General features: G+C 39.4%; 2 protein-coding genes across 3 annotated transcripts; one reads left to right on the forward strand and one right to left on the reverse strand.

Moving 5' to 3' along the window:
* Nucleotides 1–993: 993 nt before the first annotated feature.
* Nucleotides 994–15680, forward strand: KCTD18 (potassium channel tetramerization domain containing 18; the record flags this gene model as incomplete). Its single annotated transcript, XM_080689825.1, has 6 exons — nt 994–1153; nt 2986–3197; nt 5476–5669; nt 6855–6949; nt 12777–12879; nt 15194–15680. 6 exons carry the CDS (start codon nt 994–996, stop codon nt 15678–15680), a joined length of 1251 nt encoding a protein of 416 aa, XP_080545951.1.
* Nucleotides 15681–27800: 12120 nt separating this feature from the next.
* Nucleotides 27801–113692, reverse strand: SPATS2L (spermatogenesis associated serine rich 2 like; the record flags this gene model as incomplete). 2 transcript variants are annotated; one of them, XM_080720010.1, is made up of 11 exons in its annotated part: nt 27801–28193; nt 29728–29948; nt 32822–32924; nt 35122–35231; nt 45025–45083; nt 62374–62509; nt 63842–64048; nt 78028–78274; nt 80985–81030; nt 84868–84980; nt 113639–113692. In XM_080720010.1, 11 exons carry the CDS (start codon nt 113675–113677, stop codon nt 27801–27803), a joined length of 1674 nt encoding a protein of 557 aa, XP_080576136.1. The 2 variants fall into 2 exon arrangements, with proteins under 2 accessions (XP_080576136.1, XP_080576135.1); XM_080720009.1 differs by lacking the exon at nt 63842–64048 and having other exon boundaries at nt 113639–113677.
* Nucleotides 113693–144179: the final 30487 nt, after the last annotated feature.

Consider the following 144179-nt stretch of genomic DNA (forward strand, 5'->3'; position numbering starts at 1 on the left):
CCCAGGACTTCTCAGCAGCAAAAAGCTACACCGAGAGGTGGTTTTGGAGGGCTGCACCTTTGGTCCATAATGATTTCTGTCCACTAGCTGTGTTCCACCTGGCCTCTCCCAGATTGTAATGGTTTTCTTCTCTCATTCTATTGGCTAAATTGGAGCATCTGCAAAATGATTTTAATTGATCCCTTTGTAAAAGTGATTTGACATGGATGTAGTTGAGCCTTTGGCAGACATTTTTAACTTGCTATGAAAAGTATAGATACTGCAGATTCTCAATATTAAGAGTCAGGTTCCATAGAAACACCATAGTCACTTAGGGTCAATGTTCTCCTGACCCTTAAGACATCTCCGGAACTTTAGCCATTTTAGAGTGAAGAAGCTGGATACCAAGAGATGTCAATTGTAGTTCTAGACCAGTCTGGCTACTGGTATACATAGAATTCATTTGATAAGCGATATATTCCTTAGTTATGTAACGTAAGAGTGACAGTTATCACTGTTAATAATTTTGCTCTTTTGTTTCCTAAAATCTCCAGAGTCAGTATGAAGTCCCTTAGTATACATCTTAGGGTAAAATTTATCTCATTATGCATACTTAACTCTGAGCCAGAGACTGTTCCAAATGCTTTTTTTCTTTTTCTCTTGTGGAACTGGGGCCATTCTATCTCCAAGCTACACCTCCAGCTTCATTTTATTTTTTGTTTTGAAATAGTATGTGGCTAAGTTGCTGAGGGTCTTGCCTGCTTGCTGAGGCTGGCCTCGAACCTGTGATTCTCCTGTCCAACCCTCCCAAGTACTGGGATTACAGACATGCTTCATGTTACCTGACCTGAGGGATTGTTTTAAATCATATTAAAATATATTTATTTTACCATTGATTTATTGTTGGAAATTTTAGCAATGATTGTCATTTGTTTTTACAGAGGAGGTCCAGGACCACCGTTATTTTGACGTTTCTGAAAGTGTGAGGCAAAATTGTAGGTGTCCAAAGGAATGATGGCTGGCCACGAGGCAGAGGAAGAGGTGCTAGATATTCTTCGACTGAATGTGGGCGGCTGTATGTACACAGCCCGCCGTGAGTCACTGTGCCGCTTTAAGGACTCCATGTTGGCATCTATGTTCAGTGGTCGTTTTCCTCTAAAAACAGATGAATCAGGTAACCAGCTAAAGTCTAGAAGCATGATCATGAATATTCATTAGAATAGGATTCTATTTAAAATTCCCTTTGATTTTTCTAATTACATTGGAACATATTAGATTAGTCTAATTATCAAGATCATTAGGACTGTATGGGGAGTCATCACGTACATAGAAAAATTAAATACCAGATTCAAAAATCTGTGGTGATGTTGCTAAAAGTTGACATAGAAATGAAAATGTGTGAAGGCCAACCAGTGACCTAATTATGGGGGTTAACTATGTTTTGAAAGTCGTTACTTTCGTGGGACTTTATGGTTGAAAGTATTGAGGCCAATTAAATATATAGGATTCTTTGTATCTTCAATATTTCTCTGGAGAAAGCAGCTGCTGTCCTGACAGAGCAGACATTTTAGAATTAGTGTTGTACTGACCACGTGGTCTGACTGTGTGGACTCCTCTGTATATGAACAAGAAAATGTTAGTATAGTGAAGCCTTTGGTCACCAAAATTGGTGTTTTAGAAGAAACTATAAAATATAAGGATAAGGTTCTTGGGCTGTTCTGTCTGCTTTGAGTAGTGTGGGATTCACTGAACCTACTATTGATTGTAAAGAATCTCCATCAGCCCAAGAGAGGGTTTTTGCACTGTGTGTGAGCCCCAGAAACCACCTTGGTTCTGTGTTAGTGGAGAGGAATTGAGAGGTCTCAATTGAGCATGAGACGCTGTTCTACAGTAATAATTCCAGGTCTTGGGAGGTTGTTTTCCTAGCTATAGGGCAGTTGAATGAATGGAAAATCACCAAGGTGTGGTACCCATGGTTTGATGACCACCTAGGCAGAAAAGTTATTGGTAAAAAGATGGTAAGCAGGGATTGAGTTTTATTCTTTGTCCCCAAGTTTTACCTCTTTAGTCCTTAGGCTAATCAAGGGAGAAAATAAATAACCCCATACAGAAGGTTTTTTTCCTTTTCTGATTTTGCTAAATTGTTTGAGAAGTCTTTTATCATAAAATGATGCCAACATAACATTTCTTCTTTAAAGTGAAGGTTTTTGTACTCCAAAGGGACTAATCTAACAATTTCAAATCTAGCGTACATGTGGAGCTAGGATCCCCAGGGTTGCAGTGTCACTGACCTGCAAACATTGGATACAGTGAGAGCAGCTCACATGCTGTCTTGAGAATGGAGCAATTCCAACTCATCCACCTGTCCTGCAGCAGCTGGGCTGAGGTCAGGGGTCGGCTTCCCTTCTACAGTGAGCCTGAGTTTTTGCAGTGGCCACAGTGGGAATATAATGTGTCAGAGTTCTAAGTGGATCTTAGAATACATGTTCCTATATGGTAGGTGAGAATACAAAGGTCCACCACTAATCCACACAGTCTCTTTATGCAGGTTAGAAAAGGTTGCCCCTTTACCTAGGAAGGTGCACTTCCATGGCAGGCTGCAAAGTGTGGTCTTGATTTCAACCTTGCTGTCCCTCTTGGCCTGGCCCCTGTGTACCTAGTTCACCCACACAATTAAACATGGTGACCCTGGTGATAAATATTTGCTTTCAGATTTACATGCAGTATTATAGAAATATAGATAATTTTGCCAAACAACCTACTCAAATTCAATTTTAGAATAATACTATGTTAAGCTGAGTGTTGCTAGTATATTTATGGTTCCAATGAAACATCAAAAGTCTATCTTAGTTTGATTAACAACCTATTTCAACACTAGATGTTAACTTTCTTGTGAGAAAGAAATGTTTATAATTGTAGAGGTCATCAGATCTAGTTTGACTTGTTGAAGTTTTATTGATTGTCACATGAATCTCTGCAGTCATTTTTGAACTGAATGTTTTCTAGGGGCTTGTGTTATTGACCGTGATGGACATCTATTTAAATACCTTTTGGATTATCTTCATGGAGAAGTTCAGATTCCCACAGATGAGCAAACTCGTGTTGCCCTTCAGGAAGAAGCTGATTACTTTGGCATACCTTATCCATACAGCCTGTCTGACCACTTGGCCAATGAAATGGAGACATATTCTTTAAGGTCAAATATAGAACTTAAAAAGGTCTTGGAATTTTCTTAAGTTTTAAAATATAAATGTACATATATTTATTATGCACAAAGCAGAATGTATTATTTGTGCATTGCCTTTTCACATAAATCAAACATGAGTTTTAATAATTTTTGAGGACATATTTTATAATTATGTTTACTCATTTCTTAAAGCCAAATTTCTATTCTAGGACCATAGATTACACTTCTACTCAAAAGTTCATCAATTTTATGTTTCTTTTCAAAGGCTTATACTTTTTGATTACTTTTTAAATAGAAGTATTTTGCTTCTGAGGTTTTTTTTTCTAAATTAAAACTATACTATGGTATATGAGGGCAAAGAGGTATTAGTTCACCAAAATGATTTTTTTTAAAAGACTAGTCATGTTAAATGATAAAATTTCTTACCTGATTTAGTGAGTGTAGCAATTTCTTACTGAGTAAAATATTACTTTGATTAGTTTACTTTGAAAATAATAAATTGTGCTGGGACTGGTGGTGATGTCTGTAATCTCAGTACTTGGGAGGCTGAGACAGGAGAATCAAAAGTCTGAAGCCAGCATCAGCAAATTAGTGAGGCCCTCAACAACTTATTGAGATTGTGTTTCAAAATAAAATAGGGCTCGGGGTATAGGTCAGAGGTAGAACATCCTGGGTTTAATCTGCAGCATCAAATAAATAAATAAATAAATAAATAAATGGAAAAGAAAATAGTAAATCTTTTCTTAATATGTTTTTATTTTAAATCACATTTTAAAGATCTTTACATGACCTGAAAAACTTCATTATCTGTCTTATTGATAAGTTATATTTGCTATTTTGTCATCTAAGAAAATACTTATATAATTAACAGTGAAAACTTAATGTGAACTGATTTGAATTCCTCGATTTGGATGTCACTGTTTAGGAAGCAATCTGATGGTTGGTTGGTGATTAGGAGTCCAGCACAAAAAGAAAGTTGATTTGGCTACAGATCCTCTTTAGGAATTTACATGGGCGTATGGGTTCTGCTATTGAAGTGATTTATAAATTGTCAAGTAATAATCGTTCATTGTTGTTTGCCACATCTGTAGAATAGGGCTGAAAGACCTGGCTGGAAAATTGAGGAGAGTTAACATTTATCTTCTGAGTCTCAACTCTATAGTTTTTATTCCTGGTTTGCATTTAATGATAAGGGATGTCCACATTTATTCTATCAGCCAGCACATATTTATTTCAAAAGTTTGTGATATGGATGGCTTTCTACAGGGATTCTGGGACACCAAGAAATAACATCCAGTACTAGCCCTTGAATAGTATAAGGTATAGTTGGGAGTTCTTAGATATACAAGTAAAGTTAAAGGCCGATGTAAGAGGTAGTTGTAGTATATAAAAGGCAAGGCGTGTGAAGGTCTTAGTTTCATTATCGAGTCAGTAAATGCTAGGTATCTCCTATGCTGCCTATTCCAAACACCTGGGATATAGCAGTGAAGAAAACAAAGGTGCTGTCCTCAGTGTTTAGAGCCCTCGCGTCATTTCTCCCAGCGGAGGCCTGTTCATGGGGCAAAGCCTCTTGCACTGTGCTCCATAGCACTTACATTTTCATTGCGTGGCACTTATTGCATGCTGGGTCGATAGCTTTTTAAATGTCACCTGCATGATCCTGTCTCTTGTTCCTCATCATTTCTCCAGGACTTAGACAGTGCTCGGCATAGAATAGGTACTTAATATTCAAGCAAATGAATGAATAGGTAGACAGCTGCCGAATGGGTTCAGACAGTGTCTGTTAACGGAGTTCCATATACCTATACTTCAGGGTAAAAGAACAAATTAATCTGGATAATCTATGACTGGGATTTGGGATTAAAAATAAGGACCAACCATGGGGCTAGAGAGTGAAAGGTGAAATATTGAGTCAGATGGGAAATTTTGGGGAAAATAAAGGAAAAAGAAAAGATAATAATTTTTAGTTATTATATAAAGATTATAAAATTAAAAGTAATACTGGCAGGTGGAAAAGGAGATCAAATAGAATTTTCATGTGGAAAAGGATTCTCTAAATGGAAAAAAGAGCATTGGGTTGTGAGTGGAATTTTCTGTGACTGTCTCCCCTTACCCAAATTAATTCATCACATAGATGTTTAAAGACTGGGCTGAAATTTATAATCTTTTATTTCTCTTATGACCAGTTGAAATAGTAGCTTTATATGACACAAATAGAGCAAATTTATATCTTAGTTTACTTCATAATTAAATTCAAATTCAGGCACTTTTCAAACAAATTCAATTCACACACTTTTTTTTTCCTTTAGGCTTTAACAGACTTCTGTGATTCGTATGGCTTAGTTTGCAATAAGCCTACAGTTTGGGTTCTCCACTATCTCAACACCTCTGGTGCAAGCTGTGAGAGTAGAATTATTGGTGTGTATGCCACAAAAACTGATGGAACCGATGCTATTGATAAGCAGCTGGGAGGAAGAATTCACAGCAAAAGCATTTTTAAAAGGTATGTCCAAATTTAAATATGAGAAAGAACAAAATAATATAAAGTCTTGGTCACTTCTAAGAGGTGTTACTGAATGAGATATTGTGCTTGAGTGAAAGAGACTGTAAGCACATCTCAGCAGACGCAGTGAGTCCTTGCAGCTGTGCAGCTGGGAGCTGGGTCTGCAGACCATCTCCCCCCCCCCCCCACACACACACACACGGCACAGGCATCTGCATGACCAAGGACAGTTCTCAATAAGGAGTGGGAAACAAATTCCCTGAGAGGCCTTTAAACCTTTAAAGAAAGAAAAGAGAAGCCAAACAGCCAGTGTCTCCTCCAGGCTGTATCCTGGGGCTGAAGCACCAGCCTGGAATTAGCAGGCCCACTGAGCAGCTCAGGGACGGTCTCTACCTCTGTCCTGAGCAACAAAGAAGGCCATCCCTGGTCTTTCCAGGAGAGACTGGTCATCTCCTTATAACTTTATTATGATCAATTCACTAGACAAACTTTTGTTTTTTAATTCGTTGAGAGATTGGATTGGGTCACATATTAGCGACTAGTGTATGATCATGTAAGTGTTCTTTGTAGATGATTGGAGATGTCTTTTAATTCTTACAGGCAAGGCTGTTTTTATGTAAGTGCATGGCATGCTGCTAGGAAATTTTTAACCAAAGTCAAATCTTTTCTAGCTGACTTTTTTTTTAAAAGAAAGAAACTTGATTTTAAGAATGTATTGATTTATCTATGTGATTTATATTGTGAAATTAACATATGTCATTGTGGTAAAAAGAGACCAAATGTAGGTTAGTATATGATGCACACACATATTTGTAAATGTATGCATAGACTTAAGGGTCCCAGAACAACTTCTGAATCTCATATATTTTTCCTTAATTATCAAGAACTTATCATCAGGCTGGGCGTGGTGGTGCATGCTTGTAATCCCAGCATTTGGGAGGCTGAGACAGGAGGATCATGGTTCAAGGACAGCCTCAGCTACTTAGTGAGGCCTTTTGCAACTCAGTGAGACCCTGTTTCAAAACAAAGAAAAATATATGGCTGGGGGTGTGTGGCTCAGAGGTAGAATGCCCCTGGGTTCCATACCCCAGTACCACAGGGGGAAAAAAAAGAACTTACTATTAGCTGAACATATGTATACATATTCATACTTGATATTTTATTACTTCTTGCAATATTTTCTAGAGAGGCGGGAAATAATGTTCAGTACATTTGGAGCTATTATTCAGTAGCAGAGTTGAAGAAAATGATGGATGCCTTTGATGCTTGGGAAGGCAAAGGTACAGTGCAGTTCTTTTATTTCATGGAAGCAGGGAACTTTTCCTTAATAAGACAAAGCAAGCACAAATGTGGCATTTCTTTTTTTTGAGAAAGTATATTTTTTAGTGTGTCAAAGGATTTATAACCTGTTGACAATGAGACATTTTGCTAATGTCTTTATCCCACAAATTGTTAGATATTAATAACTTATAATTCAATAACTTCAAATATGCTTCTATTAGTTATGCTTATTCAATTTAATAGGAGTTTGTTTAGACCTACTGTGTACCTGGTATTGTCTTAAGAAGTATACTTCTAAATTAAGCATAAAATATGTAAGAAAAGAGAGAATTAAAATAATATTGGAAGAAATGTCCAAAGAGCTTTTATAAAATAACTAAAGTATATACTTGGGGTTTTTTTTGGTGGTACTGGGGTTCCTGGAAACCCTTCTACCTCTGGGCTACACTCCCAGAGCTATTTTTATACTTTTTAAAAATTTGGAAACAGGGTCTTTAAGCCAGTGTGGCTGGCTTTGAACCTGTGCGATCCTCCTGTCTCCACCTCCCAAGCACGGGGATTACAAGCGTGTGCCACCACACCCAGCCCAATTTGACTGTTTTTAATCAAATTACTTAGTGAGAGTTGATAGTGATAACAGCACTGATTAATATTCACTGTGGAGCCAAGCGTGGTGGCGCATGCTTGTAATCCCAGTACTTGGGAGGCTGAGACAGGAGAATCACAGGTTCTCAGCTAGCCTCAGCTACTTAGTGAGGCCCTCAGTGAGATCCTGTTTCAAAATAAATTATAAAAAATAGGGCTGGAGGTGTAGCTCAGAGGTAGAATGCCCCTGGGTTCTATCCATAGTACAGCCAAACACAACAAAAAATTTCACTGTGGCGAGTAGTTGGTATTCAGTATCTCTTAGTCCTAAAACAGCTCTATGAACTGTATTCCCATCTTATAGATGAAGAGACCGAGTCTCTGAGAGGCTATGCCACTAGCTCAGGGGTCACAGAGCATTGGCTCTTCTATTGCTTAAGTGTTTTCTCCTTGACTAACAAGTATATATTGAGTGTCTATTAGAAGCAAGGCACTCTTATGTCCTAAATTTGGATCCAGCGATAAATAAGACACATCCCAGTCCTCAAATGCTCCTGAAAGCTAGTATAGACAGACTGCCAGTCACATGAGAACAAGTGCAATGAGAGGAAGAGGCTTTTGTTTTTATTTACTTATTAATTTTTCTAGTTTCAGAGGTCTTTATTATTCTGGATATATCCCTTTCATCAAATACATATATTGTGGATATTTTCTCCTAGTCTGTGTCTTGCTTTTTATTTTCATTTTTTAAACTCATTTTTATTGTTGCATGGGAAGAGGTTTTAAAACCCACCCCAGGCCGCGTGGGCAGTGCTGGTGCCAGCCCTCCTCCTCTCCTTGTTTCCTTTCTCACGTTCCTCTTCCTTTCCTGCTGTGCCCCTCAAGCAGCCAGGGTGACGCAGGATGATGGAAGTGCTCTGAGATTCTAGTCTCTTTAAGCTTGTTATTTGAGATTTAATTTACTTTGAGGTACTTAGGCTCAAGTTGGAGAACAAACCCCCTGTTGTTCTCTGTGTCTTCTTATGTGCCTCTGGCCTGGCAGGACGCCTTCTGGAGGCCCCAGCCTGGCTTCTTTCTCCACTGTTTTAGGAAGAGCTGAAGTAGAAAACTGACCTCAAAGCATGTGACTGACTTTAGCTTTTTCAAAGGCATGAAGTGGAACATCATTGTTATTAACAAAGTTTTGGAAGGCAGAAACAGAAGTAAAAGCTATTGGAGAGGAGAAGACAGAGTCATTATTTGTGCACAATATCTTTTTAGAAAACTCAAAAGTATCAATTTAAAGCATTTTAATGATAAAATAAAAATCTATTAACATGAAAGTATTCACTGTGTCACTGATATTTTGAATCCCCTTGATTGGGAAGCTTAGAATTTTGTTCCATGAACCTTCTTGCAGGCTAGAAACTTGTGAAACATTTTTTGCAATCCTGTTTTTCAGTGTGTAAAGTTAAATACAGAGGAGTACTAAGGAATCCACCTATATTGAAATACAGTTATCAAAGTAAAAAAAAATCATGAAATAGTAAGAGAAATGTTTCTTTATTGACACATTTGATAAAAGGAACAGTTTTAATTATTATAATTTCAAGGAAGAAAGAAGCATAAATGAAAGTTCAAGATATCTGCAATAATTGCATGTCATATGAAAAATATATATGACTACTACCTATGACACAGTTTCAGATATTACCAATACTGCTCTCGTTTGTTGTTTATATTCATAATTGGAGGAAATGCTAAGTATGAGTTAGATATAAATAAGACTAAGGATATAATCTTTCCCATTCCAGTTTATTCTATCCAGGGGTCCCTTGGAAGACTGTGGATTCCAGGTCTAGAAACTCTATTATAGATAAGTCTGAAAATACTAGCTACTCATTTGAAATAAGCTTCACATCATTCAAAGTAGCTATATGATCTCCTTACTTAAAGATACTGTTATGTATGGGTGAATTGAAGAGAATAGAGTGCTTAGAAATGATTCCCCGGTCACCGTCTTTTCAAGCAGGGTCTTCCTGTGATGGCTCCATGCAGTTAGCTCAGCTTTTGGAGGTACAGGCAACTGCAGCATATCATTTCTCTTTCATCTCTCTACTCCTATGCCTTTCATTTACTATGTGGACACTGACTTTTTACATTTTTTCCCACATTAGAATTTCCCTGCACTCTAGTGTTTCCACAATTTTAGGTTGTCTCCTAGCTTTGTTCAATACCAGTTCCTGATACTGATTTCAGTGATAGTTGTAATTAGCCTCTTACATATCAAGATGTTCACCTTTACCTACTAGAAAGCGTGCAATTTGAGATAGTAATCAGTGGTGGATTTACACTGATGAACTCATACTACAACAGAGTCCCCATGTGACTAATGATTAAAAGGATGATTAGAAGAATCGAGGTGACTGTGATTAGTGGAAACATCAATGGTTATAAAAGAGATCAAATTTAATAAGCCTAGGTAGGAACATTGGAGTGATTCTTTACATTGATATGTTTCCTAACCTTAAAAAATATTGTCAAAAATTTGTTCTGGAATTAAATTTCCTTAAAAAAAGCATTTAAATTTAGTAGACTAAAGGAGCTAGATACAGGGGTATGATGCTCAGCAGTTTATCTATGATAAATCAGTTAGAAATTATAGGGGGAAATCCCATTTATGATAGTAATAAACAAAACATAAAATAACTAGTACTGCCCTTGGGATAGCCCAAGGCATGTTTGGGTTTTCTGTGAAGGAAACTGCTAAAAATGTGTTTATCTACTTGTTCCTTTTTCTATTCATCCATCCATTTATCCATCCATAAAAATGGAGACCTGATGGTAATAATGGTGAGACAGACATACCAGGGTCCTGAATGGTAAATCTGATTATTAAAAAGATTTCAATTCTCAGCTGGGCAAGGTGGTGCACATTTGTAATCCCAGTATTTGAGAGGCTGAAAGAGGAGGATCACAGGTTCGAGGTTATCCTCAGGTACTTAATGATACCCTCCACAACTCAGTGAGACCCTGTTTCAAAATAAAGAATAAAAGTGGAGCTGGAAGTGTAGCTCCTAGGTAGAATGCCCCTGGATTCCATCCCCAGTACTGCAAAAAAAAAAAAAAAAGGTCAATTCTCAAATTTTAGTTTTAGCATAATTTCTACTAAAATATCAATGGAACTTTTTTGAAATCTGGAGAAAATTATTCTAAATTCCTTTGAAAGAATAAACAGGTAAAGTAGCAAGAAAATTTGGGGAAGTACAATTAGAGGGATTAGTCTAACTCTGATAATAAAACATGTTATAGTTCTATGATAGTATTTTTAAAGACTGTTTCTGATCTCAAGTGGATTTGTGAATAAAAATTATAATAAGAGGAAATCTAAATAATAGCCAAACATGAGAAGGAGGGAAGGGGGAGGGAATGGGATGGGAATTGGGGAAGGGCTAAAGGAGTGATGGGTACATGTATGCCTCTGCCATCTTGTACTCCATTAAGATGTATGACTATAATGCACCAATAAAATAAAAAATAATAGATTTCTTAAGAAAATTATAAGCTCAAAATAAATAATTAAGGCAAAAATTGATAAATTTGGCTCTATACATTTTGGTTCATCCACAGAATAGAATAAGCTATTAAAATTATTTAGGCAGGGTAAGATGGTAAGATGGCACACACCTAATGTTTGGAAGGTTGAGAAGGAGGATCACAGATTTGAGACCAGCACATAGTAATTTAGAGTCTGTTTCAAAATAAAAAATGAGCTATATAAATATGTTACATATTCATATGTTGGAATAAATAGGTGTAATCCAAAGTTATTTAGAAGATAATAAAGCTATTTATATTGAACAACTCTTTACATAGATGTTGCTCATGGTAAAGTACAGGAAATAATAGCAGAAAACAAAATTAATTGTAAAGTGCTTTCAATTGTGGGTATATCATATGAATAGAAAAAAGGCTGGAATAAAATATATTGGTATGTCCTTAGCCATGATTCCTGGCATTTGGATTAGAATTGATTTTGACTTTCTTATATATACTTTCCAGGTCTTATACAGTGAATGTGAATTACTTTATAGGCAGGAAAAATATGAAAGTTGTTTAAAGAAAATATAGTGATCTATCTACACAGTGGAATACTATGACAATAAAAATGATCATTGGTATATATAGCAACATGTATGAATCATAAAGCAACATATCAAAGAAGCCAGACACAAAAGACTACATATGATATTCAATTTATATGGTATTCTCAAGAGGCAAAACTAGAGATAGACAGGAGGGAATTGGCTATAATATGGCATGAGGGAACTTTCTGAAGCGATAGAAATGTCCTTTATCCTCCTGGGCATGGTGGCACACACCTATAATTTCAGTATCTGAGAGGCTGAGACATCTCAGGTTCAAGGCCAGCCTCAGCAACATAATGAAACTGTTTCAAAATGAAAATTAAAGTAGGGTTAAGCTGGGCGAGGTGGCTCACGCTTGTAATCCCAGCGCTTGGGAGGCTGAGGTAGGAGGATCGCACGGGTTCAAAGCCAGCCTCAGCTACTTAGTGAGGCTCTCAGCAACTCAGTGAGACCCTGTTTCCAAATAAAATATAAAATAGGTCTGGGAGTATAGCCCGGAGGTAGAAAGCTCCTGGGTTCCATTCCTGGTACCATAAAAAAAGAAAAAAAAATTAAAGTAGGGCTAGAAGCATAGTTGGAAGGTAGTAGATCCCTGGTCTCAACCCCCCACCATGTCCTATATTCTAATTTTGGCTATGGGTATACTGTTTAAATTTGCCAGAAACTCACCGGGCGTGGTAGCGCACACTGGTAATCCCCGCACTTAGGAGGCGGAGACAGGAGGATCACGCTGGTTCAGAGCCAGCCTTGCTGGCTTAAGAGACCCTGTTTCCAAATAAAAATATAAAACAGGTCTGGGAGTTTAGCCCAGAGGTAGAAGGGCTTCCAGGAACCCCGATACCACCAAAAAAAAAAAAAAAAAAAAAAACTGCCAGAAAAAATTCAGAAACTCACTGAATTATGTACTAGAACTAGTTGATCTTGCTCTAAAACCTACATATGCTACAAAACACCCCCAAATTTGATCCCTTAAATTTACCTTATTTTTAAAGTCAGGTTTAAGTTATGATTAACATAATATAAAATTTTCCCTTTTTGTGTACATAATCCAGTGCTGCTAAAAATGTTTCATGAACAGTGGCTCTCTTAACAGTGTCTTTCTTTTCTCTTCAAGGTGTTAGCTACTGGCGGGTACCTCACGAGCTGATCGAATGCTGGACTCTGGAAGAGCGGCCTTTGCTTGGAAACCTGCGTCACATGACTCCAATTCGAAAGAGGTTATCTGTGACTATTTATTGTTGTTTTTAATAATCTGTGACTGATATTTTAATCTTCTTTGTGAAGGGGAATTGAATAATAGTTCATTGACCTTACTAAACTTATTAATCACCTAGATGAATATTCTTCTGCTTTATCATTAAAATATTGACCTCAAGAAATACAAGTTACCAAACTATGTAAAAACTGGGACTAATTCTCTGGGTATGTAGTATATTCCATGTGGGAGAGTGTGGTTTTTAAACATGGTTATGGATACAGTGACATTGCTGTGGTATGCATTTCCCCCCACAAGAGCAAAAATCTCAGGCTTTATTGGCAAATGTAAAAAAAAAAATCTATTTAAATTTAATGTTTGAAATTTCCTGTGGGTTAATCTGATTCTTTTCACAATGTCACAAATAGCATTTTTATTTAAGTGTATTTTCTTCTATTCCATGAAGTTATTAGCATTATACTCACTCCACATCTGTATCTTTTGCTGTGTTTTATTTATTATTTATTTATTTATTTATTTATTTTGGTGGTACTGGGGGTGGAACCCAGAGGCTTTCTACCTCCAGGCTATACTCCCAGACGTATTTTCTATTTTATTTGGAAACGGTCTCACTAAGTTGCTGAGAGCCTCACTAAGTAGCTGAGGCTGGCTTCGAACCTGTGCAATCCTCCTGTCTCTCCCTCCCAGGCACGGGGATTGCAAGCGTGTGCCACCACGCCCGGCTTTTGCTGTGTTTTAAATACACTTAAAATCACTTTTCCTCTTTAAGTGTCTAGATTTTATTCAGGGCTTTCAAATATTCTGATTTCTTGATCACATGTTCTGGAATTTGGTTCCTAACTCTATGGAATTTCAGATTCCTTTCTTATTTTTGCCCTCTGGGTCTTTCACAAAAATGCAGAGAAGTTTGTTCAGTTTTTGTAGTTAATCATTTCATGTCAAAATAGATTGTATTTCTTAAAGCCTCGAAGTGAATTATCATTCTTTATTTTGCCTTTAGAGCCAAAAGTTAGCAAGTATTATTTAGGGCTGGAACAGTGGCTCCCCCGCAGGTATTTGGCAGTGTTTGGGGCAGTTTAGGTTGTTGCACTATGGATACGGCGTCTTGTGGCCAGAGCCTAGGGCTGCTGCTGAACATCCTGTACTGTTGCAGGGCAGCTCCTACAGTAAGATCGACTTGACCATAGGGTAACAGTGTCGGGATTGAGATCCTTGATGTGGAGTCTAGTGGAAGATGTAGACGAAAACAAGGCACATAGGTGTAGTTGATGGAGATGTCCCTGTGTGTTAGTGATTTTTTCTCTGGGATTTCATGAAGCATCATGAACATCATGAAAAGGGCTTGTGAGGTACCAGGGAGCCATCCGACTCATCAGAGAAAATGTAATTATGTTCAGTAGAGTTTTAGGGTTGGATATATTATATTGGCATTCTTTGCTACATTTGGAAGTTTTCATATAACCAGGCTATTCTGATCCCATTTCCAAGAATGAGTGGTAATTGCCTTTAACAACACACTAGTGCTGTGTGGAAGGAAGTGAACTGGGAGGATTGCTGTTACCCTTCATGTTTTAAGGTCATTTTTAGAAATGTTCTCTCTTAGGCTATTTATAATGAATGATAAATATAGTACAGGAATCTTTGAAGGTTTGTTCAGTATGATTAAAATTCAAAACAACCACACCAAGGGCTTGACCATGCTAGCAGCCCCCCTTCTCCACATGTGTCCTGTAACATGCATGTAAATTTTACTGGCTGTCAAAGGTTTCACTGCAGAATGATTGGGAAATACAGATATAACAAAGTTAAACGGGTGTCTTTCCTGTGGGCCTTCTCAGAACCTTTTGGGTGCCAACATGGCTTTTCTCCAGTTGGAAAATAAAATATGCAGCAGAAATTCTCAAATTTATTTGACAGTGAAACCCCTTTTTTTTTATTCAGTTAACTTCTTAACAGTGTGGTTCTGGAGAAAACTACTTTGTATATTCTTGATTATCCTCTGGATTATACCAGGATTTTGGGGGACAGAGTGAGGCATAATATAATTTTCCTGTAGCACTTCTTGTTGGGTTAATATTATATGTGACTCTAAAAGTTACAGTTTGTATTAAGTTGAAACAATCTTTTGTAAGCTTGCTAATTTACATATTGACCTTGGTGGGAAATGAAAAATGAAGTCATTGAGGCCTATAAATCTCTTGACTTTAATTTTTGATGCCAAAGCCTTTTTGTTAACTCTGAAGGTTCACTTGGGAGACTTTTTAAGTTAGTTACGAAATTGTAAATACTGAAAAAGACATGCTTCTGTGTTCTAGGCGACTGGCAACACCCAATGATGATGAAGAAGAAAGTGTGAACTGTAAGGCTGGTCCGAAGCCAGTGCGATTTTTGGGCCCGTCCACAAGCACGCAAATTAAAGTCAAGAACTCTGCTTCGGTCAGGGTGTCTCCAGCCAGTGCTGTGCAGACCTCCCAGGTGACAGCAGACCACTCTCAGAGCGGAAGGGCAGCTCAGCGCGCTGCGTCCCCCATGGGCACCGGGATGTCTGGCCACTCGCAGGCTTCTCATGGGGCTGGAAGTGCTGAAAATGGAGCCACACCCCTCCCTCCAGCCAAGGCGCTGCTCTCTGACAAGAAGCCCACACCCCACCGTGTGATAAAGCTGAAGAGGACTCCGCTGTGTGCCTCGCTGCCCGCCCCCACTGCAGGAAGGCCGGCCAGTCCCCCAAAGTCACCTCCTCCAGAAGCTTCTAGCACTTTGGATGTGCGGACTGAAAATGGGAAAGACCAGGCTGATGGATAACAATGGTAGACTCGGCACTTCCTGTTTGTCTCAGAGTTTCCAACACCTTTGACACTAATAAGTGATGCCATTTCTTGATACAGTGGAAGGGGAAGCATGTTTATGCTAAGGATTATTATGGGAAAGATTAATTCTGTGAAGTAGGAATAGAGGAGGGCTGGCTTTGGTTGGGCTCGGCTCTATTTACTTTTTATTTTCCCAACTTTTAGAAGATTATTTGTCTACCGGCAGTTTGATTTTCTGGTTTTTAATTTTTTAACTTTACTTAGGTGGTTAACTGGTACGAAGGTGACAAGACAGTTCAGCACAGTAGTCACTAGGGAAGTCTTTTGTTGCTCCTGTGTCATGGACTCAGGCACCTGCATATTCTACTTGTTACTTGTTGCAGCCAGGGATAGGGGTGAGGGGTGAAGCCTGGCCGTTGATGTTCCTGCCTGGTAAGATGGAGAGGTTGGGGGGTGGTGTCAGCACTTTTGCTAGCACAGCCAGGAGAGGCTTGAGAGGAAGCGCAGAGCAAGGCGAGCTGCCCACAGCTGCTGTCAGCCTCGAGAGACAACATGAAAAGAAAGGATGGTTGCCGGGCATGGTGGCCCATGCTTGCTTGTAATCCCCACCCTTGTGGGAGGCGGAGATGGGAGGATTGCACAAGTTCGAAGCCAGCCTTGCCGACTTAAGAGACCCTATTTCCAAATAAAAAATAGGTTTGGGAGTGTAGCCCAGAGGGTTTCCAGGAACCCCAGTACCACCTCCCCCCCACAAAAAAAAAACATCGGGCGTGGTGGCGCATGCTTGTAATCCTAGCATTCGGGAGGCTGAGACCAGAGGATCGTGGTTCACAGACAGCCTCAGCTACTTAGTGAGGCCCTCTGCAACTTAGTGAGACCGGTTTAAAAAAAAAAAAAATGATGGTGAGGGAAATAAGACAATAATGTGAGATCACACTTACTCTCACTGAACTAAGCTATTTTCTTTCCCGAATTGGCTTTTCTTACTCTTTTCCGTTAGCAGATTTATTTATATGTACCACAAGAAGATTTCGATGATAAAACCTATATAACATCTTTGGAATAAACGTTAAAATATTACATTCTAATTTGAATAGTTAAGTTTTGAAAATACTTTGAAAAGAGAAGTTAAAAAATTTAGCTTTTTAACTAAAGTTAGTATTTGTTCTTCAGAAATGACCATAAAGAGTCATTCTGATTGTACAGTATGTTTTTTTTTACATTTCCATGTACCTTGAATTTAATATTTTTAAACAGCATATTGATTAATTCTCTATTTTTCGCGACTGTTCAGTTGTGTTTACTCTTACACGTGTGTCTTGTAATTGGATCACACTTCTACTCGCAGTGAGCAGTGTGCCTTCAGGGTGTTCAGCAGTGAGTTTCTAAGGCAGGGGACTTTTTACTCAGATGCTTAGCACTGTACTTTCATTGCCTTGAAAAAGTAAATTTTATTGAAAACATTACTTTTTACAAAATAAAAACTTTTCTATACAAAGTGACATTTTCTATGACTACTGATTTGAGAGTTGGAGTTTTTTAGTAGCTTGAAAGCTTGTTAGTTCATATAGGTTTTCTGTTTCTGCATGCAAAGTTGCTTTCTTGTCTAAATATTGTGTAAAATAATTAAAAAATTTTTGGATAACTATCCATCTACTAATACCTTTTGAATTAAGTGGTTTATTTGGGTAGAAACAATAATTAATTGAAATCTATAATGATATTCTTCTGTGGGAGATACAGACTATTCAGTCACCTTTAAAAAATGCTATTATAGGAAATCCAGGCATTCTGAAAATTAAAGATTGGAGTGAAGTTTTGGAACTACTAATACAGACATTACTATTATTACTTGGCAAGTGTGGTGGTTCACAGGTGGCTGAGACAGGAGCATCACAGGTTTGGGGATAGCCTCAGCGAGTAGTGATACTCTTGTCAACCTAGTAAGACCACGTTTCAAAGTAAAAATGAAAAAAATAGGGTTGGGAGTGTAGCTTGGAGGTAGGATGCCCCTGGGGTTCAATCCCTAGTCACACACATACACACACACACACACACACACACACACACACACTCTCGATCTAGATGGACATTTTGAGTTGCTGATTTATATAAGGAAATTTAAACTAATAAACACATATTATGTGTATTTATACATAATAAATATTTATTTAGAAAGGAAACGTCTTGAAGATTAATCATAGGTGATTCAGTCAACAGTTTTCATTTCTTCATATTAAGTAGTTTAAGGGAAACCTGCTACAAGCTGGTATAGCTCAGCTGGAGAAGAAAGTATGTTATCGAGAGTCAAAGTCAAATTTAAGACTTCAGCATCATTTGTGTGTGGTTCCTGGGGGCTAACTTAGTTTTGTGTGAAAATGTATTTTTGGTTTGCTTCTTTCACTCTAATGTCATTACCCTAGCAGACTCTGCGAACACACAAGAATTTATAGTAGATAACTCATCATGATAAGTTTTTTATCTTTCTGGACAGAAAAAGGAAACCTATAAAAAATGATTTGAGCTGGGTGGTCATAGTCGTAATCCTGAGGCCGAGACAGGAGGATTGCAGGTCCAGGGCCAGCCTCAGCAATTGAGACCCTGTCTCAAATTAAAAATAAAATAAGGGATGAGATAAAGCGTAGAGGTAGAATGCTGCTGAGTTCAGCCTCCAGTACCAAAAACAAAACAAAACAAAAAGCCCCAAGAACAAAACACACAGAAAAGTGACCTGAGAAGTAAGTTAATGCAGTTGGGTCAGTAGACACATAGAACCTTTTAAAGATTAAGTAGAGTATTTAAGTCTTCTATAAAAAAAAAAAAATGACCTTGCCCATCCTGGTAATCTGTGTTGAAAACTGGCTTGCACTGGTTAAAACTTGTGTCACGGAGAGCCTCAGGTTGGCAGTGGTAACCTACTGAAGGATTTCTTTTGTTTTTATTGCCAAATGTTACAATTTATAAAGTATTTTATATATTTTGTTTATTGATTTTTGGCTGTAGAGCAACCTCACAATAAAAAAAAACCTTTCCCAATTTTTAAAGATCAAGAAAATGGCATTCAGAAAAGCAGAGACTATAGAAGAATGATTGAACAGACCTGCGTGAATAGACCTGCGTTAGCCCCATAACCTGATTTCTGCAGAATGACGCAGTATTCATCTAACTAGAAGTTCAGGGGAAGTAAATGCAAAAGTCTATATTTGCATATAAGCCTTGCTAATATTCGAAGCCTTTGAGCAGAAGAATATGAAAGCATTGGGTTACACATCCATCTCCTGCTACACAGGTTGTTGCTTCTGTACCTGCGGTGCCTGGTAGAAAGTAGGCTTTCTAGAAATTTCTGGACAGCTGAGGACAACTCCCGCACTACAGTAATGTTAGAACATTTACTTGGTAGCAATCTTTAGGGGGTCCAGAAACTAATTTCAGACTTTGCAGTTTCTATTGTCAGGAGAACAAAGGACATGCTAGTGACCACAACTGCTCTTAGTAATGACCATCGTAGTTATACAGCTTGTCAAGTTAAAGTGATTCAGAGATGGCTGCTACTTCCTGACTCGCTAGTAAAGCAGCCGCACTGACTCCCCTCTGCCCATGGAGTTTCTTTCTCCTTTACAGGCTGAATTTCACTGCCTCCTTAGCAGGTGCTAACATTTAAAACACTGTCACTTCTGACTGGTTAAATAAAGTATGATCATTATCTAACTATACCTTGGTTTTTAAAGAAGGAATTAACTTACAAGCATAGTTAGCCTTACCTGAGGGATTGTTTATAGGAAACTTTTGATGTACATAGCATTTTGTCTGTGGTAGTAAATTGTTTTGCAAAAGGAAGGATGGCCTTGCAGGGTGGTGGCCTTCCTGGGTGGCACATGCCTGAAGGAAGGGGATCTCAAGCTGGAGGCCAGTCTCAACAATTGAGCAAGACTGTCTCAAAGAGCAAAAAGGGTTGGGAAATGTAGCTCAGTGGTAGAGCGCCCATGGGTTCAATCTCCAGTATCACAAATAATAAATGAAAATAGTAATAATAAGTGAAAATAATAGATAAAATAGAGGATCATATACTTTTTTTTTGGTACTGGGGATTGCACCCAGGGTCATTCTACCTCTGAGCTATACCTCCAGCCCTATTTTATTTTGAGACAGGGTGTTGCTAGGTTGGTGAGAGTCTCACTACTTGCTGAGGCTGTCCTTGAATTTAGGATCCTCCTATTTCAGCCTCCCAAGTACTGCACCACCACACCTGGCTTGTCTTAAACCTTTTGAATAGCCGTAATGTACATTTGGTCCAGTGTTAGATACTAAATAGAAAGAATGAACTTGATGAAATGAAGGAGCTCCTATGGCATTGAGAAGCATTTTCAAATGACTTACACCTGTGCGTTCATAAGTTAACTAGGAACTTTTAGGTTAGAGAACATACTGTCATCGTCCCACATCTTGAAAGTCTCCCTTGGAAACTATCAACAAGTTGCTGACTGCCCAGTCACTGAACAGTGGGCGAGTGGTCCTTTGTTGAGAGCTGCAGGACTTCAAGCATGTAGTACAGCCAAGAAAAGAAACCTCGTGAATAACTAACAGGATAAAATAAAGTCGGTTTCCAGCTGTCTCTAGAATTGCATGCTCATGGAAGTTGGTTGGTGGTGCAGCCTCAAAGGGGCCGTTTTCACCTACGGTCCTGCCAGCCTCGTGAGATCCATGTGGTTTACATGGCTATAGAAGAATTTTCCTTTGTTCACATGTGTGTAGCCTCAGACAGTCCATATGCATTTCATATTGCTAGCTATGCGGTTTCTGCTGCAGTTTGTAGCTATGACAGATAGAACTTCATAGTGACTGTCAGTCAGAATTCTGCCCTACTTGTTTATTGGACAGCTTTTCATTTTATAATGTTGCTTTACTTTTCATTTCCTTCTTTCACTCCAAAGCCCTCATTACTTTGTAAATCTCTGCTGAGCTCCAGGTATGAATTTGGAGGCCTGGGGCTTAGAAGAGAAACTGGTTAAAAAAAAAAAAAAAAAAAAAAAAAAAAAAAAAAAAAAAAAAAAAAGCATGTCCTGGAAATAAAAAGGTGGATATCTTCTAAAGTTGGAAAAAAGGCAAATATTGCATTCTTCTACCAAGACTTGTTAAAATTTGGGGTATTTCTGCTTTAGTAGCAACTGTTTTGAGAAGTCCTCCCCTAACTTCTTTGTTTGGAAGACCTAGGAACTCAGTTTTGAATGTAGACAGATGACACTAATGTTTTAAGGACATCAGGAATCCACATTTAGACCCCAGGTAGGTCAGGCAGTCTGAAGATGGTGACCTAGGCTGAAGGAGTTGAGAACCCAGGGTAGCTGGAGGAACCAAGGACCATGTGCTCATCTACTCTTTTCTGTTCCTTTTCTCCAAATCCCTTGTACCTACCGCTTGTCTTCGTCTGTTTTGCTATAACAGAACACTTGAAATTAGGTAACTTGAACAGAGATATACTTTAAAAAAAAAAAGGTTTTTGGGGGGAGGGTATTGAAGGTTGAACCCAGGACTGTACCCTCAGACCTATTTTTTATTTTGAAGCAGGATCTTGCTTAGTTGCTAAGGGTGCCCTCAAACCTGTGATCCTCTTGTCTCAGCCTCCCAAGTACTAGGATTAGAGGCATGTACCACTATACCCAGCTGTGGTAAACTCTTTTTTTCTATACTGGGGATTGAACCCAGGGGGATTCTTCCTCTGAGCAACGCCCCCACACAATTTTTAAAAAAAAAATTATTTATCTTGAAACAGGGTCTCACTGAGTTGCAGATGACCTATGTAGCTGAGGCTGGCCGTGAACTGTGATCCTCCTGTCTCAGCCTCCCAAAGGCTAGGATTACAAGCGTGCGCCACCACGCCCTGCTGAGAAGTCTAGGATCTTGACCCCTATCCAGCAAAGGCCTTGCTGCACTATCCAGTGGTAGAAAGTTAAAGAGCAAAAAGTGTGCGACAGAGCACAATTGAGCTCACAGCCCCCAAGCCCTTTCCTACCTGGCATTTATTTATGAGGGTGGAGCTCTCCTGATGAAATCTTTCCCATGAGGCCTTGCTGCCTAATGCTACTACATTGGGGTTTAAATTTCTGACATATGCTTTTTTGGGGACACATTCAAATCATTGCACTTTAGATCACGGTTTCTCTATGATAGTCCTGCTGACGTTCTGGACCAGATGATTTTCCTCTTCACTGTAGAGTGTGTAGGAGCATCTCTGGCCAGGACCTCTTTGGCCAAGTTGTGATGGTATCAAAAGTATCTCTAGATATTTTCAAATATTTCCTGCCATGGGAATCAATTTCCCTTTATTGAGAACCATCATTCTAGTTGGTGGCTTAACCTGAGCAAACAATTTCCTCTCCTACTTAGTGGCTGTGGGTGAGTAAGAGAAACTGGAGTGGGCAGTTACAGGCAGGCACCTGAGAGAAGGGAGATGGTATGAAACAAAAGGATGTTGCAGGCCTGCCAGAGAAAAACATTTATCCTTTTGGATCCTATTTACATTTCTGGGTTTGGTATAACATTAGAAGCATTTTGGTTTTTCCTAAGAAACTAGCTAATTAAAACTAAGATGTACTCTCGTATGCACTGGATATATTATTTAATAATTGAATCCTATGATGTAGGCATCTCATCACCATTTTACAAATAGGTAGAAAAAATGAAACACAGAGGTGTCTGTGAGCTGCCCATCTGCCGGCAGGAGGCAGTCAGGATTCGCATCCATGCACTCTTCCTCCAGAGTCCAGGCCCGGCTGCTCTGGTGGGAGCTTGCCGCTCTCTCCACCTTCCCAGAGATGAGCTCGGTGGGCCTTCTTCTTCTGTATACCGCATAGCCATTTACCAAATACTTGTATAGTGCTTTGTAAGGGCACTGCTTCCTGTTTTCTTTTCTTTTCCTGTTACCATTTCACCTGTTTCCTTTTCTTCTCCAAATCCAATCTTCACTGCTCTGCTTGAGACGCTGGGGCTGGCCCCTGTAAACACTTCTATTGGTGTGATGTGTGTCACTGGAAGAACACTGTGGGACAAGGGCCTTTTCTTCTGGGCTCAGTGTGTACCCGTGTCTTGCTCCTGCAGTGCCTGCTTTGTGTGCGGGACCCCCGTGGTCTCCCCAGCAGGCTCTGCTTTCCAGTTCAGTGAGTCCCCCTGCTGCGCCCCCAGAACTCTTTGGGCAGCTTCCTGGTGACTTTTGCTGGTTACCCATCTGGGTTCCCAGGGATCTCAGTGACACTCAAAAGAATGGACTCCAGGTGATCTGGCAGCACCTCTGAGGCACCAGGTGCTCTTTAGGGCTTGGCATGGCTTCCTGCCTGCCAGCCCCAGCCTCAACCACACCCTCTCCAACCAGGTCCAACCTCAGCCTGGAGATGCAGGGGTGGAAGAGGGAAGGCTCTACCAAGCCGGTCCTTCCCTAGCTACTCTGCCTCATCTCTAGTTGTGACTATTCCCTGTGACTCCCGTGCTCCCGAGTTCTTATCCCTTAGTAGCTAATCCTCTGTTGCTAGTAATTACTATATATCTCCCCACACGGATTTATAAAGCTTCCCCATCAGATTACTCCGTGGGTACTGTCTCCTGTCTGGAGCTGATATAAAGTGCCAGGTATCATACAAATGCCTTGTAAATGTTAATTTATTGAATCCTAATGACAACGCTGGGAGGTAGATACGTCTACCAGCCCCGTTTTACCAATGGAGAAAACAAGGTAATGAGATGTTTGCCATTTGCCAAGTACACAGCCAGCAGGCGGTAGGGCCTGGACGCTCATCCAGGCAGGGGGCTTCCGGCGGTTAGGGCTTAGCTGTTCTGCTTTCTCTTTCCTGCTTCTCTAGAGTTGTTTTACTGGCTGATTTTGCACAAGCCACCTCGGCTTTGGAACTGTTTGGAGGTGTTGGAGCGGACCGTTCTTCATATCCTTCCTCTCTCTTCCTTCCAATCAGAATTCATTGCAAGCTTATTGTGTGTCAGGTGTTGGCAGAGGGGTAAGCTATTTGCTAACCTGTTACAAAATGATTAGGTTTGCAGAATGTATTCTCTCAGAGGACTAAAACAGTTAAATCTAACTCAAATTTAAGCATCTGAAGCTTAAAACAAGATAGTTTTTGATAAGAAGTACACTCTACATTTCTGTTTCTCTAAAAGTTCTTTGGTCATTGTCAGTCATGGTTCTGATTTTCTTCTTTCCAGAAATCAGCAAGACTCTCTCAGACAGACACACAAACAAATTTGCTTTAGGATGTATTCATTGTTCTATGACAGTTTTGTGTGGCAACTTTTCATGTGAAACTTGAACTTAAAGGTCGCGTCAGGGGCTCTCCTGAGCTAAGGGACCAAGCCTGAGTTCAGACAAAGGGACTTCTGAAAATTAACCTGAAAAGTTTATTAAGAACCTTGTGTAATAAGAGTTACAGTGTGCATTTCTCAGGTAGAACGACTAGGCCTGGACCTGCATGTCTGTGCCTGTGGGGCTGCCACAATGGGATTAAACGCCATTTCTGGCTGATCTGCCTCCATGGATGGAGAACTGGTTCCTCAAAACTGAACAGACAGAAGACTTTTTTAGGACTTACTGAAGGCTTGTTAGAAAAAGCAAAACAATGCAGAAAATGCCTTTTAATGGCTTATAAAGAATAGCATTACAATGTGCTTCAAATTCTTAGCTAAGTAACAAGAGAATACTAGGCTTTAGCAACTCTTCGTAATTTTTTCTTCACAAAATTAGAGGAGTTATGTTGGCTCCATACTTTCAGGAAAATACTAGAGAAATGTATTTTAGTCAGATTATCTTTTCTGTGTGTCTTTTGTATTGGGTATTTTGCTTAAGAAATTTGATAGCAAGTAACCAGCTTTTTTTTTCTCCTTTTCTCCCTCCTGTAGTGGGGAATGACCCAGAGGCATTTTACTACAGAACAACACTTCCCAGCCCTTTTTTTTTTTGTTTTGAAACAGGATCTTGCTAGGTTGCTGCCTCATGAAGTTTCTGAGGCTGGTCTCAAACCTGTGATCCTCCTGTCTCAGCCTCTCAAATACTGGGATTACAGGTGTGCACCACCACACCCTGTTTCCAATTCCCAGCTTTCTTTTGGTTTATGAAACAAATTTGGTGAAAAAGGTGTCATTACATAGTTCATGGATGTTGTTACTAAAATGCCTTTGAAAAATAAAATTTGTACCACTGCTGGACACAAGAGGGCACTCCACACAGGTCTCAGTGCCTGCAGCGTGCTAAGGGAGAGGGAAAGGAGGGAGGAAGCTATTTGTCAGAGGTGAAGTGGAATTCAGGCTTGTCCCTATGTAGCTGTGGACCAGCTCTTCTCCCCTCCCTCCGCCAACTGGATTAGGAATAGAATCATACAGAACCCGGATCCCCACTTTTCATGACTAAATCAAGACTGAGGTTCAAAACTAGGCTTTCAGAGAGTCAGAATTCCCATATCTGTTACTTTAGCAAAAACTGCTTTGAGTCTGGTAACTTTTTCTGTTAATCTCACTTGAAGTCACTTCTCTAAGAATGTTTAAGTAGGATCTCTGAGAGCAGTCGAGTTGCTTTGCTCATGAACTAAGCACTCAGATTTGTTGTGTCACTAGTTTCTTCCCCAAGCTGTGACAGATGCCACTGGGGTTGAGTTTTGTAGTTGAGTTTTGTAGGGACTTGTGTTTTAGCTTCCTGTGCCTGTTGCCTTAAACACCTGGAGCACAGAGGATAGATTCAATAGCGAGAGCTTGACTATGTAGATTCTTAAATGAGATGAAAATTTGAAATGGAATTGGAAATTCAACAGGAAGGTTTTGATTTCATAGATGGAGTCCTGAAGGAAGACCTTACGTGGTACAATGTGGGTGAGTTTTGAAGTTATCCAAACTTCATGAGTATTAAACTGTTCTAAACTCTACTGGAGAAAGGCATAAAAGAGAAAGGTCCATTCTTCTCCTTTTGTACATTAAGTAGAGAAATTGTAGAATTCATAGTTCTTAGACTTTTAAAAGGAGTTTAAAACATTTTAAAAGAGTAGCAGAAAATAATCCAGAACTCTAGGATTAAAAACAAATAGTTTGAGCACAGATGAAGATATGTGATGGGGTATTTAAGTGGCCTGATCCTGGCATTGAAATATTGGAAAAATGAAAATTAGGGAATGCTCACAGGTCCAGAGTCTAAGGTAAAAAATCTAGGAAAAATGATGTAATCAGCTCTGAACTTTTTAGCATTCTTCTTTCTTTTCAGAGACCCAGGAGTATTTGCTGTGTACTTAGGAATGTGTTGGAGCTTTCTTAACTCCAGAGCAACATGAAGGAATGGGGCAAGGTTAAGAGTGGCTGAGTCCCAACTCTGACCAAGGTAGGTAATTCTTGACCTGGCATGCTCATTTTTTTTCTTGTTACAAGAATTATGAGTCATCTTTAAAGCTGTCACATTTAAATTGACATTTTTCAGTGGTGAGAAAAATCTTGCTACACAAAAAATGTGTGAATTCCTTCTGATTTGTGATAAACTCAGGGCCTCAGAAAGGTAAACAGAGGCCACAATCCTGAGCATTCGTCTTTCTTATTTGAATGAACAATTCTTCCTTCCTTCCTGGAATGTGACTTAACATTTTGAATTCCTATTAAGTCTCTGGGTGTACCCAGAGACCTCAGAAAAAGTTACAGAGAAAGCAAACATCCTCCTGTTCTTGGCAAAAGAAGAAACAGATGCTTGCATGTCTTGCAGGCTCAGCTGCTTGGGCTGCTCTGTGGAAAAGAACCAGTGAACCTGGGTTGCCAGGACAAATGTTACCATGGATCTGAAAGGCATCATTTTCACTTGAAAGTAGTCAACAAATCTGCAGGACATGTGTAACTGCCATGGAAGTCAAAGATGGGAATTGGGCTTTTGGGAACGTAAGTCACCAGTCTCCATCTTCCCTCCAGGAGGTAGCCTTTTCTCAGAGGGCCCAGATGCTTCTGGGGAGCTGGTCCCATCTCAGCATCAGGGCTGGGCTCTGATTAGTCTGTGCCAATGAGTATATCTCATGGGTAGGTCTACAAGCAATTGAGTCTACAAGCAATGGTATGCAAAATCTCTGTTGGAACTTCTGAGAAAGACATGCAGATGCTACCTGGTGAGCTTCTCCTTTCTGGACATTGTAGGCGACACCTGAGTCTTAGGAAAGTGGCTATTTGCCACCGTTTTGACTACAATGTCAGGCAAAGGAAGAAGGGAAACTAAGGTCATCACAAAAAAGGAGCTGGGGCCCTGACCAAATTGGATTCATGGCCCAATACTGGACTTTTTTTTTTTAATAATGGACTTTTAAATCACTGAATTAATTAATTCTTTTTATTGTTTAAGCTAGCCTGAGGGTTATGCTACTTGAAACCAAGGTTTCCAACTGTCACATGGTGTCTAGGATGATTGGGGTGCATATCCATCTATCTGTAATGTAACCACAGGAGTATTATTTTTTACTTTCTATTATTTGGTATTTGTTCCAAAAGAAAAGAGCGCTGTAAAGAGCTTTGCACTGAAACCTTTAGTCTCTAATGTTTTCTCTAAAGTACTACAGAAAATGCTCAATAGTCAGGCATTATTAATAAAAGAAATAAATAAGCCAGGTGTCAAATGCAGCATATTTTAATTTGTTTCAAATAAAGCAATATATGTATATATATATATATTTCAGAAAAACACCAGATGTTAAATTCTACAAAAGCGCATGTGTCTTCAGCAGATCATGTTTGTCTGATCATTAAGAATTTTTTTCAACATTAACTCTCTAAAGACAATCAATGGATTGACATCACTGCTACAACACAGGTTGCTAACTGAGCCTCTGATCTCCAGCCACATCTTGATTCTCCTAACAAATGAGTAAATACTGCCTGGCTAAAATGCTGCAAAGTCTTGATGAGAAAAAGCGTCAACAGATCAAGCAAAGCCATGAACGTTATGAAGCAAGCTAGAGCTGAGCATTAGAATTAGTAAAAACGATTATGAGAGGATCACATCACCATACAGGGTTTGTATATTCTGATTGACTCTCTTTTGGCAGCGAATTGGGTCAGCACCTCGGGCAGGGAACCGAAACTGAGTGAAAACTGCTCTTTCTCTCCTAGCTCAGGCCACCAGTGTCACAGCCGGGACGGAGAGGACCGCAGCATCTGTGGAAACTTCTATTCTCGTGGGACAGAGATTGCACTGTGAAACCCTACCGACATTACCCCGGAAAGGCCTGGCCTCCGAGTTGTCTGAAGTGTGCTGCCTTCGCCGGGGCTTTTCAGAATGGGCTGGGGCCTCGGGGGTCTTTGTCCCCAAGGGAGCCTCTTGATTTTTGGTGCCACCTTTGTTTTTGGGACGGAAGCCATTGTGTGGCTGTCTTCTATGTTCATGCCGGTTGGTCCCCTTTGCCATCGGATCAGTTTCATTCCCACTGCCCTGGGACTTGGCAGGCCCATTTAGCCTGTTATGATACTGTGGATTAAATCTTCGTCTTTGGCTAGAAGGCCCATTCTGCCAAGAAAAAGAAAAGAAAAGAAATAAGGGGTCAGATGCTAGTAAACTGAAGATGACACCAAGACATCAAGGAAATCAATCCTTAATCTAGCACAACAGCGGACTGTCTTATAAATGGAACTGCAAGAAAATTACTGAGTTGAAAGGGAGATTAAGAGGCATAAGACAACCAACTAGGCCAAATAAAACCTATAAAATATGCTTAGATTAAAAAAAAAAAAGAAAAGAAACATCCACAGAGGCAGGGCAGTGCTGGTTCTGAAAGGCCAGAGAAGGGAGAACACAGATTCTGGGAGGCAGGCCTCCTTGGTCATACTGGTCCTCAGTCTGTAGGGAGGCCCATGCATACTGGGGAGGTCTAGGAAGGGTTACTCTCAAGTACAAGAGCCCTTCTTGCCTTGGCCTACAATATTCTGGCTTATATATATGTATGGGCACTTCAACTTATGTGAGCAATCAACTAAAATTATAATATACTAAGATGAAAAAGTGTCCACAAAATAGCATTTAACCTGGTTTCCTTTGTTTTTAAAGAAATTTGTGAATGGGAAATTCAGACTAAATTTTAGACTTAATTTTAGCATAGTATTAATAATGAGCAAAGGACAAGAATGGTGAAGATGTATTTAGATTATAAGTAAAAACCAGACTTAAGTATGATCTTCAGTACATGAAAATATAAAATACTCTTTGTCAAAGTGCTAAATTTTAAAGTTCTTGGAGATATTCAGGACCAGAGAAAGGTTTGTCAGTGTCATTAGTGGGAACAAGTCCAAGCCAGCAAGGCCCAACAGGGCATCATTTTGGAATATTAAAAAAGAAAGTCTCTTTCTTACAGATTACAAAAGGTGTCTTTATAGCATGCCCAACTCCTGTACCAGCAAATTCCATTTCTTGTTCATTCTCTAACTATAAGGGAGAAATCACCTCTCAAAGTTACAGTGGAGAAACAGAAGAGAAAGGTGATTATTCTTTGGAAATTGTATTTTTAGGTCATGGTAGACAGGAATGAATAGTGTCATTTCAAATGCAGTCTCTTTACTGAAATCCCAAGAGAAGAAGATACATTTGTACTAACTTTGGCCTCTCCTTGATAAACTAAACATGAGTGAGACTTAAATTATGATAAAAAATAAAACAACAATAACAAATGCCAGGTTTCCTCTCACTAGTGGTTTTAGTAGCCTGGTTCTTAATCTTGTTTCTGAGACTGTATGGGTCCCTTCCACACTCAGATGGCTACAGGGTTCTGGGGATGGTGAAAATCAGTGTGAGAAGAGCAGGCCCATTGATGTGGACTGGAGAATGCTATCAGGAGTGTACCTAGCTATGTCCTCCACATGTGAAGCATGGGCTGGATGACCAGGGGAGTCCTGTGAGGCCAGGAGGTGCTGCTGGGGTTCGGGGAAGGGACCCTGGGTGGGAGCCCAGGCAGTTCAGCATCTAGCAGTGGTGTTTCCTTCCTCTTCCTGGCACCAGTGTCTACAGGACCCACAGAGACAGTGCCAGAAGGAGCCCCAGAGTGGCGTACCTGCTTGTTAGTTGGCATGGCCTGGTGAGAGGGGTCTGTGGTGCTGGGAAGACTGCTCACCATTTTTGGGTTTGTTGCTTTGCCCTCGGAGGGCTTGTTGTGATTGGATGATTTCCGGGTGAAGTTACTATGTTTCCCAGAGGATGCTGTGTGAGCATTCAGTAGAGGCAGCAGGGAGCTGCAGGGAGTTCTTGAGGAATAGTTGTTCTTTGGATGTGTGACTGTAACAAGAACGAGCTCAGTGTTACGGGGTGAACAGAAATGCCACTGCCTCAGAACTCTCAGGAACATGCTGGGAGACAAAGAACCTGGTGGGAGCTCCACACAAACCTTAAGAAAAGCTTCTAATTTTGAAAAATGCCATTTGAAAGGACATCTTGGTGCTTAGAGACCACCCAGTTTCTTCTGTGAGAATCACTAGACATTTATTACAGCACAGTTATCTAGTTTGAAAGGCATTTGTGGGAAATAAGACATATCTGAGTAACTTAAGTATTATTCTTTAGGTAGCCAGGCATGGTGGTGCATGCTTGTAATCCCAGTGCTTGGGAGGCTGAGAGGAGGATCTCGCAGGTTTGAAACCAGCCTCAGCTTCTTGGCGAGGCTCTCGGCAACTTAGTGAGACCCATTTTCCAAATAAATTATAAAATATGTGTGGGAGTGTAGCCCGGAGGTAGGAAAGCCCCTGGGTTCCACCCCCAGTACCACACACTTTAGGTCAAGAACCAAGAACCACCAAAGTAAGAGAAAACATGAAATCTTGAGGTTCCCTCTGTGGTTCTGTAGGTAAGCGCATCCTGCCTTAGAGATTCTTCATCACAAAACCCATTCTTACGTCCCTTATCTGATCCTGGGACCAGTCTTGCAGACACATGGAAAGATGGAGAGGTGCACAGACACTGGCTGTCAGAGCCATGATGTTCTGAGAACACAGGGGCAGGGGACATGAGGTGTTAGAAATTTTGTCTCTCTGGATTATGCATAGCCCCTGGCCATAGGGCCAGATCTTGCCAGCCCCTAAGACATCTTTTATACCCCATTAGAGCTACATTATCCAGCCCTTTCTCAGTCCCATTTTCTGCAGCCCTGCTGCAGATCTGCACCATTTCCGATGCCACAGGCAAGACAGGCTGATGAGGTGGACCCCCGGCAGGGCTCAGGCAGGTCTGTTCAACATTTATTATTGCCATTCCCGCTGGTTTTGAAAGTGGTGGTTTCTGACAGGATGATTTCTATGTGATTATGCTGAATCGGGGCCAGAGGGAATCAATTCAAGGATAAAGCCTCAACTTCCCTCTCACAGCTCACCAGGATTTCACGTCCAGCCTGGACAGCAAGACTTGCCTCTGAATCTTAAAATTGTCACCAATTTTTAAAAGCAATTTTTTCTGCTACCTTTGTTGGATTAGACTTAATCCCACAGTTCTGCAAGAGGATTAGGAGTGACTAGTGAGGATCACAGAACATTAGCAATGGGAAGGACAGGGGCACATTGCCAGTCCCTTCGCCTTACAGGTAAAGTGTGACAGCGATTTGGGGCTGTCCAGACACGACCAGGGGATTTCCGGCAGCTCTTGGGCTCACCAGATTCAGTCCTGTGGGGTCACTATCTCCTGCAGCTCAAGGACTACTACTTCTGGTTCAATAGCTGTCAGCTCTCAGTGTGCTGTCAACAAAGCTAATGAAACAGCCTGCTGAGGATTATTGCCTCAAACAAATGAGGTCTTTCATCTGGACACTGGTAATTTTGTGAGGGCTGGTTTCTCCCACTAGGTGGCACTTGGGGGAGAGCGGGTGCACTAGCACCTCCCTGTGCCGCCGGAGGTCTGTTACAGACACTCAGCACCAGCGTTTTGCTCATTTGGCTGAACTGGAGACTACAATGGGCAGTTAAATTTCCAAGCTTGAACTAGGCTGTCTGCTTTTTCAGAGATCTGGCAAAAGTTGCAGCTGGAGAATAGCGCATGGGTAGATCTTTTATAAGGGAGGAAGCAGCTAAGGAATAACTAATGTAAAGGAAGTGCAATCAGAAGTAATTGCCAAAGATATGTGAACAAGAGTGTTCCATAGCATTGACGTTTTAATGGTGGAAAATGAGGAAACTTAAATGCCACAATCAGTGGACTACTTAAGTCAATTTTATTTACACAAATGATCAGGTAAATATATTGATATGAAAACATCTACCATCTATGTGAAGTGGTTAAAGTAAATTTTATTACATTTGTATGTAGTATAGCATAGTTCATATAATGCTTAGCTTATATGTGCATAAAAATATAAAGGACACTCCAAAATAATGTCATGTTCTATTTACTATAGTTTGGTAATTTTTAGATCTAGCTTCTAGTTCCTATACACTTAGAGAGAAAAAAGCAATTTGCTCTTTGACAAAAAAGTACAGTTGAATCTCAAATTTTTGGCTGACTAAGGTTGTGGACTGTCTGTCTCTTGCTCGTCCTTCTTTCCTTGTTGTGGATGTCCTCACAGCCATGTTGGAGTTCATCTCCACCTTCCCTTATGGGTGGGCTGGAGGAGAGGAAAAAAATCACAGCCAATTTTGTTGAACATTAGCTACTCTAATTAAGGCTTAATAGGAAACAAGACTGAAGCTAATGGCTGAAGTGAAGTCTTTCATTATCTGCAGGCCTCGCTCAGCACAGAACCCAGGGCGGGGCGGGAGCCCAGGGCACTGGAGAGCAGCACAGGAGAAAGCTGGGCTCTGCACAACAATAGCTGGTTGTTCTCAGAGAGAGGAGGACGACTTTTTCCCCATGCAACAGTCTGTGTAGAACTGGGGCTACTTGCAATCAGAGCTACACTCTGGAAAAGTTTGCAAAAGGTATAAACCAGCTGACCTGTTCTGTTCCTCTTAATAAATCCTGGGGATTTACTGATGGGCAGTGGCATTTGAAGAGTCTAAGTTCAAATCTTGACATTTCTAGTGACTTCTGTCATGACCTTAGATCATTAAATCTCTTTAGACCTCACTTTAGCCCTCCTGGGGGACCGCACTCCTGACATTTCCGATATCAATTCCAAATAGCACCAAGCTCACTCACACAGAATTATTTAGCAAGTATGCAAAACTCACTTTCTCCGCAAAGCATGATTTGGGCCTTCAGCTGCTCGATGTCACAGGAGAATCTGGCAGCCTTCCCGAGCTCTTCATCATATTTACGCTCGCTGACAAAGTGCTGGAGGAGAGAGCAGTAAAGGGGGAGCTGCACAATTACAGAAGTGACCGCGACACCTGCAGATCCACTCACTGCTCTGCTGGTGCCACGGAGGGCGGGATCGGTCCAGTTTGTCACCACATGGCTCCACTAGGTCAGTCTTGGTTCTGCCCTACCTGATCAGGGCTGCCTTATTGTGGGAATAGATAAGGCTTTCTTCTGCCTAGGTTTAGACAAAACAATGCATGCAAAAGGAATTTCTGGATTCCTCAATGTAACCTTTTAGCATTCTTCACCAGAACAGTATTTTGAGTTGCATTCTGGCCAAGGGCCTGCTAAAGTATTAACTGCCAGAGAAAACATGTCACCTTTCCTAGATTCCCAGTTCTATTTTAATAGGGAATGAGAAAATCCAAAAAGCCTTCAGTGTCTAGAAAATATTATCTTCAAGGTGGAGTTTCAAGTGCTGTTATAGGAAGTAAAAAGATTTTTTCAATTCATTTAAAATTCAACTTAAAAGTAAGATCTATGTGTAAATGAGAATGAAAAATACAGAAATATCTATGACTCAGTCCCTTCTTGAGTTTACCAGGGAGTTTACCTCATGGCAAGGGAAAGAGAAAAATTTAAATACAAGGTAGAATGTGGCTAGTGCTTTAGGAATAGAAAAAGAAGAAACTGTCTTCTACTGAGGGAATGGGGAGAGAGTTATATAAGATGGAACATTTGGGCTGAAACATTAAAAAAAATACTGAACACTTACCAGTCACTGACCAAATCCTTAACAGATAATCTTTTTTTCATCTGATGATGTTATGAAGTCAGTACTATTATTACCATTTATTTCACAGATGGAGAAATCGAAACTCTAAGAATCTAAGGTAATATGTAATTTATCCAAGGCCACAGAAGTAGATGATTTTGGAACTGAACTGTTTCACTTCAAGGCCTGTGCTATTAACCATTTTATGATGAGTGGGATTTTGATAGGCAGCAATGAAACTTGGAAGTGGAGTTGATTTCAATAGACCAAGAAGCTGCAAATTTCCTATTCCTCACTTGATATTCTAACAAGCTGGGATTTTCATAGGGAGTGTCGGAAGTTGGAATATATATTAGGGTCCAGTTGTGTGTTTTGGATCATACCGGGAGAGCCTAGGTCTGCACTCTTTACTTAGGGTGAAAGACGGGCTGCAGGGAGACAGTGTGGGCAGAAAGCCTAGTGAGGAGACGATCACAGTGGGCTGGGTGGAAGGTAATCAAGGGCAGGACAGAGAAGATGAGGAGGCCTTCCATAGCTTTTGGTACCCACCCTCCTCCTGAGCTCCTTTCATGTCTAACCACGATGGAGGGGCCAAAGAGGGACTTGTCACTTTCTGACACTCCCCATCAGTTTTACACCCTGAGAAGCATACACTTCAAAGCTAGTAGAAACTGTCTTGCAACCACTCTAGTTTCCAAGAAATGAGTAAAAATCTGGAGTGCATGTGCATACACATGTGTATACTAAACATGGGTTTAGTATATTGGATGAAAAGGAGAAATGTATAAATCTCATCTTTTTACTTTGTTGTAAATACCTGTTCTGGCCTCCCTGTGAGCCATTTTCCCTTTGGGCAACTCTACCCCAATGCTGTTTAGAAGATCCACAGTCTTGGTGGGTCTGTATATCAACGTGTCACACCCTTTGTTGGCCAAATGATGGGTGTGATCTGAGTGGAGGGCCTCTCTCCTTGAGATCTGAATCAGGAGGGGTGGCTCAAGGGCTAAAGACATGTAGAGGTCACTCACTCCCATGGTTCCCAGAAAATTGAGTATGGAGATTATTGCCTTCTACATTACCTGAGCCACCCTGGTTTCTGTCTCATTTTAGACCCAAATCTTCAGATCATACTCTGCTTTGGTGGCCTATACTCAATATTCTTCCAGATTCCAAGTATAATTCATGTTTGAGTAGACTTTATTTGGGTCAGTCCCTACTGACTAAAAATAGCTTGTACCTTTCCTTTGTACTAATATATCCTTTCAAACCATATTATACTTAAATACAGAGATTAGGAAGTTCTTCACCCTTCTGTATTCTGCATTTCAATCCTGTGAAAGAGAGCTGGGTGTTTGGCTTGGAACCCTTACAGGGCAGAATCTGTGCTTGCAAAACAAACAAAACAGGTATTAGATCTTTAGCTCGGGGTTTGGGCAGAGACATTTCAGAACTGACCTTGATTTCCGCCCTGAGTTCGGTCAGCTGCATCTCTGCCATCTGACTAGCTAGATCAGTAAGTCTCTTTAGTTCTTCTGCTTTCTTCTGACGAGCAGTCAGGATTTCCACTGCCAAATAAAAAGTAATTATACATTAGGGCCAGAGATTTAAACAAATTAAATGAGTGAACTAATTAGAATCATTTCTCTTTCTAGAGAAAGATCACTTTGTTGGATTGTTGTTGTCTTTTCTGAGTTGGTCACTGAGATGGGTTCGCCCTTGGTACCTGTTATAAACATCCAATTCCCTTCTGTTCTTAGCTACCAATCCCCCCCCCCCCAAAAAAAAAAACACAATCCTTTCTGATCCAACTCACACTCTTCTTCACTGGCATCTGATCTTGTTTGCTTAATTTGAACCTTTCAATGTGTGAGTTACTCAAAACAATTATCTCTGAAGGAATAATAAGTATTAAATTCCTAGCAGAATGATACTGCAAAAACAGAAAGTCCACTAAGTGAAACCCATTCTTCTATACGTGCTGTATCATTAAATTCTAGCAGAGCAGCATCAGACCTTCTAAATTTTAACACATGCTCACTTAGGGGCAACTAGCTGTGTTATTAGAATATGACATAAAAGTTTTACTTTATTAGCTTTTTGTGAGCTGAAAAGTGCTTCTGCTTTTGATGCTCTGCAAATATATTTCCATTTTGCAAACAGAGAAGTTCCAGACAGAATGTCTTATGTCTTTGTTCTAAATTTCCCCAGTGGAAAAATTTCAAGGATGAATCAAGCTGGCTTGAACTGGATTTGTGTGCATTCTTTTAACATCTGCACATGTAGGGAAGATGCTGAGGAGGCCTCTGGCACCACATATCCACTTCTCTGTCAGATGAACTGAAGGTTCAAATAGATGTAGAGGCCCACAGGTTAACTTGTATGTATGCATTTCCCAAAGTTTATGGAGCACAGAAGTAATGAATACAAACACATAGGGTGAGATAGAAATATGAAGTTTGATCTTTCAACAGATAGATGTGTAGTTTTTTAATTGACCACATACAAATTTCTTTCATTTCTCTTTCTCTTTTTTGTGGTACTAAAGATTGAACCCAGGGACATTTACCTCTGAGCTACACCACTACCCCTATTTTGTTTATTTTGAAACAGGGTCTAAGTTGCTTATCCTGGCCTCAAACCTGACATCCTCCTGTCTCATCCTCCCAAGTACTGGGATTATAGGCATGCCTGGCTTCTTTCATTTATTTTGGACAAACATTTCTAGGTCTAAGAGCCTATGCAAGATGACATGCATATTGAACTCATAATACATTCTTGGTTGAACAAGGATCAACTGCTTCATTAGATCACATTTCCAGTGCACACAAAGCCAATCAAATGATTTCTGATTTTGAGAGTTGTGTGTGTGTGTGTGTGTGTGTGTGTGTGGTACTGGGGAGTGGGACCCTGGGGCTTTCTACCTCCAGGCTATACTCCCAGACCTATTTTATATTTTATTTGGAAACAAGGTCTCACTAAGTTGCTGAGAGTCTCACTAAGTATCTGAGGCTGGCTTTGAACCTGTGCGATCCTCCTGTCTCAGCCTCCCAAGCACTGAGATTATAAGTGTGCGCCACCACACCTGGCTGAGAGTTCTTAATATATAAAATGTCAAAGTTGCCTCAAAAATCTGAAAAGAAGTAAGAGCTAAGATTACTTGCAAACCATAAATCGTAATTCAGACAGAAAGACAGACACTATTTTTATGCTAATATCAATGTTGAAAAGTCAACAAAATAATTTATAACTCATTAGCCAAATGACACTAATTATGGTTTGGTTATTTACCCGACATTCTCCCTACATCCCACTTACAATACCAAGTGGCTTGGAAGATTGATTTATGCCTAATGGTCTTTCAGAATGCAGAAGAGCTAGTGAATTTTTTTTTTGGATGATGGGAAAGAAATAAATTCTCATCTGAATGTAGATACTGTATTAATGAATGATGTCTCAGGAATAGAGGCAACAAAAGGTGGTCCACTATCATTTCTGGCTAGAGTACAAGTGTTTTGTTTGGCCCACACATTACTTTTACAAATTAAGTACTCACATTTAACAATTAGAAAATTCTATTCAAAAGGTAGATTTCTGGTGTCTCCTAAAATACTGAAATTACTGGCCACAGTTTGCTAGCATTTCTATACAGGACCAATTGGCTAACGCTGAGGAGCCAGTGCCTGTTGTAGACAGAGTAGGACAACAGTGTGCCATCATGCTCACCTGCCCTATTCTGTACACGAATGTTTACCCGACTGGAAACATCTTCAGTCACTCACAACACAGACTCAATCACCTAGTTCTTTGTGTCCTCAATACCCAATGCCTGGTACACAGGAGGTACTCAGTACACTTGCTGAGTAAAGGATAAGAGAATGAATTCATTAAAGAAGGACTGAAGTTTCTGTCTCTAGGAAACACATAAGCATTTAGGGTCTATCCCTTTGATTGGTTATTTGTATAATTCCACATATGAATGGGACTAAGTATGTAGCATGTGGAAAATGATTCTTGAGTAAAAAGATGAAATGACATACTTTCCTCTTGCAAAGTAAAAATGAATTCTGAAGCCCTAGACTCGGCAAGCAGTTAGTAAAGGGGTCACCCTCAGTGACTGCACAGCTAAGCAGATCTGACTTTTCTTAATGGATCATTTGTGGGACTGGTGAGAATTAGGGGTCATTGTTCTTTTTGATTATGTAGAACTTGGGCATTTACACCAAGAAGAGATTTTGTAGAAATAGATACAAATGGGCCCTAAAATGGGAATGCAGGTGCAAGATCACCAATAAATTCTGAGTTGAAACTCATGCAAATGTGCATGAAAATGAATACTTTGCATCAGCAAGTGTTGGGATAGTTTTACATATAGTCTCATTAACATTTCAAAGCCTTTCATTATGAAAAAAATCTTAAAAGTTGAGATCTAAAGCCAATATTCTTTAGGGATAAACATTTTCACCTCAAACACATCAATCACAGAAACAAAAAGCAAAAGCAAAAATGAATCAGATCTTAGGATGCATTGATCTTATAATTTAAAATAGAATAATAAGTATGTTTTGAAAGAACCATCCTTTTAGAAATATGTAGGAGACAGTTTTATACAGCTTAGGTTTTCAATGCATGCAGGACTTAATATTTTTATGCATTTTTATAAACAGTAGATGGTATGCTGAAATCCATATTCTCAATAGGATTTATAAATTCCTTCAAGTTGTTGGAACACATTGGAAGCTTGGCTCATATTACTCAAACCATGGAAAATCTTAAGGCCTCTCCAATAACACCTGTCAGCAGGTGTGTGCCCAGAATCCTGTGGCCTAAGTGTCAGAGCAGAAGTGACTTTTCAAGCATAAAGATTCTCAGAAATCCTTTTCATTCCTTAAAAATTCTTGTGAATCTTGTATTTTTCCTTCATAATATATCTGTCCCTGTTAATACAAAATAATGTTTTCTCCCCATATCTCTAGTAAACTTTACATTCCAAGAACATGCCTGTGTGGACCTCCAGCTCTCTGGGTGGATGAAGTTTGAGACCCCTAGCACTACAACATGCTTAGTTTTTTTCAACTGTAAAATTTAATAACTGTACTCACCCTGTGGGGTTACTACACAATTACGTGGAATAACATTTGTGAAATGTTTAGCAGAGTATAGTCAAAATGCTAATTATAAATATTATTGACAAAGTCAGATATAATTTAGTATATACCTCCTTTCCATGCTTCCTTTTTTGCAATCACCCTAGTTAGTGTTCATTAATATTGGATCCCACTAAGTTGATTGTAATACTTCATTTAACAAATATTTTTGAAAAACTGACAGTCTTTTCAGCATTGTGTTAGGTGCCACAAGGGATCCAGGAGCTAATGATGTTTTTTTTCAGGAAACATGGTTTATACTAGGTACAGAAAATGAAAAATGTAAAACATACTCAGGAAATCAAAGATAAGTAAGTTCAAGATGGTGGCTGTAAAGAAAGTTTTGTACATAATTCTATGGGTGTATTTGATTCAATGGTTCCTTCTACCTGTGGAGAAGACAGATGGTTGGCATAGGCATGCTACATGAAGAGTGTGGCATAATCCCTCAGACCTCCATATGTGACTCTAATATGAGGCCCTGGATTGACCTATGTACCAGCCAGAACTAAGAACTTTTGCCTTTTTATACACATATAGTATCATACACTGTGCTAAGTATATGGCGTGCTTTTTTCTCATTTTTATCTTTACAATAACTATTTGAGATAGAAACTAGTTTTATTCCCTCTACTCTGATAAGGAGCTCCAGACTTTAAGAAGTTAACAAAATGGTTAAAGGTCACAAAGCCAGTAATTGGGTGCAGGTTGGATTTGGATGCAATTTTGTCAGCCTCACACTGGCTTGTTCAGAGCTCCCAGAAGTTCTAAAACCAAGCTCTGCTGTACCATTACTGAAGTTAGGTGAACGCTGCTAAGTAATCCAGAAGTTTCAGCTAGCTGTTCAGTGAGTACAAACTCTACATTTATGTTTGTTGTTTATCCCGCTCTCCAAGAGTGCTCAGCGTGCAAGGAAGTACACAGTAAATGTTAACTGAAGATGTTTTAAAAACAGGGATGTTCCCCATAGATGATTCATATTCCACAGGTCTTGATGCCTAACATTATTATCCCAAGAAGGAAGAATGAGTATGTGAACCCAGAGGTCTTTTGTGAACTTCTGAGAAAGTGATTACTAGTGACTTTCTATGTGTTGTGTTGTTAGCATTTTTATCATTAGGATGTGAAATTGAAATGAGATATACCTAAGAAACAGAAAATCCAAAGTAATGTGTACAATTCACTTTTATTCAAGAGATAAAAAAATTCATAAGAACTAAAATAATTTCACAATCAGGATTATGAAACTACCTAAATATCCCACAGCTTCACTTGTGATCACATTAGTTTCATTTGCTAAAATTTGCTGTATTTTAGATCTAAAGTGTTGCTTAAAATTAAGAAAATTGTATAATAAAATATTAATAGCTGTTTTCAATAAAATAATAAGTGAATTATGGCCAAGGCCACAAAAAAGAAATATAAAAAGAATGAAGAATCTGGTCTGATTTTTTTTGCGCGCGCGCGCACGCGTGTGTGTGTGTGTGTGTGTGTGTGTGTGTGTGTGTGAGAGAGAGAGAGAGAGAGAGAGAGAGAGAGAGAGAGAGAGAGAGGGAGAGAGAAAGAGAGAGATATTCTCCAAATTGACCTCAGGGGCATTCTACCTTCAAGCTACACCTCCAAACTTTTTTTTTTTTAATTTTGAAACAGGTTCTTACTAGGTTGATGAGAGTCTCACTACTTGCTGAAGCTGTTCTTGAGCCTGTGATCCTCATTCCAAATACTAGGATTAAGGTGTGAGCCACCATGATCTTTCATTTTATGACAAGAAAGACATTGAAGTCAAAGGAAAAGGGACTTGTACCGAGCCTGGTGTGATTTACAGACCATCATTTACCAAATTCATAAGAAAAAATTTGGATAAGGACAAAAAATTTTAAATATATAGGAAAAAAGAACTGTAAAACTAAATCCCAGCTGAAAAATATAGTTTTAGGGGGTCCCATTAACATAGAGGACTGGATTCAAGAAGACAGGGCTCAACTTGTCCATTTGAGTCTTGAGTTTGAATCTTCCTGAGTACTCTTATCTCCACTGGAATTCCCACCCCACGAACCTCAGCCAGTGGAAGACAGTAAACTCACCCTGCTGCTCAGTAAGATTTAAACATAAGCAGAGAAAATAAAATAAATCAAACTCATAATGTAAAATTTTATGTTAAATTTAGGAAAAGTTTTGTAACAATCAAGATAATTTGAGAGACTGCCAGGAAGATGGCGACGGAGAAAAGCGGGGCTTACGAGCCCCGCTAACAACCAATCTCTATTACCACAAAATCAGCGCCTTTCATAGCCAGAAAACACCATCAGCAGAGAAACAAAAAATGTAATTAAAAGGAACAGAGAAAAAGAGGGCTAGAAAAACGAGACACCAGAAAGAAACCAGACCGCAGTGCTGCGGCCGGAGCCGCGGCGTGGAGTGGCGGGTGCCATCTTTCCTTGCAGTACCAGGCCCCAGAGAGGAGGGGGACTCAGAACGGAGCTCAGAGCCACAGAGGCGATACGCCGGCCTCACGGCCGAGAACTCCGCAGCAGTGCTTTACTGCCGGTGGCAGCGGTGACATCACTGGACAGCACCAGACCAACGCACTCAAAAGCCCACCAGGCTCCACAGAGGAGTGGCGGACAGCGAGCTGAGGTGAGCCGCTGCGGATCAGCCGGGAGGAATTCGGCAGATTTCTCAGCGCAGGGAGCATCTAAAGCTCCCAGAGGATGGGCTCAGCACACCCTGCAGGGAATCAGAGCGGAGCTCAAAAACAGAAAAGAAATACACCAGCCTCATGGCCGAGGGCGTGGCAGCGGCGCCATATTGCCACAGGCAGCAGCAACAGCTCCATCAGTGCACTCATCAACAGTGAGTCAAATTGCGGCCCCTAGAGGAGAAATCCCAGTACTGCACTCCCAGGGACTTGTCCCAGTGGGGGAGTGGCAGTGGCAGAGATATCACACCATAGGAGAACACCCAACCTGGCACCCCCCATGGACTAAAGCAGCCTCGATTGACTCCCAGGGTCTGAGACTCTGTGATACAACCCAGTAAAGGAGTAGTGGGGACTGAGATACCACAGACTCGAGATCCAGAGCACCTTAAGTGAAGTCGTAGTGACCGAAGGTAAGAACCCAGAGAAGGCACAAACTTCCTAAATCATGGTAAAGAGGAATAACAATGGAGCAATGAATGCCCACAACCCCACAACATCAGAACCTGATAAAACAGAAATTCAGAGATATCTAGAAGATCATATCAGGAAACCAACTGTAGAAATAATAGAGGTATTTCGAAAAGAATTCAGAGAGAGCTAAAAAGAGATAAAGGATGCAATTAATGAAGTAAAGGCCTCAATTCAAAGTACAAACAACCGATTAGACCACCTGGAGAATAGAATCTCGCTCTTAGAAGATGATCATTCAAAAAATGAACGCATAGTTTCTAATTTAGAAAAAAATATCCAACAGCAGGAATCTGACATTGAAAAAATATGGGCCCATTTTTTTTTTCTTGGTGGTACTGGGGTTCCTGGAAGCCCTTCTACCTCTGTGCTATACTCCCAGACCTATTTTTGCATTTTTTATTTGGAAACAGGGTCTCCTAAGCCAGCATGTGCGGCTGGCTTCGAACCTGCGCGATCCTCCTGTCTCTGCCTCCCAAGTACGGGGATTACAAGCGTGCGCCACAACGCCCGGCAATATGGGCCCATTTTAAGAGAGCTAACCTAAGAATAATTGGAATAGAGGAGGGAAAAGAAGGTGAAACCAAAGGGATCAACAATCTCTTCAAGGAAGTAATAGCAGAAAATTTTCCAAACATAGAACAAGAGGTCGATGCACAGGTCCAGGAAACTTATAGAACTCCCTTTAGACAGGATCAGAGAAGAGGATCCCCACGCCACATAATTGTCAAAATGACCAATGTGGAAGCCAAGAAGAGAATCTTAAAGGCAACAAAAACAAAGGGCCAAGTGACATTCAGAGGCAAACCAATTAGAATCACTCCAGACTTCCCAAACCAAGTCATGAGAGCCAGAAGGGCTTGGAGTAACATATTCCAAACTCTGAAAGAAAACAACTTCCAGCCAAAAATTTCCTACCCGGCAAAACTTTCTATCAAATTAGATGGAGAAATAAGAAGCTTCCATGACAAACAGAAACTGAAGGAATTTATGTCTTCAAAACCAGCACTAGAGAAAAACTCAAAGAGATTAACTACAAAGAAGAAATAGGTAACACACACCAGAACCAGAGAAACAAGATTTTCCATCCAACAGACAACTAAGATTGGTTACCTGTGGAGATTCATTATTTATGTTAGTCTTTCACCTATCTCTAAATTGTATTATTTGCCTTTATTGTTGCTAATTTTTAAGATTTCTAGTTGGAATATTAATATACCTTCAGATACAGCATTTGGAAATATTTTATCCCATTCTATCAGTAACTTTTAACTTTGTTTACATTGTCTTTGGATATACAATATTTTTTTTTATTTTTTAGGGAGTTTGTATACCCTTCTGTTGCCTGTGCCATTGAAATCATATCCAAGAAATCACTGCCAATTTCAATGTTGTGAGGTTTTATGACCCAGATTTTCTTCTAAAAGTTTATAGTCTTAAGATTTATATTTAGGTCTATTATCTATTTTGAGTTAATATTTGTATATGGTGTTATGTAAGGGTCCAATTTTATTCTTTATCAAGTAATTATCATTTTTCAACAATATTTAATTAAAAGATTATTATTTCCTCCACCAAATGTTCGTGGAAACCTTGTCAAAAATAACTTGACAATATATGGAAGAATGTATCTCTAGGCTTTTATTTAACTCCAATGGTTTATATATCTGCCCTTAGAACAGTACTACACTATTTCAATTATTGTAGCTTTATATGGTTTGAAATCAGGAAATATACATCTTCTAGCTTTGTTCTTTTTCAAGATAGTTTTGGGTATCTAGAGTCCATATTCCATATCAGGATAGATTTTTTCTGAAAAATAAATAAATAAATGTATGATAGTTTCACCTAAAAAAAAAAAAAAGAAAAAATATTCTCTGGTAAGAAAGAAAGCAAAAAGAAATATTGAAATGTTATCTTTAAGTCATCAAAAGCTTGGTATCAGACAAATGAAACTGTTATGTGAGATTATCATCGTTAATATTGGATAAATTGCTATAAAAACTAGATGTCAACCACTAAGCCAAGCATGGGAAGGAGGGATGGGGAGGGAACGGGGAGGGGATTGGGGAGGGGCTACCTGGGTGATGTGTGCATGTATGTCTACAAAAGTATTTTCTTTATACCATTATCATGTATGAATATAGTGCACCAATAAAAAATATTACAAAAAAAGATAATTTGAGTATGCTTATCATTTAAATAGAGAATTTGGTACATTAGGCAATCTAACTTGTGATTTCAATTTTAAACATGGAATTGATTTTCTTTTGTGGTTTTAAGTTGGCAGGTGTCAGCATCTTTGACGAAATTTGCAAACAGAATTAGAGTGTTTTAGGAAAACCTCATTTTGAACATTTCTAAATTTGAATTATTAATCTTATACAAGTTCCTAAAAAGCTTAGGGTTATTTTTCTTGTTAGGTTTGTGGGTTTGTCTTGGTAGATATTTGAAGTGGTTGAAAAAAATTAGATATATTAAATACATAAATATGTATCTAGTATATATTTATAAGATATATAATATATGAGTATATTAAACTATATATATAATTCAAAATGTTGAGGGGGATTTTAGGGAAATTTAATTTGATAAACCTGAGTTAACTCAACCTAAAAGGAGCAAATTAAAATGACTGTAAATAATATAGCAAGATGAGTAAGTTGTAAAGCCTTAAAAATGGATATCTTAAAAATTAATACTAAATTCACCATCATCTTTAACCCAAGTAAATGTAAGTTCTTTATGTGCACAGAAGTATCCTTAAACTTTAAAATACTCAGCAGACACCTATTATTTCCTGAGTATTTTGCTGTGCACTCACACTATGAGGGTGCTGCAAAGGCTCTTTTTGACAGATGACAAAACTGAGGCTTCCAGGGCATAAATGACTTGCCTAAGGTTACAAATTGCTTTCGGTTAAATGGGCCAGAGTTTCAGTGTAAATTTTAGGAGCCTTCTCAGAACTGAGTACCACTGTCAGTCTGACCTATGAATTGCTTCTGGTTGGGAGGCACCTGATCAAACAACCATATGTCTACTTACTGGCTTCTTCTTTAACTTTATCCATTTCTGCCATTAATGAAACTTCTTTGTCAATGATGCTACAGAAAAACAAAAACAGAAGAATGCTTAATCACAGATAAACCTTTAATTAGTAATGGTAGTAAAGAAATGATTTTCACTAAACAAAATACAAAATTACCATAAATATTTCTATGCTACAATGCCAGCAGCAATGTCTCTCCAAAACCAAGGCAACATGGAAGGGATGCTCCCAAGGATTACACAGTGACATCTGCTGATTAAATCATGTCAACACATCTAAAAAATGTCTTTCCGACTTTCAGAATTGTGTTGCTTTGAATTTAAATTTGGGTATATTTTTGCCCTATACGTTTCAAAGTCCCCAAACAATATAATAAGTATTTGAAATGCTGCCACTTGATTATCAAGGACCCTAGTTCTCAAGTGTCTCAGAGCTCCATTCACTGAGGCTCTGGCTGAAAGGGAATGTGGTGGGCCCAGTTTCGATGCACACAGTTCTGGGACATACTTTGACAAATATGCTCTACAGTATGGGTTTACACTTCTCTCATTCTCTTAAATAAGCATGTCAAGTTTCTAATGAACTTCTTCCCATTATATTGCATTTATTTCTTGGTTAGTTCTTTGAGAAGCTATTACCTGTACAAAGTAATTATCTGTGCAAGTTTGTTTCTCTCTCACCCCAGTTTTAATTCCCCTCCCCAAAGCAGCAGCTCATTACAAATTCCTTCTATATCCCTTCACAGATTTTTATGTCTATACTAGTATATATGTCAGATGCTCTTTTTTTCATTTTGGATGCAAAGTTTTATACATATACATACATACATTCATACATACACACACAAACATCAAATGTGTGTGTTTGTACAGACAAGGATTTTTGGGGATCACAACCACAGTGTAACTATATAGCCTAAAATAGTAACAATAATTTAATGTTGGAAAATGTATATATAATATTCAAATTTTCCCAATTGTCCCATAATTTGTTAAGTTTGTTTAAACCAGGCTCTAAATAAAACCTGTTCACAGCAATTGGTTTTCTCTGAAGTGTGTTTTAATCTACAGGTACCCTCTTATTTGTTTTCTCATTGACTTTGCAATTTATTAAAAGAAATCAGGTTGTCTGAAGAGTTGACCAAGGTCTAACTGTTGCTAATTATATCTCTATGGTATTATTTAACCTATTATTTTTGTATTTCCTATAATTTCTTGGTGAAATAGATTTAGGCTTGATATTTTTCAGATATTTTGTGTCATCTTTCTGTATGTGCTGATGGAATTATACAACATAAAGTATTCCTCCTAAAAATACCCACACAAACCTGAGTCGCTATTCATAAATTTATCACAAATACAAAGGACATTTCTCTTTTTTATGTTATTAGAATCCATTGGGTCATTGCCTAGATCAACAGGGTTTGAAAAATGGCAATATTTAAGCTCTATCACTCCCTCATTTACTTACTGGAATCCTTCTATAATAGAAACTCTTCTTTACCAGCTACTTGGTTATAGAATAATTGTTTGATACACTCTTTTTAGCAGTTTTCAAAAATAATAATTAGTTCCTTAACATTCTCCAAAGACCAATGAGATTTTTAGATTATTTGTGTAGTTTTAATTATGAACTCCTATTTAGTGTGCTTCAATGCAGCAGTGCAGTTACCTTCCCCATAACTACTCAGATTATTTCATCTGATGTACTTTGTTTTTCTCTACTAGATACACTTCTCAAAGTTATCATGTTAAAAATTTATTTCTTCCTAAGATTTTTGCAGTATTTGTCAAGGTAAGAAGTGGTTTCTTGGATATATTTGTAGCAGTTTGGGGATCCTCAACCAGAAGTATATTCAAAGGCTTGGATAATGACAACTGTGTGCCAAGGAGCTTAGCTCTTTCCAACCCGGAAATCCTAGTGGAAAGAATTAGTGTGTGCAGTGAATGGCCTGGGCTCAGAGCCTCATACAACAACCTTAGACTGCATCGGCACCCCTGTGACGCACATGGCTTAAGGTCACAGGATATTATCACTTTTGTGTAACCAGTATATTAGGACACCTGTACCTTATTTATTGACATTACATAGGTATGATGTCAATGTGTTTAAATATGAAAAAATGAAAAACACTGAATAGTGTATGGTGTGAAGGAAGTCTTTAGCCCATATATATATATATATTTTAAGCCTCTTTGGTTCCCTTTCTTGGAAGTCTCCAATGTTACAAATTTCTTGGTGTTCTTTCCAAAGTCTGTCCATACACAAAATCAGCACATATTTGGCAACTAAATGTACTGATGTGCTGAGTCAATAGGATTTGTGCTCCTATGATTATAAGGTGTACTTAGTGTCTCTGTTGTGTTCACACATGCAGCTATAATAGAGGCAAATATGTTTTATTTTTTACAATCTTCTTAGAGAAGGTACTTTCATTTTAGTTTAAGAAAGGTTTTGTTTATTAAATTTGTTACATAATTTTGTGGCCAGAGAGTTTATAAAATGGGCATTTGGGGTATAATACATATGCCCAGGTCTAACACATACTAAACACACCCAGATATTCATACGATGGTTAATTCAGACCTTCTGGGCTAGTAACAGGGGGAATAAAGGTTTACACAATAAGTTGTTAATCTGCTTAATGGCACACTTGGGAACATGATAACAACAACAAAAAAAACCTGTGAAGCTGGCATCAAACGTGTGCATGCCTCTATGTATTTCAACAAAGGAAGATCATCCTCAGGTATCTTAGTAATTCAAGCACTGTATTCAAAGCTCATGTGTATAAAGGTCAGCCACAGATCCCTGCCGAATCAGGGCCCTGCTCTGCTGAACGGAAGCACCCCAAGATCAGAGGCCAGCCTGATGTAGAAAAGACCTGATCCTCCCCCAAGAATTTCACTGCATAGAACCTGATTGTTCCTTGGGTTTTGCTCTCAAGGTTTCAGGGCTGTGGAGGGGAAGAATAAATGTGGGAAGTGGATGTGGTTGATTAGGCAGCACAGGCCAGGCCACCCTCTTGCGAGCTGCCTGACACTCAAGGTAAGCCCCAGATTTAAAAGAGAGTCAAAGAGGAAAGAACATTCCTACATCTTCCCAGTGTTCACAAAGCCCAGTACCACACCCAACATGGTGAGTGATTTCATCAGCACCAGTGCTACTGAGGCTTCTTAGAGGTCCCAGGACAGAGATACCTGCTGAACACCCAGGGCATCTGGCAGAACCTGGTGTGGAGTTATCAGATGTGGTGGGAGGAGGGACCCCTCCCCCAAGAGAAATGACATCAGGGTTGATGAGTCACAGTAGATTCACAGGCAGTGTCACCGACCACGTTCCAAATGGGGCAGTAAGAAGGCCATATACTTGCTTTCGAGATACTCCTGTTATGTATCAGTCCTCGGCTGCCCCCAAAGGAGAGCCAATAGTCACCAGCACTTTTTGAATCCCACCTGCAGTCTAGGCACATTGGTAAAGCGAGTGTCTTACTGGAATGATCTCACCTAAGCTTTCTGACAGCCTGCCTCCTTGCCACAGGGCCTTGGCACATACCTTTCTCTCAGTCTCAAACATGGTTCTCCTCCTCATCCTCCCCTCTCCACCTGATCTTCCTCCACGTCTTTGCTTAGTCATCACTTTATCAGAAAGCCCTGAGGTTTTTTTTGAAGATTTAAAGAAGTTTATTAAAAAGATAGAAATACAAAAAAATAGAAATGCAGAAAATAGTTACAGCCCCATGCCAAAATGGCATGAGGGGGGAGGGTAGCCCGGGCCAACTCACCACTCCCCAGAAAGCCCTGAGTTTTTAAAACTCCTATTTAACTTTATGACCTCAAACTCTTATGGGCCGCCTAACAAAATTTGCTTGATGGTGATGAATGTAAGGGGAGACAACATATTCATTATTCTGTGGTGTAAAGATGAAAAAACTTCTTAACGCGTACACTGTGGTACTTGCATATATATCATGTTTATGCAAATATATGTATGATTTTGGTCATGGACAGAATCTAATTACTTAAGACATAAGCTTATGAATAAAAGTGTAATGATATTCACCAAACACATAGGGTTTGGCTTAGAATCAAAACAGGTAGTTGATGATTCTGTTTGCAAATCTGGGAGGTTTAATTGTTTAAATGTGTGCTTTCCCCACTAATCTGAATTTCTAAGTGCTGAATGTTTTTGCTTTTCAAAAGTGGTCCTCTCAGCTTGACACAAATACAGAATGCTTTAATTGGTTTATACTTAGGATGCCTCAAACATCTTGTACATAAACAGAGCACACATAGAACCCACGCTGACCCCACATGTTCCAGGCATGCCCTTTATCCTTCCCAAACCACATCTTCTCTTATCTAAACTGCTTGGATAGTAAAACTTTATTCTGTTGCCATAAAAAAGCTTTTATTATCAAAGCAATAAGGTGTAAGGAGGAGATTACCATGGCAAAGACTTTATGGTTTATTATATAGTTAATCACAGAGATAGTGTCATTTTGTAAAAATGTTTCCACTTTCTTGATTCCTTTCTATAGGGAACTAATAATAACAGTAATAAAAAGAATCAGAAAGGCTCTTTAGTAGCAATAGATTTATGATTTTCTGCTCCCTGAAAGACTCATCTTTAAATCTAGAGACTAAGACACTGAGTAACACAAGTGCTTTTTTGGAAGCTTGGGGGAGCCTTGTCGAGCCTAGTATTCCTAAAAAATAAAGATCTAGAATAAAGAGGCATCCACAGAGCCATCATGATTGATAAGAAAATGCTGGTGGATACTGAAGAATGAAAGCAAAAATTCAAAGGGAATTTAAAGAAATCAGTTTTATAACAGCAGCCAGAGTTAGATGTTAAAGAGTTAAAACCAAGCCACCTCTGATGCATCTGCCTCAGGGAACTGGAGAGAGAGAAATTGCCGGGGACCATCTGATCCCAGGCAATTTTGCTTCTGGACCTTCTTTGTGGATAAACCGTTTTAGCTGAAGCTTCCTTAACTCACTGCCAGTCAAGTGGACAAAGCAGGCAGGGAGGACCAGGGAGGAGTGAGAGGCTAGCAAGGGTCTAGAAAGATAGGCAGGTGGTAGAATAACCTGTCTCCTTAGCACCATTACAGAGGAGAAGGTGAAAGTATTTGGGAGAAGGGACGCTCATGATTATTATTTGATGTCTCACCCATTTCTGGCCTCTAACAAATAGCAAAAAGCATGTGAATGAGCAATATGCCCTAAAGCCAGGCTTCTTGGGATAAAGACATTTCATTTCTTTCGCTAAAGAGGAAAGAGTAATATAAAAACACTCCCCCCACTCTGGGCTCTGCTCTTTATTACTGCATAGGAGCAAGACCTACGGTGTTGCCTGGGCTCTGACATCCCAGCCATGCCCAGCTGCTGCTAGAAAGGCCTCGAGCTGAGGGGTTTCATTTGCCAGTCACTAGCTAGTGCTGCAGAAAGTGGTGCTGTCCTGCCCAAGAGTGTAGGGACTCATGGGCATTCCCTGGGTGAGGAGATTTTGTCTAGCAGGTGGAGAGCAGGAAAACTTCCTCTATACATTTGAATGCATAATGTACTGCTCCCAGGGGTATCATTTCCAGTCTAGCTGCTCAAGTATTCCAAACATTCTTGAACCTAGGGAAAAACTAGTCAGGGGTTTAAACACACCCATTTTTCAACCACTGCAGTGCCAAGAAAGCTTCTTTCTTTGCGTAAAAGCCACAAATGCAGCAAGATTGTGTGTGCTTCTGTATTCACAGGGTCAGCAGGACTGGTGGCTCTAGCTGCAAATGGCACCCATGCTCTTGCATGCCACCAATCCTTCCTTTTTCCATCGGGCCCTGTCCATCCTGTCTACTTCTTACATCCTGTATACTGGTTACTCATTCTGTCCACTGAAGTCTACTCCAGGAGAGGAACTTTTCCCTTACCCTTCTCTCCACTTTCACTGTGCTGATTTCACCCTGACATCATCATTATCAAGCAACTGGTTACATTAATTTATTTTTTCCAACATTTCCAGGATTCCTGGTTCTGTTATCTTCTACCCTGTACATTTTTTCACTTAGGTTTGACAACAACTTGAATTCTTTTTGTAACTGGAAAAACAATAGGATTCTCCTTTTCTGAATGCAAAAATGATGACAAATTGATCTTGCGAAGGGTTTTCTGAATTCCTCAGTGTTATATGGTAAACATACACAACCAACATACTTGTCTATAATGTGTAGACTGAGGTTGAGACAGAACCCTTTGAAAAGTTGTCTACTAATCATGAGTAGCTGATAAATTAGTGCCTCCAAGCATGAATTGTGCTCAACATATAAAAAAAAGTGGATGTACCTCTGTCAACCACACAATTTACCAATCAGGCTGTGCCCAGTTTATTTCTACTTCTTTCATCAGCTGTAATACAATGTGTTAATGTCTTAGTATGTACATTTTTATGTTGGAATCATTTAATTATTTAAAACCATAGTTAATGGTTCATTATACTGTTTGAGGTACATTTCTGAAAACAGAAGCATAGAAATTTAATGTAAGCACTAACTTCTAACATAGAAGATTCTGGAGTTTTTCAAAAAGAACACTATTAATTTTTTTAAAAAAGGGCTTCTATTTCTCTTTGGAAAATTTAAAATGACAAAATGTTGCAAAATCTCTTAAGCCTATAAATCCCATGACACCAAATGCTCAGCTTAACAGTCTGTATTCCTTATGCACCTTATTTAGAATTTTACATATGACTTTGCTTAAATAATATAATTTATCTTTGCTAGCTACTTAGTTTTATCCTTTCTATGGAGTTCACTATTCAGGGAAATAGCTGTATTTCTGTTTCTATAAAGATGTGGCGTATCCCCCAGCCCCTTTTAAAGCTATGACTATGGGAAAATGAAGCAAACTACTCTATTTGTAGATGTTAACTGTCTTATAACACAGGACACCATTTAAAGAACTGAGTTAATAATCTTTGTCACATTTTAAATTCATTTTATATGCTAACTAAAATGGTTAATATAGAAATGAGGATCAAAGAAAAATTCAAAATAAAATAAGGCACATTTTGAGATAGGATTGCAGGTTTGAAGCCAGCTTAAGTTATTTAGTGAGGCTTTCAGCTACTTAGCAAGACCTAGTTCCCAAGTAAAAAATAAAATCAGTCTGGGAGTATAGCTCAGAGGTAGAATGCCCCTAAGTTCAATTCCCAGCACCATATATACATAAAATCCCCCCAAACAAACATACAAACAATAAAAATAAGGCAAAATCCTTCTATCTCACACATAAATATAGAGCCAATAACTCTGAAAGCTGTGTTATATTTCCTTTTAAAAATAGTTTCTGGGAAAAATTGGTGGTGTTGGGGAAAGGTTTCAATGCAGAAGCCATCATGGTTGTTAAACACAAATATCTTGGGTACAAAGAGTAGTTATAGTTCACATATCTAATTTATGAATTACTTATCTATTATAAAAGGAATGTGCTTAAAATTAATTAATGGCATGAGGCTCAGGCAATTTCGTCTCCCCAGAACATATTTCTTCATGCTCTGGCTCCCTCTTTTGTTTCTTCTTTATGAAATCTTCTTTTGCCTTTCTTCATCTTGCAATTTTTAGTCTTCCTTCAGGGTCAAATGCTACCTCTGTGATGGGCCCTCTCTTAGCCAGCCAGCAGGGTGGATTTCCTTACCACCAGCCAGTAGCTCCATTATAGCACTTGCCATATAGTGTGACATGGTTTGTCTATGAATGGGCTCCCTAGGCCTTGGGGCTTTTTTTGTGTGAGTGGTGCTGGGGATGGAATCCAGAAGCTTTCTACCTTCAGGTTACACTCCCAGACCTATTTTCTATTTTATTTGGAAACAGGATCTCACTAAGTTGCTGAGGGCCTCACTAAGTAGCTGAGGCTGGCTTTGAACTTGCACAATCCTCCTGTCTCAGCCTCCCAAGTACTGGGATTACAAGTGTGCGCCACCACGCCCAGCAGCCTTGGGTTTCTTAATGCAAAGAGTTGAGCTGAGTGTGGTGGTTCATGCTTATAATCCCAGTACTTGGGAGGCTGATATAGGAGGATTGCAGGTTCGAGACCAGCCTCAGCAATTTGTGATGCCCTCTGCAACTTAGTGAGACCCTGTTTCAAAAATAAAGAATAAAATATGGCTGGGATATAGCTTGGAGGTAGAATGCCTCTGAGTTCAATCCATAGCACCATAAAAAAAAAGACAGCTAAAGGTTGTCTTTATGTGTCAGTATTTCTACAGTCTCTCTTCAGGTGTGGTGCTCAGATCACTTGAATTTATACTCAGTGAACTCGTTAAATGCAGATTTGGGGGCATCTTTGGGAAAGGGGCTCTGATGGTGGCAGTGCGCACTGAAGGTTGAGAAGTACAGGCTTGGCACATGTTCATCCACCTTCCTAGCGGATGAATGCAGAAAGGGGAAGAAAGAGGGTTGGTGGTATATTAAGGTAAAGGAGTGCTGCTTTGGTGACAACCATGACTGTTCAAAGGCAGGGGCCCTTGGCCTCACTTCTCTCTTCCTCATGCAATGAACAGTAAAAGTTGTGATGAGACATCCATGTCTCATAGCTGGAATCCATTGCATACTAAACACATAGGAAGCTGGAGGACATCTTGTCTACAGAAACCTCCTAAATCCTATTCCAGAAGGGAAGAGAACCAACCTTAATTGAGCATCTATGATGGGCCAGGCTAGTCATTTTCTAGAATGATCTAACAAGTGCATTACCTTCCATATAAATTCTCACAAGCCGGGCGTGGTGGCACACGCTGGTAATCCCCGTGCTTGGGAGGCAGAGACAGGAGGACTGTGCAGGTTCGAAGCCAGCCCCGCTGGTTTAAGAGACCCTGTTTCTAAATAAAAATATAAAGTAGGTCTGGGAGTATAGCCTGGAGGTGGAAGGACTTCCAGGAACCCCAGTATCACCAAAAAAAAAAAAAAATTCTCACAAAACCCTCCCAAAGTGATAGCTGTTACCCCTGCTTTGTAGCTGAGTAGATGTTAGAAAAACTCAACTGTCTTCAGAGCTGGAATGTGTGGAGATGAAATTTAAATCCTATTCTGTCTAACTTTACACCTCACGCCTCATAACTAAGTGGCTAATAAACCTTGTAAAATGTGACTTTTATTAGAATATGGCCTAGTAAGAATCAAGAGTTTATAGTCATTGAAAGAATAATGTAGTGTACGTATAAGGATTTCTATTATATTGACTTCATGAGCAGCCTTGCTATATGATTTGTTGCTGTCTTAGCTGACAAACTGTCCAAAACAATTCCTTAGTCTTACCCTGTGCCAGTCAAATAAGTAGAAATAAGCTCTAAACTGTAATCTAGAATAGTTCCCCTTTAAATGTAATAATGTATTTGATATTTGCATTAATACCCAAGAAAAATTCATCTTATTTATCTCAGTGAAAATGAATTATATTACAAATTTTCAAAAAGATCATACTATGGTACTCTATAAATTGGAATTTGTAGATAAAACAATTTGCTTAATTCCTTCTTAAACTTTCATTCTATGATAAAAACTAACAATTCCTTTTCAGAGGCATGGTACCATGCTGGTTGATTGGTAGGCTTCATTTACTAGAGAGATTTGAAAATCATTCAGATTTCAAGCTGAAATCAGAATCCACTTCTTGTCTTTAGCTCTTATTGTGGGTCTGTTATTCTGCAAAGAAGACTGTGGATTTCCAGTGCCAAGCTTGCAGCTGACATAATGTATGGAGGTAATCTACACACACGGCTCAGGAAGGTTATTAATATGAAGTGCTATTTATGCTGGTTTCCTGGGACTGGACCTAAACTGAAAAGGCCAGTTTGGTATTTTTTGTATTTATCAACCTGCTCTTCCTTCATGCCAACGGATTCATTCAGTCCTCGTAGTGGCCCAAGGGAGACATTTAATGTGCAGAAAAAAAAAAAAAAAAACCTCTCAGGGAGGAAAGAAAATAAGAAAAGAGAAGCTTTCACCTCCAAAGAGTGAGCTATACCTATTTAGAATGACACATATTCATTCACAAATGAGGCAAGATTCGAAATACACAGTACCACCGGGACTGGCCTTAGTCACAAAGTCACAGGAACCTTGAGTTCCTCCATGTGATACAGTATTTGCCCTTTTCACAATATATCCTGGAGCTGATTTCTGTTTATTGGACTGGTGTGAAGTGAGGAAAAGGAGCCATTCTGAGTAATTTGTCAGCTAGACAGCAACAAAAAACATCCATATGGCTCTCCTGAGGCGTAAATATATGTATTTGCCTCTTCTATTATTGTCTCTCGGTATCCTTTGCGAGTGCATGCTCGTCCCCACACTGTGCTTTTTTAATAGTCCCACATTACATGGATATTGGGAACAGGGAGAAGGGAGAAGTTTAATTTCCTTTGTACAGTGCTTTCTTTGTCTAAGTCACAAGCAGGTGGGCACTTAGAAAAACCATTGGATAAGAAAGAAAGGGATCAGTCAGAAAGTCTTGTTTGTACAGGTTTTGATCAATGAGGATATTGCATTCATCTCCAGAGCAAAGGGCATGGAGAACTTCTATTAAATTTCTTTAAAAAATTAAAAACAATACAAACTCTTGATTTTTGTGCTCATTACATGTTTAGTCTAGGTAAATTTAGCAGGAAAATCTACTGGTGTTTAACACATTCCTGATAATTAAATAAGGAACCAGAGACACTGTAAAATTATTGTATAACAGTGCAAAGTGGCTGCAAAGACTCCTAGCATCACTTCTACTCGTTACTCCATTATAAACACACCTCAATGAAAGGCACAGGGAGAAGTCTCCCTTTATGACTGTAGAACTATACTGCTCCAGATACTCTTGCTTCCAGTGTGCACATGAGGAATGCTCACCATTTGGTCCACTTTGGTTTTACAATGGAATTTCTACTCATTCTTTATGCTTATATCAGCATCCTTCATGCAAATGAGCTCACAAGTCGAGTCTGCTTGTTGGCATAGCACCTGGTTTTTGACACAGAGCTAATTCTAGGGCTCCTTTCATCTAATATGTCTTTGCTATACTTTTCTACTAAAGTATATAATGTCCATAATTCCACTGCTTTGAATAAAGACAGGGTGATTCAATGGCCAGAAAGTATTTGTTCAGCCAGCCACACCATAAGCTAAGCAAAAGGACCTTCTGTTTCATCCAGTGTAAACAGCACAAGGGCTGGAGCACCTGAGCGTGTCACTGGAAGGAGAGTAGCTGGACATGTGCCACGTATGCCCAGGAACATCAAGTAATACTGCTGCCTGGCTGAAGCCAAAGAAGAATAATAACTCCAAACAGACACATAATGGAACAGTTCCCTGCTCTATTTATCTTTACATGCCTCAGATCTCCATCCTAATCCTGGTTCCCACTGTGATACTTGGTTTTACTGCAAAATGAGAAGACTCAGGTAGAGACAGAATGGCTAATGAAAGTGACTATCATTAGCTATAACCTTCAGTTCTTAATTTTTTCATTTTCTTCTAAGGACAGAGCTGAATTCTATAATGAAAAACAGACAAAAAAGCAAAGCCCTCAATTTTCTACACTACAACATAATTGTTTCTCTGATCTCAATGAGGCAGAAATGTAATTTGACCTTTAAAACATGTAGCTAGAAGGTTTATGTTTCAGGCAGTATGGAAAAAATATTTTCCTACTATACTGATTTAAAAAAAAAGGCATCCTGGTATTGTTGGGGGGAGGGTACAAGTTACTGACAGTGGTGGCCTCAGAGGGCAGCTGAGGGGTAGACATACATTCAGAGTTGTTGTAAAGGGAGGAGTCTGTTTGTTCAAAGAATTACTGTAGAATATGTGGCAGCACCTGGCCTAGCCATTCTCAGTGCTGTTGACATGGTGGGCCAGATGGTTCTTCTGTTATGGGAGAATGGGAGGAAGGGGGTAAGGAGGAGTGGGGCTGTCTAGTGCATTCTAGGCTGGTTAGCAGCATCCTTGGGTCTCTACCTACTAGAAGCCAAGAGCACTCTCTATCCTTGCAGTTTTGAGAATTAAAATACTGCCAGACCACCTATCTTCTGGGAGGCAAATTCACTCAGTTGAGAACTACTGCTTTGGCCCCAGATATATTACTTTTGTGGGACTTTCAACCTGTCAGTTTCAACCACAGATGCACAAGAGAATCACCTCAATTTAAAATGAACAAACCTATTCCAAGTATCACTGAAATCAATTTGTCTGGGATGAGATCTTGGCAAGAGATGATCATAAAGCTCTGAGTTTTTAATTATAGTTTATACTTATTCTTTGGTATGGCAACAACTAAATATTAATTTATAGGTATCATCTTTAATGTGAAGTTATTCACAAAGAGAACAAATAAAAATTCAAAGGGTACATAAAGTCCAGGCTGTTAGGATTACATGGAAATCCAGGTGTCATAAAAAAGCAGTTAAAAGTTTGGAGAATGTGCATGTGGGTGGACTAACCAAGACAAGAATTGTGTTGCATGACAAATCTTCAAAGGTGAGGAAAATGGTCTTATTTGGATTCAAACTAAAGTGGCTCTAAGGACATATGCTCTGATAATTTTAGACTATTTGGGAATCCGAAAAGCAGCAAGGTGGGAATGTGGAACCGACTGCCACCTAGGCTGTTCTCAAACATAACAGCCCCGCTGGCAAATTCCTGTGTGGGAGTCCTTCTCAAACTCAGAGCCTAGAAAAAGACACAATATATAAAATATCACAGAGAGGGTATCTGGCCTGTGCATGAAGCCAATCCTATCCACCCCCTGATAAGGTGTGCATGGTTTTGCCTGGCTACCAACAGGGCTTCACTAGCAGATGAGAAGGATTTGAGGAGTATTAGTTGAAGACAAACTTATCTCAAAATAGCTATTCCTTCAGCCTGAAATTCTCACTTTAAGAATTATTCTTTTGGCTGGGGAAGGGAGTCTCAATAGAGCATTTGTTAACATGCACACATGTCATGTTCAAAGGCAGGACACATCATCATCAAAAAGATGAGGTCATCAGTTAAATAATACAAATGAGTTTCAATGGTGGAAAAAAAAAAGAGGCACACAGCATTACAGTTCCTGTACTGAGACAGGTGCTGGAGTGAGGAGCCCTGGCCTGTAGGGGGCCGCAGGAAGCTCACCCCCTCCTCTGTGAAGAAGGAAAGGACCATGGGGATTGGGCAAGGGCAGAGGGTGGGGGAAGCTGGGACTCCTGACCTACTTCCAAATTTTGTCTGGGCCAGACCTGGCATCACTTCAAGAAAAAATAAACACAAGGTATAGGAACATTTTTTACTCCTCTCTACAACACATGTGCTTTGACCGATTTCCTTTTCCTCTATGAAAGCAAAGCAGCTTAAAACGGTAGCTTGTCCATCCCTCATCCTCTGGGACCCCATTTCCCCTCTCCTTCTCCACCCCTGGCATGCACTCTACCCCCTTGGCTCATGACCAGCTTCCATTTTCTTTAAGAGAACTCTTAATTAGATGTTAAATTGACAATAGCACCTAACAGAATTTTTACAGGTCTAATTTGGAATACTTTCTCCCTCAGCATATGGTAGAGATATCAAGTATTATTATCCTTCCTCGATGTTTTTTAATTTAATGTTTTATTGCTCATTTTTGGCCTTCACAATCAACTTGGACACACATACACATACACATTTGTGATGAGAAGCTAGACTAGTTTGCACACAGAGCAATTAAATCTGGCAAATCTGATTCCAAAGGATGAATATTTTCCAGTTGTGGTAGGAGGCCAACAGTACAGAAAGTAACCAGCTGTTTCATGTTAGTTCCTGATGTGACTTTTCAGGCTCCTGTTGCCAAATTTATTTTCTGTTCAGATGTACTGTGAGAGCACTGTGTCACCCTTGTGAACCTCATGAGTCCCTAGTACCTTCTGGGAAAATGAGAATATGCCATGTTCTGGTCATTTTAGCCCTGTATAACTGTCCTGCTTGAATGCCAACTTGGATTTTATATCTCAGCTACTTAATGGTTTTCTTGTATAACTGTATTGAACAAGTAAGCATTCTTCACAGCCCGACTGGGAAGGATAAGCATTCAGCTCATTTTACCCTGATGTGTGCTCACTTGGCACGGAGGATGTGCAAATAACTGCTTTCTCCTGGCTTCTTGAAATCGTCATTCTCAGGAATTCCAGCAGTATTTTTTGTGAAATTTAGTCTATCAGGACTCATGTCACCAAGCTGGCACTTTGGTAGCAAAGTGATTATTTTGAATTTCTTACCTAAGGGTTTCTGCTTGTTTTTAAAAGACACTTAATGTCTAATGAATGTTTGGGGTTTTGAGAACTGGGTTGCCCAAACAAAGGAGGGGGCGGGAATCTGAAAATGGGATGTACCTGCCATGTTACTGTGAACACATCTGTCCTCAGCTTGAGCTCTCTCTGGAAATCCAGATGACCTATCCCAGGCCTAGATCTACACACTCCTGATGTAATCCTGAGATTACCACTGTACTTAAATAGGTGGTGCTATATTTATGGTTCTCTAATGCCTAGACTGTGTGATTTCACATCTATAGGAGAACTTCTCTTTCAAAAACTTCTAGGTTGCCTTCTTTAGTTCTGAGACCTGATCTTTTTCAAGAGCACTACAGTTCCTAAAATTCATCCTTTCTTCCCCCTTAGAAAACAAGACAGAGGCTTTGTTCAAATACGTCATCATGTAGGCTGGGCTGTGGGATTATTTGGAGCAGAGGCAAAGTTTTCCACTTGGCAGAAGTGCATGTAAATTGTTGATTTAAAAAAGTACTGTGATTTATTTTTAAGTGAACATGTATGCAATTATTGTGGGATCATTTTTATTATGGTTTAGATAAAAAAAACAAGTGCTTGGTGTTTACTCTTTTTATAGCAACCGCATACAGAGACTATTTGCTCTACAAAGTGAAGGCCTGTCATCCTGGGAGGCAGGGGCAGGAGGATCACAGGTTCAAGTCTAGCCTGGACAACTTAGTGAAACGCTGTCTCAAAATAAAACTTAAGCATGTGCTGAGGATGAGCCAGAAGTGGCGGTGCATACTTGTAATCCCAGCATTTGGGAGGCTGAGACAGGAGGATCGTGGTTCATGGACAGTCTCAGCTACGTAGTGAGGCCCTTTGCAACTCAGTGAGACCCTGTTTCAAAATAAAGAATAAAAAATAGGGCAGGGGTGTAGCTCGGAGGTTGAATGCCCCTGGATTCCATTCCCAAACCCGCAAAAAAAAAAAAAAAAAGGGGGCTTACTCCAAAATGCCACACAAATCAATAGGACAGAGAATGCTTCTCCAAGCAGCTAGCTCTTGCTTCTAGACAGGGGCTGGCAAACTGTGACCCCCATGAGATCAAGTGGCTCATGGCCTTTCTGCATCGTCTCTGGCAACTTTCAGCCACAGCAGCAGAGCTGAGTGGTCACACAGAGACCACAAGTCAGTAATACTTAAGAAATTTTCTAGATGGCCCTTTCTAATAAAGTCTGCTGAATCTAGACCTACTGAAGAGGCCTGGAAACTGGGTATAAGTACTAGAGAAACTTACTTAAAGATAGATTAGAAAAGTTATATAACTATAAAATAACAATAATAATCCCCACCTTCATTAGTATAGCATCTTTACCTTCTCCAGGTACTCAAATAGGCTCTTGGAGCTGCTCTGAACCATGAGATGAGCATTAATCTCTCCAAGATGGAAGGGGTCGAGTAAGGTTCAGAGGCCAAGACTGGGTAGGGGTAAAGGATTCCTCTGCTGAGGGGCATGTGAGAGTCTGACTGGTGACTGAGGATAGTTTTCTCTCAAGTCATTGGTGTCTTTTGCACCCTTAGGATCTTATATTATATGTAGCAGATGGTTTAAAATTCATGAATTTTAGATTCAGTTAGTGTGAAGCTTAATCCTTAGTTTTACACAACTCCACAGTTTCTACTAAAAAGCACATCAGTGTCGAAGCAAGGGCTGAAAAAGGAAAAATATGCAAAAGATGTGATCAAACTGTAGCATCATGGGAAGCTGAATATATTCAGGAAACAAGAGAGCCTAGGCATTGTGGATATATATTTTCTTTCTTTTACAGTATTTTTCTTTCTTTTGATACAAGAAACTCGGTTTTCCTCTGGAGAATCATGGCTCTTCAACTGTCAGTCCATGGGGCTGAGGTATGGGGACTGCTGCACTGCTAACTCTGTGGTAAGCACAGGACTCTGACCTGGCTAGCAGGAAGACTCTCCTTCTTGCCACAGTGATAGGTCTAGAGACAGACAGGTGGCACAATCCAGCAAATGGGAATTAGTCCTTGGATTTTTGCCAAAACAGTTGGAAATAAAACCCTTTCTCAGATCCCAGGGGCCAACAGTTATGTAAATCTAGAGCTATTGATGGGGTGTATCTTCACCACCACATGAAGAGGTATGTCTAAAGAATGAAGTCAAGAATTGTGGGAGACACTGAGATAGAAAAGAGTAGAAGGAAAAATGAACAGAAACAGGGAGAGAAGGAGGAAGAAAGGAAAGGAGAGAGAGAGATAGAGAAACAGAGTCCTGATAGTATAACTTGGGTATAAAAACCATAGGAATTGCCTGAAGGAATCATCTTGAAATATTCATATACACCAGCCAGCCAGTCAATTCTCTTCTCTTTTTTCTCTTTTGTCTCTGTGACTCCAGTCTCTTTCCCTTGAAAATTAGAGTCCCAAATGATACACTGGGAACATTTTTTTTTACTGGTAATATAAATCTATATTAACAGAAATTTCATTCTACTTGTGGATTTGAGCATTATACAAGGCTCAAAGAAATGTCTTCCATCAAAATTGGTTGCAAGGCAGGGCAGGGCAAGACCCAAACTTTATTTGTACACTATTTCATAATCATAGTCTTAAAGATACCCAAGAACAGGAGATTATCACTAAGCCTATAGAAGATGTTTCTTTTTGCTAAGGGGGCTTTCTTATTTTATATTAATAATAATACTGGAAACATTTTGCTTTCTAAGTAGCATTCATGTTATTAGCCTTCCCGGGATCTGTCAGTAATATTATTTTTTAAGGTTTTATTCTTTGCTGAGGTCTTACTCTATACCCTTCATATTCTTTTGGGCCAACTTTGAGCTCCAGTGATTTATATATACCAGGTTTCCTTTTAGTCAAGTACTTTCTCTTCATTTTTATTCCCAAGATATATGTTTCTTCCTGCAGAGCTCTAAAAAAAAATCTGCTAGAACATTATTCTGTGAAGTTTATGTATTAAATAAACAATGTTCTCCATCTGATCCTTTTACAAACTATAGGAACAGTTCATACACCATAGATTTATAGCTCCTAGGTCGAAAGACTCACCAGTTGTGTAATTCAGCAAAGGCCGCTTTGATCTTCTTAACAGAACTATCCACTTCTTCCTTGATCATGACGCGATATCTAGTTAGAGAAACAGTGCACCGTTGCAAATCCTTCACTGATTTCTCAATATTTGGGCCTAAAATTGATGTCAAGAAAAAAAAAAAGAAAAAAAAAAGAAAAAAAAAAGTTAGCCTCAACACTTTATTCTTTATTTGTGGTCTAAACAATGAAATAAAGCAGCCAGTCCACCAAAACTAGAGATTCATCTTTTGGTTTTCAATGGGGAAACAAAAAAGTCCTTTGAAGAGGACATTTATAGCCCAGAGTGCATGGTTTGCTCAGCTCTTGAGATTGCTGTTTCACCAGTCAGATCTATGGCCATGCCAGGTGGGGTATGCTTGTTCCCTCTGCTCCTCAGAAACAGGCTCTGATTATGTTCTATCATAAGTATCTTAGAATCTAAAGGCCATTTGTGCTGCTGGCTCTCTCTATAAATGCGGCTGTGTGTGGTTAAAAGCCAGCAGGGCTTTTGGAAGAGGAAAATGACACAGGGATTGGGAGAAGTACAAATGAGCTAGGGGGAGGATGGAATGCCGGTGCCAGGTATGCTGGCTGCTGCCCCATCGGTCCTGAGCCAGGCCTGTAATTACAGCAGCAGTGTTTAAAGCAGATTTTTTTGGGTGCCCATCTCGCCTGATTTCCGGAAACTGTCGCCAGGGTCTACAGAGAGTGCAGAGCCAATAAGGTAGACTGTACTTATCCCAACAAGGACACCTTTCTTAGAAGAAAAAATCTCCCTCAAGAAAAGTGAGGGAGTATTATCAAACCCAAATTGAGGTAATCAGATATGACTGAGGCTGAGGGGGAAGAATATGATTTCAGATTCTAGGAATTAGAAAAGAAGTGACTTGGCCCCTTTCATTTCCAATCCTAGTAATGAGTCAAGTTTATCAAAGCTTAGAAAATAAAAAAATCTGGTGTGTCAAATATAAAATCCTCTCTCAGGGTTATACTACCTGAAAACTCTAATACAGAATTGCATTTACAGGGGGAAGATTGTCTCTGAAAAAGACATTCCAGACTCTAGACTCATCTTCATGCTATGCAATTCAAGAGTCTATATATCTGGCAAAGGCTAGTCTCTTCTAAAAGAGCCCCTGCATTAACACTCATGTTGTAAGTAATTAGAGTGAAATGTCTTTGAGGTGCACATTTAACCACGCTTACAAAGAGAATAGCCACAAAGGGGCAGAGAAAGGAGAATCAATCAATTCCACTTAAATACTTAAGACCTTTGATTAACATGGGAGATCACATCTGTCATTCAGTCTAGGTGGGTCACAAACGGAAATGCAATTTCACGTGCCTCTCTCTTCACTAAGCAGTATCTTTTGTAAATTCTATCATTCTGGCACTTTTTGTGTGTACAAAATACGTTGAACCATTTGTGCAAAAGAAATCACTTTACCTCTTTTCTTTGCCAACTCATCTGGCTTTATTTCAAGATGAGCTGCAGGGACATTGGACTTAACAGGAGATGTTTTTGCCTTAGGCTTGCTTGGGTTACAAGGCTGCTCAGCTGACCACTGTAGGCCATCTGACCTCTCTGTTGTTCCATGTATAGCTTTGGGGTTCCCATCTAATGACAGTTTCTGTTGCAGTAGTCTGTTGCCTTCTGTAAAAGAACACCAAATAATGACTGTGAAGTGAAAAACTAAAAACACTGATGATAAAGTGACTGGGGGATGCCAATATTTTTGGTTTTGTTTACATTGGCAATAATGCTTTTCATTGCAACACAGTCAAGGGACTGCTTAAATAGAATCACTAGGAGATTAGAGGTTATACTAGAAAAGAGCCTTGCACTTCGAGTCAGAAGACATAGGTGTGTGTTTTGGCTCTTGTAATTACTTACACAGTGGACCCAGGCAAGCCTCTTACTGTTTCTGAGCCTTGAATTTCCTCACTTGTAACTACCCAGGAAGGTTATTAAGGGGATTACAGGAGATGAACAGGACTCTCCCCCCCCCCCCCCACTTCCAGTAAAGGCTGAGGAATCTTTAAGCATGATTTCATATCGAAGCTATAAAAATGTAGCCCTCCTATCTCCAAGTGCTACATTAATGTCTTGTGGTATTTTATTCTGAATTAAGGAAGGCAGAAGAGTGATTGAAGGAAGTTAAGAATGAAGTAACAACAGGTACGATAATCATTTCATCTAATTTATGGAGAGTTTAAATCAGAAAACATCATCATAATGTCTCAACTATATTTAAAATCCAGGGAGTTAGATTCTCTCTGGAGCTTTAATAGATATGGCAATAAATTAGTAGCACGTTGCTTTTGGCATCTTTTAAAGGTAGGTTCCCAGGTACTTATTGCTGGAGGGAATTAAATGGCATCTAAAGGCCTGAAAAGGAAATGTATCACTCTCAACATCTTACTACTAGAGAGCTTTTGGTATGAATAACGGGAGTCTAGGGTGCTTTTGAAGGCCTGGTTCTTGGAGAAAGCTGGGTTTAGTAAAAGGAATGCAGTTTGGGTCTGAAAGACCCAAGTTCTGAGCCTCCTCATGTCCTGAATGACCCTGAAGGAAGGTCTTCACTTCTCTGGCTGACTCTGGCTCTCATTCAGAACACGGGAATCTTTTTGAAGCCTGGCCCCCTATTCAGAGTCAGTCCACCCCACTTCTCTTCACTCTTATGGTGCCTTCCAAAAACTTCATGTGTTATATTTTAACACAGGGCTACTATGTCAGCCTCTTGAAGAGGCTGTGACCTCGCAGAGGGCAGACACTGAGTCAGATTCATTTTAGAAGCCCTAGTTCTTGTGTCTGTTCAATAGCTTTCTATAGAATCGTGATTGCACTGAAGTACACTTAAAATGATTTCATAGAAAAAATAAAGAAACAAAGAATACCTTTTCCTGACACTGTCACAAACATTACAGAGACTACACGGGGTGTGGGGGGAATACACAGGAATATGATCTAGGTTCTAGTCAATTTGATTTTAGACATTATCTCATTTATGCTAAATATAATTTGACTCTAGTTGAATCTATCATTCATAACCTATAGGTCAAGAAAGTACAACAAACTTTTTATGGTCTGCATGATAAAAATTTACTTAAAGGAAAATTATAGTTCACAATGAAATATTCAGCAGAGGTAGAAAACACAGTAAGTAAGCACTGAAAACAGCTTTTTTTCTCCAGTAATGAGATTGATTTAAACAGTAGCATGCAATTTTATCCTTAGCTACAATAAAATAAAGCTTTCCTATAAGACAGTGCTTATCAAACTTCAGTGTGAACTGACTCTCTTTTGGTATTTATCACACATGCAAATTCCTAAGGACCTCTCCCAGAAATTCAGATTTAGCTGTGGGCCCAGCACCCTGCTTCCTAGGTGATTCTGTTGGAGTGGAGAGGGGTGGTGTCACTCACCTGATGATGAGTCTATAAATATCTGTGTTCAAACAATGACTAAGTACAAGCTGGTTCTAACTCATTCTCATTCTAAATCATAGCTGAGATTCAGTCTTGATGACATATTATAGATGGAGAATCTAAAACACAGCTCTTTGTGCAGTATTGTTATTTAGTCATATTCTTGAAAATAAGGGGACTTATAGCCTAATAGAAATAATGACCTTAGATAGAGGAACAAAAATTATTCTCTTCAGAGGCAAATGAATTTTAAATAGAAGAAAAGTATGCAAATGAGCATGGGCTCATTAACCTAGAACTAAAATTATATTGTTTGTGTATCAGAGAACTGATATGTGGGCTATTAGCTCATTTCATCATTTATCCAATAAATATTTATTGAGAAATAGGAGTTGCAGTAGTTTGGAGTCCTGAAAAACTATCATTACTGGGGCTCACTGAATGCTGGGAAGGCTTAAATTTTAAAGACCAATTAGATATATTTGCACACTGGCTGTATAAGTCTGTCTTTAAATACAGTAAAATTCTGGGACTCTTTCAGATGAAATGTGGCAAAGATATACAGCTATGACATAATTATGTTCATTTTGACCATAAATCCTAATATGTCTAGAAACTGAATAGTTCTTTTACAGATAAAGTGATTTTCCTCTAACATCAGACACACCATCAGTTTTCTATCTTTCTGGAGTCCACTAGTATACCTTAACAAACCCCTACCTGAATGGGAGTTGATTCACACAAACTTGCACTGTCCCAGAAGGTAGCTACCTGCCATATGTAGTTACTGAATATTTAAAAGGTGGCTTGTTCAAAATGAGACGCTCTATAGGTGTAAAATCTTCACTGAAATTTGAAGGCTTAGTACAAAAGAAAAATTAAAAATATTTCTTTAATAACTTAAAGAAATATTGGGAGCTGGGCATGGTGGTGCACATTTGTAATCCTAGCACTTGGGAGGCTAAGACAAGAGGATCACAGGTTCAAGGCCAGCCTCAGCAGTTTAGTGAGACCCTCCACAACTTAGTGATACCCTATTTCAAAATTAAAAAAAGGGATGGTTAGAGGTATAGCCAGGAGGTAGAATGCCCCTGGGTTCAATTCCCAGTAACACACACACACACACACACACACACACACACACACACACACACGACCACCACCAACAGTAGAGCTTAGTGGTAGAATGCTTATGTAGTGTGCTCAAGACCATGGGGATTTGGTTCCCAGAACTGCAATAAATAAAATAAATACTAAATGTATGTTGAAATTATATTTTATATGTATTCATTAGGTAAAATATATTAGCCAATTTAATTATATCACACACACATATATTTATTTATTTATTTATTTGGTGGGTCTGAGGATGGAACCCAGGGGCATTTGACCTCCGAGCTTCACCCCCTACCCTATTTTTTATTCTTTATTTTGAAACCGGGTCTCACTGAGTTGCAGAGGGCCTCACTAAGTAGCTGAGGCTGTCCGCAAACTGCGATCCTCCAGTCTCAGCCTCCCGAATGCTGGGATTATAAGCGTGCATCACCACACCTGACTTCTTTATATTTTTAATGTGGTTACTAGAAAATATAAAATTGTACACATAGTTTGCATTGCATTTCTACTGAATATTACTACTATAATCATAAGAAGAATGAGATAGGTGGTCTATAATGTTTGTCATGGTTACTAAATAAGATAGCATTTATTTTAGTCAAGCCTTAAAGTACCTTCTGCAATTTCTACATGAGGAAGTGTGAGAGAATGATGATGTATGTCTTATATGCTTGGTGCCAGGTAGACACATAATAAATACAGAATCATGAATAAGTGAACCTACGATGAATCAGCATTGCTTCAGCACTTTGCATAGCTAGAAACCCTCCAACTGTAGGGAGCCTAGTTTAATAGGAGTCCCCAGCTGTGACTTTAATATTCATCAAAAACTTGAACTAAATTCAAGGGAAAAAAGTTATCATTGGAAACATACAATCTGTTCAGATTCCAGTAAAAAACTAAAATATAAAAATAAAGTATACATTTTAATTTAATCCTTGTCTGTATATCTAAAATTGACTCCTAGAATCTGATGTATTTTTCTCTTTTTTTTTTGTGTGTGTGTGTGTATATGGTACTGGGGATTAAACACAGCGGCATTTTGCCTCTGAGCTACATTTCCAACCCTAGTTTACTTTTTATTTTGAAACAGGGCCTAAGTTGCTGAGGCTGGCCTCAAACCAACCATCCTCCTGTCTCAGACTCCCAAGTACTAATATTTCAACTATATTCCACCACACCTGTCTCTGATATGGTTTTGAATTTAACTATTACCTGAAACACTTTTTATTAAAATACTTATCATAGCCACATATAGTTGGTATTATTATAACTTACTGAAAATCAATTTGATTTCCAGTTCAACTGGATTTGACAGACAGGCAGAATGGAGTGTCCATGTTGTGCTAGCTACTATTTAAATACAGGAGATAAGTGAGCCATAGTCTTTATATTAACAATTAATATGTAAAATGTAAAAAAAACTGATATAAAATTAAATCCCAGAGTAGAGCTAAGGTGACCCTTTCGCATTGAATTATCTTGGTATTTCTGTTGAGATATAATTAGTTGAGTATATACACAGGTCTATTTCTGGATTCTGTTCCACTAACCTTGGTACCTGTCTTGCCAACTAACTATACCCATTTGACAAGTCTTAATATCAATCAGGTAATATATGTTCACCAACTTTGCTTGTTTTTTCTAAAAGACTGCTTTGGCTACCTTAGATTATTATTATTATTATTATTATTATTATTATTATTATTATTATTGGTGGTACTGGGGTTCCTGGAATGTACAAGCTACTTTTAATTCTTTTCACTATCTTTAGTGGAAAAGCAAACAAACTTATAAAATCATTGGGAAAATAAGTTATGGTCACTCAAATAATTTTTATGGCTAATATTTAAGCCAATGTTCCTTTTTTTTTTTTTTTTGGTGGTGGTACTGGGGTTTCTGGAAACCCTTTTATCTCCGGGCTACCCTCCCAGACCTATTTTATATTTTTATTTGGAAACAGGGTCTCTTAAGCCAGAGTGGCTGGCTTTGAATCTGCGAGATCCTCCTGTCTCCGCCTCCCAAGCGTGGGGATTACAAGCGTGCGCCACCACGCCCAGCTACCTTAGATCTTTTGTATTTCACTATAAATTTAAGAATCCTGCTTATCTATTTCAACCAAAAATCTAATGGAATTTTGGCTGAACTTATATTAAAGAAATAAAATAATGTGAGAATAACTGATATAGTAAAAATACTGAGTCCTACCCAGGCATGGATATTAGTTTGAGAATTAAAAGAAATACAACAAATTCATAAAAATACCATGCAGCCATTAAGTCATGTTCTTAGAGAAGATTTAACATCATGAGGTAATGTTCATACTGGCACATTAGTACAAAGAATATAAAAGTCCATATGTTGTATAATATGACTTTTGTTACAAAAATCAGTATGTCTATACATTAGAAAAATTCCGAAATGAAATTTAACAGAAGTTGTTTCTGAGAGCTAGAATTATTTTCTTTTTTTTTAAAGTTCATTAAATTTTATAAATGGCCTCAATTAAGATAAGGTCACTTTAAGCTCAGAAACAAATTCTGTAATTATTTCTAAAAATCAACATATAGCAACTTAAAATGAGGCTAGAATGGAGTATGAGGACCAGATTACACTGGACTTGTAAGTCAAGGTGAAACTTTCTCTTGATCATGAAAGGTCAAATTTATGTTTTGGAGAGATTTACAGAATGAAGAACAAGGACAAGTGCAGGAGATTAATGAGTGGACTACTGAAGCAATGTAGGCAAGAGAAGATGGTGGTCACACCAGGAAGTAGAGGCGGAGACAGTGAGAAATGGATGAATACTAGAAATAAGTGGTAGACTGGAAATGAGGCCGAGAGAGATTGATGCTGAGATTTTTTGCTTACATAATTGGATGGATGGTGTACTAAGATCAGGAACACTAAAAGAGAGCTAAGACTGAGGAAATCATGAGTTATTTTTGAGCATGTTGTTGAAGTGCTTTGCAATGCCAAGGTGAAATGTCAAGTAAGAACCTGAAGTTCTGAGAGTAGCCTGGAGTAGGAAGATGAGTTTGTGAGCCATGTCACACGATTAATGATAGGATACGGTTGAAATGATCTAAGGGGAGAGGATGGCTTTCTATAATGATGGATATGGGTGGAACCAATTAAGACTTGATGAGCTTCAACAATTCAACAGCCAGTTAAAGAAGAATGACCCTCAAAAGAAAGAGAGAGGAAGCACTAAAGACCAGTATGATCAGGAGAGCATTATGTTGCAGAAACCAAAGAGGAGACAGACTGGTTAAGGAGTATTGAGCACTGAATACTGCTGAAAGGAAAAGATGAAGAAAAGATTAAAAATGTCAGCTAGGCTCAATAACATGGAGGCTATCGATAAACTTGGAGTAGTTTCTTTGGAGAGATGAGCCATGTGCCATAATAAACAGGTTGAAAGAGAGAGAGAGAGAGAAAGAGAGAGAGAGAGAGAGAGAGAGAGAGAGAGAGGTGTGTGCAGAAATGGAGACAATAGGTAAAGGTAACTCTCGATATTATAAAATAATGGTTTAGTGATAAAAACTTTTTTATATTACAATTACTATACACTCTGACTTGCAAGTCTCATTATTTGTCCATCTCTGCATGACAGGGTTAATTAACAGATATTCAGAGAAACTACTAACTTTTGAAAAATAGACCAAAACAGATAGGTTTATTCAGACATAGTGTCAGTTCTATCTTTTATAATTTCTTTATCAACTTCTGATAGACTATTATTTCATTCAAATTCTATGAAACTGCAGCAGCTCAGAAGGCATTAAAGCTAATGATGTCCTGACTGGAAACAAATCTTTTAGTTTTGTTTACACTGTCTTTATACTATATACCATCTTGTATGTCATTACTACCTTTACAGTCTTATTTATATTAAAAGGTAACAGATGAAAATGGATTAAGCTGTCAAGGGCCCAAAGTAGGCATGTTAACAAATCAAGTACCTACCTCCATCATAGTTCCCTGAAAAATAAATTCAATTCTCCTTACATTTTGGTAGAAACATTTAAATCTTTTTTTATTAAAAAAATCCTTTAAAAATTTAGTTTGAAAGCTTTTGGCCATTGTATGGGGTTAAGATCCATTTGTAGCTGAAATCTACAGGTTGGCTGGGAAGTCCTGAAAGTATCAATATTCAGAGATGAGTAGTCTTGTGTTTTTGCTATACAGTAGCAGCAGAAGAGGTTTTCAAACAAGAATGAGAAGGGCAAGGCCTCTGGCATTTACCTACCCACTGACAGAGAAACACCTGAGGGGATTTATGTATCCTATGTCTTCATGTCATTACCTCTTATGTCTGTGTCTGTCTCTTTCTGCTTTATCATATCTAGAGAAAGGAAGCAGGGCTCTGAGCGATTATAAATGTAATCTAAGGCCTCTTCTAAAATTACCTAGACAGTTCAGATACAATGCTGCTTGAAGCAGAGGTTGGGATAAGCTAACTGTAAGTAGGAGCTCTGACCAAGAACTGAGATGCTGAGATAATAATTAAACAGAAGTAAGAACAGTAATCATGTGCTTTAATAACATCAAAATGTATGTTCATATAACAGTACTTAATGCTATCTATACATAGACATTACTAAAGTATTATACCTTTAATTTACAAAAGATAGAAAGAACCATTGTGTTTTTTCAAGGCTACAAGGGCTTCCATAATATGCTTAATACAAATTTAAATAAAACATTGGCTGTTCAGATTGATATCCTGACATGAGAGCCTGAGCTGCAGCACCTGGATCTCCCCTCTTCAGACACTTAGTAATGTCATCTGATGTTCTTGCCCCCCCCCCAACCATTTCCTCCCATCTGCTGACTTCATGTTTATCATAATATATAATTATCTTGGTAATTTTGTTGAATCCTGGCTTATTATCCAATCTCTTTTTCCTGCGGCCAAAAGAATGTAAACTCATTGAGAGCAAAAACTTTGTCATCTTGTTCACTTCCTGTAGAAAAAGGCCTGGCATATGTTGGATGCTTAAAAATATTTACTCAATGGATAAATGACTGATAGGAGAATTTGCTCTGTGCCAGATGCCATGCTGATCGCTTTATGTATCTCATTTACTTCACGCTTGAATCTTGTAGAGTTATATTTTCTGTTTTACTAATGAGAAAACTGAGAAATAGAATAGTTAACTGGTCCAGTGCCAGGTATCTAATAAGACCAAAGTTTGAATCCATACATTCTACTGATAATTGCCCTGGTTCGTAGTCACAAATTTTTATTGCTTCCATTTGAAAGCTGGCACTGCTTAGATCCTAGAATATACACATTTGGCTTTACTATTAAAGTTCTAAGCCAACTGCTTTCTTCTGGTTAGTCTTTTTTAATCCTCTGGTCTGATGCATGGCTTAGAGAAACAGGCGAGATCATCTTGGAGCTCTGTCCAATAGCAATATAAAACAATTTGCTTAGAAACTGGTAGAAATATCACACCATAAAAACACTGTGAAACAGTCCTGGGTGTTTTTGTTATTGTTGTTATAGAAAACAGGAATGAGGGACAAGTAACCAACATTCTAAGGTAACAGAGCCCCTTTTGTCCCATTTGATTTACTTCACTTTGAGAAAGCAGTTTTATGCAGAAACCTAATATTTGCATCCTAAAGGGAAAATGGCAGGGCAGTCGCCAGCCTATAATACAGACCAGACTGTGAGCTCCAGTTTCTGGAGGTCAGCAACACAGCTTGGAGCCTTCTGTTTTAGACAAGAAGCAGAGAACAGAAGACAAGCCTTCTCAGGATGCTTTAATCGAGGAAGGAATATAAAGGAAGACTACTGGGTCCAGCTGGAGGAGCTGAAGACAAGATTAAGTCTGCCCCAAAGTTTATGTCATTGAAGCTGCGGTGGCCTACAACTCTGCCCTTTTCCCGTTCAGTGGGAACTGTGTCCAGTATAAAAAAGACAACTGAAAAAAGCCGGGTGTGGTGGCACACACTTGTAATCCCCGTGCTTGGGAGGCGGAGACAGGAGGATCACGCAGGTTCAAAGCCAGCCGCACTGGCTTAAGAGACCCTGTTTTCAAATAAAAATATAAAATAGGTCTGGGAGTGCAGCCCGGAGGTAGAAGGGCTTCCAGGAACCCCAGTACCGCCAAAAAAAAAAAGACAACTGAGGGATTTCAATTTTTATTCTAGCCTAAATGGAAATAAGCACCTATAGGCTTCAGCAGTATGAGTCTTAAAAAATATCCCTCCTCCTATTCGGTGTTTCTGAACACTGTGCAGGATAAGTAAATATGAGAAAACTGGACCCAGCTTTATACTATTAGATTGAGGTTTAGGGAAACAAAAAAACATTACTTTCAGCAATACTTTTGGTAAAAATAAATCTTGACCTACCCTTTACCTGACTTAGTATTTGAATACAGGATGATTTTGATTGGATTATGTAAAAGATCTAATTTGAGCTGTTATTAAAAATTCTGAAATACAGAAAAAAATACTCTCAGGCTTAAAACATACTCCCAAACTTTTAAGCTCTATGCTGACACACAGCACTGTCCCACTTGACAGTCTCTATTTACAGCCTGAAATGATGGTGCCTTGGGTGGTTATTTTTCACGTAGGAAGTCACACTAACACCCCTGAGCCACCTGCATATATCTTAAAGCTAACTTTTCCCCTACCAGAATAATGATTCTGTTTAAGACTTTTCAAAAGAGAGATCCTGAATGTCAAGGTGTTATAAAAAGATAAAACATGCACCGCCCATGTCCACAGCCTCATGCCCAGCGGGGCATTCAGGGCAGGCTTTGTTGAGCCTCATTTCATTACTGGAGAGCTTGATAAATGCTCCACCAGGACTAGCCTGGAGATTTCTTTTAGGCTCATACTGTGAATCCAGTCAAGTACAGAATATCATTATATAGCTTTGTTATTATTACTTTTTCTAATTTTTCAATTATACTTTAAAAAATCTATTTATTTATTTATTTATTGCAGGTCTGGGGATGGAACCCAGGGGCATTTGACCTCTGAGCTACATCTCCTGCCCTATTTTTTATTCTTTATTTTGAAACCGGGTCTCACTGAGTTGCAGAGGGCCTCACTAAGTAGCTGAGGCTGTCCGCGAACCGTGATCCTCCAGGTCTCAGCCTCCCGAATGCTGGGATTACAAGCGTGCGCCACCACGCCCGGCTTATATACTTTTTTTTTAGCAGTAACTCCACTGCATGTATAAAACTATGTGGCTCTGAGTCAAGTTTTTTCCAACTACAGAGAGTTAAAGAGAGCAGTTACACCCCTTTGTTTTTTTGACTCTGGAGCCTCAGTTTCCTCAGCTATCAAGAGAGGAGACAGGATTTAAGAATCATTCTCATCCTTTGCAGTTTCAACATTCTACTCCACATGGGATTCAAAGTACCCAAGCCCTAACACTCCTCTCTTAATTATCTGTTATAGGTATCAAAATTTCTAATAGATTGAACAAGCATTTTGAAAACACTTTTTAACAGTTGTGAAATCAGCTTCCTGATGAACCTTCATTACCTTTGAAATGTAAAACTTAACTACTTACAAACTCATTTTAAAATTTATGATCATAGGTGAGGCGTGGTAGCGCACGCTTGTAATTCCTGTACTTGGGAGGCTGAGACAGGAGGACAGCACAGGTTCGAAGCCAGCCTCAGCTACTTAGTGAGGCTCTCAGCAACTTAGTAAGACCCTGTTTCCAAATAAAATATAAAATAGGTCTGGGAGTATAGCCCAGAGGTAGAAAAGCCCTCTGGGTGCCACCCCCAGTACTACCAAAAAACATATGATCGTAACATGATGCTGATGAAGTTAATGGTCAACTAGAAGGGTTGTCATTCTTTTTCAAAAGCATCTATTAATCTTCCATTGCCACATATTCTTTAACAAAAAAATTTACTGGAAGCATAAAAATCTGTAATGAATCGGTGACATTAATTAACACCTTCATGCAAAACTTAAGCAACCAAAGGTATGTTGGGTTGGCTCGTTGTGCAACCAGTAATTCACAATCAGGAATATAAAGTCTTATGTTAGCATTTAGCAAGGCCCCCTTATATAGAGGAGTTCCTTTGTGGACATTTGACTTTCAACGCAGCTCTCTGCTGTGAAGTGGAGCACTTCTGTGTTACATTCACTCCAAAGTTATATACTTGATAGAATTACTGAATTTGCTTTAGGAGGAAGGTATAAATTACAAGTAAATGAATAAATATGCATGCAAGGATTTCAGTTTATGATTGATATCAAAACAGCAACGTGAGTAATTAGATTTTGAAAGTAATTCATGTGAAAGCAATAACAAGTAAAGTTGGGTATCTGCCGCTCGATTATTTAATTTCTTTCTCCTGCCCAGACTATAAATCAAAACATTCTCTAAAGTGCAGATATACTAAAAATTGAAATAAAATATTCCTGGAGAATTTGGATTCAAAGCATAATAGGTCGTTTCTTGCTGTTGTCAGAGTTTGGTTTTAAGAAACCATCATATAGTAAATAAGCATGATCTGAATTACAGCACTGTTAAAGGAGTGGTTAGGAAATGTGTTTCTGGAAGAGAACTAGTGCTCTACGAGCAGTTTAAGAATTTACTAGTGTGTCAGTTACTCAGTGCTTTCTCCCTGTATCCCTGTTTTGGCTCATCGGCTTGTTTTGGCTTTCCAGTTTGCAACTCTGGCTCTCCCTGGATGGAAAGCACCCTAGGCAGGAACTGTGTCTTACTCAGCTTTGGTTTGAGGCTAGCACTGCCTCTGAAGCAGCAGGGGTATAATAGGCAAGTGTGTAAGTATAGTTCTTCTGACTTCTTTCGAAGCCTCTAAGTCCTCTCCACCAGCTTGTCTACTGGTTCCTTGATGCCCAAAGCTGTCATGAAATTTCCCTAGAGGTGACACCCCTCCTCTAAACACACTAATGTACACACAGCCTTCTCTATACCGGTATCACAACGTGACTCCTCGGAGTCTACACCACACCTTATCCTGACAGCATTTACTGGGGCACCTAGCACAGTGCTCTGAATGTTAGAGAAGTTTAAAAAGTCACTGGTTCAATAAGCTCAAGGTTTTTTTTTTTTTTTTACTAGAAACTATGGGATTGACCAGTGAAGTGGTTTTCACAAAGGGATGCACCACCTCTTAAGGGAAAGGTAATTTGAAAAACCAACAATGTGTTTTGAACATTTATCAATATGGTTGTGTGTGTGTGGAGGAGGTGTAAATGATCTATAATCACAGGAGCATCCTGCACAACAAACAATTGTCCTGTGTCTTGGACATTTTCATGGCTACCTAAGCATTCATGATTATTTTTTAAAAAGTATAATTATGTAAACCTAGAAAGCCTTACTCAAGATTTTTAGAATACGAATTCTGTGCAAATTAAAAAAAGGTGGTACTTTATGGTGTTGATATCTTGACTAAGTCTTCCCATGAGTGGAAGATCACATGACCAAGCACGGTAGCAATCCTGGCTTTGTTGCTCGCTCCCAGCATCCCTTGTCAGTCATGTTTGACTCAGCTGCATTCAGTAATTCCATATATATGTAAAAATGGACTTATTAGCCCTGTCCTCACGTGTCAGAAAAAACAGTATCCACAATATCCAGTTGACTGTCCTATTACTTCTTTTAAGTGCAAAGAGATTCAATACAAGTGGCCATGCACATCTGGTCATTTTATAAGGCATTCTATCTTACTTATGCCATAAGTTCTTATCTTCATATTTAAATTCTATTTCTAAGCAGGTTATATTATGTATACATTTTATTTTAGGATTTGTTATAAAAGTGAAACATTGAGTCAGATAGTATTGAGAATCAGTGATCTATTAGATTCCAGTAAATGTATGCTATGGTTTGAATATGGTCCCCCAAATTCACATGTTGAAACTTAATCCTCAATGCCACAGTGTGGCGAGATTGGGCCTTTAAGAGATGATTTGGCTCCATCCTTACAAATGGATGACGGTCTTTATCACAGGAGTGGATTAAGTATTTATAAAAGGGGAAGTTAATCCCCTGTCTTTCTTTCTCTGTCTCTCAACCATGAATTTCCCAGTCTCTAGAAACACAAGCCAAACAAACTTCTATTGGTGACAATTTAAACTGTCTGTGGTGTTCTGTTATAGTAGCAGTAGAAAATGGACCAAGACTCTTATTTTACAGATAGAAAATGGGACACTAGAGAAGAAATGATTCACTTAAGGTCAAACAGTATATGAAGAAGTAGTCTTTTGTAGATTATTTAATGTATAAGTATGGAATAAATAATTAACAGTGCAGACCCTAACACCCTGGTAAAGATAAAGGTGTCTATAAAAAATAAAGACTAATCCAGGCGTGGTGGTGCACACTTGTAATCCCCGTGCTTGGGAGGCTGAGACAAAAGGATCACACAGGTTCGAAACCAGCCTCAGCTACTGAGTGAGGCTCTCAGCAACTTAGTGAGACCCTATTTCCAAATAAAGTATAAAATAGGCCTGGGAGTATATCCAGGAGGCAGAAAAGCCCCTGGGTTCCACCCCCAGTACTACAAGAAAACAAAAATAAAGACTATCTCTTTAGACTAGAATGTCCACTGTCCTGAGGATCTTAACATAGACTAAAATCATGTGTTTCTATTTATATTTACTTACTTATTTTTGCAGTACTGGGGATTGAACCCAGGGGCATTCTACCTCCAAGGTACACTGCCAGTTCTATTTTTAGTCTTTATTTTGAAGCAGGGTCTCACTAAGTTGTGGAGGGCCTTAATACATAGCTGAGGCTGGGCAAGTACCTGTGATCCATCTGTCTCACTGTGCCAAGTACTGGCATTACAAGTGTGCTCTACCACACTCTGTATGTTTTTAATTTTAGAAAAGAAAAACCCTGTGACTTAGTGTAGAACTAGATGGAACATTTCTCCTTGGCCCTGCTGGCATCCCTGTCCCCTTCCCAACATCAGGGAGCTCCGTGGGTGGATCTGTGTATAAGCAGAGTGACACTTCTTTCTCCAGTATCACCAGAAACAACCCTTGGCCCAAGAGGCTCTCCCTGTATCCTTTTCTTCTACATCTCTCCATAAGCAGATTTATTTAAGCGTTACTGACCTGTTATTCTGCCAAAAGCCTTTGAAGATTCCTCCAGTGTTGAGATCTTTTTCTCTCGAGGGGCGAGGGCTGGCTTTTCGCTGGCAGAATCTGTGGGCAAGCTGTCCTTCTCACCGCCATTGACATGGCCGTTTTGCATGGGTGGTGCCTGTGGCTGCAGGGCCCCTGCTTCAGGCCTCTCTGCCTTGTCTTTAGCATCTTTGTTGCCTTGATGCTGCTTAGATTTGCTTCTTTTTCTTTTGTTGTTCTACAATGAGAAAATAATACTATTTATCTCAGGTCCTTCAAACATAGGGTGGATCTAAGAGTCAAAAATAAGGTTATATTTCTTGTGGCTCTTTTAAAAGAAGGGGTGGAAACACCTATATCTTTGTTAACCACACATATTAAATATTTTCTTTGTACAATAAGTTGTCTAAACATATGCCTCATAAATTTAGTAAATAAAAGGTTTCCTTTAAAAAGAAATAAAATAGCATGGAATGGTTAAAGATCAGAAACATTGCTATAACAACTTGAAACTCTAGTGTATAAATGGGAATACAGTAAAATCTTATGGCAATAGCCTAAAAGAACTTGCATTAAGTATCAGTGTTGTTAGAGAATAACTTTGTTTCTTAAAGTGGTAGTGGGCAGGGGAAGCCAGGTAAATACTAAAGTTCCATCATCCAGGGAGGAGGGAGCCATAGGGGAGGATTGGCAGGAAGAAGGCTGGTCACTCTTCCTTGCAAAATGAGGAAGTAGGAGGTATGTCCTCAGATGCTAGGTTGGGTCACTGAAATAGGTACCAATCAAGAAGGAGATTTCTGGACTTGCTGCCACTGTCCAGAAAGTCCCAGACTGCCATGAGATCCATAATCACCCCTGTGAATATTTGAGCTGGAACAGACAACTGCTATAAGGTAATGCCAAACTCATGTGGGTCCACTTAGATTTAGTTATACAGGATCTCTTAGCTGTTTGCCAAACAGCATTATAAGCCTTCATTTATTTACTGGGTTTTATAACAAAATTAAAGTTTTTAGACCCCAATAGCACAACATGACAACCATACCTGTATGGTTTGGATTTAAAATGTCCTCCAAAATGTCATGTACTGCCAATGCAGCCAGCTCTAGAGGCAGGCCACGGACAGAGGAGGGAGTCACTATGGGGGTAACCTTGGGGGCTGCGTTGATCCATGGCCTGCCTATCTATCTGTCTGTCTGTCCCTCCTGGCTGCCATGAGGTAGCCCTAAAGCCCTGCTGCTGAGCAGTTTCTGCCTTGGAGCCAGCCAACCATGAACTGAAACCTTGGAAACCTCTAAAGCTGTGAGGCAATGAACTTTTCTTCCTCTAAGCTGTGCCTATCAAGTATTTTAGTCACAGCACAAGCTGACTTAAACAACGCTGAAATGGTGAGTACATAATACTATCTCGGAAATTAAGAGTACGGTGCTGCATCATCTGGCATGCTTTCCTTGACTTTGATTGTGTATCCAGTTGATATCCAGTGTACTCAACTATCAATATGATGCAGGCTCAGCCAACTGGAACCGCTGCCTGACCCACGAGAGAGACCCTGTCCCACCTGCTGAATCTATGCGTTCCAAATGAACACCTGCCTGCCACTCTTCTACAAACTTAGAAAAGAAATGAAAAGAATGTGTTTTCTTCTCAACTCTCCTCCCTATTCCCTTTCTTTTCCTTTGAAGACCCAATCATGCCCCAGTAGGGGTTCTTCTAGGTGAGAAATGTGCATCACTGGATGCAGGATAGGGGCCAGTGGTACCTGTTCTCCCACCCCTCATCTGGTGGTTTCTGGTTTTCAGACCCCCACATCTACTGGATTGGGGAGACTCAGTAATGAGTTGGGCCTGCAGCTGCTGCCATCTGCTCCTTTTTTCACATCAGAGAAATTTAAAACCCAAACTGCACATCTGAAATTTTTCCATGTAAAGATAAATACTGCCTTTCAATCACTTGCAAATCATCTTTATCTCACACAGAAGCCTGGGAAGCTATGATTAAAGATAAGCAGAGATTGTCAAAGATGGTGGCATAGAGGTGAAAAGTCTCAAAATACTTCCTATTTTACATGAAACTGGGAAGGAAAAAAGAGGGGAAAAGGATGATTCCAGTAATTTCAGTAATCCTAGGATCATATGGGAGTAATGTTCCTTCTTGTTTGTTTGAAACCTGTTCTGCAGGCCTGTGATCTTCCTTTTTGGGAAAGGGTGTATACCTTGTAGGAACCAATCCACAGGCCTTGCCATGCCATAGCAGAATTCAGTGGATGGATCATTTTGTAAAAAGCAGTTTTGCTAGTATATGCACAGGCACAGTGTTTGTGTGCCCAGAAGTCACAGCCCTCTTTGACTGAGACATGAAAGCAAAATATTGTCATTTGAATACGCCAGAGTACAGCCTTCTTCCCTCTGTTCTCAAGGAGCAGTATACAGTGTTCAAGAAGGCCCCTTGCTCACCATAGCTTTAAGGTATTTTCTGTTCTTCTTTTTATTATTAAAAGATCTACCTTAGAATTCAGCCAAACTTGTATCTCAGGGCAGCCTTGAACAGATTCTTTCAGTTGAAAAACATGTGAAAAATATATTTAGAGCTTTTCAAGTATCTTTAAAAACACTCCTTAATTTTTTCCTTTGTACCATGGGATATGTTCAGGCAAGTTAATGTCTTGAATGCTTTGAATTCTCCGGCTGGGCTCTCCTTAATACTTACAAAGAAACATAACTCTAGGACTTCTTAAGCACACCTGGTGGTTAAAAACACTGAATAGAAAATAAAGGCATTAGTAATGAGAGTGGCTGGTAATTTTAAAAAGGCATGAATTTGGAAGCTTTCTGGGTGTACATACTAATGTGTTTGAAAGAAGCATACAGTTGAGAGCTTTGTTAAAATAACAACTATGAAGGTTTTGATTGATGATTTTACTAATTCACAATCAATATTAATCTTACCTTCTTTTTTCCTGTCATATTCCATTCTTTTAGTACTTGAATTGCGCTGCCTAGATAAAGACAAAAATCTTCAACATACAGCCACATAATAAAACATCACACAAAAATTCATTTCTGTCTTTTCATCTTGGTAGCAATCTCTTTTGGCTTTTTTGTTTGTTTTGATACAGCCCTCCTTAATAAAAATGCCAGTTTCTTTTCTTATTTCTCAAATTTTCATTTAATTCACTGCACAATTTTGGTTTTTGTCAATGTATTAAGCCCCACTACATGTAGAAGCTTACTCTTTTATCATTACATTGTCTTGGGGAAAATTAAATATATCTTGAAAATTTTTTGATAGCTTTGCTGCCATAGATAAAATTAAAATTGTTCTATTTGATATATGAATAAAAATATTGGTAATTTCTGAACCAAACATGGAGTTCTAAGTATTATTAACAGTGTGAATGATAGCTTTCTGTGGGGCCATTCCTTCTCTTTCTACTCTAGCTCATATGTTCAAGACCTGCAGGGGGATGAGGAAGATGAATTAAATGATGTCAGTTTCCCTCTGTCCATCATTGGTAGGGATGGGATGTGGTCTTTACAAGGCTTCCAGTTTGAAACCAACAAAGTTCTTTAAATGAAGAAGTAGGTCTCAGATTCTCTTCATCCCATTCACATGTATACTTGGGACTATACTGACTTGGAGGAAAAGTCTGACCTGATAAATAATACAGTATTTTGAAAGGAATGTCTTTTCACTGGCCAGATATAGCAATCAATGCACAGTCTAAAAAAGTTAGACTAGGTAATTTTGAAAATAAGTTACTGATAATTGGTACATTAGTTGTTTTTTGTTTTGTTTTGGTACTAGTAATTGAACATAGGGGCATTCTTCCTCTGAACTATGCTCCCAACCCTTTCTTTTTTTTTAAGTAGGGTCTTGCTAACTTGCTGAGGCTGGTCCCAAACCTGAAATTTTCCTGCCTCAGCCTCTCAAGTACTGGGATTACAGGTGTGCACTACTAAGTCCAGTTACTATGTTAGTTGTTTTCATATAAACTGGCACTTCTTAAATAGAATAGCTCTTAATATGTAAGAGCATCTTTTATATATTCTTTGAAGAATTTTAAGCATTCTTATCCAATCTTATTAGACTAATAGCTCCCTACTATGGCTGTGTTGCCTAAACAAAGATAAACTTCAGGCTGGTCTTTGTAACAAATTTCAAATGAGCAGGGTCCCAATTACTGAGTTTGCTGTCATTGATAGGTAAGCAGAAGGTGCTATCACTAGTGTTTAGACAGGCTAATTATTCCTAGCTATTCGAAGTTTCCAATCCAATGCCCCTCTCACACTTGTTTGAGTTTCATGAAATAATAAGACTGAACCTAAAAATATTCAACAATTCAGACTTCAGGCTTCTCTAATTTGTCCAAAAATTAATGTTTCATAGTATTTTCCAGCTGAGGAATGGGAAGTTCTTTCATGAAGCTTTTTGGTAAGTGACTCCAGTGGTTAATCAGTAGGGTCATCCCTACTTATAGCTAAGCTTATGTTTTCTAAATAAAATTAAAGTTTAAAAACTGTTAAACACTGTTCTTTTTAATCAGAAAAAGGTGAGATGCTTACTGCTTTCATAATTGATTATGCAATTAGTCCTCTAATTTTCATTATTTTGACATAAATTCTACTTGCAATTTGGACAATGAGCTCATAAAAAGTAAGTTAAAGTAAGCATAATGAAGAAATACCCATATTTACAGAGAATTTGAAGCTGCTATTATTATTAAATTTTAATTAACATTGAAGCTGCCCCCCCCACTTATTTTGGTACTGGGGTTAAACCCTGGCGGGGAGGGGGGGGTCCTACCAAGCTTGCTTGGAGTTCTTTAAACCATTTGGAAATAGGGCTTTCAACATGCCTCATAAATGACTCCTAATAACTATTTTTGACTCAGTAATTTTTAAGCAAGCTTTCTCACTGGGTTCACAATCAAAATGATAGGAGGTTCCTCAGCAATGAGTTTTATAAATAAGATATCAAAACAGACAGAGTGAAAAATCCATCAGTTATGTGCATTTACGCATCTCATCAAAGTCACTGTAATAGAAACTATCATCAGGAGAATGAGGGGGCCTCAGTCCTAGCAGGAGTAGGGAGGAGTGGGGAGAGTAGTTTTTTTCCCTTATTAAAGCTTCTTTTCCATGCAAAAGACATTGACAAGTGAACTCTGAACCTATCTGAGCTGGGACATGTATATTTCTAAAAAATTTCTGGAGACAAATTATACCTAATGCTGCAAAATCAGATGAATATTATTCTCAATTATTTGTTTTTAATGACTAAAGATTCTATAGCTGTCAATTTATGAAGGAGGGAAAAACAGTGAGAAAAATTGCACAGAGTAGGCTTTTGCAGGTCTATGTTGAATGATAAATACCTGTTATTTCACGTAGGACCCTAAACCCTGACTGCTGATGTGAGAATGTGAGCATGTTGCTTGGTTTCAGGATCTTGCTCTGAAATGCAAGTAAATTATACTGTCCTTGACAAATAAAGTATAAAGTATAAATAGGGTACAACTGAGAAATGTGCTGGCAGGTCTTCCATGACCTTTTTTGTCAGATTTTGTTTTGCTAGTACATATTTATTAAACTGGAACTAATATCAAAACAAAAGACATTTAATAACTAAGGACAGATAAGAGGTGGTTGTTCAAACTGAAACTTGTTTAATTTGACTAAGAGAGGAGAATTTCCTCATAATTTACACAAAATCTAAAGCTGTAAGGTATACATTTATAGGAGAAACATGTTCCTGAGATTTTAGATTCATCACTAAGAATGGATTGCCCCAAAAAACAAAAGCAAAAGTTTAGAAAGCAAAATGGTTATAGCAGCAGATAAGACAAACTGACATTCTGGCTAGTTAAGCAAACTAAAAATCACAAACTAAAAATATTAAAGAGTAAACAGTTCCCTTAAAATACATATACATGGAGTTCAAAGAGTTGAAGTGGAATTCTACAGGTTGAAGAGGTTAGGCCTCCCAAGTCAACAGTGGAGTTCCCTGTCCTCAGTTCACAAGGACACCATCAAAAAACTGCCACAATTTATAATGAAGTGAAATGACCAGGAGTTAGGAAATTAGTAGCATTACAAACAGTATCTTTTGGAAACTATCTACATTTCCTATTATTATTTCTTTTAATTTTAGTACTGGGGATTGAACCCTCAGGCATTTCACCTCTGAGCCACACCCCTGGCCCTTTTTAGTAATTATTTTAAAACCGTCTCATTAAGTTGCTGAGGCTAGCCTTGAACTTGGGATTCTCCTGTTTCAGGTTCTCAAGTACTAGGATTATAGGGGTGTACTCTAAGCTGGGCTAGTATATTTGTTGTTTTCATATAAATTGGCCTTGAACCTGCAGCTTAGCTGTATTAGACTCCCAAGTACTGTCTTTTATAATAATAACAATTATTATTGAATTTATTTACTTATTGGTACTGGGGATTGAACCCAGGAAGATTCTATCTCTGAGCTATACTGCTAGCTGTGTTTTAGTTTTTATTTTGAAACAGGGTCTCGTTATGTTTCTGAGGGTCTTGCTAAGATACTAAGCTGGCCTTGAACCTGCAATAGTCCTGTCTCAGCCTCCAAGTACTGTGATTACAGGTGTAATTGCAGCAACAAAACACTCAACTTTTAAAAAAATATTAATGAAGGGAAAAGAACTTTCAAATTCTGTTCTTGTTGAGTATGTCTATGTGTTTTTAAAGTCTAGCATATTTTATGAGAACTAAATATTGGTAACTAAGTGACATTCAGTTAACTTAAGGGAAAAAAAATGGAATGTTTAGTTCCAACATCTTCAGCTTTAGGAGACATGTGTACCTACCATCCACAAAGGCTTGCACAGCTTTATCCACATTAAAATCAAACTGTTGTAGCACCAGGACTATTTCATTATTGCTTTTGTTGGGAACGACTGATCTAACTGCATAGATCTGTAAAAGAAAAGAAAAAGTAAACACTTGAAACACTTTTCAACTAAGAATCTCCCAATGGATGTAAAGATCATTGTTAGAAAGGCCTGGAAAAGCCAACTAATCTTTCTTCTTTGCAGCAGGCATACTCTAGGCTCCTCAGACCAGTAAGCATTCATCCTGGTAACCACACTGATACCCACATTATGTGTACACACTTCTACAGAGATCGCCTTGTTAGGCTAGCAGGAACAAGCATGGAAAGCCAACATTGGTTTTGCAATCTATCCTCCCTCAAGATTAAGCTGCATACAAGATGTGTTTTCAGTGAGGACACAGAATCTTTTTCTCTCTCAGGCTTCCTTTCCACTGGCTCAGGAGGAATCTTTAGAAAATTACAGAAATAGCCTCATGTCTCAGCTTTTCTATCTGCAACAGTGGCAACAGTCATATTGAGGGCACAGAAGTGTACTGTGAAACTCCATTACTGTTTATAAAGGTAGAAAATATGGACGACTGTATTTTTGAAATGATAGTCTTAGCTATAATACAGAAAATGTTCTGGAAAAAACTTACAGAAGTTAAACATTTAAAAGAGTAAAAGTATATATATATATATATATATATATATATATATATATGCATGCTAAGGATTTTGAGAAGTGTAAGCTTACATTCAGTGTTTAACAGCATCAGTCAAATTTAGCATGTATTCTTTCTTGTTGCCTATTAAAATTAATTGACCTTTATTTCAAAGAATTTGCAATTATTATAGGATGTGCTATTTTAGCAAAACTTTGCTCGCCCAGTTTTCTCTCAAAAGGATTTCTGAACTGACAAATACTAGAGTACTGCATGTGCATAGATAAGTGGCCATTAAAGCACTATACAACCTTCACATGTTTTCACTAGTAAATTAGGACCAGTGAGTTTTAGAATCAAATGCAGTTTGTTGTAATCGGATTCACGGAAGATGGATTATATGGGTATGGTATGTGTAATGTGATGCTACTGACAAGAACATTTAATTGAGCAGTACAGCATACTTCTCAATTGTGTTGGAAAATAGGCAGCCTGTTCCATATAGATCTGTATATTAAAATATTGGGGTTATAATGAGAAAACAGCACAAGCTATGAGTATATGACTTGTAGAGGTGCTGCTGACATTATTGATTAGAAAGTTGGTTTTGAATCCTGACATTTATAAATGCTAAGTACAGGTTTTACCAAGGACTCTAATACAATACATATTTGTATATGTGTGACTCAATATTCCTTTGTTTTCTATTTTCACATTTTATGGTTAGTTTTTCTAGCCTCCATTAAAAAACTCCTTAAAATCTAAGTTTTTTCTTATCCAATTCAGGGAATAATTTTTGAACACCAATTATGTGGTAAGGCACCAAGCTTCCTGGAACAGAGAGACTAGAAGGGGCGTATATACATTGTGCATGCAAACTAATATACACTTATAAATTGTGCTATAAAAATCACTGACAAGGAGACTAGACTTTATAGATATGCTCAGATGCAGAGGCCCTAGTAATGAGAAGAGTTGGGTAGAAGGGGAAGGGAAAAGTATTTTTGGTGGAAGGAATAGCATGAGTGAGCACTGGGGCATGTTGAGGAGAGAGTAGCTGGAGGTGAGTGTGGAGGAGGAAGAGGTACGGCTTCCAGAGAACGGTGAGGCCAGTACAGGTGGGTGGTGGCCAGGTCGCACAGGCCTAAGAGGTCTTGCAGGCATTATTCCAACTATCTTGAGTTTTCCTTTCTTAGTTATTTGTTGTGTTAGAAAGATATTTTGTACATTCCTACTCCCTCACTTAAAAAAAAAAAACAAACTATGAAATGCCAAAATGGGGAGAAAACACAAACAAAAAGCCTGTATCTAGCCCAGGGAGGTTATTAACAGTCCAATGATAAATAAAATTTGCCTTGTAGTTACCACTGTATTGGTGTTATATATCAAAATTATATGTTGTCCTTCTAATAACGTTCTTTTAAATAAAATTCTACCATTTCAAGCCACTACAGTTTGGTTTGTATTATATAAAATGTCTTCATAATTACCATCATTATTACCACATCAAGCATGCCCTTCTAAGTAATATAATACTTAGTTATTAATTATATTAACTACATTATCGTTACATTAGACCAAAGTTTTCAATCCACCTACACAGCTGTGTGAATGGTAATGACCCTATTCCATAATCCTATTACGGAATAAACACAGTAATTGTTCTCTCTGCTTCTAGTCTCTCCTCTGCAAAACATAGCATGTTTTATTGTGTTAATGCAAAGCATAATATAAACCATTGCTCATAGAGATACTTCCTTTTTAAATGTTTGTACTCTTTCTTGTCATCCTTTAAAAGAAAATATAATACTATCATGGTCAACAGTATACAGAATACATTTTCCATTCCTGTCATTTGATTGTATCCTGGCTCTGAATGTCTCTTTAGAAAACTGTCAATAACTGAGTTCTGATATCAAATCTATCTATGAAAACTAGATATAATTCCCAGAAGATGATACTTAAGACAAGTATTACAAACTTTGCAGAAATAGGAAAAGATAGTTGCTGCCTATTTTTAGCTAGTCCACAGTAATGTTAAATTCTAGTGAATTTCTGGGGCAACCTGTTTCTGCTTTGATCCTGGGACTTTGCTAATGGGAAGAGAGCAGCATTGTTCCCCAACCTTGTTATAAATATAGTGTGTTATAAACACACTATATTTGTTTTCCTATGGTAATGACTTTGAGAATGATAGGAAATCCACTCATATGTGCACCTAAACATGCACAAACCTCAGTATGTCACTATTCATGACTCAGCAGAATCCCAAGGGTTTAGGCAGTTAAATCTAAAGAAACCTCATTATGAAGCAGCATTAAAAATAGGTGTGCGATGCCGGGCGTGGTGGCGCATGCTTGTAATCCCCGCGCTTGGGAGGCTGAGACAGGAGGATCACACGGGTTCGAAGCCAGCCTCAGATACTTAGTGAGGCTTTCAGCAACTTAGTGAGACCCTGTTTCCAAATAAAATATAAAAAAGGTCTAGGAGTATAGCCCGGAGGTAGAAAGCCTCTGGGTTCCACCCCCAGTACCACAAAAAAATAAATAAATACAAATAAAACACGAGCAAGTCTGGTATAATTTGAAAAAAAAAAATAGGTGTGCGATGGCCAAGCTTATTAGGCTGTGCTCAAGGCTGCCTGCGCATTTGGAAATGAAGCTCCTGAGAAGAACTCCAGGAGGAATGGTCAGTCAATGCATGACTAATGACAGCTGCCTGCGGAGAACTCATAAAATTCACAGCGCAGCCACTGTTTTGCAGAGGCTGCTGCTCGTGGGGCTTCACACAGGCTTTCTTCCATCTTCAGAGCTGGTGTGGAGGCTGCTACAGCTTCACACCTCAGCCCACTGTTGGAAACTGCCACTGCACTTGAATGCAGGCTCTCACACCAAACCAAAGGAGTCCAAAGGTGCCCATCAGGTGGCCACGTAGGCTGTTGGGTGACAGTCAAGATGGCTAGTTAGCTTTCATTCCTGTTTTGCTTCTACTTATTTAAATCTAGTTTGGCAAGTTCAATTTGCTATTTAGAAATAGCAGGTCATTTTGATTTTACCTGCCAAGTATTTTCATCTCGAGTCCCTCCTCTCTCTGGGAATCTATCTGACATTGCAGACTCTGGCCCACTCTGCTGGCATCTGGTTGGCACTAACTAGGCAGCAAGGCAGGGAGACTTTCATGGCTGCCGTTTGGTTTCAGCTTCCCACATGAACCTGTCTTCCCTGTACCTGAGCTGTGTAGTTTAAGAGCTGTTAACAAATTTCCTCCTTTACACCCTACTTTATTTGAGCCTACCTGTGATGACTTCTTAAAAATTCTTCTTGGCTTACTGCTGAGTCACTTAAACTATCTCAGTTTCAAAAGTGGTTCTGAACAAAGTTTTCAATCCACCTACACAGATGTGTGGTGAGCATTATCAAATGAACATAAACTAAAGGTGTTCACTGTTTCTAGTCTCTTTCACTGCTGCTATTCTTTCTAAAATACAGTGGTCTTTTGGGATCCATGGCAGATTGAATCCAGGATCCCTACTACACTGAAATCCACAGATGTTCAGTCCCCCATATAAAATGGTACAGGATCTGCATACAACCTAAGCATATTCCCAATATACTAGAAATCATCTCTATGTTACATATATTACCTAATACAATGGAAATGCTACAAAAATAGTTGTTATATTGTGCTGATGAGGAAATAATGACAAGAAAAAAAGGTCTGTACATGTTCAGTACAGATGCAATATTTTTTCAAATATTTTCTCATTTTTTTGTGGTACTGGGGATGGAACCCAGGGGCATTCTACCTCCAAGATACACCCCCAGACCTATTTTTATTCTTTATTTTGAAACAGGGGCTCACTGAGTTGCAAAGGGCCTAAGTAGCTGAGACTGTTTGCCAACTGTGATTGGACTCTTGTCTCAACCTCCTGAATACTGGATTATAAGCGTGCACCACCATGCCTGGACAAATATTTTCATTCCATAGATCCGTGGGTGCTAAATATATAGATATAGGAGAGCGATTATATAATCATGACCATTTTACCCCCTTCCTTAAGAACTTAGACAGAGTGAAGTTTGTACATCCTGGCATTCAAGGCCCTCAATAGTTGGGCTCCAATTTGATTTCCAAATGCCCCTTTTACTCTAGCCTTCAGGTGCCACAAGCCCCGTTTTGATTCCCTACCCTACCTCTGTCTGGGCTCTTCCTGTGACTTGAGATGTGTCTGCTTGCCCAAGTCTTATATTCCAGCTTAAAGGCCACATGTTCCCTAAAGTCCTCCTGCCTCCTGCCTGCCGGAAGCACCCTGCCTTAACACCCACGGCTCTTTGTTGTTAGATGTCTTGTTCATGTACCTGCTATGTCTCCTAGAAGGTGAGCAGTAGGAGGGCAGAATCCATGTCTCAGTCACTTTATTTAACCACCATGTCTACTCCAGAGTGACTGGCATGATTCATCTAGTAGGTATTTTATAAATAATGAGAGAACACCAACCTGTAGCTATGCCAGGGGCCACTTGGAGTCTAGGGATAGCCAACAGTGGGTTTGGACCACCCCATCACTCTGTACTAACCACCCACCCTAAGAGGAGTGCATCTCTGTTGAATGATGTGACCTAAGCAATGTATAGGTAGGGAGAACAGATTTATGTTCTTTATAGTTCAATAACAGAGACTGAAAGAATATTTATAAAACTTTTGAATTCTTATAATTTTAATTCTACATGATAGGAAATTAATGGAGTTTTAAAAAATATGAAAAAAGGGGGCTGGGGCCAGAGCTCAGTGATAAGTGTGTGCTTAGCATGTGGGAGGCTCTGGGTTCAATCCACAGAACCACCAAAGGGGAGAGGGATGCACTGTAACTGATCATCTCTCCTTCCAGAGCTCAGCTTAGAACACAGGCATTGGTTGAACCCTCACTAAGACAAGCACTGAAGATACAAAAGAGAACCAGATATAATTCTGCCCTAAGGAGGCAAAATCTAGTAGTAGAACCAGAAATATCTGTAATAATAACATATAATAAGTGTGGTACTGTCTTTATGAACAAGGTACTGTGGGTACTACAGAGAGGGGAGCAATTAAGTTTTCCTGAAGAGGGGAGAATACTTCTTAGAGGGGAAAGCCAAATGTCACAGAAGGAACTTTGGAATCCAACAGGCCTATGTTCTAATCTTGGCTCTGCTACATGTGAGCTCTGTGACCTTGGATGAACTACTCAGGTCTTTGAAACTTGGTTCTGTAGCTATAAAATGAGAATATTACCTGCTAGAGTCTGTAAAAATGGAAGGATATGATACATGCAAAGTGTTTGATATAGAATCTGACATATATTAGTTGCTCAATAAATTTTAAACAGGGAAAAAAACCAGAACACTTACATTGGCCATGAAGGAGAAGGTATGGTTTTGAAATTGAAAAAACAGAAAGCTAGAATATTGGTCAAGACTTATTTGGGGAAGATTGTCCTGTTATCTGCTTCTTAAAGAACCTCCTTCTCCACAGCTTCACTGAGGGGACAATGGGTGCAACGCTACTCCCCAAACCCTCTCCCTCACATATTATTGGTACCATAAGAAGTCTATCTAGCCGGACATGGTGGCGCACGCTTGCAATCCCAGCATTTGGGAGGCTGAGACAGGAGGATCGCGGTTTGTAGACAGCCTCAGCCACTTAGTGAGGCCCTCCGCAACTTAGTGAGACCCTGTTTCAAAATAAAGAATAAAAATAGGGCAGGGGGTGTAGCTCAGAGGTCAAATGCCTCTGGGTTCCATCTCTAGATGCGCCAAAACAAAATAAGTCTATCTTTAGCATGGCAAACATGCACTTCTGTTCCCCTTTTATTCTTTCATTTTATAATTTATTAATTGCTCAGGTATTGCACTAGTGGCTGGATAAGGCAATAACAAAATATATTAAAACTATGTACAGATGAACCTTGACTTATGATCAAGGTATTAGGTCTTGATAAATCTCCCGTAAGTTGAAAATATTGGAAATCAAAAATGCACTTAATGCACTTAAACTACAGAACATCACAGCTTACTCTTGCCTATGCTAAAAGCATTCAGAACATTTTACAGTAGTCTACGTTGGGCAAAATCATGTAACACAAAGCCTATCTTATAATAAAGTGCAAATCTTCATTTATTGAGCAATTTACTGAAAGAGAATGACTATATGGGCACTATTTATGCAGCACTGTAAAGTTCAAAAATTGTAAGTGGAACGAACCATGATCAGTTGGGAGCCATCTGTAACTGCACCTCATGCTAAGTGAGTCCCAGGAAGGAAGCAATCAGAGAGCATTAACAACGAACCACAGTGCTCAGGAAGTGGCCTTACTTGAAGAGACAAGAGGACCAGTAAGATCTGCCTTGGAAGTCTCAACTATTCAACAGAATGGGAGAGAAACCAGAGCGGAGATGGACAAGGGCCGTCTTGGAGCCATCTCACTTGCTTCCTCAGCTCCTTAAAGTCCCTTGACACCTTGCCAGACCTGTGTAATAACCTCTTTTTTACTTGCACTAGTTTGAGAGGGTTTTGTTTTCTAGAGCAAGTAGCAGGTGCCTGAAGGCAATCCTAGCAGACAGGGCTGGAAATAAAATATACAGCCAAAAAATTAATCAAATTTGCAAAGGGAGAAAATGGAACATTTTAAAGATAAATTCAGCCAGAATGTAAATGAGAGTTTGGGAGAAGGGAACCCCACAAGTTTTGGTCAAACACATCTTCTGGCACTCATTTTACCATAATTACTTATTTATGTGGCCATTTCCCCTACCAGGAGGTGAGCTCCTGAGCAAGAGGAAGCAAATCTTTATATCCATGGGGTCTCAAACAATGGGTGGCGTTCAGTAGATGTATTCATAAATATTTGGATGAATGAAAGACTGAATGAACAAAAAGAAGCAGGAATCTAATAAAATGGTCACTGAAATATTCTAGGCTTTTTAATCCACTTTTCCCAGTGCATCTCTATAATTCAGCATAAAGCATCACACGGTATTAAAAAAAAAGCTTAATGGATTCAACCCAAAATGTATGGAGTGTGTTGTAGGTCCCAGGCACAGCATATAGCTGGGTACAGCCTGGAGGAGTTTGCAATCTTAGAGGTAAGCTTAATCCTATTCCCTACAATGAGGACAGCAATCAAACAGCCAGCGACCTTCTTTTCACACCAATGAGATCCAGAGTTATTTATGGGCTTGCCATTCCTGCAACTTTGAAAGGAATTTTATAATCAGCTTTGGTCACATTTCTCAAATGCCGAGCCATTCGGAGATGCCTTAAAAACAGCTCATCTGTGTACGTTTTGCTTCACTTGCTGGGCCAATAAAATTATCTACACACTAATGAAGGCAGTTCTCCTATGAATCTTCTTGGGGAAGAAAATACTCTTTGCAGACCAGTACCTTTGCATCATGGATAATTCCATAATTTAATTGCCTTTTCTAACATCTACTTCCTGCCAGCAAAAAATATGCATGAAGCATTGTCACGTTCTACTTGGCTGACATTTCGGGAATTAACACCAGGGGCACAAATAAAAATTAACTTCTTTTTTCTTTTTTGGGGGGAGGGGTGGTAGAAAGCAGGAAAGCAGGATTAGAAAGAATAATGAAGATCTGAAAATGGAAAAAAAATTTCCAGTTTTCATAGAGTCATCGGAAATTTGGAGTGGAGAGGATCTTAGAGACAGCATAGTTGTGGCTTCTCCAACTTTACAATGCATCGGAATCACCTGGAGATCGGATTAGACTGTGACTCGATTCAGAGGCTTAGGGTGAGATTCTTGAACTTCTGTGTTTCAACTAATCTCTTGGGTGATGTAGATGCTGTTGGCTCAGGGATGGGCAGGCAGAAAGGTGCCTTCTCAATGACCTCTATGCCCTAACACCCCAGAACCTGTTAATACCCTAGGCTACTTGGCAAACTGAGTTTGCAGATGGAATTAAAGTTGTTAATAAGCTGGCCTTAAAATGGGGAGAACATCCAAGATAACCTCAATGGGCTCTAAATAATAATAAGGATCCTTTAAGTGGGAGGTGACAGAAGACAGTCACTGTTAGGGTGATACAATGTGAACAAGACTCTGCACACATCAACAACCTTGAAGACAAAAAGGGAGATGAGCTAAGGAATGCGAGCGCTTCCACATATGGGAAGAGAAAGAAAATGGATTCTCTTCTACAGCCTCCAGAAAGGAAGGCAGCCATGCCAATTCCTTGACTGGAGTCAGTGAGGCCCTTTCAGACTTCTGACCTCCAAAACTGTGAGATAATCAATTTGTGTTGTTTTAAGCCACAAGCCTTGGTACAATTTGTTACAGTGGCAATGGGAAGTTAATACAATGAGCCACTCTTTAAAAGCCAAAAGTCTACCATTTTTTTCTCTCCCCAAATGGAGATGTTTTTCCTTATTCCAACCATTTTATTTATTTATTTATTTATTTATTTATTTATTTATTATTTTTTGCAGTACTGGGGATAGAACCCAGGGGCATTCTACCTCTGAGCTACACCCCTAGTCCTATTCTTTAGTCTTTTTTTGAAACAGGGTCTCACTGAGTTGCGAAGGGCCTCGCTAAGTAGCTGAGGCTGTCCGTGAACCACAATCCTCTGAGATCCTCCAAGATCCTCTGGTCTCCACCTCCTGAATGCTGGGATTACAGGTGTGTGCCACCACGCCCACTCCCACCCCCCTTAAATATACCTTCTAGATGGCAGACTTCATCACTGAAAGTTTTGGGGAAATTCTAACCATTCATTCAAGTTAGATTTTATTGAGAGAAAGCAAGATGAATCTGACATAATCTTTGCCTCAAGGAACTGACAAAACCAGTAAGAAAAACAAGGCCAAGTCATAAATAACAACGGACTCAAGTCATTTTTATAATAAAATGCTCTCCGAATCCCACCTGTGCTCTATTCTTTCTTTCACTAACCAGACAGGTTTCCCTTGTCTTTCACATGGACTCTGGAAAAAGCCTCCTAATTGGGTTTTCTGGCTTTCTCTAATCCATCTTAAAACAATCACTGCACAATTTATCTTCCCAAAGTGCTTAAGCGTGTTCACTGATGGAAGGAAGGAGACATCAGTGAGAAAGAATTTGAAGATAGGAAAGAGAGGATATAAATTATGAAATCAGTTCCTGGAGGAAATGGGAGAAAATGGTATCAAAATCCATGTAGAAAAACAAGCTTTGGAAGGCAAAGCTTCTCTCTCTCAAGATTCTGAAAAGGAAGAAAAGAGAAAGAGAAAGCAAAAATAAGATAAAAATTTGAAATTGTGAAGAGGAAAATTTCCGGAACCCATTCCTCTTAAAGAGGGTGTTTGAGTTTGCTTTAGGGCTTAAGAAGTAGAGAAAGGTTAGCACTGTTCTTAAGGGAAAGAGATAGGAAGTAGCCTTGGTGAACCAAACCAAAGAGTGCTGAGGAGGCCTGAAGGTCCACTCATGCTGGACAGCACAGACTTGTCATGGAGCCAGCAGGACTGTCTTTCTCTAACAATTCTCAGCAATCCAGAAGCAGGAGCAGAGGAAAGGAGTGACCCAAGGTAACAAACTGTAAGAAACAAAGTGGCAGGTCCTAGGGCTCAGGGACATGGGGCTGGGTATCATCAAGGTAGCTGATGAAAGCATCTGGGGCCTACAAGGGAGGTGATAAAATGGGAGGCTGGGGAGAAGCCAAGGGGTGAAAGATACTGTAGAGAACAAAGAGAAGATATTACAGAGAAGAAAGAGGTCAGTGATAAGGAGGATATGGTCAGAAAGGGGATGTTGATTATCACCTATCCTTGGTCCTACTGCTGCTTTCTGGTGTGTAAGAACATAACCCTTTCCCCACATACCAGCCTTTCACTTACTTCAATGGACTACAGCGTTCCCCAGAATTTCATCTAATGGAGTAAACATATGCTCTTTAGCAGTTTTTCATATGCTGTGATTCCTAAGTTTTCACCATCTGGTCAAGCTCTTTTGAGTGTTTACTGTGAAAATGTGGCTCTGTAAATGAAGTGTATTGTTCCAGAGGTGGCTGGATTAGAGAAGAAGACTGGGGGACTTGTACCAGGAGCACAAGTTCTCTTAAAAGGAGAACTTTTAAGAGTCATATCAATTACTGGTTCAAATGGTGCTTACTTGATACTAACTTTCCCAAGACCGTTTCTGTGACAAGTGTCCTCTGTCCTATACTTGCATAACAAAAAGAAGATTAAGACAGAATTTTGAGTAGCCAGGCATGGTCCTGCATGTCTGTAATCCTAGTACCTGGGAGGCTGAGACAGGAGGATCGCAGGTTCACGGCCAGCCTCAGCAACTTAGTGAAGCCCTCCATAACTTAGTGAGACCCTGTTTCAAAATAAAAAAGTAAAATAGGAATGGGAGTATATCTCAAAGGCAGAATGCCCCTTGGTTCAATCCCTAGTACCATGAGAAAAAAAAATTTTTTTGACGACCACTTTTGTTAAAATTTAACATGTAAAATTTGACTCATCACTCCAGCCCGCTGTTTTCTTTTGGAACATCATTTTTTGTCACCACACACAATACTCACTCCTTCCGAATTGGTTGGCATGCCGGGTGTGGTGGCGCATGCTTGTAATCCCCACACTTGGGAGGCCAAGACAGAAGGATTGCACAAGTTTGAAGCTAGCCTCAGCTACTTAGTGAGGCTGTCAGCAACTCAGTGAGACCCTGTTTCCAAATAAAATATAAAATAGGTCTGTGAGTATAGCCTGGAGGTAAAAAGTCTCTGGGCTCCACCGCCAGTACTACAAAAAAAAAAAAAAAATTGGTTGGCATCTTCTATATCTTCCAATTTGATTTGAATTTCACAGAGGCTAGAGCTAAGTTGTTGGTTTGAATTTTTATAGGCCAGAGCCAAGTATAGAGGACAGAGTGTTGCCACAAAAACTTTCATTGGAGTTGATATCAATCCTTTAATTCATGTTTGTTTGTTCAGTCAGTCATGAGGTACAGACTCAATGCTGGACCATCCGCAGTGACAGATATGTTCCCTGACCTGCCTCAGAATTTATAGTCTAAGAAGACAGAAGTTGATGAATGTGATAAAACAACTCAAGATGCTCTGCATCTGTGAGGGGAACAGATCTTAACCTAGAGAGTCAGAGAAGCCCTGAGGATTGGAGTTAAACTGAGAACAAAGGGTGAGCAGCACTGTCAGGAGAGGGGAAGGGGAGAAGAGACACACTGCAGGAGTACAGGAACTCCTGTACTGTCTACACAGGAACAGTTCTCTCTTAAAGGAAGGCAGGCTCAGGCCTATTGATCGAGTGTTAAAAGGGACTGCAGAAGAAGATGGGGTGAAAGTGGGCAAGGCCTTAAAAAGCACAGAACAATTTTGACCTTTCTTTTAAGAGCAGAGCCACTGAAGGGTTTTACTCAGGGGAGGGGTATATTTACTTACTTAAGAAGGTCATTCTGATTTCTTTGAAAAGGAATTGGAGATCAAATGCATGTAAGTTAGTATTCTAATGCAGTATCCAGGGGAGAGAAAATGGATCAAGATGGAACAGTGCAAAGAAGGACTCACAAACTACTTGGCAGGAAGCAACTGATTAGTGTTTAAGCAGAGCAAGGGAAGAGGAGGATGAAGCAACATGGATGGATGCCTTCTAAATTTCTGGCTTAAGTGCCTATGGGCTAGAGGGAGCTGTGGCAGAGACAGTGTGCCATGAAAGAGGGAGTAATTTTTGAGAGGCCTGTGAGGCATCCATGTCCAGATATCAAGAAATCAGTTGAATCTATGAATCTGGAGCTCCAGGGAAGAACTGAGCAAACAATAAAGTCTCACATATCACCAGCCTCCAACCCACTTGGTTAGATGGGTCTCAACCAAGACTGATGACTGGAATCACATGGTGACTTTAAAATACATACACATAGCTGGACATGGTGGCACACACTTGTAATCCCCGCGCTTGGGAGGCTGAGACAGGAGGATCGCACAGGTTCCAAGCCAGCCGTGCTGGCTTAAGAGACCCTGTTTCCAAACAAAAACATATAAAAAAATAGGTCTGGGAGTGTAGCCCGCAGGTAGAAGGGCTTCCAGGAAACCCAGTACCACCAAGAATAAAATAAAATAAAACATATACATACACCTGGGCTCCCTGCACAATCAAGTATGGGACTTGGCACTCATTCATTTTTTAAGTTTTCACCATGTAAATGCTCACTCAGAATGGAGAACCATGAGGAAGACATAAAATGGAAGTTAAAGATCACTAAGGGAGAACAGGCAAGGGTGTTCATAGAACAAACCTCTTTTTAGGTATGACTGTTCACTTCCCGCCTAATTTACCTGAGTATCTTATTCCCCTCCCATTATTTGTATAATATCATAATTTCAAAAAATACCAGTTCTAGTTTAGTGCAGTATTGACTTTTTGTAAAGCAAAACTGTTCAAGAGAGTATTCATTCCCTTTACCTCCCATTACCTACTGATGCATAACAAGTACCCAAAGCCTTGTGGCTGGAAGAGTACTGAGCCTGTTATTTTTCTCTGTTTGGGCGGATCAAGGATTTGAGGAGTTCAGCTGAGTGAATCCCCTGGGGTTTCTCCTGCAGCCAGGTGGTGGGGGAGAGATGCTGGTGCACCTGGGGGCTGTCTGGGCCTCTCCCTCCTCATGCAGTCTCAATGCTGCTCCAGGTGTTGCTCTTCCTTGCAGCATGGCAGCCTCAAATTAGTTTGTTTACATGGAGACCCAGGGTTTCATGCAGGTATCTCCACTAGTGAGGGAGAGGCAGAACCACCACCAGGTTCTAAGTCACTTCCATATATCTGTACTGGACATCCATTTACAAAAGCCTACCCAGTATTAAGGGGAGGTTCTCTCTCTCTCCTTTTCTCCCTCTCTCCCTCTCCCTCTCCCTCTCTCCCTCTCTCTCTTGTGGTTCTTACTAGGGATTAAACCCAGGGGCATTCCACCTCTGAGCTACAAGTCCTCTGTATTTTTTTATTTTTATTTTTATTGGTGCACTGTATTCATACATCATAGTGGGATTAAAAAAAAAAAACTTTTGTAGACATACATGCACACATCTCTCAGTTAGCCCCGACTCCATCCCCACCCTGTTCCCTCCCCATCCCTCCTTCCCATGCTTGGCTTAGTGGTTGACATCTAGTATTATAGCAATTTATCCAAAATTAACAATGATAATCTCACAGAACAGTTTCATTTGTCTGATACCAAGCTTTTGATGACTTAAAGATAACATTTCAATATTTCTTTTTGCTTTCTTTCTTACCAGAGAATATTTTTTATTATTTTTTTAGGTGAAACTATCATACATTTATTTATTTACTTTTCAGAAAAAAATCTCTCCTAATATGGAATATGGACTCTAGATACCCAAAACGATCTCGAAAAAGAACAAAGCTAGAAGATGTATATTTTCTGATTTCAAACCATATAAAGCTACAATAATTGAAACAGTGTAGTACTGTTATAAAGGCAGATATATAAACTATTGGAGTTAAATAAAAACCTAGAGATAAATTCTTCCATATATTGTCAAGTTATTTTTAACAAGGTTTCCATGAACATTTGGTGGAGGAAATAATAATCTTTTAATTAAATATTGTTGAAAAATAATAATTACATGAAAAAGAATAAAATTGGACCCTTACCTAACACCATATACAAATATTAACTCAAAATAGATAATAGACCTAAATATAAATCTTAAGACTATAAACTTTTAGAAGAAAATCTGGGTCATAAAACCTCACAACATTGAAATTGGCAGTGATTTCTTGGATATGATTTCAATGGCACAGGCAACAGAAGAGTATACAAACTCCCTAAAAATAAATAAAATATTGTATATCCAAAGACAATGTAAACAGAGTTAAAAGTTACTGATAGAATGGGATAAATATTTCAAAATGCTATATCTGAAGGTATATTAATATTCCAACTAGAAATCCTAAAAATTAGCAAAAATAAAGGCAAACAATACCATTTAGAGATAGGTAAAAGACTAACATAAATAATGAATCTCCACAGATAACCAATCTTAGTTGTCTGTTGGATGGAAAGTCTTGTTTCTCTGGTTCTGGTGTGTGCTACCTATTTCTTCTTTGTAGTTAATCTCTTTGAGTATTTTCTCTAGTGCTGGTTTTGAAGACATAAATTCCTTCAGTTTCTGTTTGTCATGGAAGCTTCTTATTTTTCCATCTAATTTGATAGAAAGTTTTGCTGGGTAGGAAATTTTTGGCTGGAAGTTGTTTTCTTTCAGAGTTTGGAATATGTTACTCCAAGCCCTTCTGGCTCTCATAACTTGGTTTGGGAAGTCTGGAGTGATTCTAATTGGTTTGCCTCTGAATGTCACTTGGCCCTTTGCTTTTGTTGCCTTTAAGATTCTCTGCTTGGCTTCCACATGGGTCATTTTGACAATTATGTGGCGTGGGGATCCTCTTCTCCGATCCTGTCTAAAGGGAGTTCTATACGTTTCCTGGACCTGCGTATCAACCTCTTGCTCTATGTCTGGAAAATTTTCTGCTATTACTTCCTTGAAGAGATTGTTGATCCCTTTGGTTTCACTTTCTTTTCCCTCCTCTATTCCAATTATTCTTAGGTTAGCTCTCTTAAAATGGGCCCATATTTCTTCAATGTCAGATTCCTGCTGTCGGATATTTTTTTCTAAATTAGAAACTATGTGTTCATTTTTGGAATGATCATCTTCTAAGAGCGAGATTCTATTCTCCATGTGGTCTAATCGGTTGTTTGTACTTTGAATTGAGGCCTTTACTTCATTGATTGCATCCTTTTTCTCTTTTTGGCTCTCTCTGAATTCTTTTAAAAATACCTCTATTATTTCTACATTTATTTTCCTGATTTGATCTTCTAGAAATCTCTGAATTTCTGTTTTATCAGGTTCTGATGTTGTGGAGTTGTGGGCATTCATTGCTCCATTGTTATTCCTCTTTCCCATGATTTCGGAAGTTGGTGCCTTCTCTGGGTTCTTCCTTTGGGTCACTACGACTTCACTTAAGGTGCTCTGGATCTCGAGTCTGTGGTATCTCAGTCCCCACTACTCCTTTACTGGGTTGTATTGCAGAGTCTCAGACCCAGGGAGTCAATCGAGGCTGCTTTAGACCATGGGGGGTGCCAGGTTGGGTGTTCTCCTATGGTGTGATATCTCTGCCACCGCCACTCCCCCACTGGGTCAAGTCCCTGGGAGTGCAGTAATGGGATTTCTCCTCTAGGGGCCACAATTTGACTTACTGTTGTTGAGTGCGTTGATGGAGCTGTAGTGGACTCGGTGAATTCGCTGCTGCTGCCGCAGGTGGCAATGTGGTGCTGCTGCCACGCCCTCAGCCGTGAGGCTGGCGTATTTCTTCTCTGTTTTTGAGTTCCACTCTGAGTCCCTGCAGGGTGTGCTGAGCCCGGCCCCTGGGAGCTTTAGATGCTCCCTGCGCCGAGAAATCTGCCGAATTCCTCCTGGATGTTCCGCAGTGGCTCACCTTGGCTCGCTGTCCGCCACTCCTCTCTGGAGACTGGTGGGCTGTTGATTGCGTTGGTCTGGTGCCGTCTGGTGAATTCGCCGCTGCCGCCGGCAGTAAGGCGCTGCTGCTGCATCCTCGGGCATGAGGCCGGCGTATCTCCTCTGCGCTGAGCTCTGTTCTGAGTCCCCCTCCTCTCTGGGGCCTGGTGCTGCAAGGCAAGATGGCGCCCATGCTGTTCCGCGCAGTGGCTCTGGCCGCAATACTGCGGTCTGGTTTCTTTCTGGTGTCTCATTTTTCCAGCCCTCTTTTTCTCTGTCCCTTGTAATTACATTTTTGTTTCTCTGCTGATGGTGTTTTCTGGCTATGAAAGGCACTGATTTTGTGGTAATAATAGAGACTAGTTGTTAGTGGGGCTCGTAAGCCCCGCTTTTCTCTGTCGCCATCTTCCCGGAACACTGTATTTTTTATTTTGAAACAGGGTATTGTTAAGTGGCTTCACTGAGTTGCTGAGGCTGGCCTCAAACTTGCAATCCTCCTGACCCAGCTGCCCAAGTACTATGCTTACAGGAGTACACCAGCACACCCAGCTCACAGACTCTAGCTCTTAATGGGGAGATAATTATTATTGTCATCTTTAGAGAATACAGTTTATTTCAAAGGGTTAAAGACAACAAAAGCAACAACTCAGATCTCTTGCAATCTATTTTTGTACCTATACTTTGTCAAGACAATAAACATTTGAAAAAAAGCAAATTAAGTTAAAACATGAAATAACAACTTAATAGTTTATGCAAAATATAACTTCTTTAATGCTTAGATATAAATCTGACTTGTTGAGTGATATTCATATGGATTTTCCTCCTATCTAAAGAAATAGTAAAATCAAAATAGAATAAAGCATCTTAAATCTTTTAATTTAGTCCATGATCAATTTTGTGTGTGTGTGTGTGTGTGTGTGTGTGTGTGTGTGTGGTACTGGGGATTGAACCCAGGGTCCCTTACCTCTGGGATATACCCCCATCTCTGTTTTATTTTTTATTTTGATACAAGATCTTGCTATGTTGCTGAGACTGGCTTTGAATCTGAAATCCTACCGTCTCAGTCTCCCACATACTGGGAATACAGGCATGTGCCACTACACATATCGGAAATTTGATCTTCATATTAGAAATTTGATCTTCAATCTGACATATATATATGTACCCATGTATAATACAAAATATATTTACATAATATAAATATAAAAGTATATTTATTTTATGCATATTGCATATATACATATATATATATATATATATATATGCAAATAGCTGCTATTGGTAACAGTCCCTTTAATGGAAGGCAAGCAATGGCTTAACACACATCTCATTTAACCCATTTACCTAGTATTTACTCAGTGTATACTTGCATGTTTTCTATAATTGTGCTTGATTCTTCTTAATTTCCCAGAATTACTGGTTAGGCTTGCACATAATTTCAAGGCAGGGTAAGCCCAAGTCCACTGGAAGTCTGTTTTCAGCTAGCTGCTTATAACTACACTATATTAGGACTTAGATAAATATTCTCTCTGGCTACTACCTCTGATGAATTCATTAGTTAGATTTATTACTGAGGACAAGAAAAGCAGTGTTATTTTTATAAGACATTTTGCTTTTGATAGTTTAATCACAGTAGAAACTTTTCTTCTGCCTCTAACAGAATAGTCAGTAAAGTGTTTCCTGATTTTCTCTGGAATTTAAAGTCTCCACTTGGGGGGAAATGGTAATAATTGACATCCATTATTATTGTGTTTTGCTTTTCTCCCTACTTATTCAGAGCATTTTTTTGAATAAAAAGTACTATAAGGGTGGAGCCGGGCGTGGTGGCGCATGCTTGTAATCCCTGAGTTTGGGAGGCTGAGGCAGGAAGACCATGCAAGTTTGAAGCCAGCCTCAGCTACTTAGTGAGGCTCTCAGCAACTTAGTGAGACCCTGTTTCCAAATAAAATATAAAAAAGGTCTGGGAGTATAGTCCTGAGGTAGAAATCTTCTGGGTTCCACCCCCAGTACCACCCTCCCCCCAAAAAAGTACTATAAGGGTGTAAGTCACTATTGCCTTTTAATCAATAATAGAATAAAAAAGTTACCCTTTAGTCAATACTAGAATAAGGAAGTTAAGTTAATCTCTAAATTATATTAACCTTGGATATTTCTTCACCACGGTAAGGAAGAAGAGACTGTCCAAACACCATGGAAACTAGGAACATGCTTCCTCTTTGAGAGGAACTTGTGTGTTCACCTTCATACCATTTTTTATTTAACAGGTTTGACCAATTATAAAAAGGAACATTGGGCCGGGTGTGGTGGCGCATGCATGTAATCCCCGTGCTTGGGAGGTGGAGACAGGAGGATCGCGCAGGTTTGAAGCCAGCCGCGTTGGCTTAAGAGACCCTGTTTCCAAATAAAATATAAAATAGGTCTGGGAGTATAGCCTGGACGTAGAAGGGTTTCCAGAAACCCCAGTACCACCACCACCAAAAAAAATAAAGGAACATTGGTTTAAATATTAGCCATAAAAAATAATTTGAATGACCATAACTTATTTTCCCAATGATTTTGTAAGTTTGTTTGCTTTTCCACTAAAGATAGTGAAAAGAATTAAAATTAGCTTACCCATTCAGCTTTAGCCCAATAACTAAAATTACATTTTGAGCCATAACTATTAAAAAGAAAACACTAATAATTGTCCATCAGTGGACGTGTGGATATAAAATGTGGCAAATACTGATAGTGGAATATTATTCAGCATTAGAAAAGGAAATCCTGCGATATGCAACAAATGAAAACATGGATGACCCTTAAGGACATTATGCTAAGCTAAATAAGCCTGCCACAGGACAAACAGTGTCTAAGTCCGCTTATACGAAGTTTTCTCTCTCTCTCTCTTTTTTTTTTTTTTTGTGGTACTGAGGATGGAACCCAGGGGCATTCTACCTCCAAGTGACACCCCCAGCCCTATTTTATATTCTTTATTTTGAAACAGGGTCTCACTGAGTTGCAGAGGGCCTCACTAAGTAACTGAGGCTGTCTGCAAACCAGGATCCTCCTCTCAGCCTCTCAAATGCTGGGATTACAAGCATTCAACACCATGCCCGGCTACAAAGTTTTAAAAAAATAACCAAATTCATAAAAGCAGGGAGAGCCTGGAAAGAGGGTGGGCAGGTAGAAAGTTGTTTCATGGGTATAATGCTTCTAAAACTTATTAGCCTTGTATAACTGAAACTTTATACCCATGAAACAACTGCCTCTCAGTCTTTAAAGATATATCATAAAAATATGCTACAATGATGAGTGCAGATCAATTACAAAACAGTCTTTCTTTTTAAAATTGTAGTAAGAACACTTAACATGAGATTTGCCTCCTTAAAGTTTTAAGTGTCCAGTGAGAAGCAGTGTTCTAAAGGGTGCCCATGATAGAAAGGCCTCAGGAATCCTACACCAGTGAGCCATGAATGGACCTTAGAGATGGTTTAATCAAATGTCTTTTATCTCCTAAGACACTGAAGTACAGGTTCTACACCACCTTCAGACAAAAGCAGCCACTGTGATCAGGACTACAGCTAGCACCCAGGCCCTCTATTTAGGCTGCAGTGCTCCTTTTGATCTTTCAGGATGCCTGTGAGGGTGGGAATGCTGTGGACTGATATAAGAGCTGCAGAGGATTCTGGAGATGATCCACATGAATCCCTCATTTGGCAGACAAAGGCACTGAAGCCAAGAGGGCTGACTAGTGTACAGAAGGACACAAGTTTCCAGCAGAATTAACATGTCCCTTTGTTACTTTAAATGCGGCTACAAAGAGAGTACTTTAAATAGAAAATAAGATTACTAAATCATTGTTTACTACAGTAGTTGAGAAAAGAAGACACCCCATACTAACTGCAGTATGGTTCAGCTTGCTAAAGGAAGGGAATTCTAGAGTTTGTTTTTAGTGTCTAGTTCAATTTCCTTTTCACACATGCAATTTTGTTATACTCTTGAATACCAGGGAAGCTATAGAAATCTCCAGCAGGAAGCACAGTTACTGACAGTCCAGCCACACCTCTCAGGGCCACCAGCTACACACCTCCCAGTCAGCAAGGAGGTGGTTTGTTGTACCAGTGAGTGGTAATTCTGACTGATGCGGGAGTCCTCCAGTTTGACTTGAATTTTTGGCTTGAACACTCCCCATTAGCACACCAAAAATTTCTCAGTACTGCTTTGCAAGTTTGAGATTCTTTCTAGCAGATTTTTCTTTCTTCTCTCCCTTCTTTCCGAGAAGTCACACTTGAAGGACATCTGGAGGCTCACCCCAACTGCTCCTGCCTGCTGTCACCCTATCTTTACAAGCACCACCTTCCTTCCAGTATCTCTCCTAATCTCATCTCATCCTGGCCTCTGCTTCTTGGAGGACTCAAGTGAACACAATTATGTTTTTCCTCCTAATTACAGCTGTCTTTTTCCCACTGGCATTCTAATACTTGCCCCAACCCAGACAAGCATTTCTCTCTTCTTTCTTCTCTGTGAGTTGAGGATTGCCATTATAGAATCCTGACTAAATTATTAAACTAAATATTGGTTAACTGGTGAATATCTGGGGGGGCTATAAAGTCTGTGTTATTACTATTGTGGGAACCACTAAGTATATAAATAAATTTAAATTCTATATCTGCATAAGGATTTGCAATCAAGCTGTTAAAAATAGTTTACAGAGAAAAGGTGGTTTGAAAAATGATAACAAGCAGTTTACTTTTTTTTTGGGGGGGGCAGGTCTGAAGCTGGAACCCAGGGGTATTCAACCTCCAAGCTACACCCCCTGCCCTATTTTTTATTCTTTATTTTGAAACAGGGTGTCACTGAGTTGCAAAGAGCCTCACTAAGTAGCTGAGGCTTGTCAGTGAACCATGATCCTCCTGTCTCAGCCTCCCAAATGCTGGGATTACAAGCGTGTGCCACCACGCCTGGCTAGCAGTTTACTTTTAAGTGCTGAATCTAGTCATCTGTCTGTCCCATCTGTGTCATCTATTTGAGAAGATTTTCAGTGTGCAAGGTCAGAAGAGAAGAAACCATTGTTGAAGCCCTGTCATTGTTTTATCTGTAAAAATTGGATAATTTAATATGAAGAATTATTGTGAGAAATAACTAGAATGTTGGTAAAGTACCTATAAATTCGAAGGGATTGCCAACAAAGGCTACTTTTTCTGCCGCCAAAGGATTTTATTTTTGACATGTTCTTGTATTCTTTAGCATTAACTATCTATCTTCTATATACCTCTCAGCCACAGTGTGAAAAAGGGCTGTGATGAAAGGCTGGTGGGGGTGCACAGAGAGAAAGACCAAAAACACTGAGCATTCCAATCATGTAGCTTGGAAAAAGCAATGTGATGCTAATCCTGCAATAGTAAATTTCTTCTTATCCCCTGAAACTGATGCTGACATTTCCATTTATTCATTCAGTTCCTTTAGACTTCTTGTCAAATCTCTTCTAGTTGCCAAGCAACAATAACAGCAGTTCTGTACATAAGCATTAGGCAATAACTATTGTCAATGTTTTTCCTTTCTTTGAAAGGGAAATTTAATGACCCTTTCCTATGAGAAAATAATGACAAGAACCGATCCACAGTGAAATCTGAAAGCTGTGCAGCTGAAGGGCTTGCTGTTTGAATCCAAGGATTGAGCTCAATTAATTTAAACACACTTGCAAAATTATGAAATTAAGATTTGCCCCAAAGCTTGCATAATTTGGTCCTTCAAAACAACTGCATATCATTAAAACTCATCCCAAATCCTGTGAAAGGAGTTCTCTATTAAATGGAGTTAATACTTTAAAGATGTATGATGATGGGGTTTCTTCTGTACTCTCTCTGGTCCTGCTGAAACCTCTTTAATCAAATGGTCTTTCTTCTAACTATACTCTACCCAATGAACTACATTTTTAGTGTTTGGTAAAACACAGATCAAGACAGTTACAGAAAAAATAATACAGTAGGATATAGTCATAAAACAATAAAACATCTGTCTACCTGTTGTGGACAAACTCTAGGACATAGACATAAACACCCTCTTTCCCAGTCATCTGCAGAAATATTGGTGATGACATTTCTCTGTACTCAGTTTGGACAAGAGATTCTTCCCCCCTTTTGTATTCTTCTGCTCCATTTTAATGACTCTACACGATAATTGTTTACAATCTAATTTACCTCTATAACTTTAGCAGCTCTAAAAGCTATTCACAATAAGTGGCATGCTCAGCAATGATATTATAAACTGAGCTATTCTTCATTTCCATATCATCATATTATCTCGTCTCAATTATTTTCTGTGAGGCTCAGCAACAACTATCAAAGTTTGAAAAAAGTCAAGTCCACTTTTATATTCTTTTTCTCATTTGGACTTTTAATTTTTTCCTCTTTCTAGTCTTGGTTCTATGGGGATTTATATTTTGAATTCCAAACAAATGTTAACTAGAGCTCCTTTTCCCATTTTTAATCGAAAAATGATTTTAATCTGTAAAACAAAGAGATCCTTTACAGTTTGTTTTATTAAGAGCTCAAAAAACAGCTCCACAGTTACTACTGCATTTGATGACTTTGTGAGGGAGGTTTTATAATCATGTCTAATCTACTGATTAGAAATAGGCCCAGGAAAATTTATTTTTTATTTTGAAATAGGGTCTCACTAAGTTGTGGAGGGCCTCCGTAAGTAGCTGAGGCTGTCTGCAAACCATGATCCTCCAGTCTCTGCCTCCCAAATGCTGGGATTGCAAGCATGAGCCACCATGCCTGTAGGTCAAGCATGCGCCATCATGCCAGTAGGTCCAGGAATATTTAGGTGAATTGTCCTATGCTATTCGATTAGTAATTGAGGAGCTAATAACCTCTGTCCTTTCTAAACTCCATACCCTCAGCTTGTTGAACATCATTTCCCAAAGGTACTGGGTCCTTCAAGGTAGCTTGAGAATCTTTCTTGATGGAACTGAGTTATCACTCCATAACAGAATGCTCAACAAATATTAACCCCACTAACAAATAAGGATCCCCTTTACTTTCTACCACCAAGTTTCACTGTTGAATATGATTAACACTGATTCATAGTAACACATGAAAATCATGTGGCTCAAATTCTATTTTGTCTATACCAGTTCTAATAATCCTTTCTTATTCAGTTGAGAATTACATTAAAAAATATAAATCAATTTAGCTTGGTACTCAAGTGCTTCAAGCAGGAAATAATCTAATAGTTACTATTGACTAATTTATCTATGAGTTTCTAGCATTGAATTTCTTTTAAAAAATCATTTAGAAAAGAGCTATAAAAAGTGATTTATGTCCTAAATTAAGATCTCTGATTAGTCCAAAGATTTCATTCTGATATCGCTCTGTAATACAGACAGATTTGGGATGGATTTTATTTTATTTTGGTATATAAGAATATGACAGTTACTTGCCCAACAACCTAATTTGGTACTGTGAAACTTACCTGAGACTACTTGTATTGGAAAAAGTCGAGTAAAGATTCTACTTTTCTGCAGAATCATGGGTAGTAAGCAACTTAAGTTTCTGTTTTTAGAAGCAATTTTAAACATGCTTTAATAGCAAAAAGAGTAGGAAAATGGGATGACATTTCCATTAACCTACATTTCATTTTTCAAGAAGGCTTGAGATTTTCCAAAATATCATGAATGAGAAATGTAGTCTTTAAAGAATCTAACTATTCAAGTAGGCATGTTCATTCATTTGTTATTCATTCATTTACCTAACTCTCATGGGGTAGAGGGTCAACTATGTGTCAACCCCAGCATACTAAGATCCAGTCCCTGCCCCCAAGGGAACATGCAGGTTCACAGAGAGGGACAGAGAGACAATTAACAGCTATACCATGCAGAATAACAGCTACAGTGAAATGTGTATCAAACCCCATGGGAGTATAAGACAGAGAACAGAGGAAGGGCAAGTAACTCTGGCAGGGGGAGCGAGACAAGTGTCAGAGAGAGCTCCTGAAAGAATGGCAAGGGTCAGGTCCCTGAAGAGGATATCCTACCCCAAAGAAACTGCTTCTGCAATGGCATAAAGGCACATATTCACAGTCAGGCTGGCTGGACTGAAGGGGCTATGTGAAACGGTGGTAGTAGACGAAGTGTGAAAGAAGACAGGGGTCTGATCACACAGAGGATGTAACGTACTAATGACACTGAACTCTGACTCCAACCACATTTCCAATTGGAATCCTTATAGTTATAATCCAAAAATATAAAGATATTTTCTTTCTTTCTTTCTTTCTTTCTTTCTTTCTTTCTTTCTTTCTTTCTTTCTTTCTTTCTTTCTCTCTTTTGCAGTTCTGGGGATTGAACACAGGTGCATTCTACCTTCGAGCTACACCCCTAGCCCTAAAGATATTTTCAAACAAAACTGGCATAAAAAGTTTTAAGTTTTATTTATGTTGAGTATTAAACTTTATTAGCTCCTCGTATGGATTAAAAGCTGCATGAGGACAAAACTTATTTCCTCACCAAAACTCCTGCTCTTTTTCAACTGATCGTGAACCTGCTGGAGACAAATAAACTGATTGCACCTCAAGGTATTTAATTTCCCACAGCGCTTGACTAGGTATTGTGTCAAAAATTCTACATAGATCTATTCTCTAGTCTTCAAAAGCTTGTAATTTAAGACATAACAGTTGTTATTTTTCTTAAGCATCAAAATGCCATTGCCTATGTAACAGATTGAGAAACAAACTAATCATAAAAAGGCCATAAAAGCTAATAACTAGATAAAGTAAGTACACTAAAATACATCAATCCAAAATTATAAATGAGCAGAATTTTCAGTTGTTTGTTATGATTTATTTTATTGCGTTAAGAAATTTATTAACCTTTTGACACAGGAAGATGGAATTCGCTAATTGAGCTAGAAGAGCTCTACTTTCATTGTCATGTAGATTGACAATATTTGCAACTCAAACATCACCCTTTCTCAAAATACTGCCAACAGTTGATAAGTTACTGAACTGTGATGGCAAAACATCCACAGTTATTCTTTACATGAGTATCTGACAATGCTAGTGACAGGTGGATGAATGTGGCACCTAAGTCAATGCATGGAACCCTCACAGTGAACTTTTGCCTTGTGTGTGCGCACACAAATCAGCCTATTTCCCATTGTTGATTCTGCTTTGAATAAGACACTCTAATGCTGACTGCTCAGCCTACCATCTTGGTCTGTCCACTAGTAGGTTTTGCAGGGATCAACTGCTGAAAGTTTGATTTTCTTCCTTCCCACAGTTCCACCTGGAGGAGCTGCTCAATCCATCCATCAGTGAATAGCTGGGAAGGGCCAATGTTTGGTGAGCACTGTGGTGCCCAACCTAGCTCCTCAAACTGATGAACACATATTCTCACTTGAGTGTTTGAATGTGAGTCAGGGAAAATATGAAGCCTTGCTATCAAGGGGGAACATCTTACAGTTATTGCTTACTCAATGATCAGTAAACTAAAAAGCTTTACATTACAGTAATTTATGGGATACACTGGGGAATACAATGAATAAAAAAGGTTTTGCTTTTTTTTTTTTTTTTTTTTTTGGTGGTACTGGGGGTGGAACCCAGAGGCTTTCTACCTCCGGGCTATACTCCCAGACCTTTTTTATATTTTAATTGGAAACAGCGTCTCACTAAGTTGCTGAGAGCCTCACTACGTAGCTGAGGCTGGCTTTGAACCTGTGCCTCCCAAGTGCGGGGATTACAAGTGTGCACCACCACGCCTGGCCTAAGTTTTTGCATATTTTAAAGATAACACAAAAGATTCCAAAAAAATTTTATGTTGGTGGGAGTTGGTTTTGTTTTCCCAAAGACTTGAGGCAACAAGACTGTTATGTGCTCTGTGGTGTTTTGGTTGAAATTATGAAAAGCAGTCATGAAGTAGAAAGGTCTTCAGAACCAGACACAGCTGAGCCTCAATCCCTACTCCTGTACACTTCCTGAGTCTTACTTGGCCAAGCCCAGTTTCACCTCAAGTCTCAGTGTCCTTATCAAACAGAAAGCTAGTTAACAAGAAGACTTACAAAGCATGTAGTGCAGTCACTGTGGAGTCAGGGTGAGATCTGTTAGGCCAAGCCACGTTCATGCTTACCACTTTCCAACAGCTTACTTCTGCCCTTGAAATAGAGCCTTATCCGTGTGTGTGTGTGTGTGTGTGTGTGTGTGTGTGTGTGTGTTAATTCGTTACTGGGAAATAGCATTCTACCTCCAATCTATAATCCAAACCCTATTTTTTTTTTTTCTTTTTGAAACAGAGTCTCACTAGTTTGATGAGAGTCTTCTACTTACTGAGGCTGTCCTTGAACCTGCTATGCTCCTGTCTCTGTCTCCTAAGTACTGGGATTACAGGTGTGTACCACCACACCTGGCTTCCTATCATTGTTTTTAAGCCTATAGCTACACAGACCCTTTGGGTTGTCTGATGAGAACTGTAGGGGCCTTCTTAGGATAATTTGTTAAAATTCATGATACATATGATTATAAAGAAAACCACTTGTAGTGAAATACAGTTCAAATATTAATAAGAACCCAAATTTATATTATAGTAATATATGTACTTCTCTCTTAATGCATCAAATAACACAATATAGAGGCAGGTTCTAGACCTATGGTGATTTTGAAGTAGCAATGAACAAGTAACATTTCAAGATATCTATAACAAATATAATTTGATATGAAAATATCTGTGATTTCTAGCTGTGAAAGTCACAGGTCCTACTGCTGCTACTGTGGGTTTATTTTTCCCTTTTGTCTATATGACTGATGGAAATGCTAAATTTCCTTTAAATGTTAGTGATGACAGAAATTTATTTTTATACAACGAATACAAAACCTGCATTCTTAGCTGGGTGTGGTGGCACATGCTTGTAATTCCCGCGCTTGGGAGGCAGAGACAAGAGGATTGAGTAGGTTTGAAGCCAGCCGTGCTAGCTTAAGAGACCCTGTTTCCAAATAAAAATATAAAATAGGTCTGGGAGTGTAGCCTGGAGGTAGAAGCGCTTCCAGGAACCTCAGTACCACCACAAACAAACAAACAAACAAACAAACAAGAAAAACAAAAAAAACCCCAACCCTGCATTCTTGTATTTAATGTTGGAACTATACTGACTTGTATTAAAGAATTGAGCCTACCTAAAGATAGATCTTTAAAAAATTTTTAGATGAATTTTTAAATTATATGATAAAAAATGAGTTTGTACCCATCCAAGTTCATGAAGTCCTGGATTCCACCCCAGATCCCTCGGAGGCCATGGGCCAGGTGAAGTGGTACTCCCAGAACTTAGCTCCCATCACCATCCCCTCTGCTCTCCATTCTCTGGCCACGGCAGGCATTTGCTCTTCAAGCACATTCAACTTGGTCTACGTTAGGCATCTGCTTCCAATTTTCTCTATTTGGAATTCTGTCTTCAGATCTTGCATGGTTGTTTCCTTCCCACTGTCTTTGTCACCTCTTCCAAGGGCTTCCCTGACCAACCTCATATAAAGTGGCTACTTCCTTGTCTCCCTTCCATCAAATCACCTCTCCTGTTTTCCTCATAGTCATTATCACTGTCCAAAATGACTGCTCATTTAGGTGTTCTTGACCTTATTTTCTGTTTCTCTTCCCTAAACATGAGCTCTGTGGAAGCAGGAATGTCAAGGTTTGGATATAGAATGTCCCCTGGAAAAGCTCATGTATTGGCAATGCAAAAATGTTGAGCTGAAATAACTGAATTATAAGGATTCTCATCTTATCAGTGGCTAACTTTATTGACAATTAATAATTTGGATTTAATGGGTGGTAACATACGCAGGTGGGACATGGCTGGAGGAGGGGGTCATTGGGGATGTAGTCTTGGTGAAAGAAAAAACAGCAAGAACTGCACAAATGTTACTTTTCTCATCCTTCATCCTATATTTTTTTATATGGTAGGAATACAAAGTGCTACCACACTTAAATGGTTGATAGTTTTGTGGAGGCTGGAGGTGGCCCAGGGGAAGGTGACATGAGCTTACCTGGATGACCATAGGCAAATCACTTCCTGGGCCTGTTTCTATGGTGCTCAATGAATAGGTTAGACAGACTTATCTCCATGGTCTGTGGTTCAAAATCATTAAGAGCTCACAGCACGAGGTAGTATATGTAGCATGTAAGAGCGGCTAACCTTCCATGGAGGAAACTTCACAGATCTGGAGAGGTAATATAACACCCTAGCTCTTAGATGCAGCCCAGTGAGTTATTGAAGAATGGGACTAACTGGGTTCAAATCCCAGCTCTGTGGCTTACTCACTGTGAACTTAGCCAAATCAACTCATTGTTTCCCAATTTCCACTTCTATAGAATGCAAATTTACAACACTATTCACTTTAGGAGGCGATAGTCACAATCGAATGTAAGTGCAAAAATGAGTGTAATATGCTTAACATATATTCAATAAATGCAACATATTCCTTCTGCAACATATTCATAGTGAAATGAACTTACCCCTCCAAACCATTTTCTTTCATCGTAACTGAGTTTTTACCAGCTACAGATTGTGTTATTCAGTATGGAGTTTCTGCAAGCCAATATATAACTTGATCTTACCTTTTCTTTGACATTCACATGAGTATTGAGTTCAGCCATCTTGCTTCTAGTGGAATAAATCCTATAAGAAAGGGAAAAAAGATTAAGTTTTAAAATAGATCTTTCAATGTGTTATTTTAAGCTCTCTTCTGACATAGTAAACAATTTCATTCAGTTATAATCATAAATACTACTATAAAATATCAAAACACTTTCAAGCTAAGTATTTGACTTAGATATATTCTAAAAGCATGATATGATAACTATGGAAGATAATACAAAATCTTTTATTCATACTTTATTGGCATGAAAAATTGACAAAGATATATAAGAATGCACCCAAACTGTGTTTCTTGTTATGTAAAAAAAAAAGGCAAAAGGTGGTCAGAAACAGCTAGAGGAGGAAAACTGCACCTATTTTAAATAAGTATTTTCACTGCAATTCTCATTGTCCCAAAGCTTTTAACCCCGCCCCCCCAGGTAATCTCACAAACATGTATTGAGTATTTCCTACATGCAAATAACTATACCAAGCACTGTAGAAAGAAACAGGAGAAGTGGCTCCAGTATATTAAAAAAAAAAAACACTTTTTTTTTCTTTTCCTTTTATATCTGGAATGTTCTCACTTCAGATCTTGGCAGGGCTGTTTCTTTCCTTTTATCTTAGTCTCAGCTTCACCTCCTCCTAGATGGTTTCCTGCTCTCTCCCCATTCCCGGCTATAGCTGCCATTTTCCTGTCTCATTCTCTATCAGTACATAACTATTTTTAAACTTTTTCCACCTTTTACCAATACAACAATCTTCTGGATCAATACATATGTACCTTACCCATAATTTCCAAAGACCATAAATTCATGATCTCCAGTTCCCGTGAGGCTCTAACACTACCCATAATCCTATTTCCCTAAACTCTTCAGGTTTTCTGCTTTGGATGTCCAGTCTTTGTTAAGTGGTTATGCCCTGAGATCTGAACTCCCAACATCAAACTGTGATGCTTTTGCTTCTCTCATCTTGTCAAAATCTTTTACCATTATTATGGAAAATAAATCTTGCTTTAATACAGTTTCAATCTTTCTGAGAGAGACTAAATGATTTAAATGTATGAACAGATTGGTTGAAAACTTAGGTCAAGATAGGACCTAGTTAGGTCAAGATAGCAAAATAAACTACCTATTTGCATGTTGAACACTTTTTGTCAATCAAGAACCAGTGAAACACTTTCTTACATTCTTCTTGAATTCTGCTATAAAGTGCCCAATCTACAGGAATGATACATTAGGGATATCTTGCAAAAATTCTCTGACTTCTCTCCACTGTTTTCTTTTAAACCTAGGTAAACCTTAAATAAAGCATAATTTAAATCCTTTATCTTTTGCTGATTTTAGGACAAAAGCTTGATAAACCTTTGATTTTTAACTCTATTTTGCTTAAATTATTCTCAAATAGTAACCAACATAGATATATTACCAAATATTAGAAACAATATTTTATTTTTAGAAGTTTCTAAATGGTGCTGCTACTGGACATGCATTTGAGCATGCTAGAAGAAGAGACCTTGAATATCTGCTCTAGTATAGTTCTTTCCCATATGCTCTGCAAAAGGCACTCATTCCCTCAAAACCACCTCTCATTATTTCCAATGGCAAATTCTATGTCCTCTGACCTGGCATATGGGAGAAAGTAAATATATTAATTGGCAAATAATACTGAATTTTATTTTCACTTATTCCTATCCCTGAAAGTGACTAGTAAAAGACAAGATCATTTTCTAATTATCTCTAATCAGTGTGTGAGATACAAGAACAAATAATCAGGTGCTTCTGTTTATAAGCCCTGGGTGAAAAGCAAAAACTTCAGTCATCCATCACAATGTCTGCATGATCATCTACAGTCATATCTAATTTCCTCATTTGAATGGAAATTCTGGCATTATATAAACATATCTGTATGTGTATATATATATATATATATATATATATATATTGTGTGTGTATAATACATATACATTTTGCAGTGTGTGTCAGTGTCATGTGTGGGTGAAGCAGGGAGGTATACCCTTAGAACTATAAGAATTGAATATAGTGACAGCTTGCTTCAGTGCCCTTTGTTAGGAAGGCCTGTGAGCCACAATACCCAGCTAAATTTCCTGGATACCTCTGATGATGCCATTAGGACATGTGAAACCTGATAGAAAAAAGTTTTGTTTTCAAAACTGGGTGTTGATGTCTCAACTTGGGTACGCAGCATTTTTGAAAATTGAAGTGTTATAATCCACTGAGGAATCAGGGAGGGAGTCTACTGAGTAGACATTTCTAAGGTCTGAGGAAGCAGCACGATTGTATTGTAAGACAAAATGTGTTTTCTTTCTTTTTCTTTCTTTCTCTCTCTCTCCCCCCCCCCCCATATATAAGCCTCCTTGAAAATTCCCTTCCTCATTGAACTCAGTCTAACTCAAGGAAGACTTTTCTTCTGTACTTCTAAGATGAATTACAATGTTAAATTTTTGTGTGTGGAAGAAAACCCTGGCTATGAGGGTAGAATGGGATGATTACAGATTTCTCAGATATGAAGGTAAAATAAGAAATGATTGTTGGGAGCTGTTCTATGCCTACTTTATGCTCTTTATTTTCACACAGAGAAGGCTGCCTCTATAGGCTCTACTTTCTAGGTGGATTCCAATGTCCTTTCCAAATCACGGCTTTCTGCTGACTGGCGTGTAACAAAGGGCTGGGAAACTGGCCACAGCTCCAGTTATGGAAACTATCTAAAGGATTTTAATCTAAACAGATCATAAATTTGGTAAGTCTTGAGAAATTATAAGTTTAAGTAGCTAGATTTCAAGTTGGGCTTTATTGGTCAGGACAAATGCCAGGGAAACTGTGGCATGAGGGAGGGTGAATTGCCACATGCCCTGCAGGTCCTCCCCGAGTGTCTGCACCCTCTGATCAGCACTGGTACCCCCAGAATGCTCAGAAGCACACCTTGTACATGCATGCTCAAAAGCACCTCATGCTCATCACCTCTCCAGAGCAGACTCCTACTCTTTGAAAATGTCACTGTGTTGGGCCCCTGAGCATGTGGAATCTGTTTTCTGGTATGAACTATATCTTATCATCCAGTTCAACTTAATCTAAATCTTAGTTGCTTACCCTAGATAGTTAAAGAATTTTTCCGCCAGCAAATATATCTTGACCTCCTTCCACGTGTCAAGCCCAGGGGTAACATGAAACTCAGCACTCCATGATGCATACATATAGTTTAGCCAGAAACATTTCTAATGCTGTGATTTTTAGGTCATACAGTGAGTGACAGATCTTTGGGGATAACAGACTCATAATTCTCTCACATCACACCTGGTAGTGTGTCGCTGCTGGATATGATCACCAATCATACCTTAGGTAGATAGATCAGAAGAGCTTTAAGTCTTCAAGAAAGTATAGATCTCTGACTCCTTGAGAATGAACCTAGTCTCTAATTCTATTCTTAGATCAGACCAATTACTGTGGCCTAACTACAGTCAGAGCTGCATATATTTTGGTCCATGATAGGCCACATAGACAATGGCATATACCATGGCATATACTACACAGTCCAGGTGTGTAGTATGCTACCATACAAGTTTGTATAAGGATAATCTGTAATGTTCTTAGAACAATGAAATAATCTAAGGACACATTGCTCAAGATATATCTCTCTGTCAAGGAACATATAACTGCATTCAAATCCACAGATCCGTTTTCCACACACATCAATTAATTAATACAAAATTAAGACACTCAGAAATATAAGTACTAATATTTAAGTAACATTTCAAAAGAGTAGGTATTTTTTTTAACATTTTTCCTTTAAAACTGTAATATAGCTTTCAGCAACAGCATTACACATATACATAAAATCATATAGTTTTGTATAAAACAGAGAAAAATAAAGATCAAGAAAATTATTAAAACTTTCTGGAAAACGACATCACATACAAAAAGAATGTCACTATTTTCATATATCATTTGTATATTTTTCCAGAGTAAAACTAATAAAACACAAATAGGCATTTTAATAACCAGTCACTCCAAGAACAGTTATTTCAAACTGAACAAAGATAATACCTATTATGTATTAATTCCATTCAGAAAATCCATTAGTTTAAAATATGTTCTGTGGAAAATAAATTTGAAAAGTAGAAATTCTGGCAAATAAGTTTGTTTTAGCATTTCTAATTGATATAATTCAGTGAAGTTTAATATGTAGGAAAATCTGATCAGTTACCAAACTCTGAGTTTAAAATTATATATTTATATTTCTCATGCAATCATAAAAAACATGAAAAGTTAAAATAAGGTACTGAAATGCCAGATGACTTTATGACTTTCAGTTATCTGTTTCCCTTCACACTGAATTATGTAGGCAGCAATCAAGTTTCACTTTTGTTTCTCTGAAACCTATTACTGCTCTTGGATTCACTTTCCCATTCTCAGGTGTTACATCACTATGCTTGAACTGGATGTAGAAAACCAGAAAAAAGACAGTAGAAAAACTTTAAAATAATGCTTTTAATTTTTCAAGGCCATTTATGCAAAAATTTTCAATGATTTGTAAAAGTATAAAAATCGTATGGCTTATTTGGGGCTGCTAGTGTAATATTTAATTAATCACCATCATGCAAGCTGAAGGGCACAAAAAAATACTAGCTGTTATGACTTATAACTTAGAGAAGGAAAAAGACCAAGTTGGTACAGGATGGGGATCCACTTGGCTTTTTGGCTAATCATCAGAATCCACTACGGAGTCTGAAAAAGAGAGAATTAGGAGCCTGAATGCCAACTGATGTGGGGAAGTGAGTGAAAACAGTAACCCCCCAGGTCATTTTTCTGCAAAATGAATCTGAGTTAGAACATACTGGAAGGATAAAATAAATTACGGATTTTAAAAACTTAATACAAAAAAGTAAACTCTCATTAATATGTTTATATCAATTATATGTTAAAATGTGGTAGGTTGGTTAAAGAAAATATAATATTAAAATTAATTTCATCTATCTCTTTTTACTTTTCTTAATGTGACTGCTAGAAAACTCACAATTGCAAGCACAGTTTACATTCTATTTCTATTGGAATGTCAACAGAGCAGTGGTTCTTAGAGTGTGGTTCCCAGAGGAGCAGCCACAGTACTCCCTGGGGAACCTGTTAGAAATGCAGATAGCCTATTCCTTGCCAGCCAGAGTGAATCTGGAGCTCTGGGTGTGGGTGTAGCCCTTGGTGTTTCAACCAGCCCCACAGAGAGCAGATTCACACTCCACAAACTCTGGGAACCTCTAGAGTGTCTACCCTGGGAACATAAAGAAATGGTGTTTATCGCGATTTCCATCTCTACACATAACAAATTCTTATAGGCAGCTAGATGGATAAATAGGGGTCAAAAACCTATGAACTGCATCAATAAAGAATGGTCCTTTTTCACCAACATATTCTTAGTAATAATTGGCACACTTGCAGAGAGCTTACAATGTGCCAGATCTCTGCTAAAGTATCTGACGTTTCATTTTACTCTCACAACCTTCTGAGGTGGAAATTATTAACTCCATCCTGTATATGTGAAAACTGAGGCACAAGAAATAGTTTCACAGGAAGTGGCAGGGCCAGGCCTCAAGCAGGGCCAGGCTGACTGGGGCATGTGGCCACTGTGCCGAAGCAAAGCCATCAAAAATAGGTCCTGGGGCTCGCTGTCTATGCACTACAGTAAGAATTACACAAGGAGCACAAAGCCATCCTGAGGGTCCTGCTTCTCTGGTCAGCTAGGTGGGCATGTACTGGACATATGTAGGGTGCACAAACTACAGAGCAAAACACTCAACTCTTCCAGGAAGGAACAGGAATGCACTTGTTAAAAGAGATGGCTGTTTACCTGCAGCCTGCTATCTGGAGGAAGAATGGAAAGGGCTGCATTTAGTGAGGGGTTTCCTGGACGCTGTGATGCTGCTGGGGCCTCCACGGCATTCCAGGGTCTAGCATTTAACTGTTTCTTAATTATAAGTTAAGCTAATAAAATGTCTATCCACCTGACTTTGGTATATCCTAGACAATGCTGAGATTGCATAAATCCTGAGACATTTTCTAATGGTTGCCTCAGAGGGGAAGAATGTAAAAAGTTAATTGTGTGACATGATTGGAGAAGCAACAAAAAGCCTCTCAGCCAAAACAAGCATCCAACTGCCTCCCAGGGTATGAACTTCTTAAGCCACGCCTGTGTCTTGACTTAGCTTAGGGAGTGCTATTTGCCTCTGGAAGCAGGTGCAAGATCATGAGTTGATTTGTTTTAGTCTCCTACTGCCATCAATTGGCTCTTAGCAGAGAGTAGCACTGGGAGAAAGGAAAAAGGACAGTTAAGTTTTGATGGTAGTTGCTGAGAAGGCTACATATCTGTCTACATGGAGTACCATTCCTGGATGGGGCCACAGTTGGGCATGCAGGCCTCAGGTCTCTGTGTGGAAAAAGAAGTGGGAGTAAATGACCTCCTTGATCCTTTATGGCTCCCAGAACCCTATAGCTGATGGGAACCCTAAGCTGCTCCATGGTGGCAAAAAGCTGACAATTCACTTTAAATAAAGACACAAAAGTGTGGGTGCTATCTTCGACAGTACTGTATGGATAGCTACTTCTCTGTACAGACAAATAATCAAACTAATCATTCAGCCTCTAAGGATGATCAGGGTACCTGAATGCCAGCTGAAGAGGGAAATAATATTCCTTTTAGAAAAACAGAGACTTTGTCTAGATTTAATATTAGGTAGGTTTCCTGTTGCTTAACTTTCTATTTGCCTAATCTCTCATTCTTCTCTTCCAAACCTTCTTCCTTTTCCTTCAACACTTTGCTATTCCTTATCTGGCCTGTAGTGACTGAGGTCTCTTATATTCCAAGTACTTTAGCTCTTTTTTCCTGTGGTTAAATTCCCATAGTTTAATAGAAGTTCTTGTGTAGTACCTTGTTCCTTGAAATAAAAAGCTGCTTTAATTATTAGGAATGAAAACATATAAACAATGAGACAGAGTGGTGACTGAAATATGAATTTCATATGAAAATATTTCTTTGGACTTTTGGGGTTTAATTTGGACAAAAAATACTTAAGGTTGCATTTTTATTCAAAGACACTTCAATGTACTCAACCCACTGTTAGAACAACTCTGCTGAAAAGCCTTTTAAGGGCAAATGTCAGAAAAAAAATTTCATTTTTAAAAGCTGGGATCAGCCTCTTTTGAAAAGCAGGGTTAGCCTTTGGTTTAGAAATGTAGGCTGCCTACTAAGTTCTTTGTGGGGGGAAGAAAGAAAATTGAATGTTTTATTTAAACAGGTCATTAACAGTCGATACTTATTTGAAAAGACCTGCTTTCAGAGGCAGATAAAAGCTTCCAATCACTTAGAATATCACTTGAGTGGATCTAGGGCAAGATGTGCTGATGAGAGTTTTGGACCTTTATGGGGGAATATCTTCACTCAAAAGCCTGGTGCTTATGTTGGAGGCAGAGTCCTCTTCATTGTGAACACTGCTGTGTATGCTGCACATACAGAGATACGGTAGGGAGGAGCACAAAGCACACTTTATGGCAGTTCAAGCTTTGAATTTCCCATTTTAATACTGGCAATTGCTTATGAATGAAGATTAACCATTTTTGCATAAAGTGCCAAACCACCTCCCTGAGGCAGCAGAATGCAAATGGGAGCAAAAGAGCAAAGGACAGCTAAAATAAATGCAGCAGCTCTCAGGCAGTGCAGGCAGAGGGAGGCTGCATGGTGGGTTTTATTAGCATTCATCTGTGGCATGACTTTTTTCTATTTAATTTGAAATTATTTGACTTTATCAGTCTAAGATGCCTTGAGAATATAGATAAATGCCTTTTTTCTAAATATGACTTGATACTGGCTTCTATAAAGATCTGCTTTTGATTGCTAGGTTTTAAAGCAAACATGTGTTTCCATAGTGATGCGGGTGACCTGGACCTGGTACAAGTACCCACTTGTATCAGCAATTCAATTATGCTCAGTTCTTTTAAGATGCGATGATGTAAGCTTGAATCTTTAAAATATGCCCATCCTCAGAGATGCCTCAAGAAAGCTGAAGTGGCCAGTGCTATGTGAAGCACAGATGAGGTCCAGAAGAATAAATTACACCCTTGCCAAGGATCCCATAAGAGGTCACTAGCTCAGATCACACTAGTTTGGTTCTCCTATTCTCCTCCACTACCCATTGAGCAAACCCCCCAGTTACAGAGGGGCTTAGACAACAGATCATTACACAGTTCTTTACACTTTACACAAGAACCTTACTACAAACTCTTTAAATACTGAAATAATAGCTTTTCCCTTTCATTTTCCCCATGTCTTCAACTAACTGTGGGCAATTTCTACAAAAAGAGCAAAGGTTTTCGGACAGATGACCAGCTCCTCTGCAGTGGATGCAAGTAATGGTCAAGGCTAACCCTTGCTGAACTCCATCTGCATATCCAGCACTTCTCTAAGCACTTTCTATGCTTCCCCACGTCTTCAGTTATTTTATTCTCATGATAGTCCTGTAGAATGTGAGTTTGTGTTCTTGTCATCTTTTATAGAAAAAGAAACAGAAGCATAGAAAGGTGGGGTACATGCTATCACATGGCTGAGCTGAGATATAAACTCAGGTCTCTTGACTCCAGATTGCAGGTGATGGATATATTCACACACACACACACACACACACCAATCAACCAAACAAACAAAAACACAGAAAAGAGCAAGATGAGGGGGCAAAGAAGGAAACTAGACTGTGGACTAAGGCAATCAGAGAAAATCGGAGTTGGAATTGACCTGGCTCAGGTTCTAGGCAAAGCACTGCTGGGCTGTGGTCTGCAAAGGTGGGCAGTATAGGTCTAGAGACCAGGCAACAGGGGGGTGAGAGGCATGACTTCCAATCGAGGGGGTGGGGCTGATACTTTAGAAAACGTCTCTCAGTATTTTTTTTAGGACAACACTGCAGGGTAATCTCCAAAGAAAACATGGATTGTGGTTCTGCAATATAATTCTGGGCTGGCAAAGAGAACCTCTAACTAAACCTAGCAAACAAAACCTATTCATTTACAGCTAACTCTAGGAGGATGGCTCAGTTGTCACGGAATAAACACCTGATACAGGAACCCATCATTTCTTCAGAACATATTCCTGTTTCAAAAAATCCTCTGTATTCAACAAAGTCACAGTAGACTTTGTTGATTAAGTCAGAATTCTCTTTGTAAACATTTAATGATTTTTGTCAAGGTAGCAGAGCAAGTCAGGTCCTTCCTACTTCCTTAAAATGTCACCAACACTGGCTGAATAAGACAGTAAAGGAAGACCACTCCAAAGGCACAGATAGATAGCAGCAGGATATTGGCAATCCGTGGGAAAGAAATGCCAGGTGCCTCTGCCCCACCCATTCCGTCCTTCCTCTGGCTTCCCAGCAGCCTTGACTCACTTCTTCGGGGCTCGTAGTGTTCCAGATCAGGGCTCTCAATGCAGTCCCCAGCTGCTGGCTTCCTCAGCAGGCAGATCAGCTCTGCTCCACAACTGGCCACCTTTATCACCTTGCTTTTATTGTGACCAGTAAGTCATCTCAATAATGACATAGGTGGAGTCAGAAACCAGGGTAGTGGCGGGATCCAGGGTGTGGCTGAGTAAGCAGCAGTGCACTGGTGGCCTCAACCACCTGAGACTCAGGGTCTGAGAGACTATATCCTGTCTGTAAAACTACTGAGTGGTTTTACCTTCCGGCCCACATTAATGAAGGCCAGTTCTTCGTTCTTACCTGGGGAAAGCATAATTGTAAGCCTGAACCTGCAACCTTTATGCTGACTGCTCCAGGGGCAGCAAGACAGTGTGGGCTGGGACTATAATCATCATTCCAAAGGTCAGTTTCTGGGCATGATTGTCTGCGAAGGGCTTCTCACCTTCCTTCAGGGTGACATTAGTGCTGGTATATTAATCAATTAGCAAACATTCTTGGCACTGCATCCTGAAGCAATCTGCCCATTCTAAAACCTGTTGTTCCTGGTTCTAGGCCCAACTGGGAACATCTGTTGGCTACATGTGCTCTCAATGACTGCACACAGACCACACACAGAGGTGTACATGCTCTCACCCAGCAGAACCAAGCTCCTGCAGCCATGGTTGTTCAGTCTATCCTTACTAGTGAAGGGCTAGTATGAGAAGCAGGGTGTGAGTAGCCATTAGGGACTGATGGAGAAGGGGTTCTTACCTGTCAAGCCTTCTCTACCTATAGACAAATAACTCCTGTAGATGTTAACTCTATTGGTTGGTCTAACTTTTTAGAAAACTAAAACTTTCTACAGTGTGTATACACACATACACACACATGGGACTAAAACCAGGGGCTACTTCCAAGCTATACCCCTAGCCCTTTTTGTTTTGTTTTGTTTTGAAATACAGTCTCACTAGGTTGCTGAGGATCTCACTACATTGCTGAGGCTGGTCTTGAACCCAAGATCCTCCTGTCTTAGCCTCTCAAGTATTAGGATTACTGGCCTGCACTACCATGCCCAGCTTCTTAGACTTCTTTATCTCTTCTGGATCAGGCCTTACTTGGTCCATAGTAGCAAGGTCTACCTGGCTAAGCACATAGAGGCAGCCAGCCCCAAAGATGCCATCACCAGCTCTGTCGTGGAGACATATGCATCGACAGCCTGTTACCATCACAGAGAGGAAGTACCAACTATTTTTTGCTACACAGATTCATATGATAAAAAAAAAAGTAATTACACTCCACTAAGACTGAATCCCTGCTCTGCCTCTTAACAGTTTGGGGATTTGAGCAAGTTGCTTGATTTCTCTATGGCTCCATTTCCTTATCAGTGTAATGGGGATAATAATATAAAACTACCCCATAGGGTGGTAATGTAATTTAAATTAATTCATATTTATAAAGTGATTTATCAGAGGCCTAGCATATGGCTAATACTATAAAAGTGCTATAAAAATATAAATGGAGTACCCATAGCTACATGGTGGCTTTCCCACTGTTCTTTTGCAGGTAAGAATCTGAGGCTGAAGAGGTCATTCGCTGAGCCAGTGATGGAGCTGGCTCTTGAAACTTGACCTTCTTCCCTCTTCCCACTGAGGCTGCTGCTGCCTGCCGGAAGGCTAAGGTAACTCCAGAGAGGAGGACATGAAAGCCCAAGCCAAGGGCCTAACTGCAGCATGCTGAGGGAGATACGAACGCTCCGAGTTCTGAGTCCACAGGGTCATTTGTTTTCTGTGTTCTTAAAACTTCAGCACAAGCAGAGGCAAAACCCCTTTTATAATACCTCTTTCCCATAGACCAGCTGATTTTATTATTTCCTACCTCATGGCTACTAGATGTGACCAGTGCTTTAGTGACCAAGTTCATAATAAAGAGTATAATAAACAATTATCATACATGAAGAGCTAAGTTCAAGTGAAGTCTTAGATCTAATCAGGGAACAGTCTAAAAATTGCTAAATCTCTTTCCTCACATTCTGATTTCAGGTATTTTATATCAAGGTAGATACAATTCTCATTTTGGTCATTTTCTGATAGGCTCAAAATTCTAGAGATCATATTTAAGTTTTCTTTCAATTTCTAATTTGTAATAAAAAATAGAAAAAATTCACCCAAAATTCACTGTAATGGGAAAAATTGGTAAACACTTTTTGGTATGTGTTTGATACTATGACTTGACCCCAGGGGCATTCTACCTCTGATATACATCCCCAGTCCAATTTTGTTTTTTATTCTGAAACAGGGTCTCACTAAGTTACTGCATACTGACCCCTGAACTATCAGCTTCCCAAGTAAAGGGATTAAAGATGTACACCACTAAGCCTGGCTAGCAAATAATTTTTAAGTGTTTTAAATATACAAGACACCAATAAAATTAATGAATTATAAAGAGAATTCCTTCCTCTTCAAAAGCCTGCTTCTGATAAACTCCACTTTGCCTTTCTTTTTTGAAAGTATTGATCACAATGCCTGTGGCAAGCTAAGTGTTCAATAAAGACACATGGAAGAAGAAATGTCCTCCTATTTTATTGTTCCTTTCTTGGTTGCATGCAGTTTTTAATAATTTATCTCCCAGTTTTAACACCTTGTGCCAATTTTCTCCTTAAATGCCACCATCAGGATCAGCATTGTCAAATGCCATTTGAGCCTGCATCACTTTACACACCAACCAATGACAGGAAGTGACCCTTTCGTCCTCCCCACCATCCTATTAACCCTTCAGTGTCTTTTAGTTATTATCAGACTAAAGGCTAATCACGAGCACCATCACCCTCCACATCTTCTTTATTAAAGGCCATGTTTTCCATCCCTTTAACCAGATAACTCCCCCAACATTTGCCACTTATTTTATTTCTTGTTAACAGTCTTGTTCGCAGAACAGCCAAGTCACTAATTAAGTCCTCTAATCCTTCTACAGCAAAGCTTACACTTTTGTAAATAAAATAAAATAAAATAAAATAAAATAAAATTTACTTTCCCCCTGGAAATATAAAAAAATTAAAAACAGTTCAACCAATGCAAACGCATTTAGCCACTAACCTATTATATATCCATGTAACCCTAGCACAGATATGGACTTTTGTTGCTGTTGACACTTATATGCACTTTATGGGCTCTTTGTATACCTTTCTTTTTCTCATGGCCTTATGTGTCTACCCATAATTTGTAACATATAAGACCTGGAAACACATTCCATGTCCTCTCTGCACCAAGCTCTGGGCGACTCTATGGCTTACTCACATTGGGGGAAATTCAGAAAGTACCTAATGCTTATGATGGTCTATAAGCCTTAGCAATATGTAGTTTAATCTTTTTCAAATCATTTTCTAAAAATTGAATGAATCAAAATGGGTTTTTGTACAGTAGCTCAAATATTGTACAGGCCTCTCTACTCAATATGATGCCAAACATTATTTCCCATTGGAAGACTTTCTATTAGTCATCCAATTTAACTTAGAGCAATTTGAGGTGTAAATGTATTAGGTTTTGATCATCTGTTCGATGAAATAGATCCATCCCTTACAACCTTGATTCCATTTATAACCCTTTTTGGTAAATTTATAGAGGCAAGCAATCAGGGTTGTCTGGCTCTTTATTAAAACCCAAGAACTTCATTATCTGGTTGTGAAACAGGTCCTTTGAGTGTGCATCCCATGACCCTTGTATGTGGAAGGTGCCTACAAGCGTGTGTGTGTGTGTGTGTGTGTGTGTGTGTGTGTGTGATTGAGCAGAAGGCTATACGTTGTAGGAATGGTGTCAGAACCAAGAGAAAGTGTTATATAATAATATTAAACTAACCATTCAGAAATCATAACAACTTCTGAGATAAGATAGTTTTCATTTATGTGGGTTTCATCAGAGAGGGCTTGATAGAAGAGGTCTTTTTCAGCTCTCACAGGCAGTACAGCAAGGATGGCAATGGAAAGAAGAGAATTTCAGGAAAGAGCAAGAGTGAAACCACTGGCAGAACCAGTGCATTAAGTGAACCCAGGAAGAATACCCATGTGCTTGGTGGCCAGATTAATAAATACTTACTGGGTATCTACTACATTTCTCTAATAAATATAATGTGTTTAGTTGACAGTAATGCAGTATAATTTTAAGATTGGCTCTTGTGAGGAGATAAGATTGGCAGGCAGTAAGCAATTAGATGGCATCAGAAGGCAGCATTTGAAAAGGTGTTCCATGGTGTGGTTTCACTTACACACTAGTCCTGCTTATAATACAGCAAGAGTTAACACCCTTGTTTCATTTTTCTTTTAGCAGATAAAAGAGTTCCTTCTCATTCCCACCCTATCCCACCTCCTACCCCTGCCCTGCTCCTGTCATTTTCTGAATCTAGAGTCCATTCATTTTTCTCCATTATCCCTGAAATGCTAAATTAAAAATTAATTTTTGTCTCTTCTAATGATTTCAATTACTTACAACTTGACTTGTCCTTTTAGTTTTAATGTTTTTTTTAACTTTTTTATTTTTTTAATTTTTAGTTTTAATGTTTAATTTGCCTAGTATTAAAAGACTCTAAAACGAAACCGGGGCCTGGGTCGCAGGACCCTGGGCCCTGGGCAGGGTTGTGCGGAACACGCCAGACCCCCGGAGAAACCAGGGCCCAGGTCGCAAAGCCCTGGGTGGGGGTCAGGCGGGGCATGCCGGACCCCTGGAAGAGCCAGAGCCTGGGTCGCAGGACTCTGGGCCCCGGGCAGAGTCGTGCAGAGCACGCCGGACCCCCAGAGAAACCGGGGCCCAGGTCTCAAAGTCCTGGGCGGGAGTCAGGCAGGGCACGCTGGATCCCCTGAGAAACCAAGGCCAGGGTCTCAGGACCCTGGGCTGTGGGGCGGAGTTGCGCAAGGCACACCCCAGAAGAACTGGGGCCCAGGCCGCAGGACACTGGGTCCCGGGCGGGGGTCACGTGGGACACAGAGGACCCCTGGAAGAACCGGGGCCCGGGCCACAGTGCTACTGAGTGCCTAATCCCACAACCTCCTCAAACCACACATACTGTCTTCTCTTATTTAAAAAAAAAAGAAGAAAAAAGAAAAGAAAAATATTGGAGAGGGGTCATGAAGGCCGCAGCAGATGCTAGGATACTGGAGATGCAGACAAAACTTATCCAAATGAACTGGAACTTTTGGAAAAATTCCCCACGAAGGAAGACTGCTTCTTCTCTACATTCTTAAGAATCCTGGACATCACCTATAAGGAGAGAGTTTAGTAGAGACCTAGGAGGAAGGCAGTGTTGGAAGCGGTCGCCACGATGGCGGTGGAGACTTGTATTCAGGAGAGGCAGAAATCTGATCTTAACAACCTTATGTTTTGGAGAAATTACACCAAACGTTGAATGCTACCATCGCACATGCTTAGGAACGCTGGACAACATTCAGAATGGAAAAAGGGCTTGGGAAAAATTTGAAATGGTGGAGGCAGTGGCAATGGCAGTGGCCAGTACTCAGGGGAGGCAGAGATCTGATGCCTGGAACTTTTGAAGTAATAACCCCAGAGGCAGAATGCTACCACCATGCACCCTCGGGAACGAGGGACAACCTGTTGGGCGAAGAGGGTGCTTGGATTGGAGCCTGCTGAGGGGTGAGGCCGGCGATGGACACAGCAAAGCTGGGATTAGAGCCTGCCGTGAGGCAAGGCCAGTGCTGAAGCCTTCGAGGCCGGGATCAGAGCCTGCCGAGGGGTTAGGCCGGTGCCGGTGCTGGGGTCTCTGAGGCTGGGATCAGAGCCTGCTGAGGGGTTAGGCCGGTGCTGGGGCCAGCAAGGCCGGGATCAAAGCCTGCCGTGAGGCAAGGCTGGTGCTGGGGCCTCTGAGGCCGGGATCGGAGCCTGCCGAGGGGTTAGGCCGGTGCCGGTGCTGGGGTCTCTGAGGCTGGGATCAGAGCCTGCTGAGGGGTTAGGCCGGTGCTGGGGCCAGCAAGGCCGGGATCAAAGCCTGCCGTGAGGCAAGGCTGGTGCTGGGGCCTCTGAGGCCGGGATCGGAGCCTGCCGAGGGGTTAGGCTGGTGCCGGGGCCAGCGAGGCTGGGACTGGAGCCTGCCATGAGGCAAGGCCGGTGCTGGGGCCTCTGAGGCTGGGATCGGAGCCTGCCAAGGAGTTAGGCCGGTGCCGGGGCCAGCGGCCAGCATCGGAGCCTGCCAAGGGGTTAGGCCAGTGACGGGGCCAGCAAGACCGGGATTGGAGCCTGCATAAGGCAAGGCCAGTGCTGAGGCCGCCGAGGCCAGGACCGGAGCCTGCTGAGGAGTTAGGCCGGTGCCAGGGCCAGCGAGGCCAGGATCAGAGCCTGCTGTGAGGGAATACAGTGCTGGGGCCTCCAAGGCCGGGATCAGAGGCTGCCGAGGGGTTAGGCCGGTGCCGGGGCCAGCGACCGGCATCAGAGCCTGCCGTGAGGCAAGGCCACTACAGAGGCCCCTGAGGCCGGGATCAGAGCCTGCCAAGGGGTTAGGCTGGTACTCGGGCCAGCAAGGCCAGGATCGGAGCCTGCCATGAGGCAAGGCCGATAATGGGGCCTCCAAGGCCAAGATTGGAGCCTGCCGTAGGGTAAGGCTGGTGCCGGGGTCAGCAAGGTCAGGATCAGAGCCTGCCATGAGGCAAGGCCGGTGCTGGGGCCAGCGGCCTGCATTGGAGCCTGCCTTGAGGCAAGGCCACTACTGAGGCCTCCGAGGCCGGGATTGGAGCCTGCCGAGGGATAAGGATGGTGCCGGGGCCAGTGAGGCTGGGATCGGAGCCTGCCATGAGGCACGGTCACTACTAAGGCCTCCGAGACCGGGACCGGAGCCTGCCGAAGGGTTAGGCTGGTGCCAGGGTCAGCAAGGTCAGGATCGGAGCGTGCCTTGAGGCAAGGCCGCTACTGAGGCCTCCGAGGCCGGGATCGGGATGAGGTATGATTGGATGATGTGTGCTTGTATATCCTCTCAAGTCTTGTATTCCAATGTGATGTATGATTACAATGCACCAATAAAAATAAATTAAAAAAATAAAAGACTTTAAAACAAATAAAAGTTACACAGCTGAGTTTCACTTAGTTCCAGGAAACCAACTCATAAATTATATTTAAGATTTCATTTTTTAAACCTGATCTTATATCCTGAGATATGACCAACAGCTAATATTATGTAATTTACCAAATTCAGTCCTGACAAAGAGACAACCAGACACTAAAATGACTTCTTGTTTTACCAAATGCCTCTCTCAAAAATAAGAAGAAGCATTAGAGATGGAAAAGATCCTTGAAAGTAAATCTATATTTTTACGTATTTCTGAATGACTACCAACTTAGACTTAACTTGGTCTCATTTTTCACTTCAGGCTTTCAAACAATACATGGCTACATAGAATAAGGCTACTCCAGATGCCTCATGGTAAACATGGGGTTGGGCTAAGGACAGCCCAAAAAGATACTAATGGTTGAATTTATTAGGTGGTATTCAAAAGATTCTGAAATCTTGCTACACAACAGGAGTAAATGAATTTGTCTATGACAAAGCATTCTTATTCAAACCTCTGAATGACCACCACTTGTTTTATAAACACCCCTGTGTCTGTTAGCTCTCAGGCCTTTAAAACAGCTGCCACTCCTGCCCACGTGTGTTCATTCATTCTCTATTCAACTGAGCACTGCTCTGTGGAGGTACTGTCCTAGGTGCCTGGGATACAACAGTGAACAAATCAAACCAAACCCCCTTGGGGCACCCCACTGGATGAGTACCTCTGTGTCCATTTCACTGAATCCTCATATTGCTCCTATAAGGCAGGAATCACTGACACTGTGCTATTGATAGGGGATCTGAGGCTTACATGTTAAAGGTTCCAGAGCTGGCCAACAGCAAGGACAGGACTGAAACCTCTGGGTGACTCCTAAGCTAGTGCTCACTCCAATATCATGCCATTGCTTTGGTTCAGTGCGCATAAAGAGAATAGTATAAAAATTTCTTAATGGGCTCATTACAATTGAGACATCTTAATATTTGCAAGAGCTAGAATCATAAATGTAAACATGATTTGGTAAAAAAGCCAAAAAGGGAAGAAAAAAATTACCACTAGGGAAAAAGAACAATGTTTCATCAGTGCTTTGAATTTTGCTCCCCACATAATGAAGACAAATCACTGTAAAATACCCTTTCCCAAACCATTTTCCATATTCTTTCTCACCTTGACTTGCTATCTCCTATGTTCTCCTTCTTCCCATTACATCTGGGGTCTTTAAAGGGCAGGAGAAGCTATCCTGGGCAGTAGGGAGTTTCTGGTCTCAGAATGTGTTTGGCAGAGGTTAGACGGTCACTCAACAAAGATGCTGCAGGGGGGAGTCATTCACAGCTCAGCAAGGTGGGGGACTCCTGAGACTCACAGCTCCAGAATTCCAGGAGCAGAAATAATGTCCTTTTGTAGCCTTTCCTCTATCTTTACTCTCCATTTCCCAAGAGGCATCCGGAGTGCTCTCATTCAGCCTTAGACTTGTATTGTGTGAGCTTGAAATGAAAACTGAAACCAAGTCAAGTCCAGCTGATAGCACGAGGCATATGCCTAGACATCAATTGCAATCTCAGTACCTGGAAGGCTAAGACAATAGGATCTCAGGTTCAAAGCCAGCCTCAGCAATTTAGCAAGACCCTCAGCAACTTAGACCTTGTTTCAAAATAAAATATAAAAAGGGTTGGGGGTTACACTGGGCATGGTGGCGCATGCTTGTAATTCTAGCATTTGGGAGGCTAAGACAGGAAGATCGCAGTTCACAGGCAGCCTCAGCTACTTAGTGAGATCCTCTACAACTTAATGAGATCCAGTTTCAAAATAAAGAATAAAAAATAGGGCTGGGGGTGTAGTTCAGAGGTAGAATGCCCCTGAGTTCCATTCCCACTACTGAAAAAGAAAAAAAAAGGAAAAAAAGAAAAGAAAGGACTGGGGGTGTAGTTCAAAGGTAGAATGGCATAGTTAAAAAAAAAAATGCAATCATTTACTTTGGGTTTTTTGTGCCTAGACATCTGAGATGATCTCAAAGACAGCCTGTTTGCAGATCTGGCCAGAAATGTCTTCTGAAAACAGGGCTTCTTTAGAAAACAACATCTGAGCCGGGCATGGTGGCACATGCTTGTAATCCCAGCATTTGAGAGGCTGAGGCAGGAGGATCGCGGTTCGTGGACAGCCTCAGCTACTTAGTGAGGCCCTTTGCAACTCAGTGAGACCCATTTTCAAAGTAAAAAATAAAAAATAGGGCTGGGGGTGAAGCTCGGAGGTAGAAACCCCTAGGTTCCATCCCCAGTACCAAAAAAAAAAAAAAAAAAAAAAAAAAAGCAAGCAAACAAGCAACACCTGATTTATCATTTCAGGTAAAATGTAAAGAAATTAGGAGACACAAATAATTCTGTCAAACAGAATTTTGTGTTTGATTTGGTCTATAACTTAATCTGACTCCATGGGAAGCATTGCCTACTCTCAACTTACTCCCAGTCCCACAATTCAACATCAACATCCACCCCTCACTACTTGTTACCCAGAGAAAGGGCAGTACTGTCTATTCCTATGGAATCCTGGAGTCAGCAGGGACCAATAAGTTCCCCTCACCAGCATCCTCATTAGGTACATATCTAGCCCCTAGCCAAGCAAATGTGTCCATGTATGAGACATATGAGACCTCCTGAGTTTCTTGTACCCAAGACTAAGTAAGTTCTTGGCTAAAACAGAATCAGCTGCTTTCTTGTAACCTCCCACACAATGCTCTAGTCCTACCCTGACATCCTTAAATTTGACTATTCTTCCCAAACTCTTATATTCATATTAAATATGCTTTCTCCACCCCAGTACAGAATTGTGCATAGGATCAAAGGATGTTAGAGTTGGGAAGGATTTTGTAAAGTCCTGAATCATTTTGTGGATAAGATATTTCATCTTCTCAGACCTGTGGGAATTTATTTTTGAGAGTGTGCTCATTCCTCATCATTCTTTCTACAGCTTTATTCTTTTTAAATGCAGGTCATGAGTCCATTGTCAAAGTCTTTAAGATATCTTCATAGGATATATCAGAGTCCCATCTTTCCCCAATCTTTTCTTTTGAAGTTCATATTTTTTGAAATTTATGTGTGTGAGTTTATATCTGGCTCAAATTAACTTTGTCTCATTAAGTTGGCTAATTTTTCAGGTTCATTAGGGTTCTTTTATACCAAATCTATAACTTTCTATGTTAGCTGTCCATTTCACTCTGGTCATTCACAAACTGAACAGTGTCATTTATGTCACTTTTGCCTCTTAGTAGACAGGCTGTATTTGAATCAGCTCTGCCACTTAAGAACTGTATAACCTTGAGAAAATTACTTAAGCTTTCTGTGTTCCAAATTACTTCATTATGAAGAGAAGAGAGGATATGAGTATCAACTGCATGGAATTGTGAGAATTAAATAAGTTAATACCTATAGAATATCAGAAAGTGACATAAGAGTTCAATAAGATCAGTTAATTCTACTATTTCATCAGATTCATCATCATTCGTGCCATTAATAAAGAACTAGAATAAAACAGGAGGTAGATGTCCACATAGGTGTCTCTCTGCAATCACATCGATCCTATTCTTCAGTACTTTTTGGTATGGTTAAATAAAACTAGTTACAGATCAGTCAATTTAATTATTATGCTATTATAGTTCCATTAAATCTACAATGAAATTCTGAGATGCTGTTATAACTACCTTGATGAAATTCCTATCTACCATATGTCTCCTACATTTCCTTTATTTTGCATTCCAGCTATTCCATGTAACAGGAAAATCACTGTCCCACTAATTCTTGGTGTTTAATGATTATCACTTTGTTTCTTGAGTGTTCTCTGTTTTAAGAATAAATCCTGAAATTTTTGGGGATTTTATGCTTTCTCTTTTTGTCAGTCCCCAGGCTTTGAGGGGTCTCTCTCACATCCCCCCTCTGATCAACAACTGGAGTGATCAGCAACTGTATGCAAGGCCTGAGGCAGCCAGGATCAGGAGACCACACCCAGGAGGAAGGTCTCAGGACCTCACTGTGCTATGGGGAGGGGCCTCAATCCCTCTTACTCACATTTAGCTCTACCCTTCCTTACCAGGTGGAAAATCAGTGGCTCTGATTAAGAAGCAAGAATAAGAAGAGATGAATAGTCTTTTTTTCCCCCTGACCAGAAGTCTTGTCCCTTTCTTATTCTTTGTTTCTTTTTTTTACAAAAGTACAACAAAATTCTATAGTAAAAAGGATAGACAGAGTATTCCAGTAAAAAAATGGGTACAATTAATTTGATATCAGGAGCATCTCAGCTTTCTATATCTGGCTTATTTCCTCAGCATTGCTTTTTGTAGGGTTGATGCTTGGCCACTTTTTAAATCTCTCTTGTTGTTTTTAGAATTTTTTATATACTTTACCTCACCCTGGACTCTAGACTTCTTAACATTTTTCTAATGAGATTATCTCTATTCTTTTGGTATTTGTTCTTGCTTATTTGCCCCACTGTGTTCTTCTTTAAATGATCTTTTTTTTTTTTTAGTTAATCTGAATATGCCCTTTGACCAAAGTCATCGTTTTTCCTCACTTTTTAGAACTATCACTTTTTAGAGCTCTAATTGTTGTCATTCAAAGAATCATGGGATGTTAGGCTGACTCTGTGTGTGTGTGTGTGTGTGTGTGTGTGTGTGTGTGTGTGAGAGAGAGAGAGAGAGAGAGAGAGAGAGAGAGAGAGAGAGAGAGAGAGAGAGAGAGAGAGAAAGAGAATATATGCATGATCTCTGACAATTTGGTAAAATATTCATAATTTTATTATCAGAATTTCATTAATGCTTAATGATTGATTTATTATATCTATCCATATTTGTATAGATGTAATATTCATTGGGTATCAGCTATATGCCAAGTACTATTATTGTATTTGCTGGGGATACAAGGTAAACATGATAGATGCAGTACTGCCCTACTGAACCTAAAGTTTTACAATTAACAGAACAAACACAGATCCTGTCTGGTACAATACCAGATTTGTGAGAGGAGGTTAGAAGAGCTTTGAGGTACATGGAAAGGCCCTAAGTCCAAATTTAGGGGTTGGGCTTTTTATCTCCCTAGTATTCTTCTCTTTTAGAGTCTCAAGTTACAGAGGCACATCTCCTACTTCTCTGAAATTTGGAATTCCCTATCTAAAGTGTGTTGTTCATCTGGTTGTATCCATCATCTGCTCCTTGTTTATCACAAGGAGCTAAAAGCTGAAATGACTAGTGGACACTCAATAAATTTTTTACTGAACAAATGGATAAAGTTTCTTTCTACTTCTATTTCACTAGTCAATCTCTTTTTGGTTAAAATTAGATCCAAAAAAGCAGTTTCCTTTATTTCCTTTACTTTCCTAGAGATGAAACTGTCAGTGAGGCAAACTGGTGCCTTGAGAGCCTGTTTTCATTTAAACATAGCCAAGACTTCTAGCAGGTGTCCAAACAGCTTAAGTCTCTCCTCACTCTGACTTATTACCTGGTCATTTTTGTAGCTGTGTCAGAAGTAGATTATTCCAATGCTTGATATGGCTGAGTGGTCTAGATATGGCTGAGTGGTCTAAAGTTAATTTATTTACTCAAAACTCTTGAGCATCTACTAAGTGTGAGGAACTGTTCTGAGCATTGCATTTTTCTTCTTCCTTTCTACCTCAACAAGTGGGCATCCTCACTTGGGTTTTCAGATCCTCACACCTGTGCCTTCTCTGTAAGGTAGGTCTGTATTCCTGCCCCTTGTGAACAACTCACCACACTATTCCAGCCAAAAACCTATTTTCTTCCTGTTTCTGGTCTGCTACAAATTCTGCTTATTTATTGATCTTTCTTTTTAAGACAAGATAAATTTATTTAAATTTATCTTGCAAAAAAGTAGATTAAATCAATTAAAGAAGCAATGCTTCTTTAATTTTTCAAATGATCATCAATATGATTTATAAGATTTAGAATTTAAAGTCAAATTACATATACCCCACATGTAGCATAAAAACTGGAATTGTTTCTTTTAAAGATATATAAATATGAGCATTGCTTCTTTAATTGATTTAATCTACTTTTTTGCACGATAAATTTAAGTAATCTATAATCAAATGCAAAAGCTGCCATCCAAATGAAACCAGCAGCCGGGCGTGGTGGTGCGCGCTTGTAATCCCTGTGTTTGGGAGGCAGAGACGGGAGGATCGCGCAGGTTCGAAGCCAGCCTTGCTGGCTTAAGAGACCCTGTTTCCAAAAATAAAATAGGTCTGGGGGTGTAGCCTGGAGGTAGAAGGGCTTCCAGGAACCCCAGTACCACCAACAAAACAAAACAAAACAAAAACAAAAACAAGCAAATGAAACCAGCAAAATTTATTCTCAAAATTAAGTATTTTTTGGAAAAGTAAGATTTTTGTCAAGGTTCCTACACCAAGTTCTTGAATATTTAAATCATTTTTATTAGCTGTTATTTGAGTTCAGAAAAAACTTGTCTGCTGCAAAACAACAAATCCATTTGTCTTTGTTGTTTTCCTGGTGTGTTAACTGTGCTCTGTCCACATAAGGTCATGGCCACCTGACCTGGAAGTGGGCTCTGCTGAGTCAGCAGGTCAGAGATCACCATGGATTGCTAAATAAGCAACAAGCCACCAAGGTAATGAAAGGGGATGGGAGACAGCAACTTAATGCTAATTCATCTATTAGCTAGGCTGAACAAAGGTTTTGTTCAAAGAAAGAAGAAATTATACACTAGACAAGAAAATATTCAGTTGAATATAGATTAAAATTTATTTGTGGTGAGTTTACTTAGAATACTGTTTCATCTTGTTAGGTATTGTATTTCAAAAATATTAATCCAAACTACTTAGGAGGCTGAGGCAAGAGGATCAGTTGGGTCCCAGGAGTTCAAGACCAGTCTGGGCAACATGGTGAAGCTAATATATATATAGCATATATAGCATATATATATATATATATATATAGCATATATAGCATATATATAGTGCATATATATAGTCTATATATATGGTCTATATATGACTATGCAGTAAAATTAAGAAGTAACTTTTGAATAATGTTAGTTGATTTGAATCTTGAAGTAGTTACAGTCCCAAGAAAATGCAAAGCAAATTTTAGGAAAAATTAATTATACCTTTAAAAATTCTTAGCAAATTGCTACTTCAGTTTATTACATACTAAATATTAATGAAATATCTAGTTGTGTTTAATTTACTACTAAGAAGTGCCTAAGTACGAAAAAATTCTGATTCCTATGGTAATAAGTTTTAGGAATATAGAAGGCAACACCTCCGGAAGGTAAAAGACTCAAATCTAATACTGTAGTTTGACATGGATTCTTCTACTCTGGTGTTAACTTAGCAGACACCATCATGTGTGATTTTGCAATTATTTACAATTGACATTTACAGTTTCACTGCTGGCATGCTAGTAGTAAGCTTTCTTCCAATTATTTTCATATCAAATAACCAAATAGTTAAAATATGGTATTATGTCTAGTAACAACTCAAGTTCATGTTGAATCAGCAATATTTAAGAATTTTTTTCTTGATACTGTTACCTCATTATCATTCATTGAAATTCTCAGTATAGCAAAGATTTCATTAACTCCTGGTAAAAATGGATAGATATAGAACAAGAAATGGACATAAGAAACTTTATAATTTTCTCAGGTTCAAACGTCTCCTTTTAAATCTGCCAATCAATGCTGGGCATGGTGGTGCACGCTTGTAATCCCCGCACTTGGGAGGCTGAGACAGGAGGATCACGCAGGTTCGAAGCCAGCCTCAGCTACTTAGTGAGGCTCTCAGCAACGTAGTGAGACCCTGTTTCCAAATAAAATATAAAATGGGTATATATATATATATATGTATATATATATATATATATATATATATAGTATAGCCCGGAAGTAGAAAGCCTCTGGTTTCCACCCTCAGTACCACACACACACACAAAAAATAATAAATAAATAAATAAATAAATCTGCCAATCAATAAAGATAGTATCCTTTGGAAATAAACCCTTGGGTCAGAGTAGAATTATCAACACAAAAATAAGTAAAAATCTGTTGGGGATATATATAGGAGATTATATATATATATATATATATATATATATATATATATATATATATATATATATATAAGAAACACTTCCTGCTCAAGAAATGAAGTCCGTGGCATCATCTGCAAGATATGATTGTTGATTTATGGTTCCTGGACAGTGACTGAGAAGCTGTAGGATGTCACTGTTTTCATTTTTTATAATTTTCTTTGACAAATGAGAAAATTGAGACCCTGCAGGTAAAAGGAACTTGTTAAAAGTCATACAAGAAAGTGACAAGGCAGGGACTTGAACACAGGTCTTCCTTTCTTCACTCAAGAAAATTTTACTGACCATCTCCTACCTAGACCCTGGACTTAAGGAACTTTGATTCTGGTGAGGGTTACCAGAGAAAAATACAGAACAAAACTGTAAGCTGTTATAGAAGCACAAGGTTTTATTGAAGCACTTTGAAAGGATGAGGGTTAGGGAACAAATAACCATGGTCAGAAGAGTCAAAGAAAGCTTCCAGGAAGACTGAGATCTAAGCTGAGTCCTGAATTAGCCAGAGGTATGGGGCATGGTGAAGAAGAGGCAAGAAAAGAGCAAATACATTGATCTTTAGAATGAAAGAAATACTGTAAACTCAAGATGGGTTTCTTGTTGGCCTATCATTCATATTAAAACTTTGTTAGTATTTCACTAGTCTGATAATCTCTGAGTTCAAAGGCCAATGTATGGAGTTTGAAGACTGAAAATCAGGCTTTGAAACAGGGCATAACTGAGAGACACAGCTTAAGCAAACAGCCAGCAGCCCCAGTGGGTGCCTTGCTGTCCCAGCCTGGCCTCTACAGTGGTCAACCTCCTTGCCCCTCACCCCCAGCCACTCCCATCTGGCTCAGATATAACTGGGGGTGATAATATCTATATCCCTATTTCATAGGGATGTTGTGAGGATAAGCTCTCTCTCAGCAGAAAATAGAACAATACTCACTTCATAGCGATATGCAGATTGAAGATAACAAGCAAACTCAAACAACATTAGCATGGGTAGTAGAAAAGCAATTCTCTTGGTGTCTTTTCCCGGGATAGTGCAAAAGCTGTATGAATCTAAGTGACTCAAAAAAGATACAGAAAAGCCTGTGATCTTTACTTCATTTACACCAGGTTCTGGTGTAAATGACTTACCCAAACGACTTAATTGACCAGAAACAAGTCAATGAATGTTAGATTGTGATTTTCTTGGTCATTTAATGAAGCAAAACAAAAAAAAATTTCATAAGTTAAAAAACAAAACAAAAAACAGTTACTGACTTTATTCTTTCCAGCCCAGTCAGGCCTGGACTTGGAATGCATAGCCCTGGAAAAGCAGCATCCCCACCCACACCCCTCACCTATGTGCTTAACAAATGGTCTTTTTTCTCTCTCCTCTCCCTCTCCCTCTCCTTCTCCCTCTCCCTCTCCCCCCCTCTCTCCTTCCTCCCTCCCTTCCTCCCTCCCTCCCTCCCTGGCAGCACTGGAGATGAAACCCAGGGCCATTGTACCTCTGTGCTATACCTTCAGCTCTATATTTTAGTCTTTTATTGTTGAAATAGGGTCTCACTGAGTTGTGAATGGCCTCACAAAGTAGCTAAGTAGCTGAGGCTGTCTGCGAACCATGATCCTCTGGTCTCAGTCTCCCAAATGTTGGGATTAGGGCCTTCTCTTTTCTTTGCTGGGAATGTTCCTCCCTAGCCTCTCCACATACCGCACTAAGATCCTAGACATTTTCCCCATAGGGTGAAAGAGGTAAGAGTAGAACAGAGAGAGAATTGCTTTGGGGAAGGACCAATCAGTTGGTGGTGCATGGAAGATACTAGAAGAAACTTCCCGACTTGGCAACTGGTGAAATAAAAAAAAAAAAAAAGACTTATGAGACTTGAAATATAAAACCAATTAATGATAAATCCAAGAAAAATCTGCAAAGTTCCCATAAAGTGAAAAGGCCAACAAAAGGCTTAATTGTTGTCACTGACACAATTAAAAAAAAAAGTCCATTAGCATCCTAAACATGAGAGAGCACGCCCAGCGCAGTCTTGCCTGTCTGCACATTGGTGAGGCCACAATGTACCATCACTCTTTGTTCCTATACTTATACAAGTTAGTCTATTTAGTCCTCTCAACAAACTGGTGAGATGGATCTTTCTAGTCTTTTCATTCAACAGAAGTGGAAACTGAGTGTGTTAGCTTCCTAGTGCTGCTATAGCAAATGAGCACAAATTTGGTAGAAAATGAAACAAGACTTATCTTCCAATACTTATCTCAACAAGTATTATCTTCCAGTTCTGAGGGTCAGAAGCCACACCATGGATCCTTCTTGAAAGCCCAGATGAGGATCTGCTTCCTTGCTCTTCGAGGTTCTAGAGGCCACCTATGATCTTCAGCTCATTTCTCCTTTTTCTTCCTCTTCAGAGCCAACAATGTTCCCCCTCTCTGATCTGATATCTGATTTTTTCACTCTCCACTAACCAATTTTCATCTCCTTAGGGACAATGTCATGTGATCTACTTGGACAGGAATGATGGTACTAAAGTTAGCACCTATTGTTTACTTTCCAATAATCTCTCCTATCCCCTTGCTCTGCCAGGTGCCAACCATGTTTTCAGTGGGACTGACCAAGTCTTTAAGCTTTGACCACAGAAACAAGTGGAAGGGAAGGTATATACTAACCACTCAGCTGGTGAGAACTGTAATAGTATTTGTATGACAGTAAAAATGTTAACATTGTATATCAAATAAATGGTCATCTGAAAAACATATTTTAAATGTAATTTTTGGCATCCCCCCCATATACATAACTTAATCCAATACTTAGGTAGAACTATACATTTATTTTTTGTTCCTGACTAAAATAATGGATGTCCTTGATCTAATTCTGTCTTGGATCTTATTACTTTTTCCAATAACAAAAGTGAGGGGTAAAATCAGATTTTGCTTCTAGCAGTTTAAATAGGTAAACATCGGTGGGACTGTCAAAATCCAGGTTGGTGTTGTCAGGTTGAGATGAAAAACAGGGTTATAATTGAAGAAGATGAATGTGGACACTAACAGGAAAAAGTGCTTCACTAATCAAGTAAACAAATGCAAGTCCCAGATGGAGTATGGATAGCATTGTAATCAGCAGTGTCTTCTTATGGCTATTTTTATAGAGCAGACATTCTAAAAGAAAGGTGGATTTTATAATGGGCTGGTAGTAGTAGTACAACTAAAACAACACCCAAAACCCCTAGAAATATTCATTCCTTTGCATTTAAAGTGTTTAATTTTTATTATTACAAGTCTCCAATCTACATTATTGCTCCTCCCACAGAAGTATAGCAGTAATTTAGACTAACAGGAAGGTTTCTGTAGCCTAAAATCACAGTGACCATGCACAGTGGTGATCTTTGTTTTCTATAGAATCTATTAAACCTGACAACTTCACCTAGAAAATGTATTCTAATTCAACTGTACAGTAGCAAACAATATCCTTGGGAGTTATGCTCCAACTTCTTTTTTAGTAGGAAAGAGGTGTATCTTATTACAGAACCTGAGGCCTGAGATGCATGAACTTGCAATGCCAAGTTTCTATTGTCCAGCAAGATTTCTCCTACTTTATATCCTAAGGCATTTTCTACTCTGTTTACTAGTCCCCTAGCTGAACTCAGGGTCAAACATGCTTCTCAGGCTGACTCTATAAAGTTGGAGGTGAGTGAACTGTTGTACCCCAATATCCACTCTTTGCTTCTACCTAGGCACATGGCACCTTAGCCCAGAGCCATAGCTTCCAGGCTCCTGCAACTCAGTATGTCCATGCAGATACATTCTGGCCAATGGATGTTGATGGAAGTGATCTACATGACTTCTTGGTACCTCTCAAAGGAGAGTGTGCTTCCTACTTCCTTTTGTTCTCTTCTAAGGTAAAGTGAGACAAGATTTTGAAATGGAAACCATGGAATGAGGCGGCCAAGAAGCAGAGCAAGGAGTCTTGTCCTCTGGTAGCCTGTGTGTTAGACCTTTACATGACGGAGAGACCAATTTCATATTTTTAAGACACTGCTGTTTCCTTTCTCTCACAGCAGCCAAATCAGTATTCCAACTACTATTTAATCCAAAAATTTCCCATACTGATCCCCCTAAAATTTTCAGTATTCCAGGGCTCTATGGTTAAACATTTTAGTTACTGGGTCTTTCCCTTTAGATATTTTTAAGCTGGATAAGTTTTACATTTTCAAAAAGTTAGAGTCCAGCCCTGTGGGGGAAAGCAGGAGAGCAGGTGGCCTCAAAGGAGCCCATCATCCAGGGACTGGGGCTTTCTGATCTAAGATGTATTTCTGAGGCCTTTCCTTCTGCTTCCTTTCCCATCCCCTCTACCTCCTTTTCCTCTTCCTTCTTCTCTTCCTTTCTACTGAATCAGTTTGTGCTTACAAGCAACCAAACACAGAATTTTATTTCTTTGCTTTGTTTCACAGGGTCACATCTTCCATTCTAGAATGTGCTGGAGTCTGAAAAATTCAGTGGTAGGAACAGTGTGTATGTGTGTCAAGGTGTGTGTGTGTATACACCTGTGTGTAGGGGAACAGGATATGGAACTAGAAAAGGAGTTTCACAATGTATACAGACATGATTAAGAGATATGTCATTTTTTATTAAAGATGGATGGGCAGAGAGATGTACATGTGCACACACACACACACACACACACACACACACACACACACACTTGTTCTGTGCTATTATAGCTGAGAGAAGTCAGATGATAAACTCAGGAAGAGGCCATCTCATGGCAGGAAGCCTCAGACCTCAGCCCAAACACAGCTTCACTGGGCACAATTTTACTTATCCTGTCAACAGGTTTTATGTGTTCCACTAGTTCTTTGGGGAAAAGAGGAAAAGAGTGCTCTTTTAAAGGAAGATACATTTGAAGCAACAGAAAAACTTATTAGGAGATGACAAAAGCCAAAGAATAGTGGCTTATCTATTAGGAGGAAACCAATATTACAGGATACCGCTGCTGCGCCTGTGCTCTCTGCTTCCCCTCCCCCAAGGAGTGGGTTATTTCTTAGGGACATTTGAAAGAATAAATGGGAATGGTCCACTCAATCTCACCCACCACACACTCTTTTAGGACCTCTCCCCCTCCACTGCCTGAAATGAGGGTGCTTTTCTATCTGCTCTTGGCCTGTCAGTAATTCTGGGTTCAGGCCTTGCCCCTGGCTGGGGAAAAAGTACAGAAAAGGGGGTATAAAGTCCCCTTTGTCTGTGACCAAGTTTGCTAAACACAGGGACAAAGTATTGGCAAACCACCCTGGCCCCAGTCAAAAGCCACATCTTCCAGTATTTCCATCAGAAGTTGAGCTGACATTTTGATCTCTTCCTAGGCTTCTCTATCTCTCAACACTGCAGGACATGCTATAGGGGATCAGAAAACAGGTTTTTTGTTTGTTTGTTTTAATTTGTGCATTTATGTATCAAATAAATTCAGTACACAGATAAGCAAAGATATAACATGTAATAGTCAAATATAAACATTATAGGGATTTTAGATTTTTCAAAAAGTAAATGCTTGTTAATTAAGAATATAATACACTGTTAACTTTTCCAAAATACAGAACTAGATTCCAACAAAACAATTTAATAAAATAAAGCACAATGTTTAATAAGACAAAATTCATATAGAAGATTTGTTAATGTATAGTCAGTCACATTCTTTTATATGTCCTGGGGAGAAAAGAGGAGGTACTAGAATTGAAATAGATTAAATATTCTTTCTAGAAAGTAACATAAATATGATATAATAAGGTATATCTCATCCTAGAAACACAACTTAATTGCTGAGTCATGTTGCTGAATTATATTTATTTTTACCATTGTTTTAATTATCTATATACTCTAAAGATATTACTAATTCATAAGATTTCAAATACATAAATTATAAAATCAGAACTTGACCAAAGGTCAATATATTTTTAGTATCCTTTGTTTATA

The sequence above is a fragment of the Muscardinus avellanarius genome (assembly GCF_963383645.1).
Source record: "Muscardinus avellanarius genome assembly, chromosome: 2".
NCBI classification, from domain to species: domain Eukaryota; kingdom Metazoa; phylum Chordata; class Mammalia; order Rodentia; family Gliridae; genus Muscardinus; species Muscardinus avellanarius.